General features: G+C 42.8%; 8 protein-coding genes and 2 pseudogenes across 57 annotated transcripts in view; 4 read left to right on the top strand and 6 right to left on the bottom strand.

Moving 5' to 3' along the window:
* Window positions 1–1,514, top strand: part of LOC112880981 (replication protein A 70 kDa DNA-binding subunit D-like) — a 1,597-nt gene extending 83 nt beyond the window's left edge. The window contains exons 1-8 of the mRNA XM_025945700.1: window positions 1–50; window positions 139–241; window positions 335–465; window positions 545–626; window positions 713–836; window positions 918–1,072; window positions 1,183–1,405; window positions 1,503–1,514. The exon at window positions 1–50 is cut by the window's left edge and continues 83 nt beyond it. Coding sequence (XP_025801485.1) covers window positions 1–50; window positions 139–241; window positions 335–465; window positions 545–626; window positions 713–836; window positions 918–1,072; window positions 1,183–1,405; window positions 1,503–1,514 — 880 coding nt within the window. The remainder of the gene's footprint in view (window positions 51–138; window positions 242–334; window positions 466–544; window positions 627–712; window positions 837–917; window positions 1,073–1,182; window positions 1,406–1,502) is intronic.
* A 21,381-nt stretch (window positions 1,515–22,895) lies between these two features.
* Window positions 22,896–26,393, bottom strand: LOC112880980 (annotated as a pseudogene).
* Window positions 26,394–27,163: 770 nt separating this feature from the next.
* Window positions 27,164–33,705, bottom strand: LOC112880979 (annotated as a pseudogene).
* Window positions 33,706–41,159: 7,454 nt separating this feature from the next.
* LOC112881651 (bZIP transcription factor 44-like) lies at window positions 41,160–43,296 on the bottom strand. The gene is made up of 2 exons (XM_025946441.1): window positions 42,262–43,296; window positions 41,160–41,860 (listed from the first exon to the last, which is right to left on the bottom strand). The coding sequence occupies exons 1-2, from the start codon at window positions 42,439–42,441 to the stop codon at window positions 41,561–41,563; spliced, it is 480 nt and encodes a 159-aa protein (XP_025802226.1). The 5' UTR covers window positions 42,442–43,296; the 3' UTR covers window positions 41,160–41,560.
* Window positions 43,297–53,952: 10,656 nt separating this feature from the next.
* On the top strand, window positions 53,953–58,336 carry LOC112882676 (transcription initiation factor TFIID subunit 15). 2 transcript variants are annotated; one of them, XM_025947783.1, is made up of 8 exons: window positions 53,953–54,078; window positions 55,501–55,617; window positions 55,736–56,073; window positions 56,183–56,404; window positions 56,660–56,743; window positions 57,357–57,438; window positions 57,516–57,642; window positions 57,869–58,336. In XM_025947783.1, the coding sequence occupies exons 2-8, from the start codon at window positions 55,501–55,503 to the stop codon at window positions 58,078–58,080; spliced, it is 1,182 nt and encodes a 393-aa protein (XP_025803568.1). In that variant the 5' UTR covers window positions 53,953–54,078; the 3' UTR covers window positions 58,081–58,336. The 2 variants fall into 2 exon arrangements, with proteins under 2 accessions (XP_025803568.1, XP_025803569.1); XM_025947784.1 differs by lacking the exon at window positions 53,953–54,078 and adding an exon at window positions 54,091–54,194.
* Window positions 58,337–60,737: 2,401 nt separating this feature from the next.
* On the top strand, window positions 60,738–66,178 carry LOC112882937 (two pore potassium channel c-like). The gene is made up of 2 exons (XM_025948135.1): window positions 60,738–62,193; window positions 65,449–66,178. The coding sequence occupies exons 1-2, from the start codon at window positions 61,025–61,027 to the stop codon at window positions 65,636–65,638; spliced, it is 1,359 nt and encodes a 452-aa protein (XP_025803920.1). The 5' UTR covers window positions 60,738–61,024; the 3' UTR covers window positions 65,639–66,178.
* A 1,398-nt stretch (window positions 66,179–67,576) lies between these two features.
* LOC112879586 (pentatricopeptide repeat-containing protein At2g37320-like) lies at window positions 67,577–72,440 on the top strand. Of its 11 annotated transcripts, none has more exons than XM_025943918.1 (6): window positions 67,578–68,101; window positions 68,416–70,240; window positions 70,470–70,557; window positions 71,241–71,346; window positions 71,676–71,763; window positions 71,873–72,440. In XM_025943918.1, exon 2 carries the CDS (start codon window positions 68,495–68,497, stop codon window positions 70,124–70,126), a length of 1,632 nt encoding a protein of 543 aa, XP_025799703.1. In that variant the 5' UTR covers window positions 67,578–68,101; window positions 68,416–68,494; the 3' UTR covers window positions 70,127–70,240; window positions 70,470–70,557; window positions 71,241–71,346; window positions 71,676–71,763; window positions 71,873–72,440. The 11 variants fall into 11 exon arrangements, with proteins under 11 accessions (XP_025799706.1, XP_025799703.1, XP_025799700.1 ...); XM_025943915.1 differs by having other exon boundaries at window positions 70,424–70,557; XM_025943921.1 differs by lacking the exon at window positions 71,241–71,346 and having other exon boundaries at window positions 67,577–68,101; window positions 68,444–70,240; window positions 70,424–70,557.
* A 5,646-nt stretch (window positions 72,441–78,086) lies between these two features.
* Window positions 78,087–107,686, bottom strand: LOC112879583 (putative disease resistance protein At3g14460). 39 transcript variants are annotated; one of them, XM_025943894.1, is made up of 13 exons: window positions 107,459–107,686; window positions 104,893–107,350; window positions 83,443–85,805; window positions 83,152–83,283; window positions 82,738–82,839; window positions 82,449–82,525; window positions 82,265–82,351; window positions 81,876–82,170; window positions 80,558–81,755; window positions 80,280–80,459; window positions 79,185–79,522; window positions 78,873–79,064; window positions 78,087–78,762 (listed from the first exon to the last, which is right to left on the bottom strand). In XM_025943894.1, the coding sequence occupies exons 2-3, from the start codon at window positions 107,313–107,315 to the stop codon at window positions 83,456–83,458; spliced, it is 4,773 nt and encodes a 1,590-aa protein (XP_025799679.1). In that variant the 5' UTR covers window positions 107,316–107,350; window positions 107,459–107,686; the 3' UTR covers window positions 78,087–78,762; window positions 78,873–79,064; window positions 79,185–79,522; window positions 80,280–80,459; window positions 80,558–81,755; window positions 81,876–82,170; window positions 82,265–82,351; window positions 82,449–82,525; window positions 82,738–82,839; window positions 83,152–83,283; window positions 83,443–83,455. The 39 variants fall into 39 exon arrangements, with proteins under 39 accessions (XP_025799679.1, XP_025799676.1, XP_025799677.1 ...); XM_025943891.1 differs by lacking the exons at window positions 104,893–107,350; window positions 107,459–107,686 and adding exons at window positions 80,065–80,210; window positions 88,358–88,549 and having other exon boundaries at window positions 83,443–88,263; XM_025943892.1 differs by lacking the exons at window positions 104,893–107,350; window positions 107,459–107,686 and adding exons at window positions 80,107–80,210; window positions 88,358–88,549 and having other exon boundaries at window positions 83,443–88,263.
* Window positions 107,687–109,249: 1,563 nt separating this feature from the next.
* LOC112882147 (myb family transcription factor PHL7-like) lies at window positions 109,250–113,955 on the bottom strand. The gene is made up of 7 exons (XM_025947133.1): window positions 113,624–113,955; window positions 112,335–112,557; window positions 111,576–111,652; window positions 111,446–111,488; window positions 111,309–111,366; window positions 110,718–110,787; window positions 109,250–110,066 (listed from the first exon to the last, which is right to left on the bottom strand). Exons 2-7 carry the CDS (start codon window positions 112,543–112,545, stop codon window positions 109,584–109,586), a joined length of 942 nt encoding a protein of 313 aa, XP_025802918.1. The 5' UTR covers window positions 112,546–112,557; window positions 113,624–113,955; the 3' UTR covers window positions 109,250–109,583.
* A 2,707-nt stretch (window positions 113,956–116,662) lies between these two features.
* LOC112883223 (protein PHR1-LIKE 2-like) lies at window positions 116,663–121,766 on the bottom strand. Its single transcript, XM_025948494.1, has 6 exons — window positions 121,280–121,766; window positions 119,614–119,690; window positions 119,476–119,530; window positions 118,058–118,127; window positions 117,844–117,913; window positions 116,663–117,210 (listed from the first exon to the last, which is right to left on the bottom strand). Exons 1-6 carry the CDS (start codon window positions 121,749–121,751, stop codon window positions 116,896–116,898), a joined length of 1,059 nt encoding a protein of 352 aa, XP_025804279.1. The 5' UTR covers window positions 121,752–121,766; the 3' UTR covers window positions 116,663–116,895.
* Between the last annotated feature and the right edge of the window lie 20,922 nt (window positions 121,767–142,688).

Genomic DNA, 142,688 nt, shown 5'->3' with positions numbered 1-142,688 from the left:
TCCCATAGAGAAGCTCCCATCAGTTTTGGATAACAAAGAGTACTTTACAGGTAAGATTCCATAGGCCAATACATTCTACATGTGTGCAGGTCAAAAACAAATAAAAAGCTTCTCATGCATTGCTGTTCTCCATATTAGATGTACTTGGCGCAGTCACAAAGATCTCGGATGCTTTGCCATTACGGCCAAGATCCCAGCAAGTTGATACCATGAAAAGAACTGTGACAGTATGTGATGAAAGGTTAGTTTTACATGCTTTATTCTATTTTGCATGGCAGTAAATTCTGCACCTATGTTTGTATAATATTGTGTGACTGCAATTTCACACGAGCAGTGGTGCTTCTCTGGACGTCACGCTTTGTGGTGAGCGAGCCACTTCATTCCCAGCTGAACAACTTCATAAGGATGGACAGCATTCACCACAAATTGTAATATTTGTTGGCACTCTTGTGAGGGGCTATGCTGGTGCTGGTATGTATATCTAACAACTGTATAGTGGCAAGTGTTGTACCACTATGCTTAAAACCGTTCCTTGCTGTTTCAGGAACCATCTCATTGTCTGGCGGCTCATCATGCAAGTGGTATATAAATCCTGATGTCCCTGAAGCAAAAAACCTTATTGCCAGGTCATGTACCCATCTAAGGCATTATTGATACTCACTAGCAGCATTTGTCTATATACTAACTAACAATTAACCTCTTTTCTTACCAGCATGAAAAGCGTGCACCAACCAGTTGCACTCGCTCCACAGGTAAAATACAGTGAGCCCAGAACTTCTATTGCAGAACACAAGAAAGTATCTGATATCAAGTATCTTCACCCCTTCAAGAACAAGGTCATTCCTCTGACACCACATTCGAAACGATAGACCTAGCTGGCTACATAAGGCTGCTTACTTTCCTTGTATATTTTACAGAAAGTAGAGTGGTTGGTTACAGTAAAGATAATGAAGATTGATAAGTCATGGTGGTATGAGTCGTGCAAGAAATGTTTCAGAACAACTAGGCCTCATGGCAACACCTACAAATGCTCTAATCCAACATGTAGCACCATTGGTGCGCCTAGCCCAAGGTACAGATCATACTTGCTACACTACCATCCATTTTTTTCGTCTAGAGCTTATCTTCTTCACAAGCAGATTAGACGTATACAACTTTTGCTAATTGATTCTCTCACTGCAGGTACAAACTGGTCATCATTGCTGGGGACGAGACTGGTGACACTGAGTTTGTCATGTTTGGACGCATAGTGCAACGTATCATAAAAAAGACAGTCGATGCTCTCATTGCCAATAATCCGCCTGGATTTATCCCTGACGAGATCACTAGGCTATTGGAAAAGGTTTTCACGTTCAATGTTTGCTTCACAGAGAATACAATTTCTTCTGGCAATGTCTCTTTCCAGGTCAATACCATTGTTGCGGAGATTGACGATAGTAATCCTGTTCCACTAACGCCGGTTGGGTCACAGTCATCGTCAGCTATGCTCTCACACCATGCAGGCAGCAGTGTAGAGTGCACACCAGAAAAGGGCTCTGACTTCACTTTACCTTCACCATCAGCCAGATCACAGGCTACTCATGCATCAAGCACCACACCTTCTAAGACCGTGATGCCTGACACTGAGCTACCAACTACACCACGGAGCAGCACAAAATCTGATAAGAATAAGGTAGAATAGTTCTCGCAGCCTGATGTGCAAACACATGTTTTACTTCAAGACTTACTCTTGTCAAAATCTCATGTACAAAATTACAGGCAGTGCAGGACAAGGACAACCGCCTTCCAAGTGAGGGCCCTGTTACACAGTCACCGATTGTACCAACTTATTCAACGCCTGAAGCGCAGCAAAGCACAACTAAGAAAAGGTCAGCGCAACATTGTTTGATTCCTTTAGTTATTTCAGTTCATACCACATAATTTTGTGCATCACTAAGGGATAGAATAATGGTTCTAGAAACCGTGCATCACTCGAGAGAAAAACTGCAAGGAAGATTGTTTTGGATGATGGTGGCAAGAATGACAGTGGGGATGATTCTGCTGCTCCCCCTACTGGGCCTAGGTATCTCCCACTCTCTGCTTAATTGATATTGCATTGTGAATATGGCTAAAAAATGTACAATGTATGCAATCTGGCCTGGTATCCAATACATTAACAAGTTAATCACTAGAATGTGGATGCAGTTCCGACTTGGCCCAGTATTTGATTGCCAGCTTACAGCCACGTACCTCTAATTTTGTGTGGCTCTCTCAGGATATAGGTATCTTTAAAATGTCTGGCTCTTGCTTGCAATCAGGATTAACTTATAATTGTGTACCGTGAGGAATTTGTTTTGATGTGTGTGGTGTCGATCACAATGCAAAGGAACCAGCTTGGATTGCACAAGATTTATTTCATTGAATGCAGAATGTGCTGCCATGCCCACGCCATGGTAATAAATCCTCTTTAGGCTTAAAAACAATGGAAAAATAGCCTTCCTGACATCGCTAAAACTGCCTGTCTGAATGTGTGGCTACCTGCACACAACCTTTAAATTCAGAGTTTTTTGTTCTGCAGATTAGAATTACATCAGAACTGATACGATACAGTTTCAGGGAAGCAAGCAGTCTGAATCATGCTTGCCTGATCCACAGTCCACCCAACACACAATTCCAGGCATCATTTAGGCTTAAAAACAATGGAAAAATAAATGACAGGCTGGTGCGTTACTCTGTTTACTTAAAGGACCATGAAGATGAGGTGGTATGTCGCCTGCCACTACAAGTTATAGGCCTGTTTGTTTCTGTGTCTGGTGGCAGTGCTTCCTGCAGAAATACGTTGCAGAAAAGTGGGGATTCTTGTGCCTTGCATTTTTGTCGGTTTGCATTCAAAGTTTGATTATTTATGGCGGTGCAGTGTGGAAACATGCAGCGCTCGGTAGTATTTTAGCTGTTCTGTTGCTGATGCTGCCAGTTGTGAATACAAATGGGGACTATATGGTCATCCTTGTCTAAATATGTTTACATTTCAGTCATTTTACCTATTCATTTACTATACCACGTTTAACCCTTATAATATAACTAGCTGATTATTGCATTGTGCCTATTTATGCTTTGGAATTTAGGCTGTTCTTCTATATCTGGATCTTGGATAGTCTGTCCTATGCCTAAGTAATGTGATGACCTCTTTTCCTATATTACTTGAAAGTTTTGTTGAAACTACTATGGAAAAGAATAAAAGGAGTACATTGAATAAATGGAAATGTTTTGTGATGTGCATAACCTTTTAGTGGTCCTATATTTTCTGAGAGATTCTCTTTGGGTTTAGCTAAGTCCTAGATGAAAGTTTCCAGTTAATAATCTTCAAGTGACATGCATAACCTTTTAGCTGTTGCTTTATTGTCTCAGAGATTCTCACTGAGTTTAGCTAAGTCCTTGCTCTAATATTTTTTTTTTTGATATCCCTATTTGAAAGGCGTTTCTACATACTCATCAAGAATAGGCTTTTGAAAATGCTAGAAGTAAATCAACGTAATGAAAAATTAGTTTCAGTATGTTATTATGCTTTGCCCTTACTATCCTCTATTATTGATTGAATTATCCCTGATGGCCTCTTTTTTCTGTACAGCCCAGCCAAAGGTGACGCCTAACCGGAACAGGGATCGTCCTACTTTTGTGTCATGCTTTTATGTTCATATGGATAGACTGCAACGGATATTCATATGGACTAGGAGTGGGATTAAGCGAAAGGCCGCCATCCTTTTGTGTTTGATCTGAAAGCAAGTAACACGTGTTCATCTGCTGCTATGAACACGCTGTCCAGCGCACTTGCTACTGTAACAGTGCTTGTATTTTGAGAACATAACGTCTTATATGCGCCCATATAGGCCCTCTTTTGTTGGTAGTATCAAAAAACTAATTTACTGTGTTGGTGCTTGCTTTTCAGTCAGTGCTCTGAACAGCCTTACAGGTTGCAATGTAGTCTAAATATTGTTGTTGCCGCTTATGCATATGTAAATAGAAACTTATGATCACCTTCTGATGTTTCTTTAATCCGTTTTCTTCATGCCTATTGGACTTGGTAGTCACTGTAAGGCATACGACTTCCAGTAATACTGCTGTAATATTCTGCTGCCTGACTGATATGCTCTCTGAACTAATAATGTGCTGTTATTTGCTTTTTCTGGTCTTTTGGTGACCACCTTGAATTCTAATCATATCAACTCATGAAATGAAAACGGTCCTAAAGGATGCCGTTTAGACAGAAATCATTCCCTGAGGCAATGGTGAAGCTAGACTTCTTTTTTATATACATTTATTTCTGTGCTCATATTATGTTGCGTTTGAGCAATTTAGTTGTCTCAAGTGTTATTGAAACACGTAGTGACGTAAATATTTAAACTAACAGTTTATATTTGATTTACAGGTACTACAAATTGTCTTCAATGATAGGACAGAGAATCTTCAGCATTGGCATGGAGTCTGCTACCGCAGAGACTGAGGCCAAGGCTGTCGTTTCCTTCATGGTTGGCTAATGGTAATTCCATCAAACATTGGAGTGCTTTTGAATTTGTAAAGACAACAAAATTGGTGATGCTAAATCTACGACATTGGCTCTTATAGCTTCAATTGGCACCCATGCCATAATCTTGTAATTTATGCTGTATTCTTTTCTCATGTCTTTGGCTCCGTACCCCTCTCATGAAACTTCAGGACTACTTTGCTCCTATGTGCATATGTGGCTGTATTATTTTCCACATCTTCTGTTAGATTAGGTTTTGTAATGAAGTTTTCCTCTGGAAACACTTTACTTAGAAAGTCTGTAGAAATATCAAGCATTGCTTTTGGGGGTTTCAGTACTGATACTCTAGCTTTTTAGTGTACATCTTAAATGGTTGAATCAAGACCTTTGTTTGCACACAATGCCCTTTGATTGACTGTACCTTCCTTTGGTAGTAACCTAGGAAATCGTTTAGTCTTTCAAATAAGCTCCAGCTATTAGTGAGGTGATTCATCTGGTCTTCTCTCTTTCAATCATCTTTTCCATTGTTTTCTTAGTAGATAATAATTTTACCCAAATTTCCTATTGATACTTGATGTAATTGATTGTTGTCGATTGAAAATATTAAAATCTGTCCTTTTTTGACTTAGTTGAATTCGAATCTTCTATGCTATGTTTTAACAATTGGAAGACATTTTTTTAAGAATGTTTAGCAATATCAGTCCAAACTTTGCTTTGTGGACTGATGCCACCTCCCAGGGAACATGGATTTTTCACATGCACTTGTGGCCGCATGGCCTATCATAGCCATCCATTTTGAAATCAACAGTTCGAGATGGTTGAAAGAATCATAGATAGCTGAGAGAATCTGGGGTAAGTGAGAAAATCAACGGTTGGAAGGCATCTCATGTAGACGAGATGAACGATCCAGATAGATCATGTGGTCACAAGTACATGTGGGGAGACATTTCCCACCTTTCAGGAATGAAAAGGCAATATGTTTGAGAAGTAAGAAAACACTTCCTTGACAGCTTATGAAAAGACTCTATTCTGACTGGCTATTTATATGTCAAAATCACTAATTAGAAGTTGAACTTCTCAAATATTGACTTCTTTTTTTGTATGTTTGCTGTTGATGCAAACATAAACTCCTCTGTTCCAAAACATATTGCCGTCTGTTTTTCTTTATCTCTTTACATTGACTTCTTTTCTTGTATCCATTATCTGAATGTTTTTTTTTCTATCTTTCTAATTTCTCATTCGGATGAAGGCTATTCTGAACGTAGTTTACATTGCTGATTACCTGCTGACCTTATAGCAAAATGTTATATAGTGCAAGGTGAGTCATAAGTACTCCTTTCTTGCTATGTTCTGATCGTTCAGTTGCTGCGTACCTTATCAGTTTCCTTCAAAATTTAAAGTCTATTGCTGCTTGCCTAGGAACTGCTTGGGGATTCATCCTATCGTCTCACTCGTGCTCTATGCTCCATTACTGACAACCCAAGGTCCGTCTTCTCCCATCTCTTCCCTCCATTGCACACAGTGACTTGGTTCAGTTATCATTTGATAAATTAATTAGTTGGTCATGAGATTGTGACCTGAATGATTGACCTTGTACTTGAAAAATTGATGACAGATTTTATCATTTTAATTGCTACAAGAGTATCTAATCTGGGCATATGTTTAGTTAGATCTCAGTATGATTGCATGGCTGCTATTTGCTCAGCCTTTTATGAAATAGGTGCTGCACGCAATCAATAGTAACTGGTAACAAGACTTGAGATTTAGCTATCCTGGAATAAGTTCAAAAATTCAGGAAGTTAACAACTTGCTTTTCTTTGGTCAAGATGTAGAAATTCTGTATACCTAAGCTTCCTTCGAACGGTTGTGCCCACAAATGAGTTGTATTCTGACTTGTGGGAGATCTGAATGAATATGGGTTGGCCTGATGTAAGTTTGAGATGCCCAGCATAATGCTACTGCTATCGAAATGGTGATGATTCTCATGAGTGTGTGTTTGATTGCCAACTAGCCATGAAATTGTTGATCGATGAGAGTGGGAATCCTTCTCAGATTGGCAAGGATTGGAAGGACTTGGAATTGATTCAATTTGTTGGTAAGAAGCCTAACATTCTCGGATGGATTTTTTTCCCCTTGGGAACCTTTGGAATTGTTAGCTGTACAATGATACATTAGAGCTGGATTAACCCAACTGATTTATATTTTTGCAGATATTAAAACATGCATTGAGAGACAAGATGATGGCGTACAACTGTGATAGATTGCTTACCTTTCAAGCGTTTGTGCTCTTGCTCTCTACTGACAGTATTTAAGCATGTTTCATGTATATATTCTTTTTTCTTGGGTAAGTATGTGTTTTAAATTATTTGTAGTGTTTTGCAAGCAATGAAATATTCTATGAGCATTCTAACTGTAACATAAAGTTATATTGAACTTAGCAAAACAGAATGCAGTCAAAATTGTCAGTCTTCTAAAGTTCCGCAATGTGTTTCATGCGGAGCCTCAAATATCGCTTTGATGTCAGGGCGAATCGCTTGCAAGTCCCACCATCGAAGGTGTGTGGTGTCATCACATCTTATTTTGTTTTTCTACTAATTTTTCCTGAGTCAATCTGTTGGTTGTGCCTTGATTTGCTAATTTCGGCATGATTGATTTTTATTAGGGACAATGGATGTATATTCTTCAGTTGCAAATAATGAAAGAAAACAACAATAACCTCACTGAACCTCACTGAACTCAATTCCCTTCTCTATTCTGAAGAATGTTTGAGCTACAGTTTGCCAAAAAAATTTAACACCACTTACAACAAAATTGAACTGTATGCGGATTCAAAGATGTTTGTCTCACTGAGCTCAATTGCCGCCTCTGTTCTTTTTTGGGTATTTGTGTGGTGTTCAGTGCACTGAAGATTGAAAAAGGTGGATTACCAATATATCTCTAGAGATCTCATATGTTTTCGCTTCACTTTTCAGGGTACATTTAGGAAAGCAACATAGAAAGGCATTCTGCTTGTTGCTGTTAAGAAGCTTGATGATGAAGAATCATCGTCAATGGCTGATCACTACCGGAATCAGGTGCTTTGCCGAGTGTCTGGGACACTCGGCAAAGGGCACTCGGCAGTGACTATTCCGGCAAAGACGTCTTTGCCGAGTGCCTTTTGTCGGGCACTCGGCAAAGGCTTTGCCGAGTGTCAGATTAGGCACTCGGCAAAGAAAAGCCGCCGTCACGGCGTTTGGGACCGTGACGGCTCTTTGCCGAGCGCCCTCGGTTTGGCGCTCGGCAAAGGGCCGAGTCTTTGCCGAGCGCCCTCTCTTTGGCGCTCGGCAAAGGGTCGAGTCTTTGCCGAGTGCTTTTGACGTGGCACTCGGCAAAGAGCCAGCCTTTGCCGAGCGCCTAACAGAGGGCGCTCGGCAAAGTTCAGGTCATTTTGCCGAGTGCCTCTTATGAGGCACTCGGCAAAGTTCAGGTCACTTTGCCGAGTGTTTTTTTATACACTCGGCAAAGAGTTTTTTTAAGATTTTAATTTGTTTTTTCTGTGGTATTTTACACAAGCACATATTCACACAGGCATATTATATATTCACACAGGCATATTATTTGAAATTTCACATACACAACCAAATTGACGCAAATCTTATCGTCACAACCAAATTTAAAAAAATCTCGTCAACACACAAGTAATATCACATACACAAGTTCACCACATAAGTGGTAACAACGATAAAGGTTTATTGAAAGTTCACCACACATGTTCAGCACACAAGCTCACCACACACAAGCTCAAATGTCACAAATGAAGATTTCGAGATGGCTGATTTGGAGTTGCCTGATTTGGAGATGACGGTGCATGCGGATCATTTGACGCCGCCGATTGTCTCTACACAGAGAAGAAGAGATTGCATGTGAGACAAGATAAATGACGATTGTACATAAATTAAGCTAACAAACAGCAAAAGTTTTATATATGTCTACCTGATTGACTTTTTCCCATCATGGATATTAGCTAAATAGTTACGTAATGTTTTCACAATATTCGAATGTTCTCCAAACATATGTTTACTAATTAAGTGACAAACTAAGGGTTGCAAAATGTAGTTACAGAGAACAACAGAGACAAAGTAAAGTAGAAAACGGGCCAACTGAATTCAAATACGCCTTGACTATTCTGGAAGCTTGCAGGTCAAAAAGCCCAGAGAAAGTCATCAATGTGGTGGAAGAGATTATTGAAGTAGGCTGTTCAATGGAAGAAATTATATATTCTTCTATTATATATGGTTTCTGCAAGTATGCAAGTTCAACTGAGGCAAGGCAGATATTCACTATTATGAGAGATAGAAATATGCTGTCAGAAGCCAATTTTATTGTCTATGAGGATATGCTGAACGAGCACTTGAAGAAGGTCACTGCAGACTTGGTGATATCTGGATTGAAACTTTTCAACCTTGAATCAAAATTGAAATGGAGAAGCAGAATTGATTGAAGAAATATTTATGCAGTTACTCGGTACAATCTACTTCTCTTCATTCTGATTTCAAATTTTATACAGTACATGCACATCTATGTTATTAACTTAAAAGTATTCACAAGTGTTTAGATGCTTTCCTGTAGAAAAATACATGAATCCCAATGCAAAGTTTGGTCCGTTGCCGATTTCCCTTTATCTGCCCTGCTTATTATCCCTTTCAGGGAGCTATTTGTATCTCATTCTTTACAATTTTTTCTCAAGTTGATATTTACGGCCTTACATTTGTAATCTTTCTTTTTTGCTCAAGAACTTGTGTTAGATATACTCATAAGTTTTTTGTGCTAACATTTTGCATAATGCCACATGCTTTTGCCATCAAACCCTTTGTTTCTTACAGAGCTCCACATGGACTAATATGAGTTACTCCTAACAAATTTCTGTCCAGCTCTGTCCAGCATTACTAATTGGTACGAGAAATGCTTGCTGCCTAGGCACAGTGCCAATTGAGAGGGATTTTCGCTAAGTATTAGTGAATTGGTATGTGAGCTCCTGCACTTTGTTAATTGCTAATATGTTTATCTAAATGTATAGCAAAGACTATATATTTAAATTTGCTAAAACAATCTATATTGCATATTTTTTATACTTACAGGAGTAGAGTACGGATCAGGTGGTGGAGGTTGCGCGAACAGAGAAGCTGGCGGAGGTACACCCGTTGCAGCGTGCATGTAAGTAAGTAGAGCACTCATCCTTTGCTCCAACTCCTGTCGTTTCCTCGTCTCTTCTTGCAGCTGGCCCTGCACAGTTTTCACGCCAATGTTACAATAATGCAAACAAAACGTATATAATAATCAACGAGCGACGGACAAAGAAGGAATAACCTGGAGTGCCTGTATCTGATGGCATGAAGTGTCCTGCAGAGGTCGTATGGCTGGGCTCGCACTCGTGCTCCTTGCTCGGATCTGAGAAAGTGCAGGAGTAGAGGACGAGTCGATTGCGCCATCGGCAATCCAGTACCGTCCTTTCTTCTTACCTCCTCCGACCCTCATGACGACCTCTGTGTCGAGATCCTCTGTGGTGGGATCATATTCTGGGCCATGGACCTCTCTTGCCATCGATGTGTAGTCACTGAGGCGGGAGTGGATGCTCGCATTGCTGTATGCCTCGGGCCCGTCCTCCGGGTTGTAGCTAACGTCGGAGGTCGCCTTTCCCTTGTGGGACAGAGCAAATGCCGTGAAGAGATTGCAAGGCTGGCCACCATGTGACGATGACTGCGAGAAAAGCAACAAGATGATTAGAAAGCATACGTAATTGAGTGTTAGATGAAATAAACAGTTTTCGCGTACCCATGCTTCAGCGTATCCGCTGAGGTTGCGGCTGCCTTGATGGTGTGCTACACCTGGCATCATCAAACGTCGCTCCCGGCAAGCAACGTGATTCTCCTCCCACTCCTCGGAGCACCACTTCTGCACTATGTGTCGCCAGCAATCGGGATACGAGATGCACCAATTAGGAGTCACCTAGAAGACACCAAGTACATGCATGACGTATTAGACTCTCGAATTTCAGCCATCCTTATGTAGAAAAAGAATCAAGCCACAGTGTTTTGTTCTTTACCTGTATGTACTGCTCCGGAGTCAAATAAATTGTTCTTGCTTCTTCTTTGGTGACCCTCTGTCCAAGGACAGTGGCGTGGTAATTTCTAACGGCTTGGATACGCGCCTCGTAGTGCATCTCCCAGACCAGTTTCTTGCAGCAATTGGTGATCACCACATCTGCCTCGCCCTCTTTACCAGCCTCGCATCGGAAGAAATCCTACATATACAAACACAATGGATCTCATTCATTTATGGTATAAAATTATGCAATTAATATGCGATTTATCGAGCACTTACCCACAGCTCCCCCTTCACCCGCTCCGCCTTGTTGCTGAATACCCGGCCCTCCCGATCTTCAGCATCTGGGGCCGCGGCGTAGTGCTCAAACGTATAGGCTGGCTCCCACACTCCGCCGTACAAAACCATGCCAGGAAAGTGTTGCCTGCATAGAATACCGATGATGCCATTGACGGTGCGCTTGTGAGAAGCTCCAGGCTGCAAAATCTTCCAACCCCTGCACAAGTGATTAAGAAAAATCATTACTTTCTATTCCAGATTTGAACATATTACATGTACAAGCGGTGAAAACATTTAAAGTTACCTGTTCTTATCGGGAGTAATCAGCGGGCGCCTGTCACGAGGTATCGGTCGGTGAGGGAGACTCGAGGGACCTCGCAAGTAGACTCTCGACGCAGCAGAGGCTGCGGAACCAGAGCCCGTGGAACCAGAGGCGGTGTGCTGCAAATCCTCGTCCTCCTCCTGCGAGTCCTCGTCCCTCTCCTGCACCTCCTCATCCCTCTCCTGCACCTCCTCATCCCTCTCCGACCCCTCATCCTGCGTAGGCAACTCTGTCACCTCCTCCGTGTCGTCCTGCGAGGGCCCCTGTGAGCTCCCCCTCCCCCTCCCCCTCCCCCTCCCCCTCCCCCTCCGTGACGACCCCTCTGCTACATCGGACGGTGCAAGGGCACTCCTCGCCCTGGAGTAAAGGGACCGTACGTTCCTCAAGTAACCACCGCCCACCATCTTTTTTCAATCACCTGAAATTAAGAAGAGTAAATCAATAAGTACAGATAAACTTGCCATACTTAGAAAGAGATGCAAAATAAATATAATATAATTATGTAATAATATAGTATTACATTGATTAAAAGTAATCTTCATCATCGGGATTAGCTGGATCATAAGTCTCGTCATCACTATCAACCATGTCATAGTCCGCATTATCCGAAGCATAACTATCGTCATTGACATTGCCTAAATGTAATGCTTCTAGCATTTGTAAGTCTTTTGCATTTTGCACCTCATCCTCCTCCTCCTCATCATCAATAACCATTTCAACTTCCGTTCCGATCGCTTCAGTTAAGTCAATCTCAAATCGCCCTTCTAGCCCCTCTTCTTGAAAGAACTCTCCGTCATATGTGTTTGGATCTAAGTTGTAATCCTCATCGATTGGGACAGGTACTTTGCCATGCGGTGATACCTTGTGCACAACATACCAACCCTTAAGATGCTCCTTGGTTTGGCACGCATATGGGAGATAATAAACTTGTATGGCTTGTTGGGCCACAATATAGACATCGTCTCCTGGTAAGATGGAATCCTGTCGGACCTCCACTAGCCCAAGATTAGAATATGTCCGTCTCGTTACCTCTGGATCAAACCAATGGCATTTGAATATGACTAGATTGAGAGGTTTGGAACCATGAAAACTGAGTTCGTATATTTCTTCAATTCTTCCATAATACTCGACATTATCAAGGCCGAGAGTAAAAACTCCAGAATTTGTGGTCTTTCGATTGGGTCGACTTGCCTCATGGCTTATCGTCCAAAAACGATATCCATTAACGTCATAACTAGAATATGACCTGACCCTATAGTCAAAGCCATCTGCAACCTGTCTCAACTCGGCACTCATCCTATGACCCTGCAAGTTCAAGCACGATAGATCGTTATATTATTTGCACGTAACAACTACGATTGACAAACTAAGTACGAGCTACATTGGACGGTACCTGCTGTTTGAACCAAGCAATGAAAGTGGGCGATCCATTCCCCGCGCCCTGTCTAAGAAGGGTGTCACATTCCTGTTCGGTAGGATCCCTTGATTGACGCCAGAACTCACGAAGAAATCGCTTCATGTACGGCACCACCTCTTCAAGGTTGGTCAACACATATAGCGTGATCTGACGCCATTCTTGAGGGCTCAATGTCTTATTGCTCGAACCACTTGCACTTCCGAGTTGCCCTTGGAACAGGCTGAGGTTCGATTCATTTTCGCTAGCATTGTAACGAGGGGGAGGATTATGCACGCTAGGGAGGTTGTCACCTACAAGACAGCAAGTACATGCATGACATATTAGAAGATGTAATTAAGCCATCCTAATGTACAAAATGACTAAAGCCACGATGTTCTGTTCTTACCATAGTATGTTGTTGTGAAGTTGGACACCTCTTCATGATTGTATGCCTCTGCAATGGAAGCCTCAATTTTGCTTTTATTTCCACATTTCTTTCGAAGCACCTTTAGACATCTCTCAATTGGATAGCACCAACGACCCTGCACGGGCCCCCACATTCGTGCCTCATACGGGAGGTGCAAAATCATATGCTCCATCGGATTGAAAAAGCCGGGGGGAAGGATCTTCTCCAACTTACAAAGCAACACCGGTGCCATTCTTTCTAAGTCTGCAACCACGGTCCGAGATAACTCCTTGGCACAAAGCTGCCGGAAGAAATAGCTCAACTCTGCAAATACTAGCCAGACATGCTCAGGGAAATAGCCTCGAACCATCGCCGGAAGAAGCCGCTCAATCCATATGTGGTAGTCATGACTCTTCATCCCTAAGACTCGCATAGATGAAAAGTTGACCCCCCCTACTCAGATTAGCTGCATACCCATCAGGGAACATCAACTTCTTAATCCACTCTAGTACTTCCCTCCTCTGGGGCTTGGTCAAGACGAAATCGGCCTTAGGCCTTCTCCATGTCTTTCCGCGACAAGGAGGCTTCATCTCTAGGTTCGGTCTATCACATAATATTGCCAGATCAACTCTAGCCTTAACGTTGTCCTTTGTCTTGCCGGGAATATCCATGATTGTTGACCAAAGTGCCTCAGCGATATTCTTTTCGGTGTGCATGACATCAATGTTGTGTGGAAGGATCAGGTCATCATAGTAGGGGAGCCGAGTCAAGCCTGACTTATGAGTCCACATATGTTGTTCGCTATATCCCACAAAGCCACCTGCTGGATTGACCACGAGACCATCTATTTCCTGACGAATTGCGGCACTAGTCTTCATTGGAGGTGCAAGGCTTGTCACTGCGACACCTTTCTTAAAGTTCTTGATGTCTCGTCTGAATGGATGGTCAAGAGGGAGGAATTGCCGATGTTTGTCGAAAGCAACATACTTGCCACCCTTCTGCAACCAAATGAACCTAAGACCATCCTTGCATACAGGACATGGGAACTTCCCGTGAACACACCATGCGCATAATACCCCATACGCCAGCAAGTCATGCATGGAGTATTGGTACCAAACATGCATTATGAAGTTTTGCTTTGTAGCCCGATCGTATGTCCATACCCCGTCCTCCCAAGCATGGATCAAATCATCAATGAGAGGCTCCATGAACACACCCATATTATTCCCCGGGTGTCCAGGAATAATCAACGACAAGATTATGTTCTGCCGTTGAAAGCATACGCCCGGGGGAAGATTGAGGGGGATAACGAATACAGGCCAGCATGTGTATGTGGCAGCCGACATTCCATAAGGATTGAACCCATCTGGCGCAACACGTACATTACGAGCATCTCTGGCTTTCTCATGATGAATGCTATCAAAGTGTTTCCATGCTTCACCATCGGATGCATGTACCATCTTGTCAGGATTGTATCGTTTGCCATTTTTGTGCCAAGTCATTTGTTTCGCGTAGTCCTCAGTCATGTATAGCCTCTGGATCCTCGGTATGAACGGAAGGTATCGTAGGACTATCACGGGAATGTTAAGCTGCCTCTTTGGGCCATCACCATCACAGTCTACCTCCATGAACCTTGAGAATTTACACTTTGGACAGTACTTTGCTTCCGTGTATTCTTTCCTAAACAGGACGCACCCATTCCTACAAGCATGTATCTGCTCATACGGCATCTTGAGTGCACGAAGCAGTTTTCGTGCCTCATACATGCTCTTTGGCAGAATGTGACCCTTCGGAAGCAGGCTGCCAATAACTGTCAATAAAGCATCAAAGGCGCCTCGACTCAGACTGTACTGCGACTTTAACGCCATTATGCGTCCAATGGCATCAAGCTGAGAAACCGTCGTATGTCCATGAAGGGGTTTATGTGACGCGGCAAGCATGTCGTAGAACGCCTTTGCGGTCGACTCTGGCTCCTCCTCCGTTTGTCCCTTTGCAAACCGTGCCTCCCCATAGTCATCCAACATGTCCGCTACACCGGCATTAGCATCATAATCCTCGACACGTGGTCTCACCACATCCTCTCTCATACGATTGGCTTCACCGTGGTAGATCCACCGGGTATAATCTGCCGTAAATCCATTCTTGCAAAGATGTTCCCCCATATTCTTCTTATTCTGTCTTTTCCTGTTTGCACACTTACTGCATGGGCAGAGAATCATATTCGCTCCTTTAGCAGCTTCGCCAAACGCCATTTCCAAGAAAGCATCGGTCTTCCTGATCCATTCACTAGTCATCCCAACCTGACTTGGTCGGCCAGTATACATCCACGCACGGTCTTCCATCCTCTAACATATACAGCGGAGACAGAGTAATATCAATTGCCCTACGTATATGCACGGGAGCGAGGAATATGGCATGTTATATCAACACAGCAGAATGATCTATAACAACTTCTAAAGATACATGGTGTATTTTTTAAAGAAACGTGCATCAGCTGGTGGAACATGATCGGATGCAGTACCTGCGGTGGCCGGGGCGCGGCGGGGGCACGGCCGAGGGCGCGGGCCGGGGCCAGTACCTGCAATGGAAGCCTCAATTTTGCTTTAATATTCCTAGGTGACTTAATAATATATGTTACATATGGAAGCCAAGTCAATTCGAGTACCTGCAATGGAAGCCAAGTCAATTCCGCGGGCCGAGGGCAGTACCTGCAATGGAAGCCAAGTCAATTCGAGTAGTCAACAGAGCAAACATGTAAAAGCTCCTCAAGAAAGAGAGCGAGCTCACGGTCTCCAAGAAGGCAAGAACAGACAAGTATAGGTTCACACACTAAGCTCTCTTTTACAGTCGTAGTAACAGAAGAACCCTAAGATCACGAGGCAGGCCTAGCTATAGCTAGCTAACCACGGTTAGCTAACAATAAGATAGCGTGTGCGGGCGTGCGGCTAATATATTCCCGCTTTGCCGAGTGCCCCAGATCTGGGACACTCGGCAAAGCCTGTGAAGGTTTGCCGAGTGCCACAGAACAGAGGCACTCGGCAAAGAGGCCGCTTTGCCGAGCGCCCCGAGCGGGCACTCGGCAAAGAGGCCGCTTTGCCGAGCGCCCCAAATTGCACGCGGCAAATAATTTTAATTTTTTAAGACTTTTGGCCACCAAACTTTTTTGCTGTGATATTTACATTACGTGCAACAGTATGTGCAATTTGTGCCCATTAATCGAAGTGTTTGCTATATTTCATCAATTTATTTCATGTTATTGAATTTCTTGTAATTATTAAAATTTGAACTACAATTCACACGAATAATGAAAAACAATGAATCAAAAAATAATATTCACGTTATTGAAGCATGCGTTGAGACATTATCGACAAAAAAAATATAAATTTTAAATTTGTTGTCCACGAAACATGACGACGAACTTATTGTTCAGTTGTTTTTAAAATGTATAAAATGCAAATATGGTCCGAAAATTATGAATCTTGTCAAGATGTAATGATATCATATGGGGAACTTATGATAAAAATCTGACGAGGTTTCGCTAAAGTAAAAACATACGATGCTTAGAAATTAAAAGTTTTCCAAAGAGTTGTATGATTTTATATGCACAACGATTAGGTGTTAAGCATTGTAGATTGCAAACTTTCACGAAATCTTATAAAAATTTTATCACATTATCCTCACATAATAACATGACCTCTCGACAAGTTTCATAATTTTCCGACCAAATTTGCCTTTTATACAATTTAAATACGATTTGAACACAATTTAGTCGCCATATCTCGTGAATAGTAGTTCAAAAATTTCTGGTCTTTTTTTCGATAAGGCATCAAAGCATGCTCATTAACATAAATAACAATTTTTCATTTAGTTTTTCCACTATTCGAATGACCACGCAGTTCAAATTTGAATTATTCAAGAAATTCAATAAAATAAAATAAATTGATAAAATATAGCAGACACTTTGAGAAATAAACCTAAATTACATACGTTGTTGAGGAGATTGTAGGATGACAATATAAAAAAATTAGGACAAAGTGTAGGAAAAAAATATGCACATTTTGCCGAGTGTCTCGTCCAGGCACTCGGCAAAATGTTTCTTTGCCGAGTGCCTGTGACGTGGCGCTCGGCAAAGAATGACGCCGTTAATTGCGTGGCGCTTGTTTGCCGAGTGTCTTCCTTTGCCGAGCGCCCGACACTCGGCAAAGTGTTCTTTGCCGAGTGTTATTCTTTCCCGAGTGCCTGACGCTCGGCAAAGTATTGATTCGCCGTGTGTTTTTATTTGCCGAGTGTTACACTCAGCAAAGAGGCTCTTTGCCGAGTGCCCGATATTTAGCACTCGGCAAAGCCTCTGACACTCGGCAAAGACCGCGTTTCCGGTAGTGGATGTGCTAGACTTACCATAACCAAAGGACGAGGCAAATTATTACAATCATTTGATGGGTATTGCCGGCAGTCTCCTGCTTTAGCTTGGGTTGCATTCTTAGGAAAAGATTGTAATTAAAAGTTAATATGTTTTTGCACTGGTTGAGTGTGTAATTTAAGTTAACAAGTAATGGAGTGCATATGCCCATTTTATGTAGAAAAATTATGACTGCTATATAGATATGGTGTGCCTAATCTTTGCTTTATATTCTGACCATAACCAGACATATTGCAATATCTAGAAGAACATTTTCAAAATAATAGCCATAAAGAGATTGTTTATATTTTGGGAAAATAAGAAAAGTGTTTCTGCTTTGAAAATGTTAACTGCATTAGAACATCTCACATTCCAGTATCACAACTTTGGCTTATCTATGTATAAGTTCAAACTAAAAAGTATTGCATCAAAATGAAACATTTCAGTTCCAATTTTATAATTTTCTATTATTGCCATGATAGGGCGCGCGACGCGCGCCAAATGTTCTAGTAAGATTTCATCCAGAAATACTCTCAGCTCAGGTAAGAAACTTCAGTGATAGATAACGTGTAGCTCATCAACTTTGTCAGTAGAATCTCACTACATTAATGAACCAGTATATTTACAGGCTACAGGTTGGGCTTGCTTGCCAGATGTAGTATCAAATATTGTTACACGTAGGTGGGGTCATGAGAAGAAACAATTTTCATTTCCTCCTTTGATGACCCTTGTAAGTTGCCAAGCCTCATGCTCTATGATCGGGTTTTATTTAATGGCAATCAAATCATTTTACCGGTGGCATCCAGAACTACTTATCTGCTACCAGGGATATATGACTTTCAGTTTGTTTACTGAATATATGCAAGTATGCAACGCTACGATGCGTATAGGCTATAGCCCATTAGGCCAGCATAAATTACTGGGATCCCCTTTTAAATTGAATGGTGTTTACTTTTAGTTAAGCTACAGACTTTGATTGCTTTCACCATCTCTTCTAAAATAAAGCTCTTCTATTAAAAAAAATAAGATCGGTAGTATTTAGCTCATCCTCTATACTAATTTGGTTACATGCTGTCCTGCTGTTATGTTCTTAAGTATTTCATCCATATTTATAGGTGCCACAATATAGGGCTGACAAGAATGCTACCTCCTCCTGTTCAGCTATTCCTCCTTTCTGTTAAGATTTGTGCTCTCCTTGCTTAGAGTTTGATTCATCAATGCTATTTGCTTCTATTATGCAAGTTGGATTTGGCTTATCACATCTCAGTCATTCAGGAACCATTTCTCAGTAATTATACTTCTTTACGTGCTAGCTTAGTTAGCAATGTACAATCAAGTTAGCTTTGTTCCTTAAGGAACCTTTTCCATGATGTGTTTCTGCATAACATTGTATCAGTGACAATAGTTTTTACACTATCCCTATCTGGTGCTATTCCAATTGAACCATGAAAGTTTGATTGCCTGTCACTACCATATTTGTTGGATTTCTAATCACAATCATGTTTAGGTGTATACCGGATCTTCAGCATTAGTTTTGTCTTAGTACGGTTTGCTTTGCTGTCGTTTCAGGTCTGTACAGGAGATCTTTCATTGGGGCATGGAATTTTCTCCAGAATTGAAGTACCTCATCTGTTTTCTGTGTACCGAAATTTATCTTTTTCAGTACAATGAGTATGAATGCATTTTTTTTTGGCTTGCATGGTAGTATGGTACAGCTAACATAAGTTGTAATGGTGGTTGTGAGAATTAGCACTGAATTTTGATATATTGTGGCCTAAAAATTATCAAGATGGAATTTCATTCGTGCTGATACTTGGTTGGTGCCAAATGTGAAAATGTGTTGGCTGTCCCATGGTTCCTGTTGTGTTCACGGTCATACTTTGTACAGTGATAAACCTGAACCTTTTTTTTATTGTGGTTACCTATTAGCTATGAACGAATCTTACTCGACCTTGTCGCAAGGAAGTTTCAGATTGAAATTAGTCTTTTACAAGCTTATTTACCTCAATACATAATAATATTTTCTTTTCTTCTCAGTTTTAAGTACATTAGTTTTGCAATGTTGAGTATATTGAAGAATGTCGCCATTCCTGACTACTTCTAGGGAAACCTATTTTTTCAATAAGCAGTATGGATTCCTCTTATGTTTGTGCAGATAGTCTCTGCAGTTGCGGTAGAAATAACAGACCTGTCATGACATATATTCGAAAAGCACCACTACTTGTACGTAAGGAGTTGATTTGAGGAAATTTACGGAACTTCATATAGATAACTTTTTCTGTGCAAGCAAACTCAGTGACTGTTTACAGATTTGAATATCCCGATCTTCGATTCGTGAACGTTGACTGAAAAATTTGCCCTAGCTAGTATACACAGTACGTATTAACATATATTACGAGTTTGCCAATTAACATTAGTAACTACCAAACATTTTAATAGGTAGCTCAGAATAGTAATCCAAATAAGAGTGGAGTAATAAAGCAGTCTGACAGATACTAAAGTTGGAGGTAGGAGATAAAACAGTTTGCAGTCATCAAGTATAGGGCCACTTTGGCACAGCTCCTGCTGTTACTGTGCAGAGATACCTGAAAAATTGTGGGGCCAAACTCGATTCTAGGCCTATCCTCACCAGGGAGTTGCCCTGAAATATACAATTTCGGGGCGCAGATTACTGAGATGACCATTTCCCAGCGTACCCCGCCTCGCCCAAAAAGAAGTAATCTTTCGAGACAGGGGGCGTCCTAGCTGGATGATGAATTGTTGTCATTTGAGCCCTTCTCCCCAAGAATTTTGCATGCTTCTGATTGTAGGGGACATGATTCGGATGCGAGAACAGCCGATGATGTCATTTAGCATCAAGCTCTGCAAGACAGGGCAGGCAGCGAGCAGGAAATGCAGAGAGCTCTCAGAGATTGTGACACCCAAAAGGCTCAGCTGCTTAAGAACGGGAAGGTGGAGCGCGCTGGCGTCGTTCCCATCCGGGAAAACACAGCCGCCGAAGCTGGCGACGCGAAGCGGCGTGCTGATGCAGGCAGAGGCGAAGGCGGTCGCTCAAAGCCGAGGTGGAACTCGAGTTCCTGGAGGTTGTTGAGGGCGGGGGACTGGAGCCAGGCGTCCAGGGTCGCGGAGCAGTCCTCGTCGCAGCCTTCCAGTACGTAGTCCCGGGGGATGGATAAGCGGCGGCCGGGGCCCGGGTGCGAGGAGAGGATGCAGCAGATGTTACTGAGGGGGATGTGACGACGGCTCAGGGAGCGGTCGTAGAGGTCGACGTTGAGAGGAGCGGAGCGCCATAGGTGGCGCCAGCGGGAAGAGAGAGAGGACCTGCATGCGGGCGCCGTCTTTGGTGGGGAGGAGGCAGACGATGTCGCCGAGGACGCCGTCGGGGAGGCGGTCGAGGCGCTCCTCGTCTTCCTCTTCCTCTGATCTTCTCCCCCTCTTGGCTCCGGAGACCACCCCCATGGCGGAATGGCGGCGAGGATTGGGGCTGGCTGGAGGAACGGCCGGCCAAACGAACAGTCAAACACTTGTCCAGTTTGCCCCTCCGCCAGTATCATTTTTACACATAGATAGAATAGGCCCTGTAGAAACCTGTCCAGTTTTCAAAGATCAAACCAAACCTAGGCAAGTAGGCAGGGTTCAGATCGTGCTTGCTTAGATTATATGGCGTAATGATCAGATAAGTCTTATCAGTGCATAGGGATATGCATGATGGAGCACAATTGTCCCAATACCCATGAAAGAATTATTGGAACATCCCATTAGATAGTTATGGAAAAGATTTATCGTTGTTGGAGATGCTCTAACCAGGACACCTATTTTAATGCTTTAGTGAAGCTACTCTTACTTTAGAAGTTATGAGAGACCACATGAGTTCTTTAAAAAATAAGAGACCACATGCTAGGATCCCATTACACCTACCAAGCATGATAGTTCCAAAACTCCACATTAGCTTGGTTAGTTACAGCTAGCAATTGAACCCTTTTGTACTAGTAAGGTAAGATTTTTATTGACTCGCGAGGGCTGCCGTTCTTTTGACATTTTGTAGAAAGCATATACAAGAAATAATCATTTTTTTTGTACAAGATAGTAGCACGTTATGACGTGCATGTTCAGATGACAAGATTGACATGACATGACTTCTGTACAAGACATGGTGCAGCATCCATCCAATTCTAAGATTTAAGGCCTGCTGCGATCTGCTCCGAATCCGGCTCATCATCACATGTAGCACCACAAGTTATATACTGAGCCATGTAGTAATCACAATCGGATATAGGCGGCATGGAAGATAAACTACGCAGCGTACTTCTATTTTATTACCCCCTCATCCATTTTTCATTTTTCTAGGACGGATGAGGAAAATAAACTTTTCTAGGTAAGGTATGTAGTAGTGGACAAATAGAATAGGTACCTGTTCTGAACCGATGATTTTCAAGTGGACAAATGATCAATACATGGAATCCATTCGTTAGTCCCTTGTTCGTTTACATTCACGCACTGTATCTAGTTTCAACACACACGAAGCCAGCAGAAAACGAGGACGACCAAAGGCTCCACATGTATCTTGCACCTGCTCATCGCCAGTTCCCAGCCCTACTCTTGACTGAAACACAGCATTACCATTACTACATAGCATCCTCACAGTTTCAGGCAAATAAATTTCACAGACATTTAAAAACTACAGCTATTGAGTGCCTGAACTTGATATACAAGAACCGTGCAAAGATGCTGCTCCATTTCTCTTATTGCAGAATACTATGCAAGTAACTGAAGCACGACACAATTTATTGCTGAATTAATCTAAGAATGTCCAACAAGCTACAACATAAATAAACATCCACATAATAGTACAAGGTCGCCGCAGGAAGCCAGTGCTAACTACTAGAACGATTGCACCTGCAATGTCAAGTTGCTAGGGTTGGCGAAATCACTACAGGAAAATAGTATATTTTCGTCGGCCAGAAACCGACGAAAATAGGCCAAAAGCCGACGAAAATAGCTATTTTCGTCGGTCGGCCGACAAAATTAGGCCGATGGAATAAAATAGACGAAAATAAACGCTTTTTCGTCGGTTGCCGACGGAAATATGTTCACATTTTCATCGGTCTAAGTGGCCGACGAAAATAATGGAAATATTTTCGTCGGCCATTAAATACGTGGCCGACGAAAATAATGGAATCCTGCTTAAAAAAACAGCTGCATTGAAAATAAAAAAAGAGTTCCCCATATGATATATTTCTATGTTTACTAATAATTTCATCGATCAATCCTGTGCATAGAATATATAGCACGCTTACAGACTTTTACATTGTACAGAAACATATGAATCTTTGCCCAATTGAAAAAACAGCAGCATCCCCTAGACCTTGTTTATTGCTTTCATGGTCATCACTTGAGAAATTACATATTACAAGTCCATAGCTGCAGAATAACAAGAAACATTCTGTAAGCAAGAAAAGCCAAGTAGCCAACACATGTCTTGGCATTGCTAAAGTAAGATACAGAAATGTCTTACTGATTTGCATCCCAAAACTTCACACTTGAGCCATCAGTTGTCGTGATAAAACCGACCATCTTGGCTTACTTCCGCACTGGTCACAGGTGACTTGGTTTCAAGTGTTTGGACAATTTTTCCACTCCTTACATCCCATAATCTGTTGAGAGGCGGCACCAATTAATCAAGAAGAACAAGAATACATATCTTAGATTCAACCCATGTTTCAACAAGGTACAAAAGAAATAGTTCAGCTTACTGATGTATAAAATTATATTAATCAGAGTTCTTCAAAAAGTGCAGGTAAGTTTCTAGGAACCTTTAAAGGGTAAATAGTCAATTTTAACTCAGAGATTCCTATACTCAAATCATAGGTTTGACAGATGCATATGCCCAAACTTACTTGCGTGTTGACAGACTTTGGACTGTGAGATACTTCAGATGAAGGCTTTGCAATTAAACATTACAGAGAGACCAGGGTTTGCTTTCTATGGAACTTTCTTTAGTGCGAACATTTAATGATTGGCCAAAATGAAATGAATTTGTAAAAGGTGAATCCTGTGTGATGCATTTGTGTTTGCAATTTAACAGAGTCCAACCCCATAGAACAGCCAATTATGCCAGGCTCTCTGAATAAGTGTTCAGCATGCCTATTTTGTATATTAAATCAATTTTACATGGCAGCACTAATCACAATAGGGAAGACAAAGGGAAAATCTAGAGCTAAAAATTAATACAGTTAATGGTACATCCAGACAAACCTCACACCACCCATATCCGTGCAGGAACTTAGTATACTTTGGTCACTATGAAGCCAAGTGACAGTTCTGACAGAACCAGGTGATTTCTCAATTTCACTTGGAGCTGCATCCAGACGGTTCAAATCATATATGCGCAAAATCTTCTCAAAACCTCCAGTAAGCAACATGGGGGTATCCTGATGAAATATTAGTCTTTTAGATGAGGTTTATGCATGCAGAAAAACTCCTAGAGTCAATGGGGGAAAAACTTCAATCAAAGGTTAAGGAAACAATTATGTAGGGATTTAAAGAAGTTTAAGATGATCCGTTGGGTAACTTTCTAGAATTAGTCATCAGAAAGTTATCTTCAAGATGGACATTTCAAGATCTTTCTTCACGACTAATGTAACTGGCTTGAGAATAAACCCTATACGGAATTTCGAACTAAACAAATAAGTCCAGAATTTCAGACTAGACAATATAAGCCGATCTTGTACAGTTCAAATTTTAGAAGGTACCTAATTGGAAAACTAGCTAAAACATAAATAATAAAAGTACATATTCCCAAAGAAAGAGAAGATGGATAATCTAACAACCTTCTAAATTAGGAAATTCCAACTCGAACCACATGAGGAGAGCAAATCAAATAGGGAGCTAACTGTAAAGGAAACTGTACAGTACCTTAGAAGATAAGATTGAAAGTGTACTGCATAAACTTACTTGCATGTACTGAGAGTTAAGTTAGGAGGACAATGCTTTGAAAGTCTGTGGACAACTTTAAAGTACAATATCAACTAAACCAGTTTTAAAGAACTTGTGATGATCAGATCAGGGATGTTCACATCAGCAATTGACACTTCCAGCCAATGATCGCATAAATCCTTAATCCTAGTAACCCATGCAACCAAACGAGACTCAAGAGGACAGCTATTTTTGCCATTATCAATAACTATATGATCAGTCAGATGCTAAATGTCAAGAAGCCAAAAGTAACACAGATAATCACCATCATCCTCAACCAAGAAAAAATAAACATGAATCACTAGGGAAAAGAAGAACTGATAGAACGAGGCAACAAAAAGGGTAATAACAGCAGCCGATGGAAGGACTTGGTTAAGAGAAAGAAACATGCATAATGCTTTAATATGGTTAGAGCATAACCTCAGAAAAAGCACATGCACGGACAATGTGCTTATGTTCGAAGGAGTGGAGCACATCGCCTCTCAGCGCATCCCATATTTTTCTGAAAGAAAGAGATATAATCAACACTCTAGGTCTTCATGTGGAAACTGAACTTGCATGCCATTCACGTAAACGATCCAGTGTAGTTTGGACATTCCATTTTTCCATTCAGGTAGCTAGCGGAAAATCCATCCAGTCAACATATTATTCTAGTTCTAGTGCAAACCATCCATTCCAGGAGTTTATAATGTGTCTATTGGTAGCGCTTATTTCTCGTAATCTGTTAGAATCATATTTGCTTTTGGGTAGCAGTTATTAGCTACCAAATTCCGAGATAGGTAACAATGAACAAATGTAATGAAAGTTTGACCAAATTGAGTGACATACTGAAATCAAATCAGGAGCCCTAATTTCTTTTGGTGCATACTCTTAAAACATCATGTACTAAGTAAATAAAGACCACCATAAACATATTACCAAGAAATTCCATCGACACTTCGCGAGCAGCCAAGCATACAATGGAACAAAACTGATTTAAGCAAGCCATAAAAGGTGCTGTAATCTGTCTTGTTAACAATAGCTTTAGGTCTGCTCCAGGAAAACTGCAGCATATATTATAAGTTTGTTTACCAAGCCATCACAACATACAACATGCCAATATTAATGTATCAAAAACACAGCCAAATTGAGATAACACACAATTATTTCAGCCAGAGATTGGTAAGCAGATGGTCAATTCAGATGGGTAACTACCATAGAAGGATTATAATCAAGGTAACACGGAGAGGAGTTTGCGGGGTGAGAACCATACGCTGAAAAGTCAGCGGAACCAGAGGCAGCACGCAGAGCATTGGTGTCAAGACAAGCGCTCCAAACAGCACCTTTGTGGCCTTGAAATGTCCCAATCCAATCTCCGGTCTCTCCATTGCGAAGCATCGGATTTGAGTCTGAAAACAAAACCATGTTATCAATATCAGCACTAAGTGAACAAGAAACATTAATCTGACAATAAATTGGAGCTCACACAGTGCAGATTGTAATCAATGTCATTGGCCCCGGTAATGTATTTGGCATGCACACACTCTTCCCCAGAATTTATAACATGGTTCACTAGAAAAGAGCTACCGAATATATCATAAAACTTCTGAAGGTAATTAATTCTAAAAGCTATCAGGAATTGACCATTTAACTAAATCAATAGTTATTATAGACAGCTCTCCTGACAAGGAATCTAAATTTAAACAAAGGCACGAAGCATAATCACTTGCTAAATCAGATTGAAAGAAGAAAAGTGCCAATCACTCGGGGAACATCTCTGTTACAGTGGCACAGAACCGTTAAATCGTTTGTAAATTAATAAAGACGAAAAGGAGTACGTCAGTACATTCACCAGGGAGTACCTTCTTGTTCTTGTTCTTGACGATCCTCTTGAGTTGACGGCTCTCCCTGCAGCTTGCATAAACGAGAGATGAGATAGGATTGTAGGAACTAGGAAGGAATTGGATCGAATTGAAACAGGAAGAAGAGCTCAGATCTTGGATGGGTACCTTGTTGCTTGATTGCTGCTCCTTCTTCCCCGCGAATCCTGCTCATCCCCGGGGGGCGCGGGGGGCGGTGGCGGCGGGCCGCGGGGCCGGCCGGGGCGCAGGGGGGTGCGCGGGGGCGGCGGGGCGCAGGGCCGGCCGGGGCGCAGGGGGGCGCGGGGCGGCGGGCCGCGCGGGTGGCGGGGGTAGCCGGGGCGCGGGGGCGGCGGGCGGCTGCAGCGTGCGGGAGCGGCAAGGGCAGCGGGCGGACGGGGCGAGGGGGGCCGGGGGTGGGCGGGAGTGATAAGTGTGGTGGCTGAAGGCTGGCTTGCGTGGCGACTTAGGGCACACATACTTAATTTCGTGGGGCTGAGCGGGCCGACGAAAATAAAGAGGTTAATTTCGTGGGCCTAAGTGGGCTGATGAAAATAAAGAGCTTAATTTTGTGAGCCTGAGCGGGCTGACAAAAATAGAATCTTATTTTTGTCGGCCTAGGTTAAGCCGACGAAAATAAGACGTTTGTTTCGTCGGCTCCTTTCAGACCGATGAAAATAAGGCAATTTCGTCGGCTTTCACAAACCGAAGAAATAATTTACGTATTTTCGTCGGCTTAGCTCAGGCCGACGAAAATAAATATGGCCGACGAAATTGATCTATTTTGGTGTAGTGAATGTCACAAAAATTGTAAGATAGAATGATTACTCATCAGAATCAGTTGAATAATGCAGACAGTTGCACTAGCACCTCGCACAGCTTATTGTCATTTTTAATACCTCATCATGTAATAAAATAATGCAGTTGAGTTAGATATATTCAGTGTGCTGAGTCTTACAAGGTCAATATTTCTTATGCGAGCTCAAGAACAAGTGCTGATGCTCCACCTCCACCATTGCAGACACCAGCAACACCGATCTTGCCACCCTTCTCCCTAAGGACCTGTTTAAAAAGAAACAAGAAATATGAGGAACGAGATGATGTCCCAAAATGATGACTAAAGAAGATACCCAAGATTTTTCCTTTTAAGAAAGAGAGAGAAACGATGATCATCAGTTGGATATGCAAGTTTATCTAGGATCACAATTGAAGGTATTTTCGCACTTCGAAAAATCACTAACAGAAGTATAGAACCCACTAGCGGCAGTGAAGATTATTTACCCTTCATGGCAAACCCTATGGCATGCTCAAGTATTTGACAGAATTCATAATTACTTACTCCCTCCGTCCTAAAAAAAAGTCATTCTAGCATTCAAAATCTATCCCAGAAAACAAGTCATTTTATCCTATTTAGAAAGTGCATGGGCATGCAAGAATCAATTAGTGCCAAATATAGGTAATAAATAGGGGCAAAGATGGTCATTTTATCTTGTTAATCTATCATAGAATTTCTAGAATGACTAATATTTTGGGACAGAGTGAGTACATATCTACTTCTAGTTTTCTACTAGAAAAACGTTCCACATCTTTAAACAAAAGGGATTGTAACTCAGAAGATCAGAAAAATTAGCATCATAAGATAAAACTTACTCCAAGAAGAGTGACCAAAATACGAGCACCACTGCACCCAAGAGGATGACCTAAAGATATAGCTCCTCCATGAACATTAATCTTTTCCTGAAAGCACATTGTTGTTAATTCATAATATATTATTGTGCTACTAAATGGTTTTGAAGAATTATATGCTACTAAATGTTGCTGCTGCATAGCAAATAACAAACAAACCAAGGTGTATTTTCTGAAAAAGATGTTTTAAAAGAAATGGTAGTTTGATATAAGTGTCACTTACTGAAGGAATCCCAAGAAGCTTTTGATTTGCAAGCGCAACAGCCTGTATTGAGAAGTAAAAATAGATATTGTTACCAAAAAATAAGTAAACAGTAAAAGAAACTCTCAATACATACCGAAAAGGCTTCATTAATCTCATAAAAATCGACATGAGATGACTCTAACCCAGCATTTGCGATAGCCTTTGGTATGGCAAGTGCTGTGGTGGTTGTAAAAAGCTCTGGAGCTTGTATAAACAACATTCATAGTTGAAAAGTTAGTATTTCAGAATACGAATGACAAGTATTGATAAAATATGATATCTAAAATAGTAACATAAACTGCTCAAGAGAAAATAACTAACTACATCCTTCAATATTTAGATCACGATGATATACGTAGAAGCGTACTCTACTCTTAAATGAGATGACTGTTTCTATAGCTTACTTGAGCTGCATCTGCATATCCTTTGATCCTTGCAAGGACTTGCAGGCCAAGCTCTCGAGTCTTCTGCCCACTCACCAAGACTAATGCAGCAGCACCATCACTGATTCATGTAAAACAAATTAGATGTGACTGGCAGAAGCCTACACAAGCGAACAGTAGGCAGCACTCTTGACAGTACCAGTCAATGAAAAAAATACATTGCAAAGTGTAACGAAAGAGTGTCCAAGACAACCGAGAAGAAACTATACAGGTAAGCTAATTTTCCTTGATTGAATGGGAATAAGGCATTACAAAGACATTTTTACTTTCTTATGTGATATAAATCATTTACACCAATTTATGTTACAATCCTAAAGAAATTAGTTACAATTTAGAGCATAACAAGCAGTCAAACATAAATAGCATAAGCAATTTGTAAGTACAAACAGAAGTCGAATATGGCATGCATATGACAACAACAAAAAATAACAAATGCATGCGCGACATAATAAAAGAATTAATTGTTAACGATGAAATATTTTGTTTCTCGGACCTTTCAGGAAAAAACAGCATATTGTAGAAAAACTTAAATAATTCAGAAATAAACTAAACGTCAAGCAGTTATACCTTATACTAGAAGCATTTCCAGCTGTAACGGTACCACCATTCTCCTTGAAACTTGGGCGGAGTTTCTTTAGTTTTATGGGGTCAAACTAAGAGGCAAAGAAATAACACAAGATAAGTGAAACTGTCATGTCATTGACCTTACAATAACTGTTTGGAACACTCTTTATTTAAGGAGGCCCATTGTACTCCCAGGAAGCAAGAATTATGATAAAAGTGCATGCCAGTAATTACCTTGTTCATAACAAACTACAAATTTTATTTCGTTCATAACAATTTTGTTACATGAGAAATTTACCTTGTCCAGGCTTTCATCTTTCTCAATAAGTACTGGTGGTTTTCCCCTCCCAACAGGAACTTCAATCTGGTTGACAAAACATTGAGCATAAGAAAAACCAAATAAATCATATAATGTCTAGATCCAAGAAAGAGAGAAAATCACCAGAACAATCTCCCATGCAAAAGCACCACTGTCACGAGCAGCAATTCCACGCTCGTTGCTTTGGATAGCAAAAGCATCCTATGCATGGAAAAAAGGTAAAATCAAATTTGCCAGTAATGGCAAATATATTTATTACAATATAGAAAAAAAATACATCGCATCAGATATAGAAAGATTCCTAGGCAACTGACATAGGAAAATAATCGACAACAAAAAATGAAAATGGATACAAGAAAATATTTGAGGTATAGAAGGGTAATGTGTGTACCGAAGAGCAGCTCCTAGGAAATTAAATCTATATTGCTTCAACAAGGATACAAATAGTACTCATTTTAGTATGGCACTTCTACTTTCATCTTTTTGGAAGCAAGCAAATGAACGGTTCATCTACAGATCCAGAGCATCACATAAGCCCACCCTAGCAATCATACGAAAATCCAAATAGAAAAGCCATTGCTCCTAAAAGGGTCCAAACTACAAGTTCATCATAAAATACTAGGAATGCTGATGCAGAGCCAGACCACTTAGGATGATAACCAAGATAATGAAAGAAGATGTATAAACTGATGGTAACTGAAAAAAAAAATCAGGGCACTCTCAAAAGAATTGTCTTATTGACCACTATTGAATAACACCACTTTATGTGATGACAAATATAGAAATAAAACTATAACACTATTATCCGTAGTAAGAGACCTGATCTTCTCTTGTGAGGCCATGATTGACAGCACAAAGCTCAGCACACATTCCCATGGCACAATCACCGTATACATCCCAAAGGCCATCCTTGAGCATGCCATCGACAAGTGTGTCATGTCCGAAACGAGACCCTTTCCTGCATTTTTGTAATCGGTAAGCCTATCAGATTATTGCAGTTGAAATCCATTTTAACCAAGAACATAATATAATTTCAAAATAAACAGGTGCCTTTGTTAATTGCCTTGCCAATAGAATGGGCATATCAATACAAACTAGTGGCTGAAAATGCAACGCAAATAAGTAAACATGCATGTATCCACTATCCACCAAATAATCTAAGCATATGCTTCAGTTATGCAGCACGATATTGGATGTATCAGAACAGTGCTTTGCATACCTAGCTTCAGCAATGTACTTTGGGGCATTGGACATGCTGTCCATGCCACCTGCCACAACAATATCATTGATACCCAGTTGAATTGACTGTGCTGCAAATATAGTAGCTGCACAGAGGAAAGAAAAGCAACAGCATGTCAGATAAAATGTCTCACTCGTGTAAATTGTGAGCAGAGTATAGCCTGGACAAATGAATTAGGTTCAAACCTTTCATGCCAGATGCGCAGACTTTGTTAACAGTGGTACAGACAACAGTGTTTGGTATCACTGCACCCAGAGCAGCTTGCCTTGCAGGAGCTTTCCCAAATTAGCACTCAAGACGTTTCCAAAGTAGACCTCCTGCACAAGGGCCGGATCCACGTTTGCTCTTTTCAGAGCAGCTAACGGCCCCAACCAGTGCTCATGTCAGTGTTAAACAAGTATTTACATCTTTTTCAGAGAAGGTGTACATGCAGAGAAGATGTGTGTATCACCTTGAATTGCTATAGAGCCAAGTTTGGTTGCAGGTAAGGAAGACAAGGCACCAAGGAAACCACCCATAGGGGTGCGTGCAACCCCAACAACACATACATCTGTGAGCAAGGAAGAAAAAGTTAGTGATAGCAGAACATAGCAAAACCATCTAAAATTCACCTCTCTCCCATTATATCTACAATAATTTGTAAACCACGCTTATGCCTCCCATCATCAATTGGTACAAACAAACGTGGAAAGCAAATACCCCATTAATTTCAACCCTAGTGAACTCTTTCCACACCACAGATTTGAGTTTTCTCCTCTACTTAATGAAGTTAGTTAATCTAGATACTACTCGATAAATGACTGCCCAACGAAAAGAAAATGAAGTGCTTTACAACTTAACTGGAGTTTTGTTGAATTACAACTCTATAGTAAAATAGTTATTTATTTTATACCATTCAAACAACTCATACATATGCATTCATATAGAATCAATGACTCTCACCGATGGAACCTACGAGCTGGTGCCCGAGTCCAAGAGTGAGCAGCGCGAATCTCAAGTTAATCTAACTGAAGTTGCTAAAGATCCGAACCAAAGTTTGGAAGAGCCCACGGCTAGCTTTGCTCAGGAAGGCAAGCCCCGGAGCATAACCCCTACTTTTAAACTTATGCAACTTTTACTTATATATGGTATTGTGCATTAAGTTTATAGGAGTCGATTGAAACCCTAGTTGCATGATCCTAGTACCTATAATATGAACACTAGCCTGTGTCGGTCGCTAGATTGCCATGCTAATAGGACTCTAGTAATAGTCGAGTGATTTCCTATCACTCGCGAGATATAGGAGTTGCTTGTTTCATTTATATTGGAATCATAAGATCGACGGATAGGGCTATGGTACGATATTCCTGTTGATAATTGAGGTCCCGTCAGTTTAGCGAAAATCCTAAGGTCGCGGTGTGTGGTAGTAGTAGTTATGTTTTTGAACGTACTAACCACATACCGAGAATATGGTAATCGGTAAGCTTAAGTACCTGATTGAACCGGGGCCGGAACATACCTCCCACCGTCTTGATATCGTTCCCATGGGAATACGGTGAGTGCAAGAGCAGCCATGGCCCGGCGTCACTCCGTGGTTCATGGACCTCTGTACTCGAGGATGGTGGCCCTGTTCCATGAAACGGGAATAAAGGGGAAAAGTTGCACGTGTGACTATGTGAGTAACCACGTGATGTGTGTTTCGGTTTCCCTTGCAAGGTTAAGAAATTCGATTCGAATCGTCCGTTTCTCGCGGCTATTGAGACTGCTTAACCCTTTTACCACGTAGAGTAAGAAGAGGAACAATGATGATGATTAATCTGGTTGGATGCTTAATTAATTATTTTTCACCATGCGTGATTTGGATAGATGCTTACCTAGAATGGTTAATCAACTAGAACTTGATGCTAAAACTTGAAAGTAAGGACTCAGTCTTAGATGCTTTTTGGCAAAAACAACCCTCAGCCAAAAGCCTTGCATGTCTTGGAGTCGGCTAAGTATATACCACTAGTCGGGTAAGTCTTGCTGAGTATTAGTATACTCAGCCTTGCTTGTGGCTTTGTTTTCAGGTGAGACCTTTGAGGATATAGTTGCTAGTTTGACTTGGCCGTGTACTCTTACTTCTGGTTGGTCGGTAGAATGGGATGCGTCCCCGGCCAACGATGATAACGCTGAATGATGTCATATACGGGTTTCATCATGATATCTCGTATCGTTGTTAGAACTATCATTTATTTTCCACTGCACTATTAAACTCTGAAAGTACTTGTCTATGAATATTTCCGAACTTGATTTGTAATAATAAATCCTGTTAAACTCTATGATGTAAAATTTATGGATTGTTGTAATCTCTGGGCTCACCTTCGTGTGGGTTGTAAATGCATTGTTTCGATCGAAATCCAGTTGTTGCATCGGGATGTTACCCGACAGACTATTGTTTTTTACTCCGTTTTAAGTGCGTGTTAGCCCGAATTGCCTCTATGGGGATGGTTAGTATATTTAAGCCGGATTAATTCGGGCAGTTCTGCCACAATGAGGGCGGCCCGGCACATCGTGGCAAGGGCAAGAAAAGCAAGAAGTGCCGCGACAACGAGTTTGTCGGAGTGGCCAACCACCCTGGCAAGTAGAAGACGAGCAAGCAGAACACCGGCAACTTTGAGAAGCTGATGGAGGGACCGTGCCCGAACCACGGATTTGCCGTCAGGCATCTCTTTAAGGACTGCGAGCTCATGAAGTGCTACCTCAGGGGGGAGCTCAAGCCCTCCAACAAAAAGAACAACCTGAGCCCGCGGGAGGGGAAAAGGAGGACGACATGTTCCCCAACCGCAAAGGGTGCACCATGATCTTGGGGGGGGGGGAGGAGGGCATCGCCTACGAGTCCAAGCGCAGGCAGAAACTCACCTCGCGGGAGGTGAACGCCGCCACCTCCACCGAAGAGGCGGTTCCGACCTCCTTGAGGTGGTCAGAAGCGGCGATCACTTTGCGGCAGAAGAGGCGGTTCCGACCACATCCCTCAGCAGGCCGGGTCCCGCTCATCGCCGACCCTATTGTCAGCACAATGCACCTTTCTAAGGTACTTATGGATGGCAGGAGCGGACTCAACATCCCGTATGTTAAGATGCTCGACGTCATGGGCCTATCCGCTCATTTAGCCAACCGGGCACCCCGTTCCACGGGGTCATGCTGAGGGTGCGGACGATACCACTCGGGCAGATCGACCTGCCCGTGACCTTTGGGGATAGTGTGAATTTTCGCATGGAGATGCTCACCTTCGAGGTGGTAGGTTAATATTTTCCCGTATCGTACCATGCGATCTTGGGTCGGCCATGTTACGTGAAGTTCATGGCCAACCCTAACTGCACGTACTTAAGCTCAAGGTCCCCGGGCCACACGGCATCATTACCGTGTGAGGGAACCAGCAGACGCACCTTTGTGAGCGGGAGACGCACTTCTAGAGCTGCAATCTAGCCACGACGGCTATAAGGTCGCTTGAGCTCCAGGGCATCCAGCTGGCTACCGTCGAGGTGGCTCCCGACCCCAACAAGGGGAAATCACGCGTGTTATTTAGAGTTTACCTATCTGCGTTTGTCTGCTAACCATGCCTAACAATGAGGAGCATGTTCAGTTGACCTGTAACTGCTCACCTGAGATCTTTGATTAACAATGTGCTGACCGTGCAGAAGTAGTTTGACTACAGATATTTTACTTTCACTTCTCACCCATCTTGTTGACCTTGGAAGCTGTGAATACTTTGTATACCCATCAGAAGCTTCAATTTCCTTTCTCTATCATTATTAGCCTACCGTTGTTTGTTCCTCCAACTGTCTTCTTTTTTAATGCAGAGACTAAATGTGTGGTATGGTAATGGTTGATACATTGGTTTGGTTTCCTACGTGGCTATTAGACATCTGCAATCTATATTGAATTTAAGTAAGAAAAGTGAGCACAGAATCAGTGTATCATCTCCCTGTATATTTCATTCCAAACTGATGAACCAGAGTGAGAAATGCAGAGATCTAAAAAGTGCTATTACAAAACAACCAAACACGTATGACCAGACCACTAAGACCGAGGAACCTAAGCTTGGGTTCCTCCCAACTTGAGGCAAAGGGTAGTAAGCCCTTTAGCCCCAGCGAACTGCCAAATGTGGGGAAATTGATGAACATAAAGCATTCATAAATAAACTGACATTCAATAGAGATAAAAAAGTTTGTGTAAATCTTCTCTGGACCGACATTATCAGTAATTACCAGCAATGTTCCACCTAAACATCTCCTTTAGTTACTGGTAATGAAAATATTCCATAGTAAATGGAGAAAATGATTTCCTCGGTCCTCAATGATGTACGAGTTCAGTCCTATTTAGTTTACAAGATCGATCTGCTTGTCTGCATGTGTTTTGTTTGGTCAGACCTAGCTCACGTTTGGGACTCCATATTGAATAATAACGTTGACATTGCACATACCAGTGCAAATTACAGTGGCTGGAATTTTTTTTTTTGCAATCCCCTTAGAAAACTGTAGCCTTTGACTTTGCTTCAATTGACATTGGCTTACTTCAGTGCATCGCAGGCTCTGTTGACGTTATCCCTAAACCAGAACCCACGCTGTTCCAGCAGAGCAATCCTTCAGCTACATACAACTCTGGTTTATTTAATTGTGCCACTCTTTGATGGTCAAAGTTGACCGGAAAACGTATTGTGGGACAATATGATGGTTTTTATGTGTATATAAAATCAGCAAAACTTCCTCATACGCATAGCAACTGAAAACTAAATTACAATATGATTGTAGCCCGGGTTAACCTTTTTTATGAATTTTCATAGAAGTTACTAAAAATATATAGTTTTTGGACCAACAGTTTCATTTGTACACATGGCAGTCTGTGGTGGTACCCTGGATACAATATAGTGCTAGTAAGCTATTAATGTGCTATCAAGTCAAATAGAGCATCAGCAAATCGAAGTACATTACTCCAAGATCACTTAAGACTTTCCTTTTTATTAATAGCATGAACCCATTAATAAGTTAATTAAGATAGATGTGCATAAGCATAGAATAATAAACGGCCATCAGCTGACGTAGCCCACATGACAACCTGCCTATATAAACCACACAACTCTCAGACCAGACCAGACCAACTTCTCAAAAATCCAATCCCAACCCGAAATGTGTCTCATCATCCTCAACCAACTTTTCACATCTCAAGATGAAGATGAGGATGGGTGCTCATGATCTGAAGCTCAAGGGCCTAAGAGGGCACTCAGCCTGCAGAAGGCCAGGCTCTACATCATCCGCAGATGCGTAGCGATGCTCGTAACCTGGCATGATTGATCTAGCAATCAGGAGCAAACTTTCCACTTGTATCCTACTTTCTAATTGTTGGTTCGTTGATAGGGGATTCTGTAGGCTGCATCTTTTACCTGAATCCGTGATATATGTAGCTGTATATACTTCGACAAAGGATCCAGAATCAGGAATGAATGACAGCTTCAGTTGAAAATTCGAGAATTGATTTCGACACTTATTTCTTTTTAGATTAATTTCTGAAGTTTAAGCCTTCATGATGAAATGTTGGCATGCAAGATGCAACTTAATGATGCCAGAGTAATCAGGCATCATATTCAACATAAAGACCGAAGCTTTAGACTTGATACCACTGAGTAATATGGTCAAATGCTTTGGTCAACGAACCAGTTGTCATCGTTTCCGGAGGTTAATTAGCTCATGGTCAACTCTTTTGTCTCAAGTTTACTTGTTGGTTGATCCTGCCATTATGGAGCATGATTTCAGTCGAAAAATAAACTTCCCAACTGTAATTGCTGGTTAACACTTGGGCTGACTGCTGACTTTGCACAAGTAGTTGACAATGGGATATTCAAGTTGCACTTCTTAGTTTTACAATTCATATGTTTGCCTTGCACTAAGGACTGAATATGTGGCACGATAAGAAAATATATACGCAATTTAATTGATGAATAAGACTTGAACCATCAAAAGTTTGCTACATGTAGATTCAAAAAGGAAAAAAATGATTTTGCTGCCAAATTCATGGTAATGTTCTCATGCAACCAGCATAAAGCTGCTGTCTTATTAAAGCCAAATACATAAAGACTCGGAAGAGTGTCACATTCCTGCGTATCATATTATCTCTCTACCACTGATTCAGAACAAATGCATCCAAAAGTGTGGGTCCTAATTTGCAGAGTAATATTGCACTACCTCCTGTCAGCAAAAGCTGACGTTTTGGATTTTTGGCTGTCGGAAAACACCAGCTTTTGCTGAACGGGGGGAGTATGTGCTAAAGTTAAATAGATCACAATAGAATATTCCAACCTACTACTTCTGATCCTATCTACTTATAATCAGGACATCGATGAATTTTTATAGTAAACATTTTCTTACTACTTACTCCATATTGAATTTTTTGGTTGACGTACTTAGCTCTTATCAGTGAATGATCATAAAGGTTGCCTTCTTTAATTATGCCTCCCAGCACCAAAATTTAATTTAACATTTGACTTTTCTTTAGTTGACATTAGCGGAGTATTGTGCATTCTCTGTTTGTGTTATCTGTAAACTGGAGAACCAGTGTCTCAGCAAATGAAGTCTTCAGTTAGATGCTTCAGTTCTTCTTTACTTGATTTTGTCATTTTTGGAAGCCAGGTTGACCTTAGAAAAGTATGAGTGGACAATTTGAGGACCTTTTAGGTCTAAGAAGCCCAACAGCATATCCTCGTATTGGCAGTTGAGCATTCTGTCCTCCTAATGAAAACCTGAAATAAAGTACTACCTCTTCTAACAAAATACATGTCACTTTTAGACAAAAGAAAATGCAATCGAACTTTTCCAATATGTTTTCAAATATTTAGGTCAGAATTACGAAAATCTTAGAAGTAGATTTATGCTGAAAAGTAGTAACATGATAGTAGTTTTTCTGTGAATATATTGTGATAGAATGTAGTGGTGAAATTTGTGTTTCAAAGACCATTCGATGTGACTAGGGCCCGGTTCAATATTTCTACTACATTTCATAACCGTCAGTGATAAAAAAAAATTCATAATAGTTGTTTGGTGTGTTATGCCATGCTGTGAGTGGACAGTTCATAGTGGAGGAATTTTTCCCTGAGAAATCTAAATTATAGAATTTATTTCTAAACAACAGTCCCTGGTATCATAATCATCTTATCTTAGTCACTAACAACACATTCAATTTGTCAGTAATGCAGTACAGGCGATGCTAATATATATGTTATAGGTTTACGATCAAGTCAAATAGGCATCTGTACATTGGAGTAAATTATTCCAAGATTCTCGAAGACTTTATTTCTTTATGATAAGCATGAACCCAGTGATAAGTTAGTTAAGTTAGATGTGCATAAGCATGGAGTAAAAACAGTAATAAGCTGAAACAACCCACATGGCAACTGCCTATATAAACCACACAACTCCACACCCAAACCTAACCGAAGTTCAAAAATTAGATCCAAAAGTAAAGCTGCCTCGTTATCACTCGTGATCTTAAGATGAAGATCAGCGCTCGTAATTTGAAGCTCAAGGGCCTCAAGAGGGCTCTCAAGGAGCAGAAGGTCAGGCTCTACATCATCCGTCGATGTGTCACGATACTCGTATCCTGGCATGATTGATTGGTTTTTTTACCAAACAATCATCAGTAAATTTGTCAAGATTTTTTCTTTGCTGTTCTATTCGTTTGTTCTTCAATGGTTTAGTGCAATGGCTGCGATTTTGGCCTAAATCTATGATGTATGTAGCAACTGTACATAGTTTGGCAAAGTAGGCAGAATCAAAAGGAGCTTCTGTTGAAGTTCGAAGTACTATTTACACCTTTCTTTCTCTTTCGATGTGGCCTTGCCACAAATTCTGAACCTTTAGGCCTCCTTGACATGTTGACGATTTGGCATGAAGACACCAGATTTTTCTTAGCGCACAAGTAAGCATCCACATAGGCCACAAGAGAGGTCAGACCATCAGGCTTGATGTCACAATGTAATTTGGCCAGCATCAGTTGGCGCCATTTCCATGTCATGTCGATGGTTCGCTCTCGTGTGGTCATATTGTGACTCCCATTTTCGACAACACAGTTGCTGTGCTTTTGATCATCCATGGCTCAATATGCCAACTACAGCAAGTGTCTCACTTCGACTAGATAACGTTTCTCAAAGGTTACATGATTTGTAAACAGAGGTTGTCAGTTTGATCTCTACAAAGAGTGGATCAGGTTTACAGACTTTTCAAAGCGAGCTCAGGTTGCTTCTAGTAGTTTGCTCAAGATTCTAAAATTAAAAGAATCATTTCCTTAGTTTAATTCGGTTGATATGGTATCTAATTATCTAGCATGGGAAGTTACAAAAGTTGATCCGAGTGCTAGTGCTTGTGGGAGCACATAGCTTTTGGGAGAGCACAAACAGTGCCTACCTCGCTCGTGAAATAAAGGAGGATGTATAGTGAAATGCCACGGGATCCCACTTTGCAAAAGTTGATAAGTGCTCCCACTGTTCTATAGTTCCTACCAAGACACTGAGCTCTCCATCTTTTTGGTCTGTCTTCTAGATCTTTTCTACTTCTCATGGCTGATATTGGCAGCCATGATAACTGCTATTTTCAGGAAGTAGGTGTCTGTTTTCTTTTGTCTGAGAGTTGTTAAGGATCTGTCCTCCTTTTAGGTTTTCAGATCTGTGGAAGGGTGGCCACACTACACTATGGTAAATTTATCCAAATGAATTATGCATTCAGAGAAGATCTTTTAGCGTAAATGTGATGCCGTTATTATTATTATTATTATTATTATTATTATTATTATTATTATTATTATTATTATTATATACATATGTGTGCGTGTGTTCAGACTTGAAAGCTTATTTGGAAAATAAAAAGGAAATGGCAAAATCTTCAAAATGGTGCTGCATAAGTTCATAGGTTGCATCAGACTTCCTCTTTTTCCCCTTATTCATTAGATTATTATCGTTTGTTTTCTTTGTGAGCAAATGTTTCCCTGTCATAACTTTTTAAAGTTAAGATGTCCTTGCTCTATTGTGTACTGCTATGGAAACAGAGATATACTTTACAACTATATGCATATTTCATTTTGATTCAGCTCGTTGCAACACAATGTAATTGACATTGACTTGCTTTCATGGATTAGAAAAATATTTACATGCAATATTTCCACAAGCCTTACTTTTTTTTTAATTTCATAAGGCACAAGAGAAGATGAAACTCATACAGTGTGCTACGATAAGCTAAAAAACTTCTGATAAAATTAAACCAAACCTGACAAATTCAAAAGGCACTTAACGGAGGCTCAAGCTGACCTAACTTTTCACTCTATTCTTGATGCCGTTAATATATTCAGGAGCTGAAAGTTTATAAGACGATCAAAGTGATACTACTCGATCGAAAATGCTTTCTTTTACATAAACAAAGCATAGAAGTTTCTGCGATAATAAGCAAATGTTTCTTGTTTCAAAAGAATAATTTGTATTCAATTTAAATGACAATCACCAATTTTAATGCTCTTTTGATTACAATTTAATATTTACGATTTATTTTGGATCATTACTTTTATAAAAAAAATTGTTAAATCAATTTTAGAATTTAGGTGCGGTATACCAAAGAAAATATGCTTCTAGTTAATTATGAAACAACTGGAACATAGACACGCATTCAGACTCTTAAGGGCCGTCAAACCCAACCCTAGTCAGCATTATCACCTCAATCAAATATAGATGAAAAATAAATTAGAAGTCCACCTCTAGGAGTTATAGAGAGGCACAAGTTAACTGCTGCAGGAGCAGAGATATGATTGACATGTACATGTCTATTTAGTTTTAATTCAGCTTATTGCAACAGAGTGAAATTGAAATTGACACTGGCTTGCTTTCTAGGACTAGAAAATTCCTAGTCTTCCTGATTTTCGTAAGGCACAGGAGAAGTTAAACTCATAATCTCGATCCCATGGTTATACTAAACCTAGACTTATTCATAAAGCTCTGAACACTATCTTCGGTGCCGTCAGTATACACAGTAGCAGAAGTTTATACGGAAATTAGCAGACAAAAAAAAATGCCTTCTACTGTTCTACAAAAACAGTTCGTATAAGTTTTTGACAGACAAGCAGATGAGAACCAATTGTCATTCCTCGTTTCAAAAAGAATCACTTGTCATTCCAATTAAAAATTTAAACAACAGCCTTAACCACTATGACTGTGAATGCTCATTTGATTATAATTTGACATCTAGGAGTTTTTGGATCTCCATCTTTAGAAACAACTACATTTTGTTGATTCACTTTTATAATTTAGCAACCTAAAGCAAAGAGAATCTTCTTCTTATCATACAGCAGGAGCATAGACAAGCATAGTCTCAAAAGCCGTCAATCCAAATCTTAGTAAACATTATCACCACAATGAAACATAGATGGGAAACACATTAGAAAGTCCACCCCTAGGGGTTATAGAGAGGCGCAAAGGATATCAGGAGCCATCAAATCAACATCTTAATAAACATTATCATCATCATTACGCATTTATGCATAGTTTCAGCCAGTACATAATCCCCTGCCTTTCTCTTTCAGTCTGGCCCAATATTATTTCCCCTCTACCCCCTCAACTACCAGAGCACAACAGCCTCCACCTCACACAATGCCAAGCACAACTTCGCCATTTTCCCATCCTTTAGGCTCTACCACCAGCAACAAGAAAACCAAAACATCTCTATCGCCTCCGAAATACACAATTAAGAGAGAGGCATCAAGCATACATCAGTAGTGACACAAAGGCCCTACATGGTTGAAAAGAACTTGATGCCTGACTGCCTCCTTTCCTTCTGGCCCTACCATTATGTCATGTAACAACCACTTCTCTCTTGTAGAGCTAGAAGCACTGGTACAAGTCTATTGGCTGCTGGTTCCATGTGCAGCTGGCACCAAGAAGATCATAGGAGCTGCTGGATGTGATGTTGTTCACCATGGCTGGATTTGCAGGAGCACTTGCACTGGTGCAAGTGATGGTGTTCATGTAACACAGGATCTCAGTCAGGGCGCTCAGCCTGCTGTCCAGCTCCATCTTCTGGGTCTGCAGAACAGAGTTTTGTGCTTGCACTGCCACAAGGTTTTGGCTGGTTATGCTTAGTGCCAAGCTGAGCTGTTTGTTCTGGTCCTCCAGCTGCTTTACCTGTTTTACGACACAATACCATACCTCTTAGCGATATGAATTTGACCTTTTCCTCTTTCTTATGCAGGTATAGTTTTGGTGAAAAATCGAAATATGGTTAGAGCAAATCATGATGTTAGATTTATTTATTTGTTGCTTTATTCAGTGAATTGGCTAGCAAGCAACAGATGATTTTGTGGGGGCCTTGGGAAAAGGCAGCACAATTATTGAGCTTGTTTGGCCAGATATTTCAAGTGGCCCTTTGTTCACATCTGTTTTGCTTTTTCACCTGCACATGAGTGCAAGCCTACATGAATAAAAAAACAGAGTAATTACGATAATAGAACAAAATTATTGGATCTATGCTTTCATCATGAACTATAATAGACTTATGCTAGGACATAAATAGCACATATATATACCTGTGAGGTGAGGTCGTCAAGATGCTGCTGCTTTCGTAGCCTAGACCTCCGAGCCGACTCCCGGTTCGACTCCTTCCTGCGCTTCCTCCTCCTCTCCATCTGGGCCTGGAGGTCCAGGTCATCCTCCGATCTGGAGCTCCGGGTCCCCAGACTCGATCCAGATGAGGTCCCACTTGACATGGTCACGTCTCACCACCTCTTGTGCACTCTCAACTATTTTAGCTCTTATTTATCACGTATACGAACCCCTTTGTTACTACCTTAATTATATCCTATAGGGAAAACTTAGTTAATTGCAAAATTACAACTAACTACAGGGAGGCTACTGAGAAGACATAGAACCAGTAGAGGAAGACAACGGAGAAGGACTGCACAAGGCGGGTGATGGTGGAGCCGATCATAAAACCAGAAAGGGGGTGCTCGGACAGGACGAGCAACAACATCTAAACAGAGCTGCGGCTTCTTTGCTAGTCTATCATCAAGAACAAGGATCAAAGTACTCTTCTTCAGTTAAAATTAGAATTTGTTTGTGTATGTATATGTATGTGCGCGTCAAGAAAGGGTAGGTTCTTGCTCAAAAAGTTTGGCAGAACTTCCCCTTGGAGAACTGATGGTGAGAGAGGAAAATTTTATCAGAGCCTCCCCCTGAAAACTGATGGTCAGCGCAGAAAATTTTGGCAGAACGCCCCCTGGAAAAGTGAGTGGTCAGTGCAGAAAATTTTGGCAGAACCTCCCCTGGGAAATCGATGTTCTGAAGAGGAAAATTTGACAGAACCTCCCCTTGAAAATCGATCTTTGGGACCAGAAATTCCGGCAGAACCTCCCCTTGGAACGAGGAAGTTTCAGAGACAAAGGTTGGAGTTCCAAGGAAAGGCTGGGCTGAGCTTGCAGCAGGTCAAGAGACTCAAGGTGTGTCAGCAACAAGCCGTGCTGTTACTGAACAGACTAGGGGAGCTGAAGGGCAGAACGTAGTGGTGGAAGGAAACCTAGCAAGTGAGGTGGGGAGGAGGGGAAAAGGGAATTGAAGCCTGGAGGAGGGGGCCATTTATAGCTGAAAATTGGGTGGTTTCAGAGAAGAAAAAATTGGCAAAATGGACGATTCTGGTGGAGGAGAAAAGGAGAAGGTAAAGTGTAGACAGAGAGGGAGAGAGGTGTTTGGAATCTTCTGTGGCATCTGCTGGCAGTGGAAAGATATAAAAATTGTGGGCTGATATTCGTTGTCACTGGTTTGATTGATTGCTTGCGACATCTGTGGTCTTCTGAATAGCCCATGGTAGTCTTGTACTTGTTTTGAGCAGAAAGATCAGGAAGAGATAAATAATTGCGAGAGGGGTTATCTTGATTCTTCATCAGGAGTTGGAATACCTCCTAGCTAAAAGATTGCATCATCAAGTGTGAACATGGAGAAAACAAGGCTCCTCCTTCCATTTCATATTACGATTCCAAGAAGCCGTCTGATTCATGAACTCGTTAGTGGGATCAGACCTCTAGTTGCGATTAATGAACTGAATCCGATCGGCAAGACAAATTATGAGTGTCCTTTCTTCACTTTTAAGTGCGCGCACGGTTTACGCAAGCGAAATTCCTTTGAATATGGGTTATATTAGTAGCTGAAGCAGTTAACCAGACTGGAGAAATCTTGAAGATATTTCAATAGCGTGCCAGAAACGAAAGTCGGAAACAAAACTAGTCACCGAAAAAACTGACAGCGCTTGAGGTGCCTTCTATCTGTTCGTTCTTTGTAACGTATTCTGATAAATGTGAGCTTTTTGAGTGTGCTATGATACATATATTTTGAGAATATATTCTCGATGTCGATGTCAGTATTGCTAGATATCCTTATTGCCAGAAATATCATCATTTGCTAGTATTTCCAGAGTAGTTTTATGTAAATTGATTAATATATAAATTCATAGAAACTGTAAGAAGCAACATAATATAGTTAATAACACTTGCTTGCATCTCCTTGTAATTGTGACTAATGCAAAATGGCTCTGATCTGTCGAGTTTGTTGGACCTGAATTGACCTGGCGCCACTCCATGATGGCGCACAGCCATCAATTATTGTGTTGACAACAGCAGCATGGCATGTAGTCTCAACTAGAATCCAAGCAAAGAGCTGAGGAGAGAACTTTCGGTGAACGATCGCTGAAAAGTCTAAACTCGAACAAAACCATCCTCTTCGCCGACCATTTGCTGACAGCTGAACTTGCTTCTGTGCGTTCTGATCATCAGGCTTCTCCGGCAGCGTTCAGTTAACTTCCTACTCTCATTCCTGAATACTTGCAGGATGCTGCAAACACCGTTTCAGCCACACCTACCAGAAAACGTGAGCCTGTCTAGAAGGGTCGTCAACCTTTGTGTCCCTTCCTGATTGCGCACACATTTCAAGTACCATAGGTAGTTGCGCGTAGCATTTGTAGCATGCATGTACTGACTGTGTATGTTTCAACAACTGAAAACTATTACCATTTTTTTCATCAGAGCATGATCAAGACGTACGGTCTCCCCCACAATCCTGAGAAAATGCATGTCAACTGCCAAACAATAGCAGTTTGGCGAAATAAAAAGAGATGTCCATGGGCCAAAAAATGCTGATGTTGAGTTATAAAAGGCTAATAAGAAAAGTGTGGAGCAAGATGCATGGGGTCGGCAATGACATGTTTAATCTCAGATCACACTTAGCTTTAACTTGCTTACAGCGTACGCGAACATATAATATATTTTACTGCTAGTACTGCCTCTCTAAGCTTTGCATCCAGGACCAATGGACCATCCATGATTTTGTTTTGTTGATTAGCAAGTGCCATGATTTACACATACAAAAAGGAAAAGCAATGGGAGCATATATGCATCGCGTCGCTAGCTGCTTTCCAAGTGGCGCGGGCGGCTCCATCGATCGCGCGGACCAGGTCAAAAGCCGTGGTTTACGTGCCGTCGCCTTGTGGTCAATCAACACGTACGCACGTCCCTACATGTGCTCGTTGCATAATCAAACATCACACCAGGTGAAGAAAGTAATAAAGGAATCTGCTACAATAATGTATGCCCAGGGCAGGATGAGATGTTGCCCAGATGGAGACGGTGGACAGGTAGTACTCTACTAGAGTGCTGCTTGGATGATGCAGTTAAAACTAATCACTAATAAGTTACAGAGGTACGGTAATAATAAGCCAGAGTCTTGCTTCAGCGTCCTTGTGTTCTTTCGCCAGTCAATTAATTTCGATGAGCCTGAGAGCTTAGCCTTTGTTCTCTTGGTTCATGCGCCTTCCTATATATCCCCTATCTCAACTCGACCAAGTATTCGGATCGGCTACCTAGCTAGACGTTGGAAAGCCCGAAGAGATAGAGGCGGATGGGCATGCATGGTCTCGCCAGATTCTTCTTCCTGCTGTACGTCCTATAGCCTCCTAGAATGAGGCAGCAACCACACATAGCTCGCCACAACCGAGATGCTGTAGGGGCTTTTCATTTTATATAATTTGAAATCTAGATTCATCTCAAATTATAATTCATTTATTTATCTTGTTATAACCATACAATCTAAAAAAATCAATGGGCCAGGTATATCGCATGGGGGACCTCGTAATATCTAAGGTCAATCTCAATACATAATTTTATTGTACAGTTACTAAGACTAAAAATTTGGTAATCAAACCGAATAAGCGTCATGAGGACGAAACTCCTCCATCATCTCATAAAACTACATCTTCTCTCTTCTCATAATGAGTTATCATATCAGCAAATTTACTGATGTAATATAAAATTTAGTGTTCATAAAACTTCTTATAAAACTCTAATGAGACTAGTTTAAGATATCAGAAGAAACAAGAACACATTGCTGTTCAAGTATACCTCCCTTTCAATATACTAGTCTAGAAACATATATACTAAATATGCACTCCGATCCGCTGTTCAAAATTTGAAAGCATCTAGGCTAGGCCAATAGATACAAATGGTAAGTTTCGGTGATTAATGACCATATATGACTAACGTGTGTTTTGAAGGAAATATCATTTATTGGTTATGTCTCCTATAAAATATAAAATATGAAAGCAGACCCCTCAATTTGCATAGAAATGTGTGTCAAGGACTCGGACATGAAGATTAAGGATCTTTCTTGTATCAAGTGTCATAAGCGTAGTTCAGATTTTATAGTTATTAATCTTTGATCGTACTATATTATTAAGAGGGATTCTTGAGCTAGTAGCTTGACCTAGCGTAGCTGGGCTTTGAAATTATGCACACTTGCTCAAGCTTAGTCCTAGACAGTTTAAAGAAGTCAAAGCAACACTTGGAAGAAGAAAAACTCAAAGAAAAATTCAACTCCAAGTCACTGAATCAAGATGGTGCAGAAAACAGGCGACCAGTTAAACCGACGCTTTGAATTTACAACGGGTCGGTGCATTGAAGATTCAAATGGCGATCAAGCGAAGAAACCTCAACTGCACCGGTTAAATCAACGGGTATCACCGATTTAACTGATGGTACCAATGAAGACACCGGTGGTTTGGTCGTTGAATGCTCCAGAAGGTTTTTTGGAGTTGGAGATGGCTGCCTTAGCAATGTCTTCATCACCGGTTAAACCGACGCATGTCGGTGCATTGATGTCAGCAAAGGAGGCAGTTAGGATTCAATGGCTATTATTCACAGCTTAGTGTGACCAGTTGAACCAACGCATGACCGATTTAACCGACGCTTCAAACTTTTAGGAAAAGCTGTTGGCAACAGCTATGGCCGGCTCTCTAGCCTATATAACCACTTCCCTTGGGTCACTTGCTGCCTTTGACACCCTGAATATCTAAGGCCACTCCAGAATGGAAGAGAAAGACTTTGAGCCATGAGAAGAAGATCTTGAGCTTGAGAGTTGATCCAAACAAGAAGAAATCATCCATTTGAGAGTAGCAAGTGTGTTTGACCTTAGGGTCAGCTTAGTGTAGGTCAAGTGAAGGCTTAGGAGCTTGTTACTCTTGATGTTTGTCGGCACCTAGACGGTCTTGGTGACCCGGAGGCTCTTTGTGAGCTCTTGAAGTTTGTGGGAGCCTCAAGAATAAGAAGATTTTACGTGGTTTGAAGCTCGTCGCTCTGGAGATGGAGAAGAAGAATTCTTAGTGAAGCTTGCTTCTTTACTAGGCAAAGGAGCTCAACCCTTGGTGGGTGCTCCAATGTGGTCTAGGGAGGAGCGTCAATTCCTCGATACCATAGGAAAAAAATCTAGTTGTCCTGTATCTGTCTCATTTACATTCAATTATTTACTTTGATTTTAGTTGTTGTTACCTTTGTTTGCTTGCTTGTTAAGTAGGATCATTACCTTCTAGTGTGCTCTCTTGACTAGGCATACTGTGATCTACACTAGGCAAAATGAACATGTTAGTGTGTTTACCTACTTAGAATCATATTGTTACTGCGCTCTAGTTGATAGTTTCAAAATTTATAGATTGGGCAACAGAAGTGCTAGATAAGGATTTGGTAGATTTCGAAAATATCTAATCATCCCCTTTCTTGGACCGCGTGAGATATAGTATTGAACAGTTAAATGCGTTGTAATAATCAGTAGTATATATGTTTGACACACTGGTAATAATTACTATCCATGCATATACTACTGATCGATTGTGCCATGCGACGACGATGCAACCTCGATGACTAAAAAGTATTGATGCCAAGATGATGACCGATGCATAACCCATTCTTTTTCTTATGCTATGAATATTTATGCTCGACACTGTAAAAAATAATTTGTAGGGATGTTCTCTCTTTTAAGACGGCCCAAAAGATAACCCGCTGCTATAAATTGCGCGGGATTACTGTAGAAATTTACCCGCCCCTGAAAATGCATTTTTAGAGGTAGGTGATGGCGTTACCCGCCTCTGGAAATGCATTTCTAGTGGCGCGTGATAACATGACCTGCATCTACAAATAGTCCCACGCTAAAAAATTCAACCTTTTCATACGATCTCGGATGAAGTCAAACTTTATATGAAAATTGTAGATATTAATGAGACCTACAATTTTGTAGTTGATAAATTTTTCAAACTTAAGTCATACTTTGAGGTTTCCATAATTTTAACCTTTGTATACTCTGAAATATACTTGGCATATTTTTTTTATCTATAATTCACAATAACTATAGTGTAGAAGTTTCACTTTTCTTATTTGTTTTGCTATATGTAAAGTTTTAAATGAATTTTTGGAATAAAGTAAAAAAACATTTTTACCCTAGAAACGATTATTAGCCGTCACCCGCCCCTACAAATCAATTTAGATTTAATATAAAAGAATAGCATACCCCATAGAGTCACAAGTGACTGTGTAGTGTAGTGGAGAGGAAGATACGCGTAAGTCTTGAGGTATGCCGTTCGAACTCCGGATGATGCAAGTGTGCATATTTTATCAAAAAAAATTTGTACCTTGACAGTACAAAGGCTTGTGGTGGTGGTTGGTTGGCTGCAATAATATTTTTTTCTTTTTTCTTTTGCTATTTTTGCTATTTTTATTTTTTCATTTTCTGAAAATTGATTTGTAGGGGCGGAATGGCATGACCCGCCTCTAGAAATTGATTTCTAATGGCGGGTCATGCCATGACCCGCCCTAGAAATTATTTTTAGGAGCGGATGCATTACCCGTCTCTAAAAATAGCATTTCTAACTGCGAGAAATAGGGACAAATACCGCACCGATTCTCAAAATAAATTTTTACCAACCTCTAAAAACTCCCTTTTAAGTACTGCGAGCCGCCTAAAAAAGAGTACGTCAAAATATTTTAAGTTTTATTAAGTTTACAGAGAAGAGTATCAATATAGCATTAATTAGGTGTACTACGAAGATATGTTCCGTCATGAATCTAATTACGTGTATTTGTCATCATAAGTTTTTCATGTATATAAAGCTAGAATAATGCTCCTTTTGAAACGGAGGGACGGAGTAAGTCGTATCATGGCGCAATACCTTTTGGGGCGGCCGGGAAAGTAGTAAAGCTTGTGCGTGGGATGCGTCACCATGGTAATCGTCGTTGATTAAGCAAAGCATTACGACCCTGCTGTCCGGCCCTCTACCTAGCGGTAACCAGCTAGTGGTAGTTTTGCTTAATTACGTTAGTTGTCCGTGACCTCACCCCCACGAAAAGATGCAAATAAAGGCGGTCATTGAACGAGTGGTATTATCCGTGGGCGTGTGTAGCCGTGCGTGGACCAACGCAGCCCGGCCATCTACGTGCGCATGCGTTGTTGTTCTAGAGTACCAGCACGTAACAGTGGAGAAAAGGGATCAGGAGATAAGAGAAGACGACGAACAAGATAAAAAGAGAGTGCACCGTGCCAGCGACACCGGCCGATGATGTGTGCTTGCTTCTGGATGCTTTGCGTGAGCCTTACCTGGATGCTTCTGCGGCGGTGTACGTGCTGCGAGGTGAACACTGGTCGGGCGCACGAGGTCGGTGACGTGGCACAGCCCTGCTCCCAGAACGTGGGATGGATCATGATCTTGGGCCTTGGGCCAAAACTGTTCATACACCTACACGGCCCAAACCGTTCATCGACCATCATCATCGAGAGTTTTTTTCAAAAAAGGGATTAAAAAAAACTAAAATTCGAAAAAGGGGTGCCAGTTGGGAAAATTTAGAGAAATGGGTGCCTCCCGCCCGCTGAACGGGCGGGACGCGTTGGGCCCGGGACATCCCGCCCACCCAGCGGGCGGGATGTCCCCCGAGGGCCTCTTCGCAAACAATTTCTTCGCGAAGAGGTCCCTGGGAGGGCATCCCGCCCAACCAAAGGGCAGGATGTTGTGCTGAGGGGCATCCCGCCTATTGGTAGGGCGGGAGGTCCCCCACAGGCTATATAAGCCGCAACCTGCCCCAAAAATACCATTTTATCCAGCAAAAATCAGAAAAAAGAGAAAGAGAGGAGAGGAAGAGAGAAGAGGAAGCGGCGAAGCCCTGTCCACACGTCGATTTTGAGGTATATTCTCATTCTAGCCATATAAGTACTTGAAAATAACTATAATTTAGGAAATATTTCTTAGAGTAGTTATGTTTTAAATAGTTTTTAGTATTTTCATTTATTTTTAGTATAATTTATAATCTGAATAGTTTAGAATCTGTAAAATATAATCTGAGAGTCGCTGAAATTTAGGATCGTCGTTCGTTGTGTATTAATGTGTAGTATAACTAGTTTATTAATGATTAACAGATATGTCTTCCGAGAAGGGTATTTTCAGTATATATTACGGAGAAGGAAATGTGATTTATGGGCCGAATGGGGTAGATTTAAGTGAATTCAACTGTGCGGTCAGAGGAATTACCAGACCGCACGAGAGGACATTTGAATCCCTATGCAACTGGTTATGAGGGGATTAAGGATTAATCAGGAGACACACACTGTGAGTGTTCAATGCGTCATAAATCGTACCACTCACGCTTTGATCTGGGAGCTTATGCCACTTGCAAGCAACGAGAACTGGTTAACTTATCTGCAAAATGCAAGTCATTGGCAGTGGCCACTGGTACTCCTTGTCAGTGTGCACCAAAACCCTTCGATAAACATTGAAGCTGCTCTGGGGGATGAAAATATTGATGAAGATGTTGAGGAGGCAAACATTGAGGCAGATGGCACCGCAGCACCTCAATGCGTGGCTGATGAGAGGGAGAATATACCCTTTATTGTTGAACAGCTGCAAGACGAAGAACGTGAATTGGATGAAGCAATGAATGCCGATTCGTCTGATGATGACGATGATGTGCCTCAAGATTGGGTAAGCAGCGACTTCAGTCATCTTGTCGTAGATGACGGATGTAGCTGGCCTTCGGATTGCAGGGAGAATGAAATTATCCAGGGTGCAAGGTACCACTCAATTGAAGAGGTGAAGGAAGCTGTTAAGTGCTGGTCTCTCTCTCTTATGCGAGAGTTTAAGACAGTCGAGTGCAAATCTCGTAAGTACGATTTGGTATGTGTGAAGGATGGCTGTCCATGGCGGGTGCATGCCTATAAGGGTAAATGGAAAGATTATTGGGAATGCTCCATTGTCACTCAGCACACTTGTCATTTGCCTGGGGTGCAGAAGAGCCATCGCAACCTCACGTCGCAATACATCGCAAATGAGATGTACGGGACGATAGTAGAGAACTTGTCATATGAACCAAAGTCTATTATCAGGTACATTCAGGAAAAGTACAAGTATACCATCTCGTACAGCAAGGCGTGGAGTGCAAAACAAAAGGTGTTGGAGATGAGGTTTGGTACGTTCGAGGCTGCATATGATAATGTTCCTCGAATGCTGGTCGTCCTATGTCAGAGAAATCCTGAAAGCTACTATGATCTGAAAACTCTAGACAGAGGAGAAGGTCCGCCCCACACATTGCAGCGGGTCTTTTTCAGTTTGGGTCCATGCATTAACGCATTCCATCACTGCCGGCCTATCCTGTGCATCGACGGGACCTTTCTCACAGGAAAGTATAGATTGCAAATGCTGACAGCTATTGGAGTGGATGGAAATAATCAATTGCTGCCTGTTGCTTTTGCTTTTGTTGAGAGTGAGAACACAGACAGTTGGTACTGGTTTCTGGAACGGGTTAAGCTTGCAGTCGTTCGGGATAGGGAAGATGTCTGCCTGATTCATGATCATCATGCCGGCATACTGAGAGCAATTCTAGATTTGCAGCAGGGGTGTGTGGAGACCGGAGAGCCGCCCAAGTGGCGTGATATTCGCAGTAGGTGGTGCATGAGGCATATCGGTGCAAACTTTTTCAGTCAATTCAAGAACAAGCACCTTATGGATATGTTCAAGAGGCTATGCAAGGAAACGAATCAGCAAAAATTTAACAAGCAGTGGCAGAAACTTGATGAACTGACCGGGAAGAAAAGAGCTAAGGACGCATCAAAAAACATAACTGCACAGGATGAAGCAGAGGCTTTGTGCCCTTTGCCAACAGATACTGCACGTACTCGCAGAAGGTCTGGGTCAGCGGTGAAAAAATTTTCTGAATGGATTGAGAATGAACCTAAGGAGAAGTGGGCGTTACTTTATGATACCGATGGTGCAAGGTACGGTATAATGACCACCAACTTCGCCGAAGTTTACAATTGGGTGCTGCGAGGTGTTCGTGGGCTTCCACTGGTTGCAATTGTTGAATTCATTGTCCGCGGATGTACCGATTACTTTCGGGAGCGGTTCACTAAAAATCAGGTATTCATGCGAGATCCAGACAGAAATTTTGGATTCAAGGTAACAGAATATATGACTAAGAAGGCAGAAAGCGCCCGGCTACACCATGTACGGCAATGTGGAATACAGGAGCTCAAGTTTGAGGTATCTCCTAAAGACAGGGCGCGACATGGCATGAGACGTCAAACTCCTGTAAAGGAGTGCATTCTCAAGTTTGATGGAACTTGTTGTTGCTCATGCATGAGGCCCAAGTTGCTGCACTTACCTTGTTCTCATGTAATGGCTGCTTGTGCGGATATTGGACATCCTGTCCATATATATGTTTCACATTACTTCAGAAAGGAGATAATTGCTAGCACCTGGCAGTATGAGATCTATGGGTTCTGTTTGGTTGGATCGTTCACTGAGACAGCGAATCCTGTTATATATATTCCAGACCTAAGATCATCACGGGTTAAGAGAGGGCGCCGTCAGTCACGGCGTATTCGTAATGATATGGATGAGTCAGAGCTCCGTCCGAGAATACAACGCTGCAGTGCATGTAATCAGATTGGACACACGTATAAACGTTGTCCAACCAATGATGCTGGCCCCAGTTGTGCTGAAGCTGGCCCTACAGGTGATGCTACAGATGGAAGACCTCCGGTTGCATCAAGAAGTGGGAGACGTCGCCGATCGAGTGCTAGTACGTCATCAGGCATCATTTAGTTGTAATTTTATTTAAACGTTGTTTGCTCATATGTAATATTTGCTGCGTTGAGATTCTATCAGACCTGGATACGTATTTGTAATATTTGCCGCATTGACTGAAGACACAATATTTGGATTCATGTATTTGTAATATTTGTAATGTTCATTATCATATTATTTTATTTTTAATGGCTTCATGTATTGTACTATCGTAATATTTAGATTCTACGTTGCAAACGTTATCGTTTAACTATCTTCGTACGAGTTTTAGATACCGTAATCTTCTTCGTAAAATTGAATTAAAATTTTATATGCATACATAAGAGTATGGCGAATAAATCTTATATTTGAAAAAACTCTGAATTTCAAATAGTTTCTGAAACAAAAAATCTAAGAAAAAATATAACAAAAATGGACCAGAAGCATCCCGCCCAGTGGCCGGGCGGTAGGCGTCCCGCCCAGTGGCCGGGCGGGAGGCCTCCCGCCTACTGGCCGGGCGGGAGGCCTGCTTCAGGGACCTCTTCGCGAATAAGAAAATTTTTCTTATTCGCGAAGAGGTCTCTGGAAATTTTTTTGAGCCTTTCCGCCCGTTCAGCGGGCGGGAGGCACCCATTTCTCTAAATTTCTCCAACTGGCACCCCTTTTTCGAATTTTTTTTTAATCCCCTTTTTGGAAAAAAGTCGAAAGAAATAGCAGGCGCCACCGCGCCAGAAAGAAGAAGATGGATAGATAGATATTTGTAATCTTGGGCATTTTGGGCCGCCGCGCGTTGGGCCCATCCCGCGGCCTGACAATGATCCCACGTAGCGGCCGGTATGTGATGTGTGTGGAGACCATTATTACTCTTGGTCTTGGAGGCCCGCCGGGACGCCGCCTACCCCTGCCCTGCCCTGCCCTGCCCTGCGTACTAGGGTTTGTTTCCTTCGTCGCCCCCACGACCGTGTCCCGGCGACGGCAACGGCAAGGCAAGGTGAGCTTCCATCCCCGCTGTCCTCTTGGTTCCCCCCTCAGTTGTTCCGTCCCGTGCGGCTGCATCTAGGACCGCCCGAGATTCTGGACCCCCCGTCTCCTGGGGCGGAGCCATAGGTTAGTTCTCCACGCCCGCGCAAGTCGACGGGCGCAGATCCGCGTCCTGCGGTGCGGGGGGAATTAGGGTTTCGGGGTACCCTCGGCCAGCGTTACGCCTTCCTCAGTTGCTCACTCTGGGCCGGGTCGGTTGGGGGATTTGACTTGGCACCTGTATCCCTTATCGATCTGTGTATGGTTGCGTTGTCCTGGGATACGATTTGACTTGCTAGTGTTCATGTTCTGATGGCAGGTTTGACTTGACACCATCTGTGGTTTCCAATGGTTTAGTAGTGTTATACATCAGGACCCTGGTACCGCTGTTAGAGTGTGTGACCCGTTGAACTGTGCAATTTTGATTTTAAGCATATGGAGCAATACCTGAGGTTTCTGACCTGGTGTGCCAGTTCATGTTGATTCCCCGTGTCTGTTTTGCCTGCTATCCAAATCGAATTCTTCAAATGTTTGTGTAAATAAATGTCATGTAGCCAGTTGGTCATGCATGGCACGTTAGTCTGTTGATGGGTCGGTAGGTTGCTGAATCATGGATGAATTATCAATTTACAAAGTATAATGGCACACCTCTTGTATAATTCATCGAACCCTGCAGCAGTTCACTCGATGCTGCTGATAAGTCATTTATTATCCTACCGCATGATGGCTTTCTGTGCTAGTAGTGTTTTGTGTTTGCGGCACACGATATCAGAAATAGACAAATTTTCGTTTCCCTTGACATCTGGCAACATTTCGACATCACTACATCTGTGTTGAAATGTTTGCAAAAGTTTTCCTAAAATAGTTGGTCTGTAACAAAAAAATATGCATTGTAACATCTCTACTGTCTTCTGAATGGAAACATGAAGTGCATTGCTCCTGCTTTTTAGATTCACTTGCTCCCTTGTTATGTTTGGTTTCTTTGTTTTTCTTTCAGGGCCCGTATTATTCTGTAGAGATAGGTTTTGCTGTACAAAATTAGTATATTTTTTCTGGCCACAACCTCTATCATTACAAATCAAGTAAGAATCTGTATTAACTGAGAATATTACATCTAAAATTAGCCTAAAGCTCATTTTGAGGTTGATCAAAGATTTTTTGCAGCTACAACATCCTGCATCAGTATGTTTCAAATTTTACACCATGCTTCTTTTGTCTGTTTGTAGTCCCTATACTATTTTTTTTTGTTTGTGGTTATTGTACTATTCTGTTGTTTGTAGCCCCTACTACAACATCATGTATCTATATATTTGAATATTTGTTTGTGTGTAGCCCCTCTACCTTTTCTGAAGCAAAACAATTTGAAAATAATGATACTGGTGGTGTGCTACAGATGGCTGGATATATGTCAAGAGGGCCCCCAAACGGTTCGGTTTATGTGTGCAACCTGCCTCCTGGAACTGATGAGACTATGCTGGCTGAATATTTTGGCACCATAGGGTTGCTAAAGGTATGGGTCTTATCAGGTAACATTTTTGCAACCGCTACCAAGTTCGTCAAGACCCCTTACATTTTTCAAATTCTGTTTCATGGTAGATTTGTCTCTTTTCTATTGTCATACCACACAGAAGGACAAGAGGACTGGGCGTCCAAAAATTTGGATATATAGGGACAAGGTTACCAATGAACCAAAGGGTGATGCAACGGTCACCTATGAGGATCCACATGCTGCTTCAGCTGCGGTGGACTGGTTTAATAACAAAGATTTCCATGGGAGTATTATCCAGGTTCACATAGCTGAGTCAAAAAGTAAAGATACATTCGATAGTTCCACGAATTTGGCCATCACTGCTGACCTTGGTGGACAAGATGAATTGGATAACGGTGTTGGCAGAGGTAGAGGACGCGGTGATGGTCCAGGAAAGGCCTGGCAGCAAGATGGGGATTGGATGTGTCCAAATACAAGGTCTGTTATGATTGGTGAGCAACTTCTCTATCACTTCAGTTTTCCAGTTGACTCGCATGGTCTTTTTAATTGTGTATTCCATTCTTTCTGATATGATTTATTCTCTCAGTTGTGGCAATGTAAACTTTGCCTTCCGTGGTGTTTGTAATCGCTGTGGAGCTGCTCGCCCTGCTGGTGTTGGTGGAGCTGGTGGTGGTGGTGGCGGTAGGGGTAGAGGCCGTGGTGGCGCTGATGCAAGAGGAAGCAGCCGTGCTGGTGCTGGTGCTGCTGCTGCTACTGCTGTTGGTGGTCCACCTGGATTGTTTGGTCCAAATGATTGGCCATGTCCAATGTAAGAGACTATGAGCTTAATTTTCCTATTTCATAGATTTGATACATCTTTTGAGCTGGGTCTTCACACTCATTTTTTGTATCATCTGATTGCTGCCTCATGAAACCAACGAGATAGTGCTTTCCAAGCCTCTATTGTATGCTTGTTTATGCTTAAACTAAACTTCTGCCCTCTATATCTGCTGCAATTTTGTACTTTACTCTAAACCTGCTGTCTGATATGATGTTATGAAACCCAACTTCATTTGTGTTCCAGGTGCGGTAACATAAACTGGGCTAAGCGGACCAAATGTAATATATGTAACACTTCCAAGCCTGGTACTAATGAAGGCGGTGTAAGGTAAGTACAAGGTTTACTATTTGCATTTGGCTGGTTCATAACCGTGTTATTTAAGAAGTTGAATGTAAAATGTACCCGAGCAGGTATAGTTTGTGCTTTTGGGCCCATACGGCTGGCGGGCTGACCTTGTAGATTATAATACCAATTTATGCAAAGAAGAAGCGCATTTGTTATATGTGGTGAATGATAAATGAGGGTTGTTTCATTAATTGCTAAACATCATGCTTTTCCACCTGGTACATTCACTGTCAGGTTAAATGTGGCCTTGCATCAACATAGGATAGCGTTAGAAAAATAGCAGGTCAACTACAGTGATACTGTGCCCTTCTTGTCACCATGTTTTGGCTTTTCGAGCTCAAAACTGCACTCGAAGGATGTTCAATGCAGCACCGCGACATTTTGGCCCATGGACAATAGTGAGTGGCTAGTTGTGAATCTTGGGGCATATTTTGTGAGATGTGTTGTAAAAAACCAGCACATGTATGTATAGAACAGCACAACTTGGTGTTGTATGTTATGTCCATAAGTGAGCAATCATGCATTTAATTATTTATAACTAGGAAGGTATTTATTTAAATATTGAGGCTTGTGTCATGAATTAATTTATCATTAGGGGTGGCCGTGGTGGTGGGTACAAAGAGCTTGATGAAGAAGAACTAGAGGAAGTTAAAAAGCGTCGGAAAGAGGCTGAGGAGGTAGGATGCTTGCTGAACATTATTTTGTATATATTGTAACAGATGCTTTCCATGTCTAAATATGGCTTGTATCATAGGATGATGGAGAGATATATGATGAGTTTGGCAACCTCAAAAAGAAATTCCGTGCCAAAGCACAGCATACTGAAAGTGCACAGACTCTTCCTGGGTCTGGAAGTGCTGGATGGGACGTTGAGCATCGCGGTATTCTTCTCGACACCCTGACTTTGATAAGCCCATATTCCAGGCTGATGTAGGATTATTTATCGTCCAGTTCGTGCTTTTTGGTAATTGTCATATGATTGTCCAGTCCGTGCTTTGAATTTTTGAATATCTGTTGCGTCTAGGGAAGAAAAAAGGGATAGTTACTGTTATGAATCTGTTGCTTTGTCAGTGCTGAACATGACCTGGTGTTAATTCGCTGTTGTAGGTTCAAGTGAAAGGGAAGGCAGGGAGAGGAGCAGGGATCGTGGTAGGGACGATTATGATGGCAAAGAAATCAGGAGCAGGGATCATGCTCGAGAGCGGCGCCGGAGCCGGAGCCGGAGCCGAGATCGCGACAGGGAAAGGGGGAGGGACAGAGGAAGGGACCATGACTATGAGAGGAGTCGAGAGCGCGACCGTGACCGCCGCCACAGGTGAAGAGAGAAACGACAGGGCTTTCTGTTCCTCCCTTACATTGCTTTTGCCGATTTTTGTAGCCGTGGACCTGTGGTATTGTTGTTATTAGCATCTTGGCGCGTATTTTTCCTGGGGACCTGATGTTGCTTTGAATGATTTGCTGCACTGGCGCACGCTATTCTGATAACTTACTGTTTGTAAAATCGAGTGTGACATTGACCGGGCCGATGTTGGGCCGCCCCAAGCTCGAAGCAGCTGTGCATTTCTGTGCAACAAACACCTCTGGGCTGTTGCTTTGTCGTCATTGGGAGTTGGGACTTGAGCGTCGTTATTTTCATAGCAAACCTGGTTTTTATTTCTGTTATCAACTTTTGTCAATGCTTGTCAATATTTTATTTCGGTTACCTCTCCGATATTTGAGTACTATCACGATAGAAGTTGGCAACTGCTTGTCAATGCGAGTTTCACCCGGTCTTTGTCATAGTAGCGATCCTTAAAATTTTGAAGGCGGAAAAGGGGAATTCAGTGCAGGTGTCCTTTGCACAGTCATCATGCTTTGAAAGATCCATGTTGGCTTTTGTCGTCATCAGCGGCACTAGAATTCGGCCGCCATGTTCTTGGAAACAGACTGATGGGCACCGTCCCATCCGTCTATCACGGCTTTTATCGAAAACAGATGTTAAACTGCTCGCGTCTGGATCAGATAAGTATATCTGCTGCAAAATGAAGGAAAACCTTCATTTTTTTTTTCCAGTGTGCGCGAGCTCTGTCAATCGATCGAGAAGATGGAAGAAAGCATGTTCCATGGAACAAGACAAATCAGTTCCTTCTATTGTTTAACAAGTGGTGCACGTGAACATGCCCTTAGCTGCCTGCAGCTTCATCCCTGCCCGCTTGGTCCACACGCGCCTGGAAACCCTTTCCTCTGGCCGAACACAAAAAGGGTCCATCTTGGTGGCTTTGTTAATCACGTTAAACATACGAAATATATAGTTATCTGTACTCTAGCACATTCAAATGTCATTAATTAATGAAACCACATATGCTTTTAGATGGATTCCTCAATCTTCCCTTTTTGGTGATCGATCGAACCCCACCGCTAAAGCAAGTAAAAAGATACTAATTGAAGAACATAAGCATGCCTTCTTGCTTGGATACATGATAAGAATTGAACAAGCACAAATGTGTGGATGACATTCTAAAATTCTCATGCATACCCTTTTTTTTTTACAATTGTTCTATCCCATGTTCTCATTGCTGCTGTGGTCCTCAAAAGCAAGGTGTCTATCCACACCGGAGTCTCAAATCGCGGCACGAGTGCTTGTACTTCACACCGGAGTTTTATCCGGATGTTCTACGCTCTCGTGGTCGAAAGATTACGAGCCTGCGGACGAAAGGAAGGGCAACCGTACGTGTGTCTTTCTATGCCCAGGTTGGTCGCTCAACCGCGCAAGGAAGGAAAGATCCAATAACACGCGTACCGTCGCCATCACCGCCGTAGCGTGCGCGAAGCTCCGATCCTCCAGCGAACCGTGGCACGCTGCTGCATGATTAATTAGTTAACTGATTAATCGATCGACCACGGGCACGGACGGACCTTGGATGGATCTCGGGTTCTCTAGTTAAGCTAATTATTATTCTAAATTAGTTGTACTACCTCTGGCTGCTTAAGCAATGGGAGGAAGGAACGAACGCATGGCGGATGGCCCATGTGCAAGGAGCTGTCGCGTGTGTGCGCTGGGCAGGCAGTGTCCGGCCGGATTGCTGGGGGTTGCAAATGGGATCGCCGATGAAGCGACTTAGGCTATGTTTAGGTCAGCTGCTGAGCTGTGAAAGCTGCTGTTAGATATCTGCTGTGAAAAAGCTACTGTGAGATGTCTGCTGTGAAAAGTTGAAAGTCGTTTGGTTCAAACTGCTGTGAGTTGTCGACCGTAAAAAAAAGTTATATATTGTCTTTATGCAAATTGACTTTATGCAAATTGACAGTATACAATATTTTTTTGTGATGATGAAATTATTTTTCCTTTAAATCTTTATTTTTATATATATGAAAATATTTGGAGTTAACTTTTTTGTATTCTTTTTTATTTTTATTTTCTTATATATGAAAAAATCTTTATTTTCTTATATATGAAAAGGAATTGAAAGGGTATATATGTGACCAATAGTAGGTGTGTAGTTTTTACAAATTCGGAAAAGCTGCAAAAGTAGGGTACAACCTGCTTTCAAATTTGTACTACAGGAAAGCAAAAGCAGCTGCAGAAAAGCTGAACCTCTTTGGTTCAGCTTCTGCTTTCTGAAAGCAGAAGCAGGTTCAGAAAGCTGAACCAAACACAGTCTTATTAAAGTAGCACTAATTTTATTTTTAATAGTTTCAGATACTTAACTCAACGGATTCCGATCAGAACTTGACGGATCAAGAAGTCATCCTTTGCCTTAGTAACAGTAGAGATAGGGATAAGAATTTTGTAAGAAATCAGTGTAATTGCGTAGAAATCTTATCATCTTGTGATCTTTCCATGTTCGAGCTAGGTCTGGAGCAATTCATGGATAATCTTTTATTTTGAGGCTGTGAACCAAAAGTAATTTGTACGAACAAAGCATTTGGGACGTTTTGTGGCACCCAGCCGAGGATCTCATCTCCTCTGATAAAAAAATAAGAATAAGAAACAAGGGAAGAAAAGAAAAGAAAAGAAAAGAGGAAAAAAGAAGGGGATTCGCCGTCGTCAAGCAGGCTAGAAGACATCATCAGCCTTTCCTTCCACCTGCTTCCGCCGCGCCATCTTCTCCTCCCCCGCCGCCGCCGCGCCGGCCGCCGTCTCCTTAGTCACTCCCCTCCTCAATCCGTTCACCCCGCCGCGTCCCGGCGGACCGGACCCAGCAATTGGTGGCATCCGACCCCCGTCCCCACCTCTCGCGCTCTGCTGAGCCTGAATCCGAGGAGCGCTTCCCCCCTCTCGGCGGCATGGACACGGAGCCGCTGCTGTCGGCGCAAATGCTCCGCTCGCTGCCGGAGCACTCGGAGGTCTCCCACTTCTCCGCCCCGCCCTCCTCCCCGGCCTCCTCCTACAAGGAGCGCATCATCTTCGGCGCCCACCCGCCGCCGCCGCCGCCCCCTCCGCCCCCGCCGCCGCCGCACGGCGCCCACTACCGCCGCGGCTCCATCGACGGGCTCCGCGACCTCGACCTGCCGTCCTGCTCCTCGGCCCCGCCCTCGCCGCCGCCGGACCCGGAGGACCCCTCCTCCGCCTCTGCCGCCTCGCCCTCGCTCTTCGACTTCATCGCCGTCGCCACCGGCGGCCGCACCAACCTCCACCGCTCCCGCACCGCGCCGGCCATGGCGCCGCTCAGCGCCGCGGCGTTCGCGGCCGCCGCCGCGGCCGGGGACCAGCCGCCGCCCAAGCGCCCGGCCATCGTCCTGCACGCATTCCTCTTCCTACTCGCCTACCTCGCCCTCGGCGTCACCTTCTACGCCGCCGCGCCGGCCAACTTCACCTCCTCCGCGGGGCCCACGCACCCCGTTGCAGACGCGCTCTACTTCTGCATCGTCACGCTCTGCACCATCGGGTACGGGGACATCACGCCGGCGACTCCTGCCGCCAAGCTCTTCTCCATCTCCTTTGTCCTCGTCGGCTTCGGCTTCGTTGACATCCTTCTCTCCGGGATGGTCTCCTACGTGCTCGACCTGCAGGAGCACCTCCTCATCACTGCGCTAAAGGACCCAAGCTCTGCGCGCAAGCACCGCCACAACTACATCTTCGATGTCAAGAAGGGAAGGATGCGCATTCGTATGAAGGTGGCGCTCGCGCTGGGCGTTGTGGCCATCTGCGTGGGTGTCGGAGCAGCAGTTCTTAGGAAGGTGGAGAGCCTGGGGTGGCTCGACTCGGTCTATCTCTCGGTGATGTCAGTGACCACAGTCGGCTACGGGGACCATGCGTTCCGCACACTAGCTGGGCGGCTTTTTGCATCCGCTTGGCTGCTCGTGTCCACCCTGGCTGTGGCAAGGGCGTTCCTCTACTTGGCGGAGATGAGGATTGACAAGAGGCACCGTGCGATGGCCAACTGGGTGCTGTCGAGAGACATGACTGTGTCTGAATTTCTTGCTGCTGATATTGACAACAATGGATATGTCACGTAAGTCCATGAGGCCTTAATTCACCTCTTGCATTTACTACTAAGCAGATGATTAAGTTCAAACTATTTCTTACTTTTTGGCTAAAGAAATATCATTGATCCACCGATAGCCATGCAAATAGGTGGTTCGAAATTGATTATCCTCCGGAGTGGCTTATTGGTTATAGATCCACAAATAAAACGCATCTAGTTTTATAATTGGAGGTCACTGCTAAAGCATTATGGAACTATCAACCATCGCCAATTGGGCAAAGTAAATATTCAAAATCCTCAGTTAAGGATGAACTTGGTTGTTCACTAGGTTGTCTATTACTCTACTATTCTGTTTGCTGCTGTCTAGTTCTCCTGATGTTCCTCTGCTAGATGGGATCTGGTGTCTGTTCAAAAATTTAAAAAAAGGCTGAGCATGCTACCTCTTAATTAGCTTTGGTTAAGTTAATGGGCTTGTGTGTGGCTTATTCATCACCTTGGGGTATTCAAGAGACTTGTTCTTGAAATTTCAGTATAGAAGAACAAATCAAGATGTAGAAAGAACTCAGCTTACTTATTGGTGTATGGTTTTTCAATCATACACCCTATTAAAAGGGTTGAAGACTGTTCTGTTTGGAGACTTGTTAAGTATTATTCCACTATCAGTCTGTCACACTGCCAGAATATACCAAAATACAAACCTGGAAAAGAAGTATTTTGATACGTTGCTAGTGGAGGAATGTAGAACGATATATACAATTCATGATGCATTGATTGGGCCGAACTTTTTGCCAAGAAACTTCTTTTCTTTTTTAAAAAAGCAGTTGAATGCAATTAACAAATTCATCTTGCAGTCATGTTCGCTGAATGAATTGTTATTGTCTTGCAATTGCTGTTGAAGAATAGTTTGTGGCTGAAAATAATATAGTATTCAGTTCCAAAAAAATAATATAGTATGTCCTATTAATATGACATATAAAAACAAATGGAGTGAGCTTGGCAGTTTGTCAACTCTTTAGGGTGAATGGATAAATTTAGAATAAGTTGGTTATGTACAATTAACCATTTGAAGGGAGGATTTTTTTTTAAGTAAAAATATTGATTTACTTTGACATTGTCTTGGTTTCGGACAATAAATCTTCCATGGTATTTTTTATTTCTACATTGTGTCATCTATGGAAGACCCATAGAACTTTCCATTTTTTATTTCTACATTGTGTCATTTTTTATTTCAACATCTGCTGAATTCTAAATTTTTTAAACTGGTGGTATGATGTGCTATTACAAGTATTGGTTGAATGAATGACTTATGTAGTGCAGTTTTTTACGTGTTTATTCAGTTATTGACAAATATACATAGATTGCTTATTCCTGTGCAGCCCTTCTAAAACATATGTATGATAATTTTAAAACTTTGAATAGTCAAAATATGTAGATGATTCATACAGAATAGATTTTGTGTCCATTTTATTAATCATTCAACAATGCTGGTTCAAGGATGAGATCAAGGGTGCATTACTGTACTTGGGTGCAATCTTAACCTTCTACCCTACTTTCAAGATGTAATAATTGAGAATGAATGAAGGTGGACTCATCCTAACAGCTAGCCGTCATTCTCATGATTGTATATGTTGTTGGTTTTAGCCTAGGACATGGTTAGAGTAGACTAATATTGAATATTGAGAAACACAGGAATCAAATAATAAGCTTTAACATACCTTTTCATCTTTTACCAACATATAGAAAGTATTATCAGTCAGTTGTGAATTATTTTTTTTCTCGAAAGCACAGGAGAGCTACGCATTAATATATTAAGAAGAAAGAAGGGATAAGAACCCCAAGTGGTACAGATAGGGCCTGTACCATACCCATACAAAAACCCCATAGGCTATTACATATAACATTGAAAAGGATGAGACCTGAACAGCATGAGCCAAGAACTAGAACCTAGATCACCTGAGATCCTAGGGCGAGGACGTGTGACACTCCTCGAGCCCCAGCAAAGGACCACTGGTGCAGATCTTCTTTGATGACCAAGACTACACAAGAAACATCAGGAGTAATCTCATCGAAGACGCAGCGGTTGCAATGCTTCCAGATGGTCCAGGCTCCCAAAATAAGAATGGAGTCAAAACCTTTCTTAACCAGGCCATCCACTCTAGTGCTAGCGGCCATCCACCAATCAAAGAATGGAGTCAGTTGTGAATTATCTAAAATATCAAATTGTTTCTGCTTAGCTCAAGTGGGTTTTATGTTGGAATTAGTTTATACTTTTGAGTTCTTGACTTCTTGTGTTATCTACACACTAATACTCTAACCCACTTTTGATAGTGTTTACATGATGCATTCATCTCTGAATTCTCAAGAACACACTTCATGGTTTCTTCAGTACCAGAAAAGAAAATATTCATGATCTTTGACTTGTACTTTTAAACTATGCTATCACCCTTTAGTAATGTTGATTTTTGAAATATGAATGAGAATTGCGTTTGCATCCATTGCTGGCTCATTGATTTGAAGATCGTGCTTAACTTAGTTGGCTGTGTGTTTGATGTGTCAAATTGACGTATGGAGGACATAGGCATGCCATTTGCACTTAGCAGCAGCATTCAAGCACCATATACCATAGCCATACTGAAGAGTTGGAAACTGCAGTCAGATATATCAATTTTCATTCAGCACACCATGTGAACCCCAGTAGTAAAACATTATCATTAGCCTGTGAGACTGAGACCTATACATCGCCAGATTCCACTGATTTTGCCAGCTTGTACAGTAGTCGTCCAAAATTTCAAGTTTCTGCTTCCATTTAATGTCAACAATTTACATCCTGTACTTGTGATTTGGTCAAAGTACCAAGAGGAATATCCTGGATTGCTTATGGAGTTATCTGTCTCTTTCAATAATGCTTCCACCCAGTTCTAGTTATATGCTATCAGATATGGGAATACAAAACACCAGAGAACCCTGACACACAACGTTTCAGTTTTGCTGTATTTTTTGACCATACACATTTTAGCTGTAGGTATTTGTCATTACAAGGAAAACAAAAGCTTAGCATAATGACAATCATCCTATTATACCAAGGATTGTTTGCAATCTCTTCCTGGAAGATGATCTATTTGCTTCTGCCTAGTACAGCTTGATTCTTTAAATTGTAATTGTCACATTGGAAAAGGGTACCCCCCCTCCCCCCCAAAAAAAACAACTTGCTTGGGGGCTAAGTAGCTATATTTTTTTGGTTGTTGCATTGGACAGTTGTTGATCATTACTTATGTTATTCAGGAAATCAGAATTCGTGATTTACAAGCTCAAGGAGATGGGGAAGATTTCTGAGAAAGACATCATGATGGTCTGCGATCAATTCCAAAGGCTGGACACCGGAAACTGTGGCAAGATTACGCTTTCGGATCTTCTGGAGAGCCATCACTTGGTCGCAGAACCCAGAGACAAGAAAAAGGGGAAGAAATCATAACACATATCTTGGTACGCACAAAAACCGTAGAGCAGCATTAGATTTTTGGGGCCTGGAAATATGCAAATGTCAGCAAGGCTAGAATCAGGATGCATTCTCCTGCACGAATGGGGTGGCCTGAATCCACTGAAGGTAGAAGTTGCAGTTGCTCACCAGATATGATTCTAGCTACAAATGGTGGAAAGGTCATTAGTGTGAATAGGAGGCGGCTGTAAATATGAACAATTATACAGGGCAGTCTATTCAGATTCTTTTATGATTACATATATGTGGCGGGGGATTAGGCATTTTTTACCGAGCATTTCTGGGCCTTGCGAAAAGAAGAAGATATATCTGGCCACAGTTGAGCTGCATGAATGAGTTCAGTCAGATGTGGACCCTGTGGTGGTCCATATAGCTGAGAGGTTGGTGAGGCAGATTCGATGGCTCCTTTTTGGTTGCATGTCTACGTTGGATACCACAAATTTTATTCTTGATGTAACGACGACGTTCCGTGATTCATGCTAGCAAGGCATTGCAACACCGGCCGCTGTCACGAAATTTTATTTGTTCGGTGGCGCTGATCAACCTGGTAGCGGTTACAGCTTACATGCCTTTGTTGGTTGCCAATCTGTGGTTGGTGTGTTTCAAGAGAGATACAGAAACGTCTTCCTGGCTATGATAGGTGTACAGGTAGACCCTTGAAACCTGTAGGTGTTGCAACTGTACATGGACAGCAACACCATTGCTCAGATTACCTAGGATGTGTACTCACCAAGAGAGCTTCAATTTTTTCCCTCTCTTTTTCTAATAATTTTCGTTCTTGGGTAACTGCGATATTGATGCATCGCCTTTAATTCTCTAAAGCATAGGGGCAAGTTTAGAAGGGACACGCACCCAACGGAGGCAACATCAGTTTGGTTGAATTGCTGCCACTGCTACCTCAGCTCTGGCTACAGCTTCCTCGCAAAAAAAAAAACATAGGGGCCAAGTTTGAGAAACAAGTAACTCAATTCTATCCAACTAAAAGTGCACTTCATCTGGTTATTACTTCAATTTCTTACCTGGACTTGTAGCAGAACAAACTAGGACGGGTTAGTGTGTACCTATTGACTGGTCCATTTGCATCCTTAATCCGTCGTCCTGAGATTAGATCGGAAAAAATGAGGATAGAGATGACCGCCCGTGGTAGATATGATGCTTCCGTGAAGTTTTCCGATACCACAAGACGGGGATGGTTTACAACAAGGAACTGACAAACAAATGTGCGTTTTGAAACGGTATTAAATGCTAAAACTGCAGTAACAATTAAAAGAAACCAGCAGTGAAGAGGATAAATGCATAACTTTATCCTAAATAATGTAAATTGTGCTGATCGAACCCACCAAAAAAAAAATCTGACCCACCCCATCCCGGTCACATGTCGAGTCAAGCTCGGGCCGAGATTTGCAACCAACCATAAAACTGAGCCGGCAAATGATCAAATTTTAACATAAAATCTGGAAAATACCAGCACGAAAAGTGTAGAAAAATCAAGTTTTTACCCGACTGTACTTCGAGCTAAAAAATATGGTCCAGCGGTCGGGTCACGTCAGATTTGGATCTAATAAAAAGATTTGTATTTGTTAGTCCAATCCATCCCGACGTGCAGTGATATGTTATAGATATTTTCCGACCGACCGTCCAGCCGGGGAGAGGACGGATATCAATTCGATAGTTTTTTCTTTTCTTAAAATATCCGATACTGTTTTGGATAGCAGATCGGATTCTGAATATTTAAATCTGATATCGTATTGGAATACAATACGATGAATATCCGTCGGATGTCCATCTTTTTACAATATATTCAAATATTATCTGAAGGTGTATCGGACAATTAAACGGCCCAGGCAGCCCACGGCCCGACAGGTCCGACCGCGCCCCCCACCGGCCCACTCGCACTGTCGCACCCCTCCCCTTCTTCAGTTATTCGCCGCAGGCCGCACTGCCGCAGCTCGCCGTCCTCGGGCGCTCGCGCTGCCTGTCCTGCCCAGCCCTCCTCTCGGCCGCGCGTCCTCCGGTCCTCGCTGCTCGCCCGGCCGTGCAGCACGTCGTCCTACCGGCATCCTGCAGCGCTCGTCGCCCATCAGCCCACCCTGTCGCGGTCGCGGCCATCCCGCCGCCGGCCGTCAAATCCTCGCTGCCAGGGGCCCAGCTGATTAGGTCTGCAGTCTACTTTTCTTGGAAAAAAAACTCAACGAAGAGGAGGTCTGGACCTAGGCGGCTAGGCCTAGCCACTCCAGACCAGGAAGCCAGACCCTTCTAGACAACCAAGTGAACCAGCCCATCGACGGGCGGTGCCTCTGGCGGCGGCGGCGGCGGCTTGCTACGAGGTTCACCGGTCCTCAGCCCGCGTCTTCTTCACTCCGTGCTTAGCCCTCGTGAACACGGCTCTGCGCAAGTTCCCAAGCGCCGGCAGGGCGGCAGGAAGCGACCCACGGCCAGGTAGCCTCCCCCTTCCTCTGCTGGAATAATCAAGGCTTGATTTCTCTTCTGATTTGGGGATTAGAGAGTACGGATGTTCGTATTTTATTTGCTATGATCCACTGACTTTGTGGAGCGAGCGATGCATTTTACTAGAATAGTTTATAATATTCTGTTAGTGTAACCAAATCGCTTCGAAGGTATATGGGACCGCATTGTGCAATGCTGTAATTTTCCTTCGATAACTCCAAATCTTTTATACATGTAAGACCGCCCGATGCTTAGTATTGCAATTCACTTAATCTTGGACGTAATTCTTTTAATATATGATGCAGCTGTGCTATAAACCGAACTTGTTCACAGCTGTGGAATGCGCACGCCCATGGGATTTTTTCGTGATCTACCACTGCTGACATGCCCAATCATCTCATCTCCCATTTCAACAACCATGCTGTTCAACCAGCATTGGCAGCAATTCATCTAGTCGTTACAAAATTTGGTACATCCTCAGCACTTGAGAGATCAAGAAAGCAAGGGCGTGGCAACATTCACAATGCATTGAGGGTCTTGGACCTTGTACCAACCAAGCAACATTATGGTGAAGAGGAAGTTCCGTCCCATCACCGCCTTATCAATGATTGTATGTCTGACATCCTGGGAGTTCAATCAAAACGGAATGTTGTGCGTAAGAGAAAAGAGGACTTTGTTAACTCAAGCTCAAATCAATCACGGCCTAAAGGCAGTAATGTTGTCTCAAGTAGTGTCTCAGTTTGCCTTTCCATGACTAGACTCACAAAGGACAAGCTTATGCAGATAGTGGAGCTGCATAGGAGAGGGGGCATCAGTTCAGATGCATCTATATTAGCATCTGCGCTGAGTGCCTGTGCTGATAGGAAAACTCTTACTGGAGGTGCACAGCTTCAGGCTTTACTAGTGAAAGCAGGGTATGACTCCTCTGTCCTTATTGGCAGCTCACTGATCAGCTTTTATTCAAGATGCGGCCAGTTGGAAAATGCTCACCGGGTTTTCCAGGGCACGACAGCGAAAAATACTGTGTCATGGACAGCACTTATTTCTGGTTACGCCCAGGATAATCAGGTGGAGCCATGTCTCCATTTATTTGCACTGATGAGGCAGTCGGTGTGCAAGCCAAATGACATCACATTTGCAACTATATTCAGAGTGTGCACTAACCATGCATTTCTTGCACTTGGTAAAAGTGTTCAAGGCCTACAAATGAAAATGGGTTTTGATTCTTATGTGCATGTGTCCAATGCATTGATATCAATGTATGCGAAGTGTGGGAGTATTGTTGAAGCTCGAGCCATATTTGAGAGCATTGCATGCAAAGACGTTGTCTCTTGGAACTCCATGATTTTTGGATATTCACAGCATGGCCTTGCTGAGCATTGCCTAGACTTGCTGAAAGAAATGGAAGGGCATATAATGCCGGATGCGATATCCTTCCTAGGTGTGCTTTCGTCATGCCGGCATGCATGCCTTGTAATGGAAGGCCGACGGTGCTTCAGGGCAATGATTGAACATGGAATAAAACCAGAGCTGGATCATTACTCATGTATGGTTGATCTCCTTGGCCGTGCAGGGCTGCTGGCTGAAGCTTGGGATCTGATCCAGACGATGTCCATGCCTCCAAATGGTGTCATATGGGGCTCCCTGCTAGCTTCCTGTAGGCTGCACGGAAGCGTATTGATTGGAATACAGGCTGCAGAGCACCGTCTCAAGCTCGAACCAGGTTGTGCTGCAACTCATGTGCAGCTAGCGAATTTGTATGCAAGCATTGGCTGCTGGAGTGATGTGGCAAGAGTGAGGAAGGTGATGAAGGAGAGAGGGCTGAAAACGAACATTGGGTGCAGTTGGATAGAAGTTGGCAATAAAGTTTATACTTTTACAGCAGAAAACAGATCAAAGAGCCAGGTCAACGATGTTCTGGCCATTCTTGATTGCTTGCAGTCCCATATGGATCACAAGTATGGTCTGGATTGGGATGATCCTGAGCATATCATGCTAAGCTTGAACACTCTATAGATTTAAAAGATCATGGCTTTTCCATGTTCAACTGCTTATGAAGAGGAGGTACTCTATAGGAAATGGCAAGTGTTACTCACCCAAATGTCCGGTCAAAGGTCCTCGATGTAACATGTAAGTAAAGCACCTGTGTGTGAGGATTTTGGAAGATTTTGATTTGCTATGCTCTGTTTACTTTTTATTGAATGACCGTTGATATCCATCTATATATTTTGTACCCATATATTTTAACAATCAAAACCTCTGTGTGCAACAATGAATGGCCAGTCACTCAATCTTAGTCTGAGTTATGTGCAGTGCTGCGCAGAAGATGATGGGTGATAACTTGGTGTCTTTGATACAGTTAGTTGGGCAATGCTTTGCAAGAGAGCGTATGTTGCAGTGTAGGTGGTTAGGATACTTGTTCCTCGGTTCTCACCCAGGAGACCCAGGTCTGACTTCTGGCAAGGCAGCAACACTATTTTTTCTTTTCTTCTGCATTCGTTTTGTACTGCAGCATATACATGTGTACTGCATAATGTATTTGTCATTTTTATTGTGAATAGTCATTCCATAATGCATACCGGTTGAATTTCACTTCTTTATTGACACATAAAATGTGTTTTCACCCTGTTGATTTGTTGTCTAGAATATTGATTTTTCAGCTCTAGTGAGTTTTATTCTAGAGTGGCTGATGGATTTGATATTTTTTATGTGTTATCTATATCTTATAATCATCCATTTTATTCTGGTGTTATTCATATGGGCCTTAATAATTATTGACAAAGAGGTAAAAGTGCTTATCTTTGGCTTGCATCATATCTACAGACCAAATCCCTTAAAAATAGGGGATATTGTTTTTTTTTTCACCACCAGTCCTAGTAAGTTGGCTCCAAATGCCACCTATCGAAGCCGTACAAGGAGGTCTAGGAAATCTGAATAGTTGTTTGAATTCCGAGTTACTTTCTGTACGATTCGTGCTAATATTGGCATTCTTGGGGCCAGGAGCCATTTGTTCATGTTTGTCCAATTTAAACTTACTCTTGCATCCATTTATTGGTTCACTGATTTGTTGGTCTTTTATTTTATGGATTGGAATCTGAAACAATATGGTCTTGTTATACAATAACTGCAGGGTCTGCATCTATAATTCCATGTTAAGCCAATGTAAAGTATATCTGTTGCCAATTGCCATTCCAAGACGACATTCTAGACCCCAAGAATAAAATAATATTGTTGAGGTGATATGAATGATATGTTATTTTTTCAGCACATTGGTTTCACCAGCCGGATTAGTAAAGTTGTGAATCTTTCAGCATATTAAAGACCAATAATCTTTTAATTAATTACATAAAAATGGAGGAGGCAATCGTCCCAAATTACTTATAAAGTTTATGCAAAGTCTCCTCTATTGCCCTCTCGATTAGTTAACTATTGAAGGCTTATTATGTGGTTATACTAGTGTGGCCTAACAATTGTTCTATCATGATATGCAGAACATTTTACTTTCCTGCATCCTGCAACCATGCAGAAGCTACAGTACTAAATTTACACTCAACGTCACATGCAGGTGTGATCACGTCAAGTTTTTGCCATACCATGTAATCATCGTCAGACAACATTTACCACAACAGTGCGTGCTGTGCTGTCATCCTATGGTAACATGAGTTATTTCCGCCATATTTATAACTCGTCCTGAAAGATGATTTGTTTGCTTCCTCAGATTTTTGCAATTGATTGATCTTTGACCATTATTTCTTTATCCAGGTACTCAGAACTTGTAATTTACCAGCTCACAGAGGTACCGAGATTTCTGAAAAGGATGTCATGGTGATCTGCAGCCAGTGTTGAAGGCCTGACACATAAAACTGAGGAAATATAATTCTTTTGGACCTTCTCGAGACTCGTCACGTGGCCACAGAACCCAGGAACAAGGGGGAAGAAATCATCACGGACACCTTGAGAATTTTGGAACATGAAATATGCAGAATCAATTGGATGTAGGATGGCTCTATAGAAGTTATGATTGCTGTCCTGTTATGATTCTGCACTTGAAGGGTGGAATGATCATTGCTGGCCCAAATAGAATATTGTGAGGCTCACAAAAATAGAATATTCTAACCCAAGTTGAGCTGCACGGTATGACACCACATGTCGACCTAAAACATATAGCATGTGCAAATTCAGTTTTGTGAGGCAGAATGCAGAATCAATAAAATCCTTTTGTATACATTATTAGACCCCACACATGTATTTCCAATATGATGATGATGCATGGGAGCATGACAACAGGCGCTGTCATGACCTTTATCTATTTATTGATGCTGATTTTGCATTCTGCAAGATTCATCATTTCATTTTTTTTTGGTCATTGCGGATCCATTTTCTGTTTCGATTTCATTGTGACGGCATTTGTATTGAGCCCTTTTGAGTCTTGAAACATGATACCATTTTGAAGCAGCTGGGGCGTGCAGTACTTGCCATGGATACAGAATCGAATTTGAATGGTATCATAATTACTCAGATTTTAACCACCAAGAAAGCAACATACAGCACAACGTGTATCCTTAAACTGTATGGCGATGAAAGTCCAAACAAGGCATCAATCAACCACACAGAACACGGGATCGACTTTCACAAGAGAAGCAATCTTGACTAGACTAATCTCATGTTCAGAGAACTTGGATGCACACGGCCAAATCAAGGGAGCTTCTGATTCTCAACGTCCACAGCTTTAAAAAAAAAAATCTCAAACGTCCACAAAATTGGTGGCATGGCTGCATCAAGTTGATGCTGGCTGCACGGTCTTCTTCTCCTTGGTTACCGGCTCTGAAGAATACCAAAAATCGAAACATGCAATCAGGGATTTTTAGCTTTTATAAACACGAGATACAAAATTTCTGCCGAGGCAATTGGAGTGAACGGAAGACTGGATTGGTTGGTTACTTGAGATGAGTTCGAGGACCTTGTGCCAGATGATGCGGATCACCTCCAGCTCCAGCTCCGCCGCCGTTGGCTCTTGATCCCCAGTTCCCCACCACAACCACTCACCTTCTCTATCCAATGTTTACACAGATATTCATTCAGATTTGAGGCAAGTTGGCTTACTCAGGAGGGTTTTAAGAATATGCTTGTGCAAAAATGGCCATCAAGAGGGAGCTCAGGGGTCCAGGATTACTGGAAACAAGTAAAAAAAATTTGTTAGACAATTCTGCAAAGGCTGGAGTGCAAACCTGAACTGTAATAAAGAGAAAGCTGACCTACTAAATCAACTAAAAACATTGGATAGAGGAGCAGAATCTGGTTCTTTATCTCCTAATCTCTGGAACCTGAGATATAATCTAGAAGAGAAGTTAGAAAAAATTTATTCTTTTGAAGAACAGCAGTGGCAAAAGAGGAGGGGGGGGGGGGGGGGGGGGGGTTGAAGTGGATACTAGAAGGTGATTCTAACAAAGGCTTCTTCCATAGCATGGCTAATGGGAGGAAGAAAAAATGTACTGTATTCTCTTTGGTGAGTGAGATGGGAGAAATTCGAGGGGAACAAGATATTAGAGAGCATGTCGAGGCCTATTATAAACAGCTCTTCGGTAGAGAGACGCCGGGGAGCATTAAGATGGGCGCATGGATGTGGTCAGAAGCCGGATGCCTGACTGAGGAGGATGCACAGGAATTAATAAAACCCTTTACAATGCAGGAATTAGAGGCTGCGCTGAAAGACATGGATGTAAACTCTGCACCAGGGCCAGATGGTCTGGGGGTGAGTTTCTACAGAGCTTTTTGGGATCAAATAAAGGATGTCATGCTAGAGATGTTTCATGATCTTTTCCGAGGAGAGCTGAACCTCAGCCGGCTAAATTATGGTCTGATATCCTTGATCCCCAAGCTGAAAGAGGCCCATAACATAAAACAATACAGGCCAATCTGTCTTCTTAATGTGGATTACAAATGGTTCACCAAAGTGTTGCTCAAAAACTGATTAGTGAGACACATTAGAGGGAGTGGTTGTCCTACATGAGGTCCTTCATGAGTTGAGAGTGAAGAAGCAAAGAGGGATTGTCTTGAAATTGGACTTTGAGACGGCATACGACAAGGTTGACTGGAGTTTTATTATGGAAGTGCTACAAAAAAAGAGTTTCCCAGAAAAAATGGATAAGCTGGATGAGACAAATAAACATAAATGGGACTCCAGGAGGTTATTTCAGAACTTTCAAGGGGCTCAGGCAGGGGGACCCCTTGTCCCCACTCCTTTTCAACCTGGTCAGTGATGCCTTTGCTACAATGTTCAAAAAAGCTAGAGAAGCAGGAACCATAAAAGGGCTTGTTCCACGCTTGGTAGGAGGAGGGTTGACACACTTGCAATATGCTGACGATACAATCATCTTTTTAGAATTAGAAGAGGGATCAATCCTATATGCCAATTTTTTATTATATTGCTTTGAAAATATGTCAGGACTTAGGATAAACTATCAGAAGAGTGAAGTCTTTGTGATTGGAGCTGATTTAGAGGAGCAAGAGAGAGTTGCTGATATCTTCAACTGTAATGTGGGTACCTTTCCTCTTAAATACTTGGGAGTGATGATAAGTGACAAACATATGTGCATCCCTGATCTGGCATATATTCATCAGAAAGTTTCCAAGAGACTCCCCACTTGGTAATGCTGCAATCTCTCTTCAGGGGGGGAAGATGATCCTCATAGAATCTTGTCTAAGCTCAATCCCTAACTATACAATGGGGGTTTACCTGCTGCAGGATGAAATCCACCACAAAATTGATAATGCAAGGTCAACCTTTTTTTTGGCATGAGCCAGGTCTGAGGAAAAAATATCACATGGCTAAGTGGGATGTTTTGATGACACCAAAAGAGGCTGGTGGGCTGGATTTTACAAATGCAAAAACTTTGAATGAATGTCTACTTTCCAAGTGGATTTTCAAACTAGAGAGGGGCGATGAGAATATCTGCATGAATATGCTAAGGAAGAAATATCTTGGAGATAAAGGTTTTTACAGCTGCTTATAGAGGGGGATGTCAGTTTCGGAAAGGTCTGCAGGCGGTTAAAGAGAAGTGCCTAAGAGGATTGAAATATGTTGTTCGCAATGGGAAGAAGGCGCGATTCTGGCTGGATGTATGGCTGGGTGAATGCCCTCTGAAAATATGCTTTCCTATTCTATATGACGCCTGCCTTCAACAAACTTGGTCTGCATACCAAGTCCTGCATGAGGGGGTGGTTGACTTGACTTTTAGGAGAGCCTTTGGAGAGAGGGAGCTTCTTGAGTGGGAACAACTGCTAGGAATGGTGGAAGGTTTTGTCCTTACACATGAGGCTGATTCAGTGAACTGGACTTTGGAGAAAACAGGGGTCTTCACAACAGCATCCCTCTATCGGGAGCTGTTTTTCCCTGGGGTTATCAACAGAGAACTCATGGATGTCTGGGGGGCATCCTTACCTTTGAAGATTAAGGTTTTTGTGTGGCAAGTTTACAACGACAAGATTCAATCTGAAGAGCAGTTATGTAAACGAAATTGTCCGCGAGAGAGTGGGTGCAAGCTGTGTGGAGAAAAGGAAACTACTGATCATATTATCTTTGGTTGTATGATGGCGCGTTTTCTCTGGTGTGTATGCAGAGACGCATTCGGTTGGAGAGCGACACAAACAAAAGTATCAAAATATATAGAGGAGGTTTTGGAGGGTGGCAATAGGAAAACAGAAATGCTCTATATTTTCATTTTCGGGTGTGCTGCTTGGAGTCTGTGGCTGATAAGGAATGATTTCGTCTATAATGATCTTCTAGTTTCTTCACCCGAGGTTTGTATTTTTCGATTCATCTCTTTTATGCAGCGCTGGGCGATACTCTGCAAGGCTGAGGAGAAACTCATGGTGGACGAGGCGGTTCAACGCTTGAAAGACCAGCTCTCGTTGCTGCGGTCTGAAGCTGGAGACTGACGAGGAAGATAAGAAGATGGTGGTCCGTTGTCTTCTGACGCTAACACTTGGAAAAAAAGAAAGTTTCGCCAAAACTTTGCTTGGGGACGTCCCATGCGGCCAGCGTTTTGTTGCGTTTTCTTTCAAAACTCAAAACCTGTTACCCCTGTCGGCTCGCTTTCTGTTTGCTCTGTTGCTCCTTTACAGGGTGTATGCTAGATGGGGTGTCTCGTGTCCGCGGCTGCTGGAGTTGGCGCGGCTTGACAGAAGTCTTTTGAACTGTTCGAGTCATGTAAAGCTGGTAACCCCAGCATACACTTATCTGCTTTCAACAAAAAGCGGGGCCGAAAGATCTATGGTCTAAACCACTCACCTTCTTCTTCCTGAGCACCAGCAGGGGCTTCTTGAGCGTCACCTTCGTTCCGGCGAGCTCATGGTACCCCACCGTGACAGGCGAAGGAGGACTGCTGCTGCACCACGCCCTGCAGCTCGACGACGGCCCACTCCAGGCACGACGACTCGCCGCACCCGCACCGCACGCGGATCTGCATCCCCGCCGCTTGTGTTCACCCTTCCCTTCCGATGGCTGGCCTCGAGGGGGAAGTGAGAAGAAGAAACGAGCAGGGATGTAAATGGTACACATATTTTTCGACGACCGACCGGTAGAGGTTGGATAGTGATTTAGATATAATTTTTAGATATTCGGATATTTTTTTATATCGGATATAATACGGCTAATATCCGTCGGATATCGGATATCCGGTCGGATAATCCGGATAGCCAATTTGGATACTTGTATTATAACATATAAATACATTAATGAAAATCTAATTTAATTTTTAAAAATTTATAACTAATTCATTTTAAATCAGAAAAATATAAAAATACCACCAAATTTTTTTCTAAAAATATAATCTACCTATTGATGCTCTATTGGAGTTGGATATTGTTTATTCCTAATCTAGTTCGAGAACTAAACCCAACTCTGGCAAAAATTTGACGGTAAAAAATAGACTTATTTCATTATAATAAAAACTTAATATCGTATAATAATTCAAACTCTAGCAATAATTCGATTGGTCCTACATATTTTATGTATGTAATAATTTAGAATGTCAATGTAGTGTAATTGATTGCCCAAAATGGTATGTCATTCATTGTTAATTTGGTTAATCAAGCATGATTTTAGTTTGAGTCTAGCCTCTCATCTATGTGATAAGTTAGAAATATCATGTAACGGTTTGTTAATTTGCTTCGTTAGTATAATCTAGTTAAAATCTGGACTCGTGGGGTCTCTGAATGTTACAACACGTATGATATAAATAAATGTTACCTTTACTCGATATCCGAAGAAACATCCGTGTCCGACATTATCCGCATCCGGTTCAGTCCGTATTCGATACACATGTATTCGTATTCGTAACCGAAGTAATCCGTATCTTATTTGTATCCGAGGCTATCCATGTTCGAATCTGAATCCGATAGAAGATGTGAAAATAAATATAATATCGGTGATATCCGTTCGTATCCGATCCGTTTACATCCGTAGAAATGAGGACTCGAGGAGAGCTCTTTCTGCGCATTGGCAACTTCGCGCCAAATCGCTGCCTGCTTTCCCGCCCTTTTCCCCGTTTAGCACATGCCAAAACTGCAATAGGCAATGGAAAACCATTTAGTTTATTTTCATTATATATAAGTGGGTGCCTGTGTGTGAACCATTCAAATTTTCTTCTAAGCGATAACAATAGCAAAAAAAAAATCTTAAGTTGGTTCATCTGCCATTCTTTCACTTATATTGATTAGACTACTATAGGACTATACACTAACTATAGTACTATACACTAATATCTACTGATAGTACTATAGTGCTGTGAAATGGAACCTCGTCCGCTATTTTTTTTGGCGAGGCTCCACTACATAATTCTGTATCGTTATATCCAAGATTTTGAAAGCAATTTACTGTTACATATGTTCTGATCAATTATTTCATACAAGTGGCATTTTGTACTGCATTTTTATAAAATGCTATCAGATTTGAACTCAGTGAAGTATGAAGAAATATAGACACCATCTGGCAGATAATAAAAGACTGTAAGAATGAGTGCACACTTCCGCAAGGATATAATTGAAGTACAGAGTTCAGTTTACTACTCCTTAATTGCAACAAAGCATAAAGTGCCGTTCACAACTCATAGAACATTTCAGAGCTGAGGTTACCACTGCTTATTAATTTCACCAAACATCGAGTACTCTTATCTATCTCATTTCATCGTGCACACAACAACATCCAGCACCTCCAGCTTCTTGCTTTTGCCATGTTGTGTTCCCTCCCAATCGGTTGCTTTGCTTCTTGCTTGCACAACAGAAGCGTATTGTCGACTTGTCGAGATCTTACTTTGATCTCTCCCACATGTGCGCACAATTTCACTTGGCTTTTCAGAGTCCTGGACCAATAAGCCAGCGTGAAAGGATTTCCCATCTCTCCTTATTTCTTTGACACCTCATCCATAGTTTGATCATCGGACACACCACTTTACAGGCATTTTAACTGCTCAACTCCAGGAGCCGTCGAAATGGCTGATCGATGACTTAAAGATGGTGCCAATGAGATAAAGGTCACTCTCTTCAACATTCAACTGGGGAGTTGCTATTCTACACATCAGTAACATCACCCCCAAAATTTGTCGTCCTTCTGATGCTCGATGGTCATTAGAACTATTAAACCAAGCATTGGCCTACAAAATGGAAAAGCAGCAAATTGTTAACAGAGACTAAAATTTAAGACAAATTTTATAGTCTTAAATATTACCAGTTAATTAAAAAAGGTTAGGAAGCTGATTAGTACCTATTTAACTGTCAGAATCTTAATAGGAGCAAGCTTTCTCTGCAAACCTCTATGCTTCCACCTGATTTGGTCCATGCATCTTTGAAGAACCAGGGAGATGCAAGAAATCTTGTTCAGCCTCAAGTCATATGATCACAAGTCATTTCTTGTGATGATGATTGTGATCTTCACGAGAAGCATCGGCATGAATTCCTGATAGCCAGATTACCAACAAAGTAGAGAAAACTTATCGATATCTCTCTAGAGAAAATAATATTTGCAACACACTACTGGCATCAAAACAGAACCAGAGCAAAATACTGCACTCATCACCTCATATCCATGTCATGAGTATCTACAAGCGTGAGGATCAGCATTCAGCAGATGCATGTGTGCCGACTCTGATGAACTAGAAGAGGGCATTCTGAAGGAGCATTCAGTTCAAAGTGGCTTAGGATGGCGACTTGTGCAAATGCACAACATCTTCTGCTCAGCAGGTAGATCATAGGACAAGTAAGGCCTTTTTTTTGAATAAAAAGACGAGTAGGGCCTGACCGCCAATGATACAACCAAGTCATTGAGAAGCAGGAAGCAGGAACACAGGACAGCATTTTGCCAACTTATATATGCTCTGCTTCCACACAAATCTTCCAAAGAGATGAGCTGCAAAACTATCAGAACATCATAAAAATTCACATTAGCTGCATAACTGTGTAAGTTAGTCAAAAAGAATAACAATGCTTTTGCTATTATAAGTAGCTACTAGTTAGCAAGTCAGCACTTCTGCGGTTCAAGAACATGTAATTTGTGTTGGCTGATGAAAACAAAAATTGACTGTTTGTTATGGAAAATCCATACTAATACATTCTTTTTACAATTTTTCAAAATAGCCACAATTACTAAACAAGGAGTAAACATAAATACCACGAAGAAAATACGGACAATGCAATAACATTTGTAATTTAACCTAAGGAAATTGTGAGGTGGAGACAATCTGAAGTCTAGACACAAACTGCATTAGTGTTTCATGTCCTCAGTTAGGGAAAAACAAAACTATATATATTGATCGTTTCTACCACCAGCATTTACTGCATTGAGGAAAGGAAATCTAAAAAAGCATGAAGGAATTTGCATCCACATCATCACAAAGTTATTAAAGAATTTGGTATACTAGCCTTGTTATAGTAAATGAAAAATAAAAAAATAGACCAACCTATGCAGGACTAACTGGCATTGTATTAAGAAGAATAAATACCCATATTTGTCTTGACAAGGACTCAAACTTGGACGGGATGTTCCAGGTGTATATCCACACCTCAACCAACTGAGGTCAGTTACTCTAGGGTCCTTACTTTTACCCTAGAAAGTTTTCCAATTTTAATATGTTTGAAAGCTTACTTATCAGAAACCTAATTCACAGTTCATTACCTGAAATTTAAATTTGATTTCTGATACACTGACATGAATCTTGTGTTGTTGGCGTAGATCCGTACAACTATGGAAAATGGGTTTTCGTCAACACAGATGGGAAAAGTTAGTTGAGCATCTTTTGGTGTTCTTAGTGCTAGCCCCTGTCTTTGTACTTAGTGCTGCTCTACAGAAGATTATCTGTAAAAAACAGTATAGTAGCATGGCGATACTTAGTGCTAACTCCTGCCTCTATGTCCTCAAAATATAATTGGCTACAATAACTGATGAACACATACCGACTTAAGGTCCGCTATATACCGAAGGAAGAACCGTGGTCCACAATAAGAAGTGCAGCCAAGTAGCATATAAGCCCCATATCCAAACAACAAGCTAGTCATTTGCTGCGCACAGAAATTAGAATCTCAGAGTTCAGAATTAACAAGTAATTCACTAGTGCATGAAAAGGAATAACCAATTTATTGAGGCATTACAAAGGCAGAAAGTAATTTTCCAGGATGCTCAAATAACCGAAGCAACAAATGGAAGTGAAACAATATGTCAATTGAAGTGGCTACTTGTACTATGGGTGATGGTCAAAGTGTTCTTTTCCGGGAAGATACATGGAACAACAGATTGTTGAAAGAATCCTTTCCAATACTATACAGTTTTGAAAAAAATAAGAACATTTCAGTGGCCAAATTCCTCCAAAATGCTGATATACAAGAGCAGTTCCATATTCCCCTCTCAGCTGAGGCCTTTCAAGAATGGCTGGATTTACAAACAATTATTCAAGGATTACAAGTTCAGGAAAATGAACCAGATTGTTCGCAATATGTTTGGGGCTCCAACAGATATTCATCAAAGCAGTTCTACGGTCTCCCTTTCAAGAGCATCAGAGCCCCATCACCATTTCTATGGATTTGGAAATCAAGATGCAGCAACAAACTCAGGACTTTCTCATGGCTATTGCATATGGACAGACTAAACACTAGGAACTTGCTCAAAAGGAGAAACTTTAATACAGAAGGCAGTAACTATAACTGTGTCCTATGCAATGACAACATGGAAGAGAAAGCTTTCCATCTCTTCTTCTCATGCACCTTCAGCAGATCCTGCTGGCAAAAAATAGGCATAGAATGGAGGGAAAATCTGCATTTCTTTCAAATGATAAAGAGAACCCAACAGGATTTTCAGCATTGGTTCTTTATGGAAGTGTTCATAATAGCTGCTTGGCACATTTGGAAACAAAGGAATAACCTCATCTTTGAAGGAAGAAGACCAACAATTAGAGACTGGACGTCAAAATTTATAGATGAGGCAAGACTTCAAGCTCACAGAATCAAGGATGGGAAAAAACAAGATTTTCTTAGCTGGGTAGATAGTGTTCGGCTCTAGTTGTTTCCTTTTCTCCTAGCTCTCTCAGAGCTCCCTTGGTAGTTTGCTCTGCTTTTCTTTCTTCCCCTGTTGTGCTTCGGCACCCTCTGGACTGCGGTTCTTTGTACAATTTTTCTTTTATATATATATATATATATATATATATATATCATACCACAGCGGGGGCTTCCCCCACTGTACAGTTTTCAAAAAAGTATAGGTGATTTTGCATATACTAACCAGCCTTATGTACAGGATGGAAGTTACATGTTGAGATTGCTACAGTTGAGTCTCGAACTTGGAGACATATAACAGTGCGTGAGTATGTCAAGAATATTTTGAGGCTAGAAGATGTACAGTTTGAAGAACCCTGGACAACAGGTCAAAACAAGTGAATACTATGACCTTGACAGTGACTATGTTAGGAAAGTAATGGCAAGCGGTGGTAGGAGCTAGGAAAGGGCAATCACTTTGCATTAGTACAATCCAATTGGAGCAAAGTTCTGTTCTGTTAAGAGAACCCAATGGCGCTTACCTAGAGAACAAATAGTTGACGAAAATATTCAATGTTAGCTCATATATCTATGTAATCAAAATATGAACGGCTTCAAGTACTAAGGAATACATACCCGTATATGCTACATTATACGCCATTAGTCAGCCATATTGAAAGAAAGGCAGAATATTAGTTATCATGTATGAAGGGCAGATCGTTCCTATGTTGAGAAAATAAATGGGAATATCAGTTCAGAACTATACAGTAGTTTCAGAGTAAAAAAATGTGAGGATGCAAATTATATCATGCAGGAGTACCCAAGGCAACAGGCAAGTGTTTCAAGAAGATTATACAAGCGGAGAAGCGTTCACTTAAACTGGCTTAATTCATATATCTGCAGAACAAGTAAATTAGGAATGAAAATACTGAAGCAGCAAGTACAGAGGATGCAGCTTATTTCTATAGGTTCACAAGTGAAGTGGATCTATAAAACTTCTTCAATCACCTAGCAGGGTACTGCAAAGGTCTCTATCTATCAATAGTAGCAAGGAGAAGGATGTGCTAAATATCACAGGAGATTGCATGGTAGAGTTCAAATGTACTAACCAGTTTTATCTACATGGTGGGAGATACATGTTAAGGTATAAATGGCTGATAAAGAGAGGTTCCTATAAGCCTACAAGAATGTACAGTTCCAAGAAGATCCCTCTGTAGAAAAAGGGAAAAGGAATATTATTAGTAATGTCTGCTAAAGTGTCACAAAACACAATTATCTCTATTTTCGTTGGAAACAAATAGATCATGAATCTGATGTAAATTCATATTTATTTTTATTGTGGATCATCAAATGTGGATAAAAGAAAAATGAGCTTGAATCTAAGTAATAGCATATGAATTGGAACAAATGTTTGATAACCGCTGCTCCAATGCTAGCTCACACAGCACATCAATAAATGTAGCACCCATGAAGCAGGGGGAGCATGTTGAGACACATTATAAAGCAACAAGTTTGCCACTAACCAATTTATGTACAGCTAGCGTGGAAGGGCACATGGTGAGAAGATGCTCATACTTGACAGCTCGGAATAGAACTAACCACCGATAGAAAGCGAATCCTAAGAGGTTAGAAGAATGTACATTTGAACAAGAGACCTGCAGAGTAGGTGAAAGATTAGTGGATTACTTGAAGCAGTGACGGCATTGAAAACAAACAGAACGAGAATGACTAGGACTGCTAAGGGGTTAGGAAAATTGAAGCAGGTGAAATTAGTGGATATCATGGGATGAGTAGAACAAGAAAGTGCATGTTACCTTGATTAATTAGTCAGACTCTGACTATTGGAATGGTTCCTATCAGCGTGCGACACTGCCTTCTTAGCTCCTCGCTGTTGCCATGCATGACATCTAATAACTGCAGTGAACTTGGGAGGCCGCCCTTGGGGAGCCCCCGGATGGATGGACAGCCGGAGATCTTTAATTCTTCCAGGGAATTAGGGAGGCCGTCCTTGGGCAGCGAGCGGAGGGATGGACAGGCGGAGATCTCTAATGCTTCCAGGGAATTAGGGAGGCCGTCCTTGGGCAGCGAGCGGAGGGATGAGCAGGAGAAGACTCTGAATCTCCTCAGGGAATTGGGAAGGCTGTCCTTGGGCAGCGACCGGATGTCCCCACTGTAGATCTCTATTTGTTGCAGGGAATCAGGGAGGCTGCGCTTGTGCAGCAAGTGGAGGGCTGGAGAGCCGTGGATCCGTAAGGTCTTGAGGTTTGTCAGCCTCTGTAGCCCCGCCGGGAGGCTCTGCAGCTTGATGCAACCTGACAAGTCGAGTTCCTGTAGGGAGGTGATGAGCTGAAGGGCCTCGTCCTGCTCCTTTGTGAAGCGCTCGATCTCATTCAGCTGAAGGTTCATCCTGGTGAGGGAGGAAGAGAGGAGCGTGCAGACGGGTGCCGCAAGGAATCCTGCCACGTCATCCATTTCCAGCGACTGCAGTTTGGAGGAAAGGGGAGCGGGTTCATGTTCAAGCATCTCTGGGTTGCCCTCCGAACATTCAATGGTGAAGAGATTGCGAGTATTGGAGACATATAATTCGCGGAGGCAGCCGTGGGCGAGAAGACACCGCAAGCCCGCGCCTTCGGAGCCCCCGCATTTAATTATCCATAGTTCAATGAGAGAGGCGAGGTTTGAGAGGGGCGCCAGTTTCTCCAGGCCTCGTAGAGTGAGGGATTGTAGGGAGGTTGGGAAGGGGAAACCAGAGGAACAGGACGACGACGGCAAATAGCACGCAAGGAACTTGGGGCAATCAACAATAGCCAAGGAACGGAGAGAGGAAAGAGCTTGGAGGCCTCCTCCATTTTCGGCACGGAGGCTAAGCTCTGGGCAGCCCCAAATATACAGAACCTGTAGTTGGGGAGGCAAGAGCAGCAACGCTTCTTCGTCTGTTTCCTCCTTCAGCTGCCCCACCACACCTAACCCTGTTATCTTCCCAAATTCATCAATACTCAACTCCGAGAGCTTCGGTAGGCAACAGAGCACCTGTGTTAGTTCCTTCCCACTCGTAACCCTGTTCCTATCTGATATCCGGAGGGAATTTATAGTTGACAACTTTCGGAGGCCATCGAGCGGCGGGGGAGGGCAGTTAGTCATCTTCAATTTCTCTAGTCCGGTTAATTTGTCAAAGTCCAAGGCTGTCCAGAATGATGATTCCATGTCCTCACCACTCTTGTGCAAGCGTAATGAACGATCATCATTTTTGTACTCCAGCCGCCTCAACTCCAAACCAACGTTTGATAAGTACTGAACGCTGGCCCAAGGAACGGGAGGCAAGGACGACAGTTTCGGACAGTTCCCAATCCTCAGCTCCTGCAGTACTCTCGGACTGCAACTAGAATTTGAAAAGGACAGCTCCACGAGTTCTGGGCAATGCATAATGATGAGTACTTCCAAGTGGGACAACAATTCACCGATGACCCATCTTTTCAGCCTTGCCAAATTTCTAAGTTCTATCCTTTTCAAATTTTTGAAGTGTTGGCCTAGGATATTATTACTCGAAATTTCTTCAGCATCCTCATTGACTAGCCGCAGCTGACCTATAGGAGGAAATATCTTCCAAGATACACTATCCAAACAAAGAGATTGCAAATTCATAACCGACAGGTTCGGACCTAGCCTTAGCCATGAAGGGCAAGTAGGACCTCCATGCCCTCTAATGCTTAGCTTCACCAGATTGCTATGTGGCTTGAGGCCTTCAAGAACTTGGTCTTCACGTGCAGGATCCTTGCTAGATCGATTAACATCCCAGTCCAATAGTAACTCGTGCAAGTGTTTCTTGTACATTAGCTTTGCTTCATCTGCTTCTTCCCTTCCTTCAACATTTTCAAGATTGTCAATACTCAATGATCCACAAAGCTCTAGCAAATGTCCTATCTGCCTCAATTCAAAACCCTTGATTTCTTTTCTGACCACAAATCTTCTTAACTCTTGTAATAATTTTAATTGTCCCACCTCAAAAATGCTTGCATGCATTCCATCATGCTGAACAAGAAAATGGCGCAACTTTAAGAGGTTGCTCAAATGTCTTGGCAAATCACTGCAATCCTCAGTGTCACATCCTTGTAGGTCTAGGACCCTCATGTGGTAAAACCTTGAAATGTTCTTGGGTGCTTGAGGTCTTGTCCACCACCAATCATTGTGTACCCGAAGGTATCGAAGATGGACAAGGTTCAAAAAGTTGTGGAATAAATCCTCCAACCTATAATTGCCTCCAGATATGAAAATAACACGAAGGGCTTTTGCTTTATGGAACAAACCATGGAAAGTCTTAATAAAGCTACCCTGGTGCTCCCCAAATAACATCAAAGAGCTTAGGTTCTCAACTTTCAATCTCTTTCCTAATACACTAAAATCTTCCTTACAAATATCAAAAGTATTCTTGTCCTTGACACTTGAGTCATCTATGTTGATAGACAAGTGCCGTATTGACTGGGGTATTTGTATGGATCTCACATTTGAACTGTTTATGCTAAGGCATTCATATGCTGAAACCTTTAGCCCTAATTCATGTAGTAGATCATGAATGACATAACGAGTGTATCCATATCTATCTTCTTCCTTTATAAGAAAACCATGACCAACCAGTTCTGTCAAATAGCTTCCTCCTATATCTTCAATCCTCTTATTTTCACCATGTGAATGCACGATATCTAGTCCTATCCAAAAGTGAATTAGCTCTTCTCTACTGAATCTATAGTCTTCTGGAAACAATGCACAATAGGTAAAACATTGTTGCAGATGGAAAGGGAGATAGTCGAAGCTAAGCTTCAATGCTGGCATGATATCATAAACCTCATTCTGTGATTCCCATTCTTTACTTTCTAAAACTCTAGTCCAATGACCCAGATCAAAGTTGTTTCTCAATAATCTTCCAACAGTTTTTGCAGCAAGGGGGGAGCCTTTTAGTTTTTCGACAATCTTATCTCCAGTATCTTGTAATTCATTATGATCGTCCATTGATTGCTTGTCACCAAAGGCATAGGCTCTGAATAACTCCTTAAATGATTTAGAGTCTAAACCTTTCAGGTCTTTCCAGTGACTAGTTGTTTTAACCATTTGTGCTAATGCAGGAAACCGAGTTGTGACTAGAATTACACTACCTTTTGTTTGTCCTTTCTTAAAAGGCAGTAGAAACCTTTTCCACTCATCCTCATTACTGCAATCCCACATATCATCCAGGACAAGTAAAAACCTTTTAGATTTTAATTGTTCTTCTATCTGCTTATCTGGACTATCCTTTTTGTCATTTGTGAGTTTGTCTGCAATCTCTTGTGTCAACCTGTGCACATTGAAATTGACAGATACACATACCCACAATTTAACTTCAAAATGGCTCTGAACTTCATCATCATTATATATATACTGTGTTAATGTTGTCTTCCCTATGCCTCCTGGGCCAACAATTGGAAGTACCGTGAGGTCCTTCTCACAATACTTTCCCTTAGTGATGTCAAAAATGATGTCACTTTTTTCGTGCTCCCTGCCATAAAGTTCAGGTTCTCTAAATTCTGGAGTTGTTATGGGTCGGCTCATCATAGCATTTCTATGTGAGGGTGCGGGCCACTGTCCCTTTGAGAACCATGTGTCGAGGCTGGTACCAATGCATTGGACAATGCTACGGCTAGAGTCCAGCAATTCTATGTTAAGAATGGCTGATACCTTGGCACACAGTGGCTTCAACTGCTCTACAATCACCTTCATCTTTCGAGACATCTCAACCCTATCGAACTTGAGTTCTGGTGCCTGCACGACGTGCTCACTCTGTGGTGCCTTGCTGGGACGGGCACAGCAGAGGAATCGACGTCCAGGCGATGCAGCATTGGAGTTGTCAGGGTAGCATGGAAGGCGTTTACCGACAGTGTTGATGATGTCAGAGGCAGCGGAGGCAATCCTAGCCATGCAGCCAGCGTGAACCGCCTGGTCGCTCTGGTTGGTCGGCGGTGGCCTTGGCAGCGCCGGGGTGGCCCTTCCACAGGGCCAGACAGCTTCACAGAGAGCTCCTCGGCCGCCTGCATCTTCTTCTTGCTCATCATCATCTGGAGTTGTTTTGGGCCCAAGGCATGGACAGGCTCCACACTTGACTCCTCTGCCGCTTGTATCGTCTTCATCTGGCTCATCGTGGTCAGCGGAGCCGCGGGAGCAGTTGGAGAAGCCAAGCATCTTCCTGATGTTTCTGGCGGTGTGGCGGGCATTCAGAGCGTGGGTGCGGAGGCAGCCCCCGCCATGCTCGTCCGCCGCATGGTAGGTGCCGTCGAGCTCGTCCTGGATGCGGAAGTAGTCGAGCTCGTCCAGCACGTCGTCGGCCCGGAACGCCTGGTCCCGGAGCTCCCGGAGCAGTTCCCCCAGCGCCGGATTCTGGATCTCCGGGCCGTGGCCGTAGCCGCGGCTGCGGGCGCTGTTGAGCATCCCCTGCGCGTAGAGCAGCTCCATCCTGAGAGCCCGGATGTTGGGGCCGAGCTCGGAGCTCGCCGCCCAGGCCTCCAGCACCCCGCCCGAGGCGGTTCCCAGGGCCCTTCCGACCACCCAACGCGCCGCCTCGATGCCCACCTCCATGGCTGCCACGGCAAGCCGCCGGCCGGCACACGACTCTGGAACAGATTGAGCATATATAATAAAGCCTTTTGTAGATCTAAATTTTGATGGACGAACCTCTATGTAGTAGTGCGAGAGATGAGCTCAAACCTGGAGTGAAAACCGCCGGCTTTGATGCTGATGGAACTGAACGTGTGATCTGGATCCTCTTCCCTGATGAACTGCTTACGTATGTAGATGGAGCGACGGCAATAATGGCATCTCGGAGCGCGCACACAGACCCAGAGAGAGAGGGAGGGTGGTATTGTGGGGGGAGTGGTTAGGCGCCGCGCCGGATTGGTTGGTGAGATGATTTAATAATCTTAAAAAATTGCTCGTCGACTGGGGACGGCAGCAAGCCGGGGTTAGATTAGGAAAAAAAAATTGCGTTGCCTGGCATGCTGCAGCTGCCCGTCTTCTCCTGCAGCTATAGATCTTGTGCGTCAGCAGGAGGCATGCGATGCTTTGCCTCCAAAGCACAATTTCAATCCTGCTAATCCTCATGCAACTCTGCGATGCATGCCTAGCATGCACTGATGTGTGCAGGGGACGGAACAGAGCAAAAGAAATGACAGGTGGCGTCGTGGCGATAACAAGCACAGAGTGCATCACACCTAGGGCATCAAGTACTATGCAATTTTTTTTTTCATGAAAACTACTGCTAGTGCGCGTTTAGTTAAAAGGCAGCAACTTTCAGCTGTGACAGTTCTCTACATGGACCAGGAAAGAAAACAGAGCGTGTAGGGAATCAAAAGTGCGGGGTGGGGCCCGGTCCGTGTCAGCGACTGGTTGCCTAGCACATCACCCAGGCACAATAGACTTGATGGCTACATCTCCACGGACGGAAGATGCTTAAACTAAATGGGCAGCATTAACTATGCAATTGCTCTCAACTTGTTTTATATATGTGTATGCTGGTGTGCAGAGAAAGGAACAGCACAATTAACGCCGTGTTTGGTTGGTAGGGCGTAAAGGTAAAAAAAATTTTGCAAAGGAATCTTGCCATTTTGAAGTACTAAATGAAGTCTATTTACAAAACTTTTTGCACAGATGGGTTGTAAATCGCGAGACGAATCTAATGATACTAATTAATCCATGATTAAGCAATAATTAGCGGATGGTACTGTAGCATTACTGTTACAAATCATGGATTAAGTAGGCTCATTAGATTCGTCTCGCGATTTACAGCCCATCCATGCAAAAAGTTTTATAAATAAATTTTATTTAGTACTTCAAATTAGTAAGATTCGTTCAAAAATTTTACGTTTACGAGTCTCGTTTACGGGGTGGGTCCAAGGTACTTTGCCTCCAAGAGAAAACTGTGCCTCCCAGCGATGATGCTGACCTTTATGCAGGAGCAACGGAAAACTGATGGTACGTGTATGAGGCGCAGCAAATCGATCAGCGTGCAAGGCAAACACTGCACAGCTTCAGATCCGGCTGCTTAGGCTGACTCCAGCGGCATGCGCTAAAATGTCCGGTTCACTATTAACGGAGGATCCTGTAGCACTCTATCGCTCCATCGGTGTGCTGTAACGCGTGCGGTAAAATGGAGGGTATGGCCTGCGTCCCGCACAGAGGCAGGGAGTACCGGCGTCCTCCATCACGTGGGCCCTCCAGCGCATCTCCACGCGCGCGGGCGGCGGGGCGGCGCGGCAGGGGCGGGGCGGCGGGCCGCGCGAGGCGGCGGCGCGCGGGCGGGGCGGCGCGGCAGGGGCGGGGCGGCGGGACGGCAGGGGCGAGGCGGCGGGCCGCGCGAGGCGGCGGCGCGCGGGCGGCGGCGGAGGAGGAGGAGGGGGGCGGGCGGCGGCGGAGGAGGAGGGGGGGCGGGCGGCGGCGGAGGAGGAGGGGGGGCGGGCGGCGGCGGATGAGGAGGAGGAGGGGGGCGGGCGGAGGGCGGGCGGAGGCAGAGGAGGAGGGGGGCGGTGGAGGAGGAGGAGGGCGGGCGGAGGCAGAGGAGGAGGGCGGGCGGGCGGCGGCGGAGGAGGAGGGGGGCGGGGCGGCGGCGGATGAGGAGGAGGAGGGGGCGGGCGGAGGGCGGGCGGAGGTAGAGGAGGAGGGGGGCGGCGGAGGAGGAGGAGGGCGGGCGGAGGGCGGGCGGAGGCAGAGGAGGAGGGCGGGCGGGCGGAGGGCGGGCGGAGGCAGAGGAGGGGGGCGGGCGGCAGCGGAGGAGGAGGGGGGCGGGGCGGCGGCGGAGGAGGAGGGGGGGCGGCGAAGGAGGAGGAGGAGGCGGGCGGAGGCAGAGGAGGAGGGGGGCGGCGGAGGGGGGGCCGGCGGAGGAGGAGGAGGGGGGGCGGGCGGAGGGCGGGCGGAGGCAGAGGAGGAGGGAGGGCGGGCGGAGGCAGAGGGGCGGGCGGAGGAGGAGGGCGGGCGGAGGAGGAGGAGGGGAGGGGGGGCGGGCGGTTGGAAAAAAAAAATTGAGATTGTGGGGTATAGAGGATGGAAATAGAGGATATTGTTGGAGTAAAGTTTAGTATAGAGAATGAAGTTGATGTGGAGGAAAAGGATAGGGGATGAGATTTAGAGGATATCGCTGGAGATAGCCTTAGGCTTTTCGAGGTATGTTGAGACGATTAAAGCGTGGGCAGAACAGAGGCTATCCCACCGGCCAAACGAGTTCTGTTTCTGAACGGAGGCTCCACTTGTTTGTTAAACTTTGCCAACAAATTAAAACCCTGTACAGTTATTAGTATATTATTAGTTGGCTCCCTCGCTCTTTGTACGGTTGGTAACTCCGTCCCTGGTGGTTAACACGGAGTAGATAGTCCTATGGTCTATTACTATTTGGGCTGGGTTATCTAAGCCGATCTGGATCTAAGACTTGTTTAACTACGCTTTGCACTTTGCAGGGAGGGGGCAGTAGTAAATGTTCAGATCTATAGCTAGGCACAAGTGTCACTTGTGACGCTAATTTTTTTTTTAGGGTGTGTTTGTTTCCTGGGTCTAAATTTTAGAGAGGTCACGTCAAAGAGAATCTTATCATTTAGAAGTATTAAATAAAGTCTAATTATAAAACTAATTGCAGAACCCCAGGGTTAATTCGCGAGACGAATCTAATGAGGTATATTAGTCCATGATTAGCGGATGATTACTGTAGCATCACTGTGGTAAATTATAGATTAATTAGGCTCATTAAATTTGTTTCGCGAATTAGCACCCATCTGTGAAAAAATTTTATAAATAGATTTTATTTAATACTTCTAAATAGCAAGATTCTCTTTGATGTGATGGGTCTAAAGTTTAGAGGGTAGGAAACGAACAGTCCTAGCAGGTCCAGCAGAAGGATACAACAATGTAGGGGAGATGCACTGGTGGTGGACCCCATGCTATGTCAGCCGCTGGTCTAGTGCATCATCAGCTCTGGGGGCATCTTGATCCATGGTAAGAAACACAAGGTTCTGAATTGCAGAATCATATTCATATGTAGTGGCAGCCAGGTAATGATATGATGAGACAGACCTGTACCTCTACTCCGATCCTCTCTGCAAATCTGTATGTTTTCCTCACTGCCTGTCCATTCATATAGAGTTTTCTTTTTTCTTTTCCTCTGCTGACCTTGAAATGTCCGGCTGGTCCTTAATCACAACTCATCCTATCTATCATCGCATCACTTTCTGACGCGGAACGCATTGTTAGACATATACTTAACCCAGAACGAGGGGAAGCAAGCACAAATCCAGGGACTAAAAGTCGAATAGATCATGATCAAAGAAAAGAATAATCAGGAAATTATATAGCATGTCGGGGTCAAGGACAATGTCAGACTGCTTCCCTAATTCTCTTTTTTTTTAAAAAAAACTGACTATATTCCTCCTCTGAAATCCACGACCATCTCATCTCCCTTCTTAACTTCTGCCAGCATAACAGTGCTGATGGAGATAGTTACATTGCAATAATTCTAGTATGTACTTAGCTTTGGCCTTCATTTCTGAGTGCCGGTTGTCCAATTCGTATAGTGTTTTAGGGCGGGTAAGGAATTAGAGTACTTTAGGAAATGAGAGCCAACAATATGGCTGAGTTTTTCTGAACTTGTGATGCACTTTTACAGTTTGGTAACCTAATAGTATTTCATAATGACACTATTCTGCACACCAGCATCTCAAAACATAGAAATCATTTCCCTGGCACTCCTTTCATGAGAATGTATCTGCAACTTCGCTGCCATCAAATTTGAAGCAAAACCTTTGCATGCTCGGGAAACAAGAAGATCCTGGCGCACCAGCTTACAACCTTATTATCATTGAACGTGAACCTGACTGTCACAGTCCATGTCGAATCATCGTACGGCCGGCGTTCTGATGCAAAATGCACTTTCCTTGTCAGGCATCCACCTGCGCAAACTTTTGTGTCATTGCGATCGCAACCGCAAAGGGACATGTCAGCGTCATGTTCAGAAGACGACGATGCACCTCACAGTTTGCTTTTGGTAGCGTTTCCTGAATTTCCAAGCATGCACCGCACATCTTCTGCACACGGGCATGCTGGTGTCACGTCTGATTGTGAGAACGATTTCAGCGAAACTGCATGGTCATGCTGGACACTTAGCAGCAAGAATTAACTCCGATTGTCTGGATAATCACATATTGAAGAAACGCTTTACTGAAAACTGAAAAGCATTTCTTTTTGAAAAGCCAGCTTGAAGAAATACTTTGCCACCAAGAGAAGATTATTGAAAGAACACATGTTGATGTTTCTGTTTTGCACGCCAAGGAAATTGCAGAATGAACGGCATCAGCATATGCTCTGTAAATTTAGCACCGAAATACCAAAAACTTTGGCACTTGGCATACCAGAAACTGTCATGTCCCTGATTGCCTCCATACATACACAAGCACTCGATTTGCGGACCGGACTGAACTGCACCAGCCAATCTTTCAGATATACTAGAAAACCTAGCTGGCCTGGCCTTGCGGGGGACTTGTGATTAATTATTGGCAATGTGGGTATATGTTCTTTGTATGATGGAAATGTTGGTTCTTCATCAAATTGAAGATACAGCTCTTGAAGTACATAATTATGATTCAATGGTGTTTCCTCGATAAGTAATGTCTCGTAGAAATTTCCATAAGATTGTGGGTATGGCAACTTAAATTAAAAACATAGGATAATGGAAAGAGGAGCAGTGTCGTGACAAAGGATCAAGCTATTCGCACATATTGGAGGAATGGTCCAGCCCATGTAGTAAATGCGGCCTCATGTAAGGGTCCGATGGTCTATTTATGAATATTGTACCCACCAGAGGGTTGGAGGCAAATTGCCACCTTCCTCTCCTCCTGTATATAAATGACCCAAGGGGTCAAGAGGGAGGGACTGACTTATGCACTCCTCACTTGCCCACTTGTGTTGCACCTTCATCTTTCATACGTACCTTCGGAGTTCTCTTCCTGTCCCTCTCTACTGCTTGGCGGAGTCACATGCCCAACAATTTTGTGCCCACCGTGTGTTTGGCTCGAAAAAAAACGAAGAGAGAAAAGAGAGACCTTCGTCGGTTTTCCTTCCGTTTATAGATTTTCACCCTTCGGTCTTAGTGGGATTTCTTAAGGCACGTTGGTTTGACCCTTCAGTGGTGATGATTCCGAATTGTTTTTACCCTTCATCGTTGACTCGGGGTCGGTGTTGACCCCTTTGGAATGAATTTTCACTAGAGAGGGGCGATGAGAATATCTGCATGAATATGCTAAGGAAGAAATATCTTGGAGATAAAGGTTTTTACAGCTGCTTATAGAGGGGGGTCTCAGTTTTGGAAAGGTCTGCAGGCGGTTAAAGAGAAGTGCCTAAGAGGATTGAAATATGTTGTTCGCAATGGGAAGAAGGCGCGATTCTGGCTGGATGTATGGCTGGGTGAATGCCCTCTGAAGATACGCTTTCCTATTCTATATGACGCCTGCCTTCAACAAACTTGGTCTGTATACCAAGTCCTGCATGAGGGGGTGGTTGACTTGACGTTTAGGAGAGCCTTTGGAGAGAGGGAGCTTCTTGAGTGGGAACAACTGCTAGGAATGGTGGTCTTCACAACAGCATCCCTCTATCGGGAGCTGTTTTTCCCTGGGGTTATCAACAGAGAACTCATGGATGTCTGGGGGGCATCCTTGCCTTTGAAGATTAAGGTTTTTGTGTGGCAAGTTTACAACGACAAGATTCAATCTGAAGAGCAGTTATGTAAACGAAATTGGCCGCGAGAGAGTGGGTGCAAGCTGTGTGGAGAAAAGGAAACTACTGATCATATTATCTTTGGTTGTATGATGGCGCGTTTTCTGTGGTGTGTATGCAGAGACGCATTCGGTTGGAGAGCGACACCAACAAAAGTATCAAAATATATAGAGGAGGTTTTGGAGGGTGGCAATAGGAAAACAGAAATGCTCTATATTTTCATTTTCGGGTGTGCTGCTTGGAGTCTGTGGCTGATAAGGAATGATTTCGTCTTTAATGATCTTCTAGTTTCCTCACCCGAGGTTTGTATTTTTCGATTCATCTCTTTTATGCAGCGCTGGGCGATACTCTGCAAGGCTGAGGAGAAACTCATGGTGGACGAGGCGGTTCAACGCTTGAAAGACCAGCTCTCGTTGCTGCGGTCTGAAGCTGGAGACTGAAGAGGAAGATAAGAAGATGGTGGTCCGTTGTCTTCTGACGCTAACACTTGGAAAAAAAAGAAAGTTTCGCCAAAACTTTGCTTGGGGACGTCCCATGCGGCCAGCGTTTTGTTGCGTTTTCTTTCAAAACTCAAAACCTGTTACCCCTGTTGGCTCGCTTTCTGTTTGCTCTGTTGCTCCTTTAGAGGGTGTATGCTAGAGGGTGTGTCTCGTGTCCGCGGCTGCTGGAGTTGGCGCGGCTTGACAGAAGTCTTTTGAACTGTTCGAGTCATGTAAAGCTGGTAACCCCAGCATACAATTATCTGCTTTCAACAAAAAGCGGGGCCGAAAGGTCTATGGTCTAAACCACTCACCTTCTTCTTCCTGAGCACCAGCAGGGGCTTCTTGAGCGTCACCTTCGTCCCGGCGAGCTCATGGTACCCCACCGTGACAGGCGAAGGAGGACTGCGGCTGCACCACGCCCTGCAGCTCGACGACGGCCCACTCCAGGCACGACGACTCGCCGCACCCGCACCGCACGCGGATCTGCATCCCCGCCGCTTGTGTTCACCCTTCCCTTCCGATGGCTGGCCTCGAGGGGGAAATGAGAAGAAGAAACGAGTAGCCATGTAAATGGTACACATATTTTTCGACCGACCAACCGGTAGAGGTCGAACAGTGATTTAGATATAATTTTTAGATATTCGGATATTTTTTTTATATCGAATATAATACGGCTAATATCCATCGGATATCGGATATCCGGTCGGATAATCCGGATAGCCAATTTGGATACTAAATTTGAACAGTTGTATTATAATATATATAAATACATTCATAAAAATCTGATTTAATCTTTAAAAATTTATAACTAATTCATTTCAAATCAGAAAAATATAAAAATACCACCAAATTTTCTTCTAAAAATATAATCTACCTATTGATGCTCTATTGGAGTTGGATATTGTTTATTCCTAATCTAGTTCGAGAACTAAATTCAACTCTGGTAATAATTCGACGGTAAAAAATAGACTTATTTCATTATAATAAAAACTTAATATTGTATAATAATTCAAACTCTAGCAATAATTTGATTGGTCCTACATATTTATGTATGTAATAATTTAGAATGTCAATGTAGTGTAATTGATTGCCCAAAATGGTATGTCATTCATTGTTAATTTGGTTAATCAAGCATGATTTTAGTTTGAGTCTAGCCTCTCATCTATGTGATAAGTTAGAAATATCATGTAACGGTTTGTTAATTTGCTTCGTTAAGTATAATCTAGTTAAAATCTGGACTCGTGGGGTCTCTGAATGTTACAACACGTATGATATAAATAAATGTCACCTTTACTCGATATCCGAAGAAACATCCGTATCCGACATTATCCGCATCCGGTTCAGTTCGTATTCGATACACATCTATTTGTATTCGTAACCGTAGTAATCCGTGTCTTATTTGTATCCGAGGCTATCCGTGTTCGAATCTGAATCCGATAGAAGATGTGAAAATAAATACAATATCGGTGATATCCATTCATATCCGATCCGTTTACATCCCTAGAAATGAGGACTCGAGGAGAGCTCTTTCTGCGCATTGGCGGCTTCGCGCCAAATCGCTCCCTGCTTTCCCGCCCTTTTCCCCGTTTAGCAATGCCAAAACTGCAATAGGCAATGGAAAACCGTTTAGTTTATTTTCATTATACTGCACATTGGCGGCTTCGCGCCAAATCGCTGCCTGCTTTCCCGCCCTTTTCCCCGTTTAGCACATGCCAAAACTGCAATAGGCAATGGAAAACCATTTAGTTTATTTTCATTATATATAAGTGGGTGCCTGTGTGTGAACCATTCAAATTTTCTTCTAAGCGATAACAAAAGCAAAAAAAAAAATCTTAAGTTGGTTCATCTGCCATTCTTTCACTTATATTGATTAGACTACTATAGGACTATACACTAACTATAGTACTATACACTAATATCTACTGATAGTACTATAGTACTGTGAAATGGAACCTCGTCCGCTATTTTTTTTGGCGAGGCTCCACTACATAATTCTGTATCGTTATATCCAAGATTTTGAAAGCAATTTACTGTTACATATGTTCTGATCAATTATTTCATACAAGTGGCATTTTGTACTGCATTTTTATCAAATGCTATCAGATTTGAACTCAGTGAAGTATGAAGAAATATAGACACCATCTGGCAGATAATAAAAGACTGTAAGAATGAGTGCACACTTCCGCAAGGATATAATTGAAGTACAGAGTTCAGTTTACTACTCCTTAATTGCAAGAAAGCATAAAGTGCCGTTCACAACTCATAGAACAGAAATTTCAGAGCTGAGGTTACCACTGCTTATTAATTTCACCAAACATCGAGTACTCTGTCTATCTCATTTCATCGTGCACACAACGACATCCAGCACCTCCAGCTTCTTGCTTTTGCCATGTTGTGTTCCCTCCCAATCGGTTGCTTTGCTTCTTGCTTGCACAACAGAAGCGTATTGTCGACTTGTCGAGATCTTATTTTGATCTCTCCCACATGTGCGCACAATTTCAGTTGGCTTTTCAGAGTCCTGGACCAATAAGCCAGCGTGAAAGGATTTCCCATCTCTCCTTATTTCTTTGACACCTCATCCATAGTTTGATCATTGGACACACCACTTTACATGCATTTTAACTGCTCAACTCCAGGAGCCGTTGAAATGGCTGATCGATGACTTAAAGATGGTGCCAATGAGATAAAGGTCACTCTCTTCAACATTCAACTGGGGAGTTGCTATTCTACACCAGTAACATCACCCCCAAAATTTGTCGTCCTTTTGACGCTCGATGGTCATTAGAACTATTAAACCAAGCACTGGCCTACAAAATGGAAAAGCAGTAAATTGTTAACAGAGACTAAAATTTAAGACAAATTTTATAGTCTTAAATATTCCCAGTTAATTAAAAAAGGTTAGGAAGCTGATTAGTACCTATTTAACTGTCAGAATCTTAATAGGAGCAAGCTTTCTCTGCAAACCTCTATGCTTCCACCTGATTTGGTCCATGCATCCTTGAAGAACCAGGGAGATGCAAGAAATCTTGTTCAGCCTCAAGTCAGATGATCACAAGTCATTTCTTGTGATGATGATTGTGATCTTCACGAGAAGCATCGGCATGAATTCCTGATAGCCAGATTACCAACAAAGTAGAAAAAACTTATCGATATCTCTCTAGAGAAAATAATATTTGCAACACACTACTGGCATCAAAACAGAACCAGAGCAAAATACTGCAATCATCACCTCATATCCATGTCATGAGTATCTACAAGCGTGAGGATCAGCATTCAGCAGATGCATGTGCGCCGACTCTGATGAACTAGAAGAGGGCATTCTGAAGGAGCATTCAGTTCAAAGTTGCTTAGGATGGCGACTTGTGCAAATGCACAACATCTTCTGCTCAGCAGGTAGATCATAGGACAAGTAAGGCCTTTTTTTTGAATAAAAAGACGAGTAGGGCCTGACTGCCAATGATACAACCAAGTCATTGAGAAGCAGGAAGCAGGAACACAGGACAGCATTTTGCCAACTTATATATGCTCTGCTTCCACACAAATCTTCCAAAGAAATCTTCCAAAGAGATGAGCTGCAAAACTATCAGAACATCATAAAAATTCACATTAGCTGCATAACTGTGTAAGTTAGTCAAAAAGAATAACAATGCTTTAGCTATTATCAGTAGCTACTAGTTAGCAAGTCAGCACTTCTGCGGTTCAAAAACATGTAATTTGTGTTGGCTGATGAAAACAAAAATTGACTGTTTGTTATGGAAAATCCATACAAATACATTCTTTTTACAATTTTTCAAAATAGCCACAATTACTAAACAAGGAGTAAACATAAATACCACGAAGAAAATACAGAAAATGCAATAACATTTGTAATTTAACCTAAGGAAATTGTGAGGTGGAGACAATCTGAAGTCTAGACACACACTGCATTAGTGTCTCATGTCCTCAGTTAGGGAAAAACAAAACTATATATATTGATCTTTTCTACCACCAGCATTTATTGCATTGAGGAAAGGAAATCTAAAAAAGCATGAAGGAATTTGCATCCACATCATCACAAAGTTATTAAAGAATTTGGTATACTAGTCTTGTTATAGTAAAATGAAAAATAAAAAAAATAGACCAACCTATGCAGGACTAACTGGCATTGTATTAAGAAGAATAAATACCCATTTGTCTTGACAAGGACTCAAACTTGGACGGGATGTTCCAGGTGTATATCCACACCTCAACCAACTGAGGTCAGTTACTCTAGGGTCCTTACTTTTACCCTAGAAAGTTTTCCAATTTTAATATGTTTGAAAGCTTACTTATCAGAAACCTAATTCACAGTTCATTACCTGAAATTTAAATTTGATTTCTGATACACTGACATGAATCTTGTGTTGTTGGCGTAGATCCGTACAAGTATGGAAAATGGGTTTTCTTCAACACAGATGGGAAAAGTTAGTTGAGCATCTTTCGGTGTTCTTAGTGCTAGCCCCTGTCTTTGTACTTAGTGCTGCTCTACAGAAGATTATCTGTAAAAAACAGTATAGTAGCATGGCGATACTTAGTGCTAACTCCTGCCTCTATGTCCTCAAAATATAATTGGCTACAATAACTGATGAACACATACCGACTTAAGGTCCGCTATATACCGAAGGAAGAACCGTGGTCCACAATAAGAAGTGCAGCCAAGTAGCATATAAGCACCATATCCAAGCAACAAGCTAGTCATTTGCTGCGCACAGAAATTAGAATCTCAGAGTTCAGAATTAACAAGTAATTCACTAGTGCATGAAAAGGAATAACCAATTTATTGAGGCATTACAAAGGCAGAAAGTAATTTTCCAGGATGCTCAAATAACCGAAGCAACAAATGGAAGTGAAACAATATGTCAATTGAAGTGGCTACTTGTACTATGGGTGATGGTCAAAGTGTTCTTTTCCGGGAAGATACATGGAACAACAGATTGTTGAAAGAATCCTTTCCAAGACTATACAGTTTTGCAAAAAACAAGAACATTTCAGTGGCCAAATTCCTCCAAAATCCTGATATACAAGAGCAGTTCCATATTCCCCTCTCAGCTGAGGCCTTTCAAGAATGGCAGGATTTACAAACAATTATTCAAGGATTACAAGTTCAGGAAAATGAACCAGATTGTTCGCAATATGTTTGGGGCTCCAACAGATATTCATCAAAGCAGTTCTACGGTCTCCCTTTCAAGAGCATCAGACCCCCATCACCATTTCTATGGATTTGGAAATCAAGATGCAGCAACAAACTCAGGACTTTCTCATGGCTATTGCATATGGACAGACTAAACACTAGGAACTTGCTCAAAAGGAGAAACTTTAATATAGAAGGCAGTAACTATAACTGTGTCCTATGCAATGACAACATGGAAGAGAAAGCTTTCCATCTCTTCTTCTCATGCACCGTCAGCAGATCCTGCTGGCAAAAAATAGGCATAGAATGGAGGGAAAATCTTCATTTCTTTCAAATGATAAAGAGAGCCCAACAGGATTTTCAGCATTGGTTCTTTATGGAAGTGTTCATAATAGCTGCTTGGCACATTTGGAAACAAAGGAACAACCTCATCTTTGAAGGAATAAGACCAACAATTAGAGACTGGACATCAAAATTTATAGATGAGGCAAGACTTCAAGCTCACAGAATCAAGGATGGGAAAAAACAAGATTTTCTTAGCTGGGTAGATAGTGTTCGGCTCTAGTTGTTTCCTTTTCTCCTAGCTCTCTCAGAGCTCCCTTGGTAGTTTGCTCTGCTTTTCTTTCTTCCCCTGTTGTGCTTCGGCACCCTCTGGACTGCGGTTCTTTGTACAGTTTTTCTTTTATATATATATAGACCATACCACAGCGGGGGCTTCCCCCGCTGTACAGTTTTCAAAAAAGTATAGGTGATTTTGCATATACTAACCAGCCTTATGTACAGGATGGAAGTTATATGTTGAGATTGCTACAGTTGAGTCTCGAACTTGGAGACATATAACAGTGCGTGAGTATGTCAAGAATATTTTGAGGCTAGAAGATGTACAGTTTGAAGAACCCTGCACAACAGGTCAAAACAAGTGAATATTATGACCTTGACAGTGACAATGTTAGGAAAGTAATGGCAAGCGGTGGTAGGAGCTAGGAAAGGGCAATCACTTTGCATTAGTACAATCCAATTGGAGCAAAATTCTGTTCTGTTAAGAGAACCCAATGGCGCTTACCTAGAGAACAAATAGTTGATGAAAATATTCAATGTTAGGCCGCAGGCCCCGCGCGCCGCCGGCCCCGCGCCGCCGCCGCAGGCCCCGCGGCCCGCGCCCCGCCGCCGGCCCCGCGCGCCGCACTGCCGCAGGCCCCGCGCGGCCGCGCGCCTCCGGGCTCCGCGCGCCGCCGGCCATGTTAGCTCATATATCTGTGTAATCAAAATATGAATGGCTTCAAGTACTAAGGAATACATACCCGTATATGCTACATTATACGCCATTAGTCAGCCATATTGAAAGAAAGGCAGAATATTAGTTATCATGTATGAAGGGCAGATCGTTCCTATGTTGAGAAAATAAATGGGAATATCAGTTCAGAACTATACAGTAGTTTCAGAGTAAAAAAATGTGAGGATGCAAATTATATCATGCAGGAGTACCCAAGGCAACAGGCAAGTGTTTCAAGAAGATTATACAAGCGGAGAAGCGTTCACTTAAACTGGCTTAATTCATATATCTGCAGAACAAGTAAATTAGGAATGAAAATACTGAAGCAGCAAGTACAGAGGATGCAGCTTATTTCTGTAGGTTCACAAGTGAAGTGGATCTATAAAACTTCTTCAATCACCTAGCAGGGTACTGCAAAGGTCTCTATCTATCAATAGTAGCAAGGAGAAGGATGTGCTAAATATCACAGGAGATTGCATGGTAGAGTTCAAATGTACTAACCAGTTTTATCTACATGGTGGGAGATACATGTTGAGGTATAAATGGCTGATAAACAGAGGTTCCTATAAGCCTACAAGAATGTACAGTTCCAAGAAGATCCCTCTGTAGAAAAAGGGAAAAGGAATATTATTAGTAATGTCTGCTAAAGTGTCACAAAACACAATTATCTCTATTTTCGTTGGAAACAAATAGATCATGAATCTGATGTAAATTCATATTTATTTTTATTGTGGATCATCAAATGTGGATAAAAGAAAAATGAGCTTGAATCTAAGTAATAGCATATGAATTGGAACAAGTGTTTGATAACCGCTGCAAAAAATGCTAGCTCACACAGCACATCAATAAATGTAGCACCCATGAAGCAGGGGGAGCATGTTGAGACACATTATGAAGCAACAAGTTTGCCACTAATAAAAGGGATATGTACTAACCAATTTATGTACAGCTAGCGTGGAAGGGCACATGGTGAGAAGATGCTCATACTTGACAGCTCGGAATAGAACTATCAACCGATAGAAAGCGAATCCTAAGAGGTTAGAAGAATGTACATTTGAACAAGAGACCTGCAGAGTAGGTGAAAAATTAGTGGATTACTTGAAGCAGTGACGGCATTGAAAACAAACAGAACGAGAATGACTAGGACTGCTAAGGGGTTAGGAAAATTGAAGCAGGTGAAATTAGTGGATATCATGGGATGAGTAGAACAAGAAAGTGCATGTTACCTTGATTAATTAGTCAGACTTCGACTATTGGAATGGTTCCTATCAGCGTGCGACACTGCCTTCTTAGCTCCTCCCTGTTGGCCCACCCGACATCTAATAACTGCAGTGAACTTGGGAGGCCGCCCTTGGGGAGCCCCCGGATGGATGGACAGCCGGAGATCTTTAATTCTTCCAGGGAATTAGGGAGGCCGCCCTTGGGCAGCGAGCGGAGGGATGGACAGCCGGAGATCTCTAATGCTTCCAGGGAATTAGGGAGGCCGTCCTTGGGCAGCGAGCGGAGGGATGAGCAGGAGTAGACTCCGAATCTCCTCAGGGAATTGGGAAGGCTGTCCTTGGGCAGCGACCGGATGTCCCCCCCCACGATCTCTAATTGTTGCAGGGAATCAGGGAGGCTGCCCTTTTGCAGCGAGTGGAGGGCTGGAGAGCCGGGGATCCGTAACGTCTTGAGGTTTGTCAGCCTCTGTAGCCCCGCCGGGAGGCTCTGCAGCTTGATGCAACCTGACAAGTCGAGTTCCTGTAGGGAGGTGAGGAGCTGAAGGGCCTCGTCCTGCTCCTTTGTGAAGCGCTCGATCTCCTCATTCCGGTGAAGGATTATCGTGGTGAGGGAGGAAGAGAGGAGCTTGCAGACGGATGCCGCAAGGACTCCTGCCACGTCATCCATCACCAGCGACTGCAGTTTGGAGGAAAGGGGAGCGGGTTCATGTTCAAGCATCTCTGGGTTGCCCTCCGAACATTCAATGGTGAAGAGATTGGGAGTTCCGTAGACACATAATTTGCGGAGGCAGCCGTGGGCGAGGAGACACCGCAAGCCCGCGCCTTCGGAGCCCCCGCATCTACTTATTGATAGATCAATGAGAGAGGCGAGGTTTGAGAGGGGCGCCAGTTTCTCCAGGGCTTCTAGACTGAGGAATTGTAGGGAGGTTGGGAAGGGGAAACCAGAAGAAGAGGACGACGACGGCAAATAGCAGGCAAGGAACTTGGGGCAATCAGCAATATCCAAGGAACGGAGAGAGGACAGAGCTTGGAGGCCTCCTCCATTTTCGGCACGGAGGCTAAGCTCTGGGCAGCGATTAATAGTCAGAACCTGTAGTTGGGGAGGCAAGAGCAGCAACGCTTCTTCGTCTGTTTCCTCCTTCAGCTGCCCCACCACACCTAACCCTGTTATCTTCCCAAATTCATTAATACTCAACTTCGAGAGCTTCGGTAGGCAACAGAGCACCTGTGTTAGTTCCTTCCCACTAGTAACCCCGTTCCAATCTGATATCTGGAGGGAATTTATAGTTGACGACAACTTTCGGAGGCCATCGAGCGGCGGGGGAGGGCAGTTACTCATGTTCAATTTCTTTAGTCCGGTTAATTTGTCAAAGTCCAAGGCTGTCCAGAATGATGATGCCATATCCTCACCACTCTTGTGCAAGCGTAATGAACGATCATGATTTTTGTACACCAGATGCATAAAGATCAATCTAACTCTTGTTAAGTACTGAACGCTGGCCCAAGGAACGGGAGGCAAGGACGACAGTTTCGGACAGTTCCCAATCCTCAGTTCCTGCAGTACTCTCGGACTGCAACTAGAATTTGAAAAGGACAGCTCCACGAGTTCTGGGCAATGCATAATGATGAGTACTTCCAAGTGGGACAACAATTCACCGATGACCCATCTTTTCAGCCTTGCCAAATTTCTAAGTTCTATCCTTTTCAAATTTTTGAAGTGTTGGTCTAGGATATTATTACTCGAAATTTCTTCAGCATCCTCATTGACTAGCCGCAGCTGACCTATAGGAGGAAATATCTTCCAAGATACACTATCCAAACAAAGAGATTGCAAATTCATAACCGACAGGTTCGGACCTAGCCTTAGCCATGAAGGGCAAGTAGGACCTCCATGCCCTCTAATGCTTAGCTTCACCAGATTGCTATGTGGCTTGAGGCCTTCAAGAACTTGGTCTTCACGTGCAGGATCCTTGCTAGATCGATTAACATCCCAGTCCAATAGTAACTCGTGCAAGTGTTTCTTGTACATTAGCTTTGCTTCATCTGCTTCTTCCCTTCCTTCAACATTTTCAAGATTGTCAATACTCAGTGATCCACAAAGCTCTAGCAAATGTCCTATCTGCCTCAATTCAAAACCCTTGATTTCTTTTCTGACCACAAATCTTCTTAACTCTTGTAATAATTTTAATTGTCCCACCTCAAAAATGCTTGCATGCATTCCATTATCTCGAACAAGAAAATGGCGCAACTTTAAGAGGTTGCTCCAATGTCTTGATAAATCACTGCAATTGTAAGTGTCACATCCTTGTAGGTCTAGGATCCTCATGTGGTAAAACCTTGAAATGTTCTTGGGTGGTTGAGGTCCTCGGCACCAATCATTGTGTACCCGAAGGTATCGAAGATGGACAAGGTTCAAAAAGTTGTGGAATAAATCCTCCAACCTATAATTGCCTCCAGATATGAAAATAACACGAAGGGCTTTTGCTTTATGGAACAAACCATGGAAAGTCTTAATAAAGCTACCCTGGTGCTCCCCAAATAACATCAAAGAGTTTAGGTTCTCAACTTTCAATCTCTTTCCTAATACACTAAAATCTTCCTTACAAATATCAAAAGTATTCTTGTCCTTGACACTTGAGTCATCTATGTTGATAGACAAGTGCCGTATTGACTGGGGTATTTGTATGGATCTCACATTTGAACTGTTTATGCTAAGGCATTCATATGCTGAAACCTTTAGCCCTAATTCATGTAGTAGATCATGAATGACATAACGAGTGTATCCATATCTATCTTCTTCCTTTATAAGAAAACCATGACCAACCAGTTCTGTCAAATAGCTTCCTCCTATATCTTCAATCCTCTTATTTTCACCATGTGAATGCACGATATCTAGTCCTATCCAAAAGTGAATTAGCTCTTCTCTACTGAATCTATAGTCTTCTGGAAACAATGCACAATAGGTAAAACATTGTTGCAGATGGAAAGGGAGATAGTCGAAGCTAAGCTTCAATGCTGGCATGATATCATAAACCTCATTCTGTGATTCCCATTCTTTACTTTCTAAAACTCTAGTCCAATGACCCAGATCAAAGTTGTTTCTCAATAATCTTCCAACAGTTTTTGCAGCAAGGGGGGAGCCTTTTAGTTTTTCGACAATCTTATCTCCAGTATCTTGTAATTCATTATGATCGTCCATTGATTGCTTGTCACCAAAGGCATAGGCTCTGAATAACTCCTTAAATGATTTAGAGTCTAAACCTTTCAGGTCTTTCCAGTGACTAGTTGTTTTAACCATTTGTGCTAATGCAGGAAACCGAGTTGTGACTAGAATTACACTACCTTTTGTTTGTCCTTTCTTAAAAGGCAGTAGAAACCTTTTCCACTCATCCTCATTACTGCAATCCCACATATCATCCAGGACAAGTAAAAACCTTTTAGATTTTAATTGTTCTTCTATCTGCTTATCTGGACTATCCTTTTTGTCATTTGTGAGTTTGTCTGCAATCTCTTGTGTCAACCTGTGCACATTGAAATTGACAGATACACATACCCACAATTTAACTTCAAAATGGCTCTGAACTTCATCATCATTATATATATACTGTGTTAATGTTGTCTTCCCTATGCCTCCTGGGCCAACAATTGGAAGTACCGTGAGGTCCTCCTCACAATAATTTCCCTTAGTGATGTCAAAAGTGATGTCAGTTTTCTCGTGCTCCCTCCCATAAAGTTCAGGTTCTCTAAATTCTGGAGTTGTTATGGGTCGGCTCATCATAGCATTTCTATGTGAGGGTGCGGGCCACTGTCCCTTTGAGAACCATGTGTCGAGGCTGGTACCAATGCATTGGACAATGCTACGGCTAGAGTCCAGCAATTCTATGTTAAGAATGGCTGATACCTTGGCACATAGTGGCTTCAACTGCTCTACAATCACCTTCATCTTTCGAGACATCTCAACCCTATCGAACTTGAGTTCTGGTGCCTGCACGACGTGCTCACTCTGTGGTGCCTTGTTGGGACGGGCACAGCAGAGGAATCGACGTCCAGGCGATGCAGCATTGGAGTTGTCAGGGTAGCATGGAAGGCGTTTACCGACAGTGTTGATGATGTCAGAGGCAGCGGAGGCAATCCTAGCCATGCAGCCAGCGTGAACCGCCTGGTCGCTCTGGTTGGTCGGCGGTGGCCTTGGCAGCGCCGGGGTGGCCCTTCCACAGGGCCAGACAGCTTCACAGAGAGCTCCTCGGCCGCCTGCATCTTCTTCTTGCTCATCATCATCTGGAGTTGTTTTGGGCCCAAGGCATGGACAAGCTCCACACTTGACTCCTCTGCCGCTTGTATCATCTTCATCTGGCTCATCGTGGTCAGCGGAGCCGCGGGAGCAGTTGGAGAAGCCAAGCATCTTCCTGATGTTTCTGGCGGTGTGGCGGGCATTCAGAGCGTGGGTGCGGAGGCAGCCCCCGCCATGCTCGTCCGCCGCATGGTAGGTGCCGTCGAGCTCGTCCTGGATGCGGAAGTAGTCGAGCTCGTCCAGCACGTCGTCCGCCTGGAACGCCTGGTCCCGGAGCTCCCGGAGCAGTTCCCCCAGGGCCGGGTTCTGGATCTCCGGGCCGTCGCCGTAGCCGCGGCTGCGGGCGCTGTTGAGCATCCCCTGCGCGTAGAGCAGCTCCATCCTGAGAGCCCGGATGTTGGGGCCGAGCTCGGAGCTCGCCGCCCAGGCCTCCAGCACCCCGCCCGAGGCGGTTCCCAGGGCCCTTCCGACCACCCAACGCGCCGCCTCGATGCCCACCTCCATGGCTGCCACGGCAAGCCGCCGGCCGGCACACGACTCTGGAACAGATTGAGCATATATAATAAAGCATATATAATAAAGCCTTTTGTAGGTCTAAATTTTGATGGACGAACCTCTATGTAGTAGTGCGAGAGATGAGCTCAAACCTGGAGTGAAAACCGCCGGCTTTGATGCTGATGGAACTGAACGGGCAATAGCAATGATCTGTTGCAAGCTTGTGATCTGGATCCTCTTCCCTGATGAACTGCTTATGTATGTAGATGGAGCGACGGCAATGGCATCTCAGAGCGCGCGCGCGCGCACACACACACAGAGAGAGAGAGAGAGAGAGAGAGAGAGAGAGAGAGAGAGAGAGAGAGAGATGTGAGCAAAGGCACAAGATCGACAATGGACGGCCACTACCTAGAGCGCTGTCTTTTGTACTAAAGGACAGATTACGAATCAGGCGCCATCGTCCTTTTGTTATAGCGTAATTCTGAAGCAAAGCGAGGAATTGATTCTCAAGCCCGATCGCTAAACATGATTCGATACTTGCCGGTGGCATCAGCGTCGCCACTGCTGCCACCGGTGGCATGGTGGCATCAAGTCACTGCTGATCCGTTGCACGAGATTCTTCTCTGACGGATGCTGAACTCCAAATGCAAGCAAGCGCAAACGAGGAGGAAGAATCGCGAAATCTTTCCGCGCGTTGCCGCTTGGCACCAAACTGCTGCTTCCTTACTTTCCGGCCTTTTCCCCCTGGTGTCTTGTTTAGTTGCCGCCAAGGCCGGGAAAGAAGGCATGGCAGTGGGAGATTACTTTCTGCATGAACAAGCCATTCCCTAACACGACATGCAAACGAGAGCTACAATGTGCATTGCATCAGATTTGATGACGATCCAAGCACAAGAATTTTTTTGTCTATGTATGGTTTTACCGTACATGAAAATTTCCTGTTATTTGAAAGACAATTGCATTTTCCATTATTCATAGAAATCGTCGTACTAAAGCGTTGGAGCATTTGGAAGAGAAGAGACAAATGTGGTTCTTATCTTGGCATTTTTTGGTCAAAATGATGACCAATAAGGGTTTGAGGATTGAAGTCACACACACATACACTAGGGAGACTGGGGAGATGCACTGCATGTACAAAGTGCTTGAAGATGTTTTCGATCCAAAAGGTGCTTGAAGATGTTTTCAAGCATTGCTACAATGTCAAGTGTATATTCAATCCACGGCATACGTACTAGGTAGGCACTCTCACGGGCTACTAGCTAGTGTAGCTCACTCTCAGCTAGGAAGCTCGGGTTCTCGAGCCCTACATGGATGCATCCAAGGTAGCTTCAATGCTGTCCATCTGAAAGGTAGTTGAGATAATCTACATATTCTTGAAGCAGTTGGCTTTGCGGGTCTGACGAAAGGACCCCAGCCTAAAGGGCGGGGCAGCACAAGAGCGGCCAGGGCACCTCTCCCTCTGATGCCATTGGCACCAGGAACTCTTGGATCAACAGCCTGCTGGTGGTATTGGCAGTGAGCTCGCCGGACACCACCGGGGTCGAAGAGATATTGACAGACGTGGAACAGAGACAGTGACGGCAGCGGCGGTGTTGTCGAGCATGAGGTGACTGGCAGGCAGCGAAGGGGCTGCCGCCAGCACCAATGGGCACAGCCTAGTAGTCGAACTCGTGCTTGGGGAAGGTGAGCTTTGGGCCTAGGAATGTCGGCAACGAGCTCGGGTCAAAGATCACGGTGGCAGCTCCTGATCAGGACGGGCCGGTGCCTCCTTGTTGCACGGCATACATGCTACCCAAATGCAGCAAATAATCATAGTATACAGACTGTAGTACATGGTCAAGCACGAATACAAAACCGAAGCATCCAGTTTGATCAGCACAACACTGTCCTGTGCCTTCCCGCAATCGTAACTTCAGTTTCTGATCAAGCTCAGACGTTACAGATTAGAGTAGTGAATCAAACTGACTCCATGTTAAGCCTTTGTCGACACAGATTACCAAGAGAATAAAAGCTGACAACATGGTATAGGTAACACAGCAACGGAACCTTAGCCTTCCACCAACACATCTCCACTGAACTACAGACGGGACATACATGTTACAAACCTAGGCACTTATAGATGTCATGTATATCATGTAAACAATCACTGAACCCCCTGCAAATTTGTCTACCAACAATACAATCCTTGAGATAACATCATTCTACCCAGACCTACAGACATGGATCAGATCATGCGCATCATGCTCAACAAGCTAGCAATGATGGGAGCATCAGAAGCTAATGGCCTGAGTAGGACATTGAATACTGCTGGAACTCTGAGCCCGAGCTCGACTCGAAGATGTTGCGCGGAAGGGAAAAATCAGTCTCAGCATCTAAGAATTCATTACCACTGCCTCGTTGCCTCTTTGCTGCTCTCTCATGGTTTGGACTAGCGGGAGGCGAGCCATTCTGGCAGTTGGAATCAGGGGTCAGTGGCTCGTGACGTGGGAGTGAATCACCACGACAAGTGCTCTTGGTTGCTTCAGTTCGTTCTCCAGTGTCCCTATTGGAAGCACCAAGTTGAGTAGGAGACTCGGATGTCGGTGCAGGAGTCGAGGGCTCAGTCCGCTCAGAGTCAGGGAATTGATCACTTGATACTGTGACAGAAGCACCTGCAGCAGGAGTTTCAGATTTCACGCCAGTTAAGCGCTGCTGCTCTTCAATGATCTTCTGGAGGTACTTTCCCTGAGCCTCAATTCGCAACTGCAGCTGCCTTTGTACCTAAAGAAAATGTGAAACCAGACCATCTCAGTACTTGATCTGTTGAATAGCGTTATCCATTCACCAGTGCATCTACCACTTTATAAGCATGCAAATATACATCCAATAAATATAATCATCCCATTTACTTTGCAAATTTGGTAACAATGAAGAAAATATAAATTAAAACACAAATAATAAATGTAATGCCGAGTGGCAACCACAGAATAAAGGCATTTAAGTCAAAATATTAATAACAACCTCATTTTGTTTCTAGCCAAATAAGATGATGTATATCACTTAACCCACACCTTTTTGTAGATAAGATGATATAACATGTACAGCAACAGAGGCCATTTATAAATAACATGAGAAATTAACAACATTAGATGTCCAATTTATTATAGCGCAGTCTTAGATAATGAGAGAGAGGATAGTTAAAACTGTTCTTGTACAAGCATTCAAATAACAAGACTACTCAGCTATGGGCCTACATAGAGAATGTTTTATCACAAATATTTACAATAAACAAAAATTCCTTATGGAATACAGAAGAAATATATTTATTTATCCTTGTATATTACCAGATCCCTACTTAATATAGTAGGGCCACTAGGCCCAAAATACATTCTGATAAGACAACAAAAGGATCAACATCTAGGAAATACTTACTTCTAACTGTTCATGCAGCCGCTTTTGGACCTCCATCTGCAGCTTGAGGGCTTCAGATATTGGCAATCCACTGTCAATCAAAAGTTTTAATGATTAGATGCCCTTGAGGGAAACAGATTAAAAGGGACCAAAAAAGAAATCTGTTTTCACTATAAGAAATAAATAATGCAGTATTGGTTATTTTGAAATTATTTGGACCTCTTTTTTTCTAACATTTATGTACCTTAAGATATTTTACGCCAAAAACTGATGAGAAGAAAGTAACATCTGGCTGCACTTTCATTTTCCAGAAATCAGTACAAAATAGCGATGGTTTCAGTTTTGATCTAGTCATGGCCTGTTATTGCTTGATGTTAAAAAATAATTACAGTTATCAGTGTTATTATTCCAAACAGCATGCACATAGTGAGGATATTAAAGTCAAATTGAATCCAAAATGCTACATGCTTTTTTCTTAGTAAATTAAAATGTGTTATAAATTTGCATACTTTTATCCTATGTCAAGCCGCTATTCCAGTGAAAATACACCAAAAGTTGGCTCATCAGGGAAAAAATAAATAGACTTTCTTAAAATGAGTTGTGTGTTCATACGAGGATCCCTCAAGTCCCGCAAGCAAATCCCCTGGGTCCTTGTTATCAGCCTTGTTGCCTACGTGAGATAGAAATTAGGATCAACAAAAATAATACTGGAGTACCAAATATGTGGCCATGACTATGTGTTCACCTACCATCAGATGAAGCGTCAGGAATGTACTTTGCTAGCCTGTATTTCTGAAACAAGAAGGTTGGAATTAAGAGAGTTAATGATATATTAAAAGAGAACAATATAAAAGGGCAAGTGTCACTGAACAAGTGTACCTGCAAGTGACTTTTCACATGGTATATTGTTAATCCTGGTACACCCATAATTCTCAGAACTCCTTTAGGAGTAGCTCCTGTTCCATTTGAGGAATTCCAGTGTTAGCGAAGCAGAAATTTTCAAGTCCAGCTACCTTTATTTGGCATCAAAACTCCTGCTAAACTAAGTTACAAATTCTGCTGCTTGTGCTTGGTTCATGGATCAACTAATTTCATTAATTTAAGGAAAAAAGCCCTTCAATTATAACTCTTGCTAGATTAGGATCCAAAAGGAAAATTTGGAATTGATGGACCTGGACTTGGTAAACTGCATCCCTAGAACAGATGAACGAAATTTAACACCAAGTAATAGGAGGAATTAAATCTTCGTTCTTGTTACTAACTTTAAAACAGGCTCTCATAAATCCCCATGTTAAGCATATTTGATCGTTAGCTTTTACATCTCATCCAATTTGATTGAGAACAAAAAGAGTTAATGGGCCTTATTTTGTAGTACAGTTCTGAATGGTGTCTTTAATCACAAGCTATTGTAATTACATGTTACTGTCATCTTTTTCCATGAGAACATTTGTAGCTTTGTAGTGTATAAAAGAAAGTTCATTAGATGCAATAAAAGTTCATGATACCTAGGAAACCAGTAAGATTCTTAATAAGAAGTTATCAGGTTCTTTACATGATTATAGGAGAACAACATCATGCTTATGTGTAAAATCAAACTAAAAGAAGAAATGGAGGCATAAGAGTTGCATGAACACATACTGTCAGGACCACCGAGTTGAGTAACAGCCTCAACAAATCTTTCATGCAGTTCATTTGTCCACCGTAGGCGTTGCCTTGCAGCTAGGTTGTTATTGTTATTTGCTCCGTTACTAGGACCCATGTTGTTTCCAGCTAACTCCATTTGCTGCTGGTTTGCAACTGAGTTGGTATGAGTTGAGCCAAAACTAGCTTCTGGTTTTGGTGAGTACATTGCTCATACCCTCTGCAGGGAAAAATTATAAAAAAGTGTTAGATCAAGAGCCAAATATTACATACTTCCTCAGTTTCATTTTATAAGGTAATTTTAAGATTCAAACCTCATAACTTTCAACCAACGAATAGCCATACATGATATAAATTTTTTCATATGAAAATGATATCATTGGATGCACATTTGAAAGGGATTTCTTGCAGTTACAATTTTGTTACTACAAACATTAATATTACAAGAGTTTTTGGCCAAAGTCTAGCTTGTAGGCCAGGCCAAGTAAAAGCACTTCTTATATTTTGAAATGGAGGGAGTAATATTTTAAGAAAACGAATACTTTTGCTCACAGTAATGACAGAAAAAGGTCTCTCCAGTGATAAGCACAGGTATAAACCAACTAACGTTTAGAGCAAAAGTACAACAACTGGTTTATACCCATCTCTGAGATAGATGCAGATTAGCAGATGCAGTGAATTATGTGGTCCTTGTGAGTTAACACCAAATGAAGACGTGATGAACAGAACTAGGAGTAAAGGACAGACAACTTTCGCGGGAAGCTAGGTATCCCAGAGGAGACTAACCGCACACTAAAAAAAGTAAGTACCGAGACACAGTAGATTAATCAAACACTAGCAGCGACCATCGTCGGCTATTGTTCTCCATTTACAGTTACACAGGTAGCTAAGCTAAGGGGGGGAAACTTAAAAAGGAAGCACCTTGCAACAGTGCTTAAAGACGGGGAGCGAATTGATTACATTAGTTGAAGGCCCAATTTTTTTAAAAAAAACGATGGAAATGAAACTGCAACCTCAGAATTTGGGGCTGATGCCAGGTCCTATGGCGCGGCGTGAAGTGAGAGATCGGCCAATCGCTCTTGTGCGTGCTGGATGAGGATGATAGGTAGGGACCGGAGCTATCCGGCCATGCTTGGATGTTGGGATGGAGTAGATTAACAGCGAGCCACACAGCAACGGAATCCGGACTAGCGTGAGAAGCATAAAAATTTCGATTGGATTTGATGGGCCGACTGGCCGAACAACCGACGGAATCCGTGGAATCGGAGCAAGCCAGGGTCGCTTACCAGCCAAAGAAGACACCAATCCAAGCACGGGCGGACGGATCTCCAGTTCTCCCCACTCCGGAACGCGCCAGTCCAGCACCGCCAGCAGAGGCAGGGGCGGACGGCGACTCTCTCGACGAGGGAATCAGGTCTGGGGCCTCCTCGCTCTGTGCGGGGCCCGTACGTCGCCGGCGGGGATCCAGCCGACGGGGAGGAAATCGAGGTAGGGGAGAGGCGGATTTGGGGGAGGAGCCGAGGAGGAGGGAAGGCGAGAGGAGGAAGAAGGGGCTCTCCTCCCGGTGGAGACGGGGAAATGAGTTTGTTCGCGAATCCATCCATCCATCCGTATCGGTTTTTATTAGAGGGAAGAAGAGAAGAAAGGCGGCATCACTGCGATGGCACTGCTGGGAGACCAAACAAAAAGTCCACCATGCTAACACCTACTCAAAGGTTTACTTCCGGTCAAAAAGATTATTCAGCATCGCTCTGGCCAAGCTTAGGCGATTTGGAACGTGGTGGTGTTTTTCTTTTGGTAGAAAGAAATAGGTGGTTCTTGCACGAAACTTTGATGAAAGTTTATAAAAATCTCCAGTCTTAAAAAAGACCAAAAAAAAGAAATTCATTGCGCTTCAGATAGGCCTGTGAAATTCTGGTTACAGAGATGTTGTCCACCTGACGGCTAAGGCAGCACAATCTTATCTTGATTCAAGAAAATGAAAGACAGCAAAAATATTGCTAGCCATGGGACTCTCTCAAAATACATGGAAATTACAGGAGGAAATGCTGTATGTTGGTGCCTTTTGAGGGGTTTCAAAACTATTCAAATTTGCCATTTCATAATTATGAAGACAATTAATTTTGCAACATAAATTTAATGTCACTACATTGGTTATGAAAAGTGAATCTATGATATGCACACTTATTTAAAATAAGTGTATTTTGTAAAAATTGGTGGTCAAAGTTACTTCTCATAAACCATGTCGATATCCTAAACCATCTATATTTATTTATGATTATAGGGAAGATAAACTTACATCTGGGCTACCAGTACTTAGTAGCAGCACTCGGCTTCCATATGCAAGAGAAGACAATGAGAATAGCAATATAAAACCCTCAATTCTGTGAACACTTGCGTATGCTACAACAAGAGCGTTACAATGCAATCCAATGATAATGTAAACAAACACTAGAACACTACATGCAGCTAGCTACTCACGCCCAGAAAGCAAAATCAGGAGCCGCCCCTGAACCTGGGCATGTGTTAGAGCTGTCCATCATGAACCTAGACGGCTAGACGTGATTAACCATACGATTGCGATTATGGCCGCTGCTGCAGCCTGCGGCGAACGACAAGTACAGCTATCGGGTCGGTTTCTGGCCGATGGCGTGGGCCCCGCAGTAGCGCCCTGGATGCCACGTCGGACCATAAAAGCTAGCTGCGTGTGCCCTGTCCACTTGGCAAATGCTAATTGGCTCCAGCGCATCAGTCCAAGCCTCATGCTACAAAGCACGATGGCTCTTTCTGCACCTTGATTGGCTAGCATAGCATAGCATAGCATCTGCTGTTTTCCTCTCCTTGTCCGCCGTGTACGTGTTGTTTCTTTCCAAGAACAAATTGGCATGTGCAGTGGCTGAAGGCTGATCCAATCCTAAGTTTTGCTGATAAATTTCGTGAAAGAAAAGTTTTTTCATATGCTATGTGGATGTTGTGTTGTTATTAATTCAACTCCTGCACCATTACTCGCTCTTAGACCTAGCTCAGTTGTATACTCTGTTTTGGGCGTATGTATGTTGTCTCCTTGCTCCCTTTGCAATCGAAGAAAACACCGATAAACACAAGAATGCTCAGCAAAACTTTCGAGGCGAAAATGGGTCCTTTTCATTCCTTTGCCCCATTGTATGTGCAGCTTGGCCTTGGCCGGGTAGATTATGATGCACACCTTCACCCCACAGCAGCAACTGCCTCTTTTGAGAATACTTCAAGTTACAGCTGACGTCGTACGCCCAGTTGCAGTTCCTTAGAATTACCATCCTGGTTGGAATTGGAAACCACCATCCATCACATCTTTTGCAGGCCGAGGCACCTCGGTTTCATCTTGAGACCACGATGAGTAAGGCTCCTGCTCACCACTTCCATCTGCTAGTTGGAGACGATCGAGCTGGTCGTTGTCGACAGTAACCCAACGGTTATTGTATTTTGGGGCTTGGAGGCATCCGGCGCGGGCATCTCCGGCGCGATGCCGCGAATATTCCCTTGCTGCCCGTTGGCCAGGTCACTGCCGGGCGAGCAATGCCGGGCGTGTCTGCGCGTGGTGGTGGAGAGCGGGCTAATTAATTGGCTGTCAGGGCCATAACAAACTGGATACTACACGTTAGCGTTGCTTGGGGCAGTGACGCCGCACGCAAAAGGGACATCACCATTTTTGTCATCTGTCAGCCAAGAGAGAGAGGTTATCATCTGAGTTCAGTTTTCAGTGGTGACATTCAATCGCGACCAATTGTAGTAGTAACTTAGGAAAATTATGAGAGGGAGAGTTGACAAGTTCACTTGATTAACCACTTTTAATTATTAGATTTCCTTGTTTTAAAGCTTTGGGGAACCCACCATTTGTTATCAATATAGAAACTATTCCATAACACTTCTACTGAAAGAAATAGCTCCAACTCTCAACGCGTCTTCATCTAAAAAAGCCACTTTCAGCGCTCATTAAATTTCTTTTAAAAAGTTTCAAGTATGGATTCGAAACTTGAGAGTTGCAACTAACAAATAGTGTATTACAAACTCAACATTCATTTTTCGTTTTGCAACAGTTTTTAACATCATTATTCCAAAGAAAAAGGAAGTTAAATTGCAGGAAGTGTTAGTTTCTTTCTGAAAGAAGCCTGCATGGACTCTGACTTCAGAAGCAGTTGAGACAATAGGAAGGTTTTCAGCCATATTGGACGAAAAGTGGTAACATGTCCCAAGATAAAACGTTTTGCAAACATGTACTACCACAAGGACATGAGGCGACCTTTCAAGTGTGCTAAGGATGCTAGAACCATAATCTCAGACTGTCATGATAACAAGAAAGGCACTAGTTCTAGCACGTCACGCAGTTCATATGAACATAGGTTTCTTTTGATTGATCAAATAAAAGTTCAGGCCCTGCTTACCTGGCAGGCACTAGCAAGAGAACAAGTCAGCTACTACAAGATTGGACCATCATTTCCCATGTCACTACGATGTTCTTGTCGACATTACTACCAAAGACAGGGAAGCCAGAAATACCCTTAGATTTTGTCTAAACAGCTCAAGAGGACCTCCGTTTGAGCTCAGGCGACTTCTGGAGGAGCATTGGTGGCCCTTCAATGCCCGAGGGAGAAGGCTTGCCTCCTGGACTGTGCGAGTCAATCGAGCTGACAGAGAGCTGGTTAAAGACGGAGGAGCTCAATGTGTCTGTGGGACCACACAGAACCCCACCAGGGGATATCTCCGGGAGATCAGGGTCGGAGATGCTGAAGCCGCTTGAGGCAAACTGCTCAGTAACCATCTTGCATGCACTCTCTAGAATACTATCGATGTACTTCTGAAGCGCTTCCATTCTGATCTGCACACGCTTCTGGACCTGGCCACAGGAAAACCAGTCAAATGCTCCCTCTATTTCTAAATATATGACGATTACGACAAGCTAATTAGTTCATGCTGTTCAAGTTAACATTCTTGAAATGTCTTCAAATTTATTTTAACAAGCACAGTTGCAGGAATGGTTGACAAACACATGCATCTAATTTGCAGTGAAAAGAAGAAATTCTGAAGGACATGCTCCTTCAGTAAAGATCAGCTTCTAAGCTCATCATTGGTTATCACTTATCAGAACATGCAGTTTTATTTTCGGACATTGCAAAATCTTTCAATATCTCATGCTATTAGGGGATGGTCCTCTAAGCTAAGAACAGAATGCAGCTCACCTTTTACATTGAATGAAACAACACACACACACACACACACACACACACACACACAAAAAGCAGTGCTCGGGATTCCACATCATTGACATAAAGAATACACCAAAAAAATTTCTAGTCCAAGCTTTGTGTCTTAAATCAATGACTGTTAAAAGAAAACCTATTGCAGAAAATATTAAATCAAAGACTGAAAAACAAAACTGTTGCAGAAAATATTGAAGGTGGCATTTTGTTGCCTTACAACGTTCAAGGGGTTAACTCAAGAGTAACATAGAACAAGCAGTCAGAATTACCTCCACTTGCTCATGCAGTCTCCGTTGCACTTCCATCTGTGCTCTTAGCGCTTCTTTGACTTCTTGACTTCTGCAGCAAGTAATTGTGACAGCTAACTCTTTCAAATAGCACAACTAAAGTAAATATACTAAAAGTATTCATAGTATGCCAAAAAGAAAAGCAAAGAGTAAACAGTTTGATATCTAGAAGATAGGAGTAGCTGATGAAGCGTACTCTTTCACATCCTGGGCAGGAACTCTAGGGGATACACTCATTCCAGTCTGAGCATCTAGAAGATAGGATGCTGCATTTTGAGGAGAAGTCGAAACAGAGGTCAGAAGTTAGCAAAAGAACCAGCCCGACTCTTTCTAGTCTTACTCTACTTTTCAACTTAGAAAAACAGACAACACGAAAACATATGGTAAGCAGTTATATTCCATTTCACATAAGTATGCATGTGTTTTTCATTAGATATTCCCCATTTTATTAGTTACTAACCATCCTAAGATAATATAACTGCAGGTGAAATATGCAGGACCACAAGCACATAAAAAACCTATGGGAATAAACTGCAGTGGGTGATAATATAAACACCATATGTATTAGTTCCAACCAAGAATGATATGGCCTATAGATTTTCGTTCCACTCTTCCATTGCATGGAAGCAATTGAAAGCCTCTATGCATGTCTGTAATGTGGTGATTATTCAGAAGCATAAATGCACACTGAATTATATACAAAAGATAACAATTGAGCTCTCTTTTATTTTCTTGTGACCAAGCCTCAATCAAATTAGAAGAAACACGGCCACATGGCAGATCTTGAAATAATTAAATGGATAATATTATAATAGCAATCCAAAACTTTCTGCTATAGTCCCTGTTCATTTTTTCTCGATATTATATGTGTAACTTACTAGAAAATGTTCAACCACTATCAAACAATCCTTCCCATAGACAAGAGATTCCTTTTCACCTCCCATAATCCCATAATGCTGCAATGTCAGCAGTAACAATTTGCCCCTGGCATATTATAGCTCTACTACAAGTGATTGACAATTCACAAAACATAAACTCCCTCCGGACCGTTTTATAAGGCGTATCACGGTTTTTGGTTTTGGCTGATATATCAGGCGCACATAGGTACTAATTTGCATGCACATGAGATGGTTATTAAAGCATCGGTTCATGGTTTGTTAACTTCATCCACCCGTCTGGCTTCTTCTTTCTTCTCCAGTGCGTTTTGCTGCATGCATGCATGCAAAACTAATGAGACATGGCATGCGAGCGACGGAATCGGCACTGGAGTTAATAGTCAGGCAGATGTGGAAGAAGTCTTCTTGGTCTGTGGAGTGCTCCATGCGCCTTATAAAACGTCCCAGAGGGATTAATAAATAAAGTACATCCCATATAGAATCTATAAAGTGTATATGCAAATAAATGGTATATCAGTTCATCGTAATAATGAGGACGCTAACACAGCAAGACCATCAGCCAAACATGTGTGCTGGGTGTTAAAATATTTTAACAGTAAATACAAGCTGTGTTGACTTCAGAATTAACTCAGTAATGTAAAAGATTTAAAGACATCGAAGGATGACCTGGAATGTACAAATTGAGAGGAATAGAAATAGTTTACTTTACACAACTTACCATCTTTAGATTGCTCTGACCCCTCTTTACCAGATTGTTTGCCTAATCTGTATTTCTGATCACAAGAATAAATGAGCAAACTTTTAAAACATGTTTCATTTCAGACTTCATCAGAAACAAGTAAGCATGCCGAAGTACCTGAAGATGACTCTTTAGGTGGAACAGCGTAAGCCCCTTGACACCCATTGTTCTCAATATAGTTTTTGGCGTTGCTTCTGCAAGATTACTAAATCAGTAGCTCACTTAATAAATATACTAATAAAAAAGGAAACTCGAACAAATATTAGTGTGTTCTATAAGTTCAGTAACAACAATGGGCTAGTAGCAATATGGCAATCTAGTAAGGTGCTGAGATGTTTGGATTGTTGGACTAAAACTGGGAATGATAATTTGACATGCAAATGGATAACAACGAAGGTGGCATAGGCGATACTAGTGACTACTACGGGGAAAAAAATCATAGAAATGGAGCTCCAAAATCATTCCTGCACATTTCATTTTATTATCAACAAGACAAAACTTAATTTTGAATCTTTGGTATCTATAGCTCAATTTACTGGCTAATTTGGTGCCAGAGTTGACACTGAATGAAAAAGAAAAGCATAGAAGAAAAGAATCTAGTTTGCACATGTTTTGGAAAATACATAGTCGCAAACAAGAAACTAAAATCATAGACCTCACTTGCACACTTCTTCCCTAAATCAAACATGGACCAGTGTTACAATAAACAGTAAGAAGCATTTTTTTCCACATAAAAGGACAGCCACTACTTCCTGAAGGCAACATTTTTTTCCACACACCATGAGGTCCAAACTACACCAAAAAAAAAAAACAATCTGCAATTTGTCATTCCTCACTTGTTTTATATGTACAAAGAAACAACATAATAATGATACGATGCTTTTGGAACAGAGACCTTTCAAGCAAAACATACCCAGGAAATACACGGATTCACTCGAACCATTTGGAATTGTTTTCAGATCAATCTGTGCAGTCAACTGCAGATATGCTGCAATCGATAAGCATTAATGGAAACCACTAATTTCAATGCTATGCTCAAATCTAGACTCTGGAACCGAAAATACAACCTGAGGACACTAACTAAAATGCATAAAATCTATTAAAGTCATAGCAAAACAATCACAATACAACTCCTTGTGGCCTAAATATTGATAAGAAGGAACTCGTGACAGCGCAAATATGCAAGAGCCAAGCTTACACCTACTAGAAAGTACTTGGAGAAAATGTACCAGTGTTCTGCTTATCGCCACAGATAAACTTCCAGTGGTAGCATTTAGTTCCAAATCTACATTGCCAGCCTCATGACATTGCCATCAAAACTTTATGAGGACAGGCCACCATACGTCGCCACAATGCCTTTCGAATTCAGACAATAAACGGTGCCAAAAACATCCCCAAATGCAGCAGAAATCACATATCCGATGCCCACTCCATCCCAGTTCCGAAGCATGAAAGCAGTTAAAGCTCCTTCATGCACGCCCCCAATACAATCCTACCTTTCTCAAAAAGGTGCAATCCTACCTCGCAGTCTCGCACACGCTAAATCTGACAGCCGAAGATGAAAGCACAGACGCATTGTTTCTAACTTGATCAAGGAAAGATCAAATCTTTTCGATAATTTCAGCGCGAAGAGCCCCAATCCCGCCCAAATCCTCATTCCCGAAGCAGTAAGAACCTCGCCAAGAGCAAGGAGCCCACCCATGGAAGCACCTACAAGTAGCCGCTCATTGCTTTCCAATGCCGATGCCAAGGAGAGACAGGGAGGAGGAAGAGGACGGCTCACTCTCGGGCCCGCCGAGCTGGGCGACGGCGTCGACGAAGCGCTCGTGCAGGTCGGCCGTCCAGCGCAGTCTCGGCTTGGGGTCTGCCGTCAACACCAGGCTCGGCCCGCCCGGGCCACCGACGGGGCCGGAGCGCGGTGCCCCGTCGCCGGGCGCGGGGCCGTCTGGGCGGTGGTGGATCAGACCAGGCGGGAACATCTCCTCCTCCTCTGCCCTTCCTGCTGCTCTCCGCAACAACAGAAAGAGGAGCGACAGGGCCTTCTTCTCCTCCTTCCCCAAAAGCGAAGGATCGAATCCAAGGAAAAAGTCCCTCGGCTTTCTCTCTCGTCTCTTCCCTTTCTTGCTAGTTCTTGCTTCTCTGCTGCCACTGCCACTTTCCACTGGCAGCGATTTTCTCTCTCCCTCCCTCCCTCTCTCTCTCTCTCTCTCTCGTGAATTGTGAAGTTCTGGTGGCTGAAGCTGGAAGCCTCGCATTACATTATTGCCGTAATGATGCTTGTTAGTGCAGAGCAATGTCCTTTTCTGACACTGCTGATGGAAAATTACATCCGACTTAAATGTCTGGTTAGTCAGTAGAGCCATCATCATCTCAAAGACATAAACAACACATCTTTTAAAATAGTTTCTTTATCTCGTTTGATTGGAGTAGAATGAAATCCTGAGTTGTTGGTGACTGCACAATCATTGGGGCATGGAAATTTCATCAGCCTTTTGGCTTTTTGTACTTGTGCTTCTCACTCATCCCTGTCTCTCTCATCCCTCTGCTGTTTGGTGAGGCCAAATTGGCAATTGGGCTGAATTAATTAATTAATCAGATCTCTTTTTCTTAAAATAAAAGCTAGTGGATGGCGGCACATGTGAGGGCTCAACCTGAACTGAGACTGACGGGTGCCTCCTCTCCAATTATTTAGTCGTTTCTTTTTTCCATTTTCTATTATGTTCCTTGCTTGCAAAATATGGTCTTGCACATGCTCATGTCTAAATCCAAACGTCATCATGCTTCCGGATAGAGAAATCAAGAAACCGTGTGGGTTCCTTATATTAGAATGTACCATGTATGTTGGGCCGGGTCAGATTTCAACTTAGGCTTGCATGGCCCATTAAGGATGGGCCTCGAGGCTCCCCAAAAATAAGTATTTAAAGAATATGGGAAAATGTCCAGATTACTCCCCTCAGCTATCGTCAAAGTCCTGATAACTCTAAATTTTTTCTTAATTTAATTTACCCTCTAAACTATGTCATTTGGTCCAATTTATTCCTTAATAAGATTTATATTTTTTATTTATTCATGCACAAGCAAAGTCTTGAGTTACAATTTTGCAAGATGATAGCGGACATCATAACGCACTATGGAAAAAATATGTCAAGAATTTTTCATCATTATTTTGACAGTATGATATTTTATAATAAATTAACCCTTATGATATAAAATTATGAAAAAATAATGATGAAAATTTATAATATATTTTTTGACATACATTGTGATGCTCAGTACAACCCTGCAAAATCTTAAATTAAGATTTCGCATTTTATGTGGAGAAATAAAAAATATAAATTGTATTAGAAGGTAAATTGGACCAAATGATATTGTTTAGGGGCCAAAGTGAACCAAGAGTGTATGTTTGCTAATTATTTAGTTTTATTTGTGTTGTGAGAGCATGTGTGCACGTATGTGATCTTTACTTACATTCTTAGTGGTCGTGGGCGCAAGGTCGGTCTAAAACCAACCTTATTGCGTTGTTGGATTGGAGATATCGACAAACTGTTATAATATACTCTCTCCATTTCAAATTGTAGGTTATTTTAATAAATCTAGATATATAATTTTTACTATTTACGTACCTAGATATATACGCTCATATCTAAATTCATAGCAAAAGCTACCAAGATGACCTACAATTTGGAATGGAGAGTGTCGGTGTTTTACCGGCTGCCCACCGAGGTGTATATCCGAGATGGTAAGTTTAGGTGAGGAGACGCCGAGATCAGAAACTCGAAGGCGCAAGGAATACAAGAGTTTAGGTGCGAGACGTGTAATACCCTACGTCCTGTATGGTGTTTGTATTCCCTTGGGTGTTGATGATTATTTGAATAGGTCCCTACCCCCTTTATATATCCGGGATCCTAGCCCAATACTAGATAAGGAATCGTAACCGAATACAACCCGAGTAGATTCCTTCTGTACCGACTAGCTTTATCTCCTATTCATACGAGATAAATAAGGTAAATAAGAGATAAGACGGGCTTTATCTTTTAAGCCTATTTAAACTACGTTATGTACACAGTCCCGTGGCTCCGGATCTGACAGAGAGAGTAAAAAACATTTTTTAAAAAAATTAATAGTGAAAAATTAACACATTGATTCAGGTTCTACACATCTATATCTCAAATAGCAGAACTTTTTAGGGATAAACAGACAACCATAAACAGGGAAGATGCATTCGAGGTCATTTGAAACTTTGGACATGGATGAAGCGTTTTTTAGACTAGACTAGAGAAGAAGAGGTGGCACCTATAGTTGCTAGTATTAACAAACGCATCTTGTGAGAGACATTTTCCGACTCCGTTTCCCGTCGCATTATGTTTGCTTTTGGCTGTAGGGTAGCACAGTCTGGCTCTCTGCTCGATGTCACGGTAAAACGACTACCGTGGATAATTAGAGTAGCATCTTACTCTCAGTCTGCTCGTCACAGTTTACATTTTTAAGCTTCATCTCTATGATACTGGAGGAACCCCATAGAAGACGCATCGGTTGCGATGCTTCCATATGGACCAAACTCCTAAGATGATAGTGGAATTTAAACCTTTTCAAACCTGACAATCCACTCTTATGCTTGCTTCAGCCCACCAATCAGAAAAGAGAACATCGGTCTGTGGGGCTAGCATCTGTAAGCCAAACTTCTGCAGTACTCTGAACCAGACCTACCGGGTGAACACACACGAGACCAATAGGTGATCAATTGTTTCGTTCATGTAAGGAACGTGACTCTATTAGGCTAAGATTATAATTTTGGTGATTGTGTGATAATATAATTAATGGGACTAACGAGTTTGTGAGCTCAAGTTTATAGGATTTGTAAGTCCTATGGATAGAGTCCAATCCATATACAGTATGGTCCAAATCGCTGTCAAGATGTTCAAATTACAGTGAAAATGCAGAGATTTGGTCCAAATGACAGCCGATTTGATTTGGACAAGGTTCAGTATGATTACATGTGTCGGTTAAACCGACGGCATGAACTTATAACGGATCGGTGCTTTTGTGACTTGATATGGCGATCAAGTGAAGAAATCACAGTAGCACCGGTTGAACTGACGCTATAAGAATGGAGGTGTCGGTGCAATGAGGAGATGACATGGCAATCAAGTAAAGAAATGATAGAGGCACCGGTTGAACCGACGGTGCAAAAGAAGGCGTTGGTGCAAGCATGCTGTGGTTACTCAGTACGTATGTTCTGGTTCCAGAATGGTTTCCAAGCAAAATCTTCAGCACCGGTTAAACTGACGATCATCGTTGCATTGCTCGGTGCAATGCGTCAGCAGAGGATGGCAGTTGGAGCTCAACGGCTAGTAGGTAGGCTGAGTGTGACCGGTTTAACCGATGGTGGCGACCGGTTTAACCGACGCTTTATAATTTTTAGGGAAAAATCATGTAACGGCTAGGAGCGGATCTCTAGCCTATATAAGACCTCACCTCGGGTCATTTAAGTTCGTTGGAGTTCGTGTGAAGCACCCATACTCTGAAGAAGTTCTCCAAGCTAACTAAAGAGCTCATTGATCAAATTCTTAGGTTTAGCATAAGCTTTGTGAGGTGTAGCGCTAGGCTAGCTCTAGAGAGTGTGAGAGTAAGGTGTTGTGACCTTGTGCTGGTTCTTCAGTGAACCTCACGCTTGTATTTCAGGTGTGCTGGCTCCTTGGAGTATTTGTGGCTCGCCGGCAAGTCATCGACCCTCCGGCTTGGTGTGGAACGGCGACGACGGCTTTGTGCGGGGGACGTGGAGACCCCCTTCCTTCGTGGAGAAGCTCCATATTGGAGACGGCATCAAGGTGATCGGAGGCTTGGTGAGAGCCTTGGTGGCGAGTCAAGAAGAGTTCCGGAAGAGACTCGGTAACCGAGAAGCAGTACTCTTAGTGAGTGCTTCAACAACGTGGACTAGAGGTGGCCTTGTGGCTACCGATACAACGGGATAAATATTCGTGTCAAGAGTTTGCTTTCCCTCATCCCCATCCTTTTAAGCTTCCGCATTTCTTATTGCAATCTTGTGTGCCTTTCCATTCTTAGTGTAGTATCTTGCTAGAATTGGCTATAAGTTGTAAAACTCTGTGGGATGAGGTTTTCACACTAGTTGAACCCTAGTTGCACATCTAGATTATATGTTTTAGCTTATATTTTATACTAACTAGTTTGAGCCTTAGGTTAACATTTTAGAATTGCCTAATTCACCTCCTCCCCCTCTTAGGCTACAAGCACCGATTCCTTTTAACTCCTCTGCATGATCGCATTGGGGGCAGACTACAGGATGAGGGAGTCCTCTTGTGGCTAGGCGATCGGTCGTCCGACACCTGTTCAGAGTTGTTCACATGAAATATTTACACTTGCGAGGTGCCCAACTCATTATTTTACTAGAAAGGCCCGCGGCTTTGCCATGTGGGGCCCGTATCCCGCGTCATAGTATTGTAGTTGATGCGGACTTTAGTTCATGCATATATTAGTTGTTGTATACAAGTAAATGTACAAAAAATTTTAAGCAATGTAGTTAAGATAAATCCATCGTTTGTTATTTTCGCATAGGTGTCATAATCTGTCTCGCTGTTGCATTTGGTATATATTTTGAGCATTCTATTATCGTGATGCATTATTTAAGTTGGGATCGAAATAGAGGTATGATATTTGTTGCTGCATTTATTGTGATGAAAGAAGGGGTAAAATAATTTATTAGGGAGGGTGGAGCATAATTAGTCGGATACTTAATGTATTTACGAAATTATGAGGCAATTAATAGATGTGATGTTTTTTAAGAAAGTAGTGGTTATATTAAAATATGCCGCGTTATTGTGGAGGTCGCATGAGAAGCTATAGAAAACGGTAATATAATATTATATTTTTAGCAAAATAAAATGTTATATTGAACGAATTACAAAAATATTTTGAATTTATAATTTTGTTATGTAGCAAAACTTTAGGTTTTAAAATTTTGAGCAATTTTGTATTTGAAATTTTTTAGAAGCATTTTGAATTTGAAATTTTACTATATAGTAAAGATGTAGATTTTGAAATTCTAAGCAACTTTTGTATTGATTATTTTTTGATTTGAAGATGTTTTGGTGTTCAAATTTTAGATACAACGGGTTGTATGTAAGTATTTGTGCAAACGAACTGCGAAAGCGTTTTGAATTTTAAAATTTACTCTATAATAAAGTTATAGTTTTTTAATCTTAGATTAAGTTTTATATTGAACTACTTTTGATTTCAACGCATTTTGGTGTTCAAATTGTACGTACAATGTTGCTCGTGTAGAAATAACGAATGTAACGGGTTGTCGTTTAATTTAATTGAAATGAGAGGGTTTTTCTAAAAACTTTGTTGAGAGAGGACCAGGACGGCGGGTTGATTCAACAAAAACTTAAAGTTTTCTTTGAAAATTTTCCTAAACCTGGAAGGTTGGACTGCGGGTTAATTTTAGGAAAAGTTGAGGGTTTTTTGCAAAATTACCTAAGAGAGGATGACAGACTGCGGGTTGATTTTTATAAAAGTCGAGGGTTTTTTTTCAAGTGACCGGGAATCGTAAGATTCGGGCCGTCCGCCCGGCCGATCGGACGGTCGGGAATTGGCCGCGATGTGGCCACGTTGATTGGCTCTCTTTCTTTTGGTGCATGAATGATATATAGAGATTTCCCAAGGGCCAAACTTAGCGGCCCCAATGAATAAGGCCTCATATGCCGACTTGGTGGTGTACTAGCCAGTAGCAGAGAATTGCCAGACATGCACATCCTCCATCTGTGGCTGCAATGCCACAACAGAGAGAAGGTCCCACAATTCGAGATACTTGGCTAGGACGTCAAGTGTGAGAGCTCCTTTTATGTTAAAAATCCATCTCGAATTTGCGAGGGTATCAAAAACTGTTCTCGTTCTTGCTCTAGAGGCTATTGCAGCATATAAATGGGGTAACATCTGATCCACACTGTGACCATGCATCCACCTATCAGACCAGAAATAAGTGTTCTTTCCATTTCCTACTTCAGAAATAACGGCCACTGAGAAGGACTTGACCTGGTGTTGAGCATGGACGGGGAAGAAGGTCCAACCCTTATCAGGTTCAGTTTTTTGCAACCAGAGCCGGCGCATTCTTAGGGCCCAAACGAGATGCTGCAGTTTTGAAATGCCAAGACTCCCAAGCTCAAGTGGCCTTGTGACTAGCAGTATAGTTTTTTTGGGGGGTTTTTGGAGTAGCTTCTCATTGATCTTAGTGCAAGCGTCGACTTCAACCGGGACAGTTTCTCATCAGCATGTACATTTGACTTACATGGGTAGTGGCGTCTAGTGCACGATCGAGACTGCCAATCTCCTCAGCTCGCCTTCCTGCTGGTCATGATCTTGTTCTTTTGGAACATAATCGTAATTTGAAACTGGCCATGCTGCAAATCTAGTCGTCAGCCAACATCATATCTGATGTATATATTTTGCATGCTAACAGGATGCGTTGAGCATATGAATTTGCAAGAGAAGAACATGTGAAGCCCAACAGCTTTGTTAACCTTAAATATGAGATTGCTTTCTGTACAAACAAGAATCATCATGAGCTATGGTTTGCATGAAGCATATCTGCAATATTTGCAAAATATTTAAGATCGAAGGCCTCACATGCAGGATACAAAGCTGATACAAAAAGAACCTTCTCATGAATGATTTATTACGAGCTAGGTGCATTCTTTTATCACAGAAAAAAAGTAACTGCATTTCCATGAAGAAGTTGCAAATGGCACACGGATGCATCTAATCGGATTGAATCAGTATTAAGAAAAAGCAATTTCACGAGAAACTGTGGAGCACATGAGGACTTCAAAAGACATATCTTGTTCCATCGCCAATGCAGCATGAGACGGGAAACGACAGAATGAAGCACTTTCTTCGAACACGCACTGCCAACAGAGATGAAAAGGTGTGCTGGGTTTGATCTTTCGATCTTTGGGTCATCGAGTCTCTGGACAAAAATGTTGTTCCCGCGTGGTCACTGCGGTCTAGACTAGACATATCTTACAAATCAGATGACCATCCATCAGCAGCCACCAATATTTTTTTCCTGGTGTCTCCTATCCCCTGATGATAGGTTGACAACCAAGGGTTTTTAGCAAGAACCCCATAATAGATGGTTGGTGCAAATAGAGACCATCGCCCAAAAAAGTTTGCTGCACCCTTGGTTATATATGGAGTGTGCTCAGTGTACCAAGGTGTAGGATTGGACACATTCCATGCATGTAACTTCGTGTTATAGTTCGAGCTACATAAGTGGTAAATTTACCACTAGCACTCTAAATTGCCTTATCTATTTTCGTTAAAGAACAATAAGTGAATGGTGTTTTTTCCATGGACCATGTGTTCTTCTTCCCTATAGATACAGGCTTTAATTCTGTGGGAACAGTTTGAGATATAGGCACTGCCGCAGTTCGTCATTTATAGGTCCCTGCTATCTAGCTATATTTAATTTTTTTGACAGGAGCTAGCTAGCTTCATGAATAACCAATTAAATATAGAAAGTACATCAAAAAGGTGACACGCCCATTCTATTAGTTAACTATTTCATCCTTATAGTTGGCCAACCAGTTGTCTTCAGGTGAACGAATATGTGCTTGGTACCATTTGATGAGTAGCCATGGGTCCATGGAAAAGCATTACACTATGGTACATGAAGGTCTTGGAGGGTCGAGAGCTGATGAAAACTTATCTGTCCAAGTTTACATTATTGGATTATGTACTTAGCGTGCCCAAATTGCATCTCCACAAACCACCAGAGTCATTTAGTACTTAGCGTGACACGTTTTGGTGTCAACATTAGTTTTCACAATTTTCACTAAAATGTAACTGAATAGACAACATTTCACAACCACCAGAGTCCACAATTATGCTCATTTTATAGCCTCCGTGTATTGTTATCAGCCCCGATGTTCCTCTTTGTTGTCGCGCCAGCCAAATGTACTGCGTGCCAATTTTCTTCTTGACCAATTGGTTACCATTTACATCGGCCTTCATAACAGCAACTTGCAATAAAGGATCTTGCTCGATTACCTCCTTCTAAAGATAAGGGAGGAGAAGATTTCTTTTGCGAGATCTGTTCATAAACTTAGGGAGATTTGAAGGAGCGACGTCAGAAAATACCATGGCGAGGGACGTTAGTGGAGGCATCCCATAAACTCCAAGGCAGCTATAGCGTCACTATAGCAGCCGCTTAACTAACAAGTTTACCTAAAAAATCACCTTATGAAAATGTTGACAGTAGTTGACATGCTGTGCAGACACTGCTAAAAAAGATCTTAGAGGCGGGTAAAAATATATTTTTAAGGGCGGGTGTGGTACCCGCTTCTAGTTCTCGTAGCTAAAAATGCGATTTTTAGAGGCGGGTAACGCGCCCGCCCTAAAATCGATTTCTAGGGCGGGTCATGCCGTGATCCACCCTTAAAATCAATTTTCAAAAAATAAAAAAAATAAAAAATTGAAAACAGCAAAATAAAAAAAATATTGCAGCTAACTGGCCACCACCACAAGCCCCTGTACTGTTGAGTTACATTTTTTGATGAAATATGCACACTTACATCACCCGAGGTTCGATCCGTATACATCAAGTCTCACGTGTATCTTCTTCTCCACCACACAACATAGTCACTTGTGACTCTATAGTTTATGCTATTCTTTTATATTAACTCTGAAATTGATTTGTAGGGGCGGGTGACGCCACCACCCACCCCTAAAAATATTTTTCAATTTTATTCCAAAAACTCATTTAAATCTTCCCATATAGCAAAACAAATCTGAAAAAGTGAATCTTTAAATCTTCCCATATAGCAAAACAAATCAGAAAAAGTGAATCTTCTACATTATGGTTATTGTGAACTATAGATAAAAAAATATGCCAAGTATATTTCAATGTATATAAAGGTTAAGATTGTTAAAACCTCAAAGTATGACTTGAGTTGTATGAGATACTATATAGTCATAGCCATATGTAGGTCCATAATAATTATTTTACCATTAAATGACCTAGGTCAGATCTCGTCATTCTCTACAATTTAGATATAAAGTTTGACTTCATCCGAGATCATATGAAAAAATTATGAATTTTTTATGTGAAACTATTTTTAGGAGCGGGTCATGCTATCATCCGCCTCTAAAAATACATTTTAGGGACAGATGATACCATCACCCGTCCCTAAAAATGATGTCTGCGGGTGATGGCATCATCCGTCCCTAAAAGTGATTTTCTAGAGACGGATCGGATGTTACGGTAACCATGCTCCATTCTAGAAGCGGGTTACCTTTTGACCCCTAGAAAAAAAACAAAGTATCCCTATGTAGTGAGACCACCTTTATTTTTCCTTCTTAGAAACTTGAAGCATCGGACCCTTTACCTGATAAAAAATGTGACATAGTTTCTCAAAAAGAAAATATGACACAAATTTACTCACACTCACTGCTACAGAATGACTCGTTGCAAACACCTTATCACCACCGGTTTGTTTCAAACCAGCGGTGATAATATATCACTATCGATTCCGACAGTGACAGTAGATATCACCGCTGGATCGTAATATGACCCGACAGTGATGTATTTGAATGGCATCACCACCGGTTGTTAGTACGACCCGGTGATGTTATCACCCTAATTTTTTTCCATCTCCCTCCTCTCTCCTCTGCCTCTCATTTTCCTCTCGCATCTTCTCTCTCACCGCCTCCCCTCCCTTCTCTCCCCTGCCGCCTCCTCTCCTCCTCCTTCCCCCGCAGTGCACTAGCGCCCTCCCCTCCGTTTCTTCCTCCGCAGCGCCCTCCCCTCTCTTTCTTCTCCCGCTGCTCCTCCCTTCCCTTCTTTCCCCGTCTCCGCTCCTCCCCTTCCTTCTTCTCCTGCTGCTCCCTCCCTTCCGCTGCCACCTCCCCTCCCTCTTCCTGCGCCGCTCCTCCCTCCCCCGACACCACCTCCGGCGCTCCTCCCCTCCTCCAATCCCGCGCCATCTGGCGCGCAGGGCAGCCGGCATGGGGGAGCAGCCGTGGGCGGCGCGCGGGAGCGCGATTGGCACGGGGCAGCGGTGGTAGCTGCTGCAAGGGAGCAGGTGCGGGGGAGCGGCGGCGGTCGGCTCGTGGGAGTAGATTCGGGGGAGCGGCTGCGGCGGCGCACAGGAGCAGGCGTGGGGGAGCGGCTGCGGTCGGCATGGGGAAGCGGCGGCGGTGGCGCGCGGGGCAGCCGGTGCGCGGCCCCGCGGCGGCCGGTGTGTGGGGAGCAGCGGCGGATGGCATCCGCGGCCGGCGTGGGGGAGCCGGCGCGGGGCAGCAGTGCCGGCTGATTTTTTTATTTTTTTTTAACAAGCAGCACCACCGGTTCTTGACCCGGCGATGATGGGCCGCTGACCCTAATCCAACGGCTGGCCGAACCGGCGGTGATGCTGGTTTCGACACAGCGGTGATGAGGTACCTGTAGTATTGACTGCTGCTGTATGTGACGTACTTTATTGCTAATTTGAACTAATGCTGGGTAGCTATTGAAATGTCATGGCAAATTATTAGGCACAAAGGAATAAATGCAGCGCAACGTCACTAAATCAGGAATCCCCTTTCGCTCCATCAATATTTTTTAATTTCTCAGTGAACTAAAATTAATGCTGCCACGATCAATTGGCAAGAAGACCGTGGACCATATGGCATGGCATGGAGTCTTTTTTTTTTTTGAGACCAGGGATTTCATTCATTGATCAAAAGCAAGGTTACAATCAGACTCGAGGTAACGCTGTACGCATGACGGGGCCTAGTGCCACTCGCCCATCACACACACGCTAGAAACCTGCTTGGCCAGCACATGCGCTACCAAGTTACACCCTCTATTAGCATTACACAAAGAGAAACTTAACTAGAGAGTTACAGAGCTCTTGGATCTCCCTGAGAATTGTCGTGACTGACGATCGCTCCTCATCTTTCATCGACCAAAGGCGCACAAGCTCTTGACAGTCAGTTTCAAGCAGCACTCTTGTGGCACCCTTTTTCTTCGCGAGGATCACCCCATCCCTGCAAGCTAGCGCCTCCATGGTTAGCGCATCCATACAGGTGTCGTACCATCTTGTCGATCCTCCCTTGAAGCAGCCATGGTGGTCGCGTAGGACAGCTCCTGTTGCTCCACTTCCATCCGGGTAAAAGGCGCCATCGGGGTTACATTTGATCCAGTCTTCCTCCGGTGGTTTCCATCGAGGCAGCACCTTTGGTGTTTGCTCTTTTTGTGGGTGAAGCAGTTGCCATAAATCAGAAGCCGTATCACTCACCCACATAACTGCTTGTCGAATTGGCATCCTAGCTTCACCATGGCGGTGCCTGTTCCTTAACATCCAAAGTGACCACGTCCCACATATAATCACCACTCTATCTTTCCTTGGGAAAACATTGTCCTGTAACAGATCAATCGCCCATGAATCCTGGCGGAGGCAAGGTAACTTCACTCCAGTGGTCTTCTTTGTCTCCTCCCAGAACATCCTTGCCACAGTGCATTCTACCAGGGCATGCCTTACGTACTGATTCTTCATCTGCCCCACATGTTTCACAATTGGCAGTAGGTTCGATGTGTCTTCGATGCAATTCCTTGACTTTTGGTGGAACATGTAGAACACGCCACCAAAACATGTGGGGAAGGTAGTCATGTAGAAGATGTCCCTAATAAGGCCCTCATTCCAGGCTCCACTATCAGTTATTAGATCGGAAACCTTCTCAACATCTTGCCCTTCTGCTGGCGTTAACGGTCGTCCGGTAAAGTGGCCTAGCATCCATCTATCATGCCAGATCCTTGTTGTCAATCCATCACAAACTCTCTTGACCAGACCTTTCCTTAGAACCTCCCGCCCTGCTAGGATGGCGCGCCATGTGGAGCTTGCACGCCTTCTCCGGGAGCAAGACATAAAATCCCCATCATGAAAATACCGCCCTTTAAGAACCTTGGTACATAAGCTATCCGGTCTTGTCGTCAACCTCCAACCTTGCTTATCGAGCATTGCAAGATTAAACATCTTGAGATCACGGAATCCCATACCTCCTTTAGCTTTGGATCTTGCCAGCCAATCCCACCGTTGCCAATGAATATGTCGATTGTCTGCGGAACAGCCCCACCAATAGTTGGTAATGACCGATCGCATCTTCTTGCATGTTTCCACCGGCAACAAAAAGCAACTCATAGAGTAAGTAGGAACTGCCTGTGCAACTGATTTTAGCAATACCTCTCACCCAGCACAGCTTGCTTCTCTTCCACTCCAAGTTTCAATTAAGCCTCTAATTCTCGCTGGTATGTATTCAAAGGATTCAGTCGAGGATCGACCCACAACAGTAGGCAAGCCCAGGTACCTCTCGGACAGTGCTTTTTTTCAATATGAAGCCCCTGGCGGATCACTGCTTTCATCTCATCACTGCAATTTGAGCTGAAGAAAACTGCCGATTTGTCCCGATTAACGAGCTGACCCGATCCCCGACTACACACATTAAGTACCTCCTAAAGGCGAGTGGCCCCCCTCTGCGATGCTTCTGAAAAAAATGATGCAATCATCTGCAAATAGAAGGTGCGATATCCAAGGAGAATGGACGCCAACACGGACGGCCCCCTGGACAAATGCACTGGACCAATCCCTTAGAAGGCAAGAAAGGCCTTCTGCACATAACAAAAAAAGATAAGGTGATATGGGATCACCTTGTCGAATTCCTCTCGTCGGTCTGAACACATTTGATAGCACTCCATAACTCTGATGGAGAATGTCACTGACGTCACGCATCCCATGATTAGCGAGACAAAATATTCATGGAAACCCAACTTTAGGATAATCCTCCTGAGATACTCCCATTCAACACGGTCATAAGCTTTGGCCACGTCTAATTTTAATAGCACATGCTCCAGTTTTTCCTTTCTTCCTTTTCAGATAGTGAGTGCATTCAAAGGCAATCAGAACATTGTCCGTGATTAGTCGCCCCAGCACAAAGGCACTTTGCTCCCCTGAAATAACATCATCAACAAAAGGCCGTAGCCTATTAGCCAACACATTAGAACAAATCTTATAGATTACATTACAGAGGGAAATTGGCTTGAACTGTTTTATCTCCCGAGGGTTTTTCACTTTTGGTGAGCCTCTCGAGCTGAAGTAACGGCAGAGGCGAAGACGTTGACGATGCCGAAGGTGATGGCGAACCCCTCAAGCTGAAGTAACGGCGGAGGCGAAGTCGTTGATGATGCCAAAGGTGACGGCGAGCCCTTCAAACAACCGTAACAACGGAGGCAAAGTCATTGATGATGCCGAAGGTGATGGCGAGCCCCTCAAGCCGATGTAACAGCGGAGGCGAAGTTGTTGACGATGCCGAAGGTGACGGCGAGCCCCTCAAGCTGACGTAGCGACAAGGGCGAAACTTTTAGCGATAATCTTTGTCGAATCTTCAACTTAAGTGAAGTTGATTCAACGATTTGTACCTGAAAAAGGTGATGTATTTGCAACAGGTATAGAATGGTTCGGCGGCCATTTCTTGAAGTTATCCATAAACATAAGTGCTTTTTGCACTCTTCTTTTTCTTGGCCGAAGGTGTTTTGGCTTTGTATCCCTTAGGATTGATAGCCCCTTAGATTTTCAGTGCTTATTGCACTTTTCTTTTTCTTAGCTGAAGGTGTTTTGGCTTTGCATCCCTTAGGATCGATAGCCCCTTGGCTTTCTTTTGCGAGGTATTCGTCCTTACATGCAGGAAGCGATACTTGACTTCATTATTAAGGTTATAAGCCTCTTAGCTACTCGGAGCTGTTTTTTTACCATGCATGAAATGATGGGTTCATGCGATGAGATGGTTTTGATGAATGCTTTTGATGCATATGAATGTAATGAATGCATTTGCGTAAGGCCGAAGGTTTTTTGGCCTCTGGTTACTTTCGGACGATGAGCGTCCCTTGGCTGAAATACGCTTATAGTGTTTTAGATGGCCGAAGGTTTTTTAGTCTCTGGTATTGTCTGAACCAAGAGAGCCCCTTGGCGAATACGCTTGTTGCATTACTTGGTAGCTGAAGGTGAAGGCTTGAAGCTTTGAAGTCCAAGGTTGATGGCTTGTCGATGCAAGTGAAAACCACTTGTTGATGAAAACCATTATGTTGAAGGACCAATGAGAACCAATGGTTGATAAACATCAATAAAGATAGGTCCAATAAGTGATGAAAGCTGAATGCCAACAATGTGTTTTGTCGGATGAATGCCAATCTATGATGCACTGATTCCTTGGCTTGGCTAAAGGGTGAAATCCAATGTGCATGTGTTTAAAGAGCAAAGATCTAATATACAGGGGTTAGCTAAGTAGGAGAAGAGATACTCACATTGGTGAAAACCTGCATGTTAGAGAAAAAATTGGATATTCAAGATGTAATTTCTCAAGAATAGTCCCTTGGGACCAAGTGTTTTGAGTGAAGTTTGGATTGGAGGTCATAGGGTGTTTTTGGCTTCAAGACCCTTAGGTCCTGAGGTCCCTTGGTAAAGTGCTTATTGCACTTTTAGATAAGTATGCAAAGTTCGTGGAGTATGGGAGCTTTGCTAACTTACACAATTAGAGCCTTCAAAGGGCGACGGTCGATGTTTGCAACTCTTCGTTGCTTGACCTAAGAAATGAAAAGGTTAGTGCAAAACCATGATAAGATGTACTTATACAAAAATAATTGAGCATTGCAAGGTAGGTGGGTGTCTCTAGGTGGTACCTTCGGGGTATTTTTATTGAACCTCTCTAGCACATTCTTTATGTAGGTTCTTACCTTGAGGAAATGGCGATCTAAGGTTAGTGAAGATTATCTTGTAAATGACTTGGTCCCTCAAGGACCTTCTATCCTCAGTCTCTGAAACATATTCTTTATTTATAGCGGTCTTAACATGGTGTTATCGCCATAATTTGACTGGGCCAAAGGATGGGCCGAGAGCAACATGGGCTGAAGGAAAGCATGATAATAGTCTGCAAATCGGCTTCTGTGCGAACGTGTCAAGGGCCAGGATGGCCGTGTATCTAAGGATATTTTAAATATAGTAAGTTAGAGATTGTATCGTAATCAGCTAGGGTTAGTTAGAAAAGATCAAGTCTCCGGACTATAAATATGTATCATGAGATTCAATAAAAAAATCAATCATTCACAACAAACTTTCGGCGCATCGCCACCCCTTCCCCAAGGGCTTTCTCCAGGTAATCGACATGCTGCTCCGATCATGTTCTGCATGATCGGAGCAGCGTCGCGTTTATCTGTTTATCTCTGTGTTTCTCGTACTGAAGCGTTTTTGATGGCGAGTAACACTAGTTATCTTAAGCGATTACGATGCTGCATTGGTTTTGAATAGTAAATCCATGTTTTACTTGCTGTTCGTAATTGTTTAGCTGCTCTTGTATGTGATCTCAGGTGCAAGAGCAGCGCCTTGCTCTGTTATTGTTTAGTAGATCTAATCTGTTATGGTAGTTCTTTGTGTTACAAGGAATTGGTTTAATATCCGTATGATTAGGCCTTTCAAACGGGTTGAATGTTCCGGCTGCATGTTTGGTGCCTTATGATAACCTGACAAGGGATTGTTCCGGGAATCGACTTGTTAAGTTGGTTTTTAGACCTCTCTTCGGGTTAGTGTATTGTTATCTTTCATGTTCGTTAGGCTTAACCACGCGTAGAATGTTCCGGTCATACGGTGAAAACTTTTACCGTCGCAGATTGGATCAGCTTGGCAATTACAGAGCATGCTTTTATCTTTTATATCGGATTTGTACAAAAGTTCACATATTAGTAGATCCGATCTGCTAAACATGGCAATCGGCTTCTTTTAGCCGATTCTGAAAGGGACCCGAAGGTCCGACCCAGTACAGTGACTCCATCGGCTTCTTTAGCTGATTTCGGGGTTGTTGTCAGAGCTGATCATGGCTCGAACTAATGTTTGATATGGCTGTGCATACAGAAAATAGTTGACGAACGACTTCTACACCTTCCTGATCAGGTATAGGTCAGGTGGCACGCCTAGCACTTCACCAAGCCAGGGCGTGTGCCGGACTTCTGGGCCGTTAACTGAGGGACCGGGACCCACCAGCAGTCCCGGAAGCCTCCCGGCTCCTCGTGTTGCCTGTCGCTGCTCGCCGGTAGATTTTGACCGACAACACATGGTGAATCCATGATCTAAGGTGACGAGAAAACATCTTGTAGGTGACCAAGTCAAATGAGGACCTTCTAAGTTGGGCCTCTCAGATATATTTCTTGTCGTTGGAGGTTTTTTTCTTGAAGAAAGCCAATTAAGTAAAGGACCTTCGTCCCAACCTTTTCCAAATTTTTTCCAAAAGATCTGACCTTCGCTAGAGGTTAATAAAGGTAGAAAACCAATAAGGTGATAACTTTCATCATAACCTTCTCGAGAAGCTCTGACATCCTCTAGGTCAATAAAGCTAGAAAACCAATAAAGTCACAGTCTTCTCCAAAAACTCTGACCTTCTCTATGTCAATGAAAGTAGAAAACTAATAAACTTATGACCTTCTCCAAAAAGCCAAGTATGATAACTCTGCATTTTTTGAAGAGAAAATATCCTCAAGAAAGGGTTAGTGAGTTAATTTCACTATGTTGAATAAACTTAGTAGGAGAAAAATGAGCTTAAAGAGCTTCGAGCATGCAAATACAGTAATAGATAAATAATAAATAAAGTTTTTTAAAAGATACACCCTGCAAGTATAGAGGTTAGCTTAAAGAGAGGATTAAGCTCAAACATGCAATTTTATCTTATGCCAGTAGACAACATAGAAAATGCTTATTCTTGTCACAAATCAAAGTTGTTGAACGGGTAGAATAGCCTTTTGTTTTATACTTAACTGTCCAGGTGCTAAGTTCGGAACCCTTAGCAACATGATTTTTGCAAAGTTTGGTAGAAGGATAAGTTACTTATCTGATCGGAAGTCGTTTTGTATGGGTTTTGGACTTTGGTAATTGATTAATAACCTTCGTTTGCTGATTTGATGGTGGAGGTCACGCATGCATGGGTGCTTGCTTGATGCACGTTTAGCTCATGCAAAATGGTTGGTAAAGGTGCTTTTTTATTCTTGCAAAGCTAAATAGAGACACCGAAGGTAGCTGGATCAAAGTGCCTTGTTCGGAGAAAAAGGAACGTGACCTTCGGTTGGTGTTTGAACTGTTTCCGATCCTCATCTTGAACGTACAGCAGCTTAGCATTGTGTGGCAGCTTCGCTTGGGAACTTGTTTGCTTGAACCAGAGTGGCCGCAAGCGCAGTCGTGGACTGGTGTAGCGGCGCTCCCTGCCTGGCAACTTTGGCGTTGGCGTGCGACGGTTTGGTGGTGTGACTTTTATGAAACCGGGAGCGAAGGTACTGCTGAGCTTGTTTTCCGGCAGCTTCGGTGCTGAGCTTTCTAAGATGGAACTGCCTAATTCTTCTATTTGGCAACCCATCGAAGGTGATGTGATAATAACGATGATGGTTAGCATCTTGCTTGGCACCTTCGTTGCCTTTGGATGGTTGGTCGGCGCGGTGACTCCTGCCCTTCGCTGGAACATATATGTGAAGTTATCTGAGCTTCGCTTGGGTCAGCACACGGCACCCTGGCACGGGATGTTGTCCTTTTCCGCTCTTTTTAATTGATCGAAGGTGGTCTACCATTAGTTTTTTGAACCTTTTGCTTTCAGCTTCTAGGACATATAACTCGGTTTAGCTTAACGCCGCATGATAGCGCGGCAGCTTCGCTTGAAGGACGTCCGAACACAGCAGCGGCTCCGCAACGCGCCACGGCGACAGTCGCGCGCACGGCAGCTTCGATGCCTGGTGACGCCGGTGATACAAGCTGCTTTGAGCGAAGGCGGCAAGCGGCTCTCAGGTAGCAGCTTGGCTACTGCAGGAAGGTCATGATGAGGTGCTTTGCTGCTGCACGAAGGTTGTGCTGAGGATAGCAAACTTGTTTCTTGCCGTTCGCGGGTGGTAGCATCATTGAAGTAACAAGCTGTCATAAGCTTCGCTTGGCCTGCCTACCTGATCTAGCCTGACATTTTGCTCCGGTACTGGAAACACTTTGCTTTTTTCCTAATACGAAGGTGATGCTGAGCTTTACGCTTCAATTGAACAGAAGTGAGATGGAGCTCTGCCGCTGATAGATCAATTAAATAGAGCTTCGATGCTGTGTGGATGGGGGCATTCTTTGTTTTTGAACTGCTTTCTCGTCTTGAACGACAACTTAGTATGCAGGTTGATTGATCGAAGGTCAAAAACGATGTCAGGTCGAGTTCTTGCCACTCGGCTCGTTGGGCTTGCGACGCCTGCGCTTGGACGTAGCTGAATGATGATCTCTTACAGTCACCTTCGAGCAGGGATAACTTGCTGTAGTGATAAGCTTCGCTTGGTGAGAGATGTTTAGCACCTTTGCGAAGGCTGTTGTTCTATTTTGATTCTTTTATTGACTCAAGCTGGTCTGCCATCAGTTTTGGACTTTCGTTGCTAGGTGGTGATGACCATGGATCTGTCTTTCGGTTTCCCTTTTGCTTTCAGCTTCTAAGACAATTTTTACTTCAGCTTGGCATTGTTCAGGTCTTGTGAACTTAGGCATAGAACTGCATGGAGATCTCTTTCTGGCAACAAGCTGCCGAGCTGCCTGGGAGCATCGGTGTCAGGCTGTAATGGCCAGCAGCGTGGCAGACCTTGCTGGAAGCTTCGATGCCGTGTTATATGGCAACTTCGGTGCCAAACTAAAATGGCGAGTGGCAGACCTTGCTAGCAGCGGTTTCGATGTCGTGATGGCGCAAGTGATGCAGCCTGCATCGGGCGAAGGTGACGAACGGCTGGACGACGGGCAACCAACCAACCATGCATCCACATGCGGAGATGGCGAGCAGCTTCGATGCCTGGTGACGCAGGTGATACATGCTGCTTTGAGCGAAGGCGGCAAGCGGCGCTTGATGGGCAATCGAAGGTGCCCATGCGGAGTTGATGAGCGGCTAAAGGAGACGGTCGGCATGGGTGATGCTGTTGCACACGAAGGTTATTATATGGTTGCTCAGGCACACAGAGCTTCGCTCTCGTTTACCTCTGCTGCATTGTGCTGTTAGAGGCTTGGTAAGTGCGGAGGTGACATGTTCTTCACCAAGCAGTGGCTGGCTCTGGCATGCGGAGGTGAACGTGCACATGTTGAGTAGCAAGCCTGGCGGTCTCAATAAATATAATGTCGAGGCGAAGGTTAGGGTTGAAAATCCCGCATGCAAACTTGGTGGATACTTAGCTTCGCTCTCTTTTTTCTCGTTGACCTCGTCCCTCTAGAAAAAAATAACGACCTCGTCCCTCTAGAAAAAAATAACGTGCCGATCATGGTGGGCGCCAACCATTGGGGTTGCACGCTGAACAGACGAGAAGGAGATAGAGTGAGAGGGAGAACAAGCCAAGTGAGTAAGTGAGCAAATGAGCAAAAATTCTTTCCTTCAAGCTTTAGGGCTCTATTATAGAGAGGAGCAGGCAGTTTTTTATATTTATTTCATTGGTGGGGTCAAATATTACAAGTAGATCTCTAGAATTTAAAAAAATCCCTAGAACTTACAAATAGATCCCTAGATGCTGCAACTAAATCCTTAAACATCACAAACAAGCCCTTAGACCCCTAACTTAGCCTCTTTTGCGCAAAAGGGGATCCTCACCGTGCCCGCAACCCTGGCCCGCAAGAAAGGACCAATCGCTTCGCCATCTGCATCAACATCCAATTTCTTCACCGTGCCAATGAGTCCTGCAGCCCTAGTCCCTCGCGTTCATTCATCCAGCCAAAGGGAAGGTTTAGGATCCTCACCCAAATTTCCATTGATTATCACCATGCATCCTCGGTGGCATGTTATTTTCAAGAGAATTTCCCTCCCTAGGATGATTGAAAGCAATTTCTTCATGCTTGTGATAATACCAACAATGAGTTAGAAATCCTACCAACGAATACCTTGTAGGTTCACCACTTCACACACAATTTTTGGTTCGTTAGAAAAAAGTCAGGTCATGAATGTAGACATGCAGAGCTGACGATACAGAGCTAAGTTCCAATGATCGACGGGTAAGGGCATCTTATTAATAATAAGCTATATCTTTCGTTTGCCAATGTGGTCCCACTCCAACTAGAAATTGTGAGGTGTGTGTAGTCTCTGCATTTGTTCATATGGATCCGATATATACATATATATATCAAATACAGTAATTCAATAGCTAATAAGGCAAACCATTCTCATACAGAATTGCAGAGAGATCCATACCAAGAGAGCACACTACCCCATATGGAGGCGGTTACATCTGCAGCTACGAGTGAGCTAATTAGCCGTGCCCTCTCCTTTCTCATTGATAAGTTCACAAATCGAGAATGCGTGGATGAGAAGTTGCCGATGAGAAGTTGCAGAGGCTGCAGCTTCTCCTCCTGAGAGTTCGTACGGTCATCGGGGAAGCCGATGGGCGATGCATCACAAACTCTGGTATCTTGATGCAGCTCAAGCTAGTTTCAGAGAGGATTTATCGACGGTACTACGTGCTGGAAAACGTCATGTATAGGCCCATAAAGGGAGAGCGCTTAACAGAAGGTGAGTAGCTTGAAAGAAATCGGTGCTCGTAGCCTAAGAGGGGGAGAGGGTGAATTAGGCACTTTATTAAACCTTAACCTATGGCTCAACTAGTTTGCACAAAACATAAACTAGACATGCTATCTAGATGTGCAACTAGGGTTTAAAATCCTCATCCTAAAACAAATTTTGCATCTTATAGCCAATCCTAGAATGATGCTACACTAAGAAGGTAAAGGCACACAAGTTGCAAGAGTAATGCGGAAACGTAAAGGATGGGATGAGGGGAAGCAAACTCTTAACGTGAGGATTTATCCCGTGGTATCAGTAACCACTAAGCCATTCCTAGTCCACGTTGTTGAAGCACTCACTAAGTATATTGCTTCTCGGTCACCAAGTCTCTTCCGGAACAACCTTGACTTGCCACAAAGGCTCGGCCACTAAGGCTCACGTCAAGTTCCCCGGTCATCTTGATGCCGCTTTTCACTAAGGAGCTTCTCCATGAAGGATGGGGATCTCCACATCCCCCGCATAGGGTCATCGACACCGCTCCACACCAAGCTGAAGCGTTGAAGACTTGCCGGTGAGTCTCCAAGACTCCCAAGGGGTCAGCTCACCAAGATACAAACTTGAGGATC

This window comes from Panicum hallii, chromosome 2 (genome assembly GCF_002211085.1).
Source record: "Panicum hallii strain FIL2 chromosome 2, PHallii_v3.1, whole genome shotgun sequence".
NCBI lineage: Eukaryota > Viridiplantae > Streptophyta > Magnoliopsida > Poales > Poaceae > Panicum > Panicum hallii.
This window is presented reverse-complemented; position numbering and strand designations above follow the sequence as displayed.

Coding starts and splice junctions, on each gene's coding strand:
- LOC112881651 (XM_025946441.1), bottom strand. CDS start 42,441: ATGTCAAGTGGGACCTCATCTGGATCGAGTCTGGGGACCCGGAGCTCC. Junction 41,861..42,261: donor TTGACGACCTCACCTCACAG/GTATATATATGT, acceptor GTCGTAAAACAG/GTAAAGCAGCTGGAGGACCA.
- LOC112882676 (XM_025947783.1), top strand. CDS start 55,501: ATGGCTGGATATATGTCAAGAGGGCCCCCAAACGGTTCGGTTTATGTG. Junction 55,618..55,735: donor GCACCATAGGGTTGCTAAAG/GTATGGGTCTTA, acceptor CATACCACACAG/AAGGACAAGAGGACTGGGCG. Junction 56,405..56,659: donor AATGATTGGCCATGTCCAAT/GTAAGAGACTAT, acceptor TTTGTGTTCCAG/GTGCGGTAACATAAACTGGG.
- LOC112882937 (XM_025948135.1), top strand. CDS start 61,025: ATGGACACGGAGCCGCTGCTGTCGGCGCAAATGCTCCGCTCGCTGCCG. Junction 62,194..65,448: donor GACAACAATGGATATGTCAC/GTAAGTCCATGA, acceptor TATGTTATTCAG/GAAATCAGAATTCGTGATTT.
- LOC112879586 (XM_025943921.1), top strand. CDS start 68,495: ATGCCCAATCATCTCATCTCCCATTTCAACAACCATGCTGTTCAACCA.
- LOC112879583 (XM_025943885.1), bottom strand. CDS start 107,315: ATGGAGGTGGGCATCGAGGCGGCGCGTTGGGTGGTCGGAAGGGCCCTG.
- LOC112882147 (XM_025947133.1), bottom strand. CDS start 112,545: ATGTACTCACCAAAACCAGAAGCTAGTTTTGGCTCAACTCATACCAAC. Junction 111,367..111,445: donor TCCTGACGCTTCATCTGATG/GTAGGTGAACAC, acceptor TATCTCACGTAG/GCAACAAGGCTGATAACAAG. Junction 110,067..110,717: donor GGCTGCATGAACAGTTAGAA/GTAAGTATTTCC, acceptor CATTTTCTTTAG/GTACAAAGGCAGCTGCAGTT.
- LOC112883223 (XM_025948494.1), bottom strand. CDS start 121,751: ATGCGAGGCTTCCAGCTTCAGCCACCAGAACTTCACAATTCACGAGAG. Junction 119,531..119,613: donor ACCTAAAGAGTCATCTTCAG/GTACTTCGGCAT, acceptor TCTTGTGATCAG/AAATACAGATTAGGCAAACA. Junction 117,211..117,843: donor GACTGCATGAGCAAGTGGAG/GTAATTCTGACT, acceptor TCCTGTGGCCAG/GTCCAGAAGCGTGTGCAGAT.